At 51.9% G+C, this 114,731-nt stretch overlaps 5 protein-coding genes across 10 annotated transcripts; 1 reads left to right on the forward strand and 4 right to left on the reverse strand.

Annotated features, from left to right (window-relative positions):
• Nucleotides 1–15,308: 15,308 nt before the first annotated feature.
• Nucleotides 15,309–28,892, reverse strand: IVD (isovaleryl-CoA dehydrogenase). 2 transcript variants are annotated; one of them, XM_082619163.1, is made up of 12 exons: nt 28,692–28,892; nt 26,934–27,023; nt 26,645–26,696; nt 24,432–24,601; nt 23,386–23,479; nt 23,045–23,181; nt 21,238–21,334; nt 19,826–19,919; nt 19,262–19,343; nt 18,463–18,567; nt 18,307–18,351; nt 15,309–17,284 (listed from the first exon to the last, which is right to left on the reverse strand). In XM_082619163.1, the coding sequence occupies exons 1-12, from the start codon at nt 28,842–28,844 to the stop codon at nt 17,240–17,242; spliced, it is 1,164 nt and encodes a 387-aa protein (XP_082475289.1). In that variant the 5' UTR covers nt 28,845–28,892; the 3' UTR covers nt 15,309–17,239. The 2 variants fall into 2 exon arrangements, with proteins under 2 accessions (XP_082475289.1, XP_082475288.1); XM_082619162.1 differs by having other exon boundaries at nt 18,279–18,351; nt 28,692–28,891.
• An 8,045-nt stretch (nt 28,893–36,937) lies between these two features.
• On the reverse strand, nt 36,938–48,050 carry KNSTRN (kinetochore localized astrin (SPAG5) binding protein; the record flags this gene model as incomplete). Its single annotated transcript, XM_082617388.1, is given in 11 exon segments — nt 36,938–37,714; nt 38,449–38,523; nt 39,294–39,349; nt 40,367–40,460; nt 40,628–40,733; nt 43,504–43,551; nt 44,424–44,553; nt 47,586–47,680; nt 47,844–47,917; nt 47,923–47,972; nt 47,975–48,050. Coding segments are annotated over 11 exon segments (936 nt in total). The 3' UTR covers nt 36,938–37,582.
• An 8,498-nt stretch (nt 48,051–56,548) lies between these two features.
• Nucleotides 56,549–68,204, reverse strand: DISP2 (dispatched RND transporter family member 2; the record flags this gene model as incomplete). Its single annotated transcript, XM_082618715.1, has 8 exons — nt 67,900–68,204; nt 62,760–63,089; nt 62,438–62,467; nt 62,165–62,288; nt 61,776–61,891; nt 61,535–61,662; nt 61,069–61,166; nt 56,549–59,815 (listed from the first exon to the last, which is right to left on the reverse strand). The coding sequence occupies exons 1-8, from the start codon at nt 68,010–68,012 to the stop codon at nt 56,549–56,551; spliced, it is 4,206 nt and encodes a 1,401-aa protein (XP_082474841.1). The 5' UTR covers nt 68,013–68,204.
• An 18,882-nt stretch (nt 68,205–87,086) lies between these two features.
• On the forward strand, nt 87,087–95,930 carry CCDC9B (coiled-coil domain containing 9B; the record flags this gene model as incomplete). Of its 5 annotated transcripts, none has more annotated exons than XM_082616722.1 (11): nt 87,087–87,104; nt 87,906–88,016; nt 88,300–88,838; nt 88,993–89,148; nt 89,239–89,364; nt 90,044–90,243; nt 90,553–90,611; nt 91,163–91,216; nt 91,316–91,415; nt 91,993–92,035; nt 92,120–95,930. In XM_082616722.1, 9 exons carry the CDS (start codon nt 88,536–88,538, stop codon nt 92,663–92,665), a joined length of 1,587 nt encoding a protein of 528 aa, XP_082472848.1. In that variant the 3' UTR covers nt 92,666–95,930. The 5 variants fall into 5 exon arrangements, with proteins under 5 accessions (XP_082472848.1, XP_082472850.1, XP_082472849.1 ...); XM_082616723.1 differs by having other exon boundaries at nt 87,093–87,104; nt 88,300–88,398; XM_082616724.1 differs by lacking the exon at nt 90,553–90,611 and having other exon boundaries at nt 90,044–90,200.
• A 5,040-nt stretch (nt 95,931–100,970) lies between these two features.
• On the reverse strand, nt 100,971–104,307 carry INAFM2 (InaF motif containing 2). Its single transcript, XM_082617791.1, has one exon. It carries the CDS (start codon nt 103,731–103,733, stop codon nt 103,269–103,271), a length of 465 nt encoding a protein of 154 aa, XP_082473917.1. The 5' UTR covers nt 103,734–104,307; the 3' UTR covers nt 100,971–103,268.
• Nucleotides 104,308–114,731: the final 10,424 nt, after the last annotated feature.

Below are 114,731 nucleotides of genomic sequence, written 5' to 3' on the forward strand. Positions count from 1 at the left end.
CCCAGCCTATGGTGACCTTGGCTTCATGCCCACTAATGGGCAGGGATTGAGGCCAAGAGGGTCAAAAAAGAAATGTACCTAGTCACAGGAAAAGGAGACCCAAAGGGCAGGAAGCCCGTGCTCGGCCTAGGAAGTGGCTGCAGGGTGAGGTTGGAGGACTGGACTTCTCCCCAGCATCCAGGAGTGAAGATCCAATGGCCCTAGGCTGGGGGAGTGGGGAAAGAGTTGTCTTTATTTGGGGCCCTGGTGGGAGGAAAAAAAGGGAACATTGAATGGAGAGGAGGCAGAGTGGTCATGAGAGCCCATTCCAGCCTACCCAGCCTGCCCAGCCTGCCCAGCAGCTGGAGGAATTCTACTCTCAGAGCCTCCCCCATGTGAGTGGCTGTCTCCTTTGCCCCAGGAAGCTCTCACTATGGTTTGGAGACAGAGGCCGGCTGAAGGCACTTGATGTTCCTCCTATGCCAGCCCACTAATCTACCTCTGTTCCCCATCCATTTTGTCAGTGCTGGTCAATGAGCCAGCAGAGAGACCAGGGGCTGCACACCCTGCCTGTTCCCCAAGGGACCTTTTGGTCTCTCTTCTTCACCCCACTTCCAGGGACCTCTTCACCTGGGCTTCCTTCCTTTCCAGTCCAGAGCCGATTCCAGGTGTGGAAGGGCTCCACCTCTTCCTCTAAACCTTTCCTGAATGAATGCTGCCCCCCACCCCACTCCACCAAGGCAGCTGTGCCAACGCCTGGGGCCCCTCACCTTTCCTCACCCTGGCACACCCAGTAGCCCAGAGGTCCCCCACTGAAAAGGATTTGCTGCTTCATCTGGAGAGAGGCATGGATTCATCAGGTCTCCAGAGACACCCCTTCTCTGCCTCCAGGCAGGGGGCTCTCTCTACCCAGTCGCCTCCAGACCCATCAGGAAGGGTTAACTGCCTCAGAACGGGAGAGCAGAGAAAGAGAGATGCGGAGAGGAAAACATCCAGGGCTGAGAGAAAACACGCTGCACACCCCTCCCCCACCACATACGACCAGACTGACAGCCGGGACAGACTGGCTGCTCCGTCATCTCCAGTCCAGCCGCCAGGCACCTCCCCCACTGCCCGCCGCAGTCCCTGCAGATCGCCTGCCCTCGGGTCCAGCCACCTGGCACAGGGCAGGGCACCACATCGGGGCAGCGCAGTCCTTGCAGTGGTGGCGGTAACCACTTTCCCCTTCCTCCATTCCACGCCCTGGTCCTGTCTTTCCTGGGAGTGGGGGGCAGCTGTTTCCTTGCCTCCCCCCGAAAGAGTGCCTGAACTCTAGGTGTCAGGATCACTGACTGAGCTACCTGGTCCCTCATCCCCACTGGACAAACTGGAGGTCACGGTGCCTTGGGGCAGGGATACCAGGACACCAATTAAATGCGGCTGCAGCACTTGCCCCCCTCCCCCGTCGCAGGAAGGGGGGGGTGTTGGTGAATAAAGAAAGCTGGACTTTTATAGTCCTTTTATCTGACCCACTCCCTCTTAAAGGGATCGAAACCCCCTGCTTAAAGGGATCTCCAGAAATTATTTGCCCCCAGGCAAATCCAAGTGCAGCCGTCTGTTTGGTCTTTACCTGCTGGGGCCCCTTTCCCTAGGGATGGGGGAAGCAGAAGTGCTCTCCCTGTGACTCTGAGCTGGAGGGGCAAAGCCCCCTCCTGCCGCCAAGGAGCCAGCTGTTGAGCGCCCAGCACGGAACAGGACCTCTCTTTCCTCTAATGGCACCCACTGCCACAGGAATGAGGGGGAGGTCAAGGTGAGGCAGGAGCCTGTGTGGGCCCAGTCTCTGCATAAGAGGGAACAAGGGGGGGCTACATGTACTCAGACCTTGGGGAACACATGTCCATGGCGCGGTGTCCAAAACCCCCATCTGTCCAGTGCTAGCCTCCAGATTGCTGGCCAGGGGAAGTCTTTGCAGGCTGCCTGCCTCCCGCCGCCCCCCGAAAAAGCTGTTTCTACGTTCTCCTTCCTTTTCACAACTCCCAACTCCCACCCTTCTTAGGGCCTCAGGCCTTCCCCTTGGGGTGCCCTCTCTAACCCTTACCCAAGTTGCCTCCACCGAGGCCCCAACAACTGCAGACTAAACCCCATTTCAGGCTCTTTCCTGTCCTTGTCGTTGAGTCCCCGGGGTTCGTCTCACCCCCGTGGGCCCAACAACCCCCCTCCCAGCCAAGAGGGTGGGGGATGGGCACACCTCGGCTCCCGGGAGCCCGGCGGAGCTGCATCCTCGCCCTCCTACTAACGCGGCACCTCAGTCCCACCCGGCCCTTGCGGCCGCAGGGTTCGAGTAGGGTGGGTGTGAAGGGGGGAGGTGGTTACGAGGACACTCCAGACCGAGGAGAGTCGGAAGCAGGCTTCCAATGAAGCCACCCCTTCTGCCCCTCCTCCCTTCGCCCGTGGAGGGTCGAGGCTGCCGCCGGAGGGCTTCCCGGGCGCTTGGGAACCCGCCAAGGCCCCCACCCGTGCCACTCCCTGGAGGAGAGGCTCCCCCAAGGACCGGAGCTGCGAGCCCTCCCCCCGCACCTCCCGCAGCTGCTGCAGCCTCCGGCTGAGGTCAGGCTCCACCTCCTTTCTCCGGAGGGAGAGCGCGAGGGTTGTTTGTTGTTGGGGTGTGAGAGGGAGAAGGTTCGAGATCACCTGGCCCAGTGGGCACCGGCCCCGGGAGCGGGAGCGGGGCCGGGTGGGCTGGGTTCGGCGGGAGCCGGCTGCAGAAGGTCGAGGACTCACCTCACCCACCCCCACCCGCTCGGGTTCTGCAAAAGCGGCCCCATCCGCCGCTCTAGTTCTTCCATCCAGCCGCCCACTCGCCCTTGCCCCCGCCCAGCTGTCCATCCCCGGAGGGATTCTGGAGGGACCAGAATGCCCCCCGGCCAAAGGGCCAGCCCTTGGGTTACCACGAGGAACCAGACTGGGTTTTTTTTGTTGTGGGTTTTTTTTTTTTTTTTTTTTTTTTTTGCTCTCAAGAAGCTTCCAGTCGGGGGCTGGAATGTGTTCGGGGTAGAAGGACAAGTAGACAGAAAACAGCTTGACAAACATAACTTCTTGACAGGAACACGCAATGGCTGCTGAGGAAGCCAAAGGAGGGGTGCCAAGGTCTGCCCCTGGAGTGGAGCTGGGGTGAGGTGCGAGAACGTTCGAGAAAGGGCTAAGCAGTGAGCAAAGTCTTTATGAAGGAGCAGGCATTCTCCACGCAGACCTGCCATCGGTAGGGGCAAAGTTAAGTACGCCCCGGGCAGGGGTCCTGGCTTGAGCAAAGGCGCAGTGCTGTGAAGTAGGGGGTGAGTCGGGAGTTGAGGCTGGAGCGGGACTGGAGCCACCCGGGTTTGTAAGCCCTGCCAGGGGTCTTCATCCCAAGGCATCGCTCACCGAAGGCTTTTAAGGGAAGGAAGGTCCTGGTCAGATCTGGGCGTGACAGAGATCTGGGGGGGCGAGTTGGGGGAGCAGAGGGGTATACTCATGCAGGGGGCATGTTGCCCCTTGGTTTCCACCCAACGCTGGCTTCTCGGAGGGACGGTTTACCTCCGGTCTCCGCCCTCCCTTCCAGGTGGTTTGGGCAGAAAGGATCTATCCTTGGGGAAGAGTCCTCTCTCAGCGCGGCTCCCACCGCCAAGTACGGGTTCTACCTTCTCTCTCCCCGGGGAAAGGATGGGGAGGGTCCAATTCCTCCACCTCCTCCCTCGCCCTTTCTAAGCAGTCCTGCCATTTCCCGGAGCAGTGGCAAGAAAGAAGTCGGCAAGCAGGGGGACCAGCTTTGCCCTCCAGGTGCTCTTTCTCTACTCCACTTGGGACTGGAATTCTCAGGGAGTGAACATTAATGATTAAAAACCATATAGAGCTGGTTTCGTCTTCATCCCAATCCCAGGAGGCAGGCATGATCACTGTTGCCATTTCACAGATTAGGAAACTGAGGCTTAGAACGGTTAATGCCTGTCCCAAGTCACACAGGTGAGACTTATACCCCAGCTTGCCTGACTCTCAGGTCAGGGTTGGATCCCCTGGACCCAGCCCACAACCCTGATTTCTATGAGCCTGGACAGCCATGCCCCGCTGTCTGCCCCTTTGGACCACAACCACTGTTGGTATTGCCAGGTCGAGTAGGACAGGGTGGGAACGTATCAGTGAAGCCTCATACGATCGCCCTGCACTTTCTAGCCTTTTCCCAGACACCTGGAAGCAAACTTTCCAGGGCTTTTCTTTGGGGTCTCCAGCACAGGTCAGCCCCATTCATGTTTGTTCCTGGAGCTCCCTGGGCTCTCTGTCTCTGGAATTCTCATCCTCAGAGACTCAAGCCTGACTTCCCGGGAAGGTCTTCTGAAGCTCAGGTGAAGGTCTCCCAAAGCTTAGGTCCACCTCACTCCCTGATGTTCTGGACTCCCAGGGGTCCCACACTGCCTCCTGCTATGCCTTCCTGACCATCTCCTGCTTTGCCTGGGTCTCTGTGATGAGTCTGTAAACCCCTGGAAGGCAGGACTGTGGCTTCAACTTCCTCTTTATGGTTTCCTGTGTGTCTCGCACATCTTTGGTTCCTAGGAAGGATGACATTATAGGTCCCTCAGAACCTAGCTCCAGGATAGCCCTTTACCTCTCCCCTTGAACAGATCCACTCAGGGGTCCCAATTTGGCAACCTTTGAGCAGAATTCAGGAGGCAGACAAGTTCTGTTTGACGAGCTTTTTTTCTTACAGGGCTTTCAAAAAAGATTAAAATTAGGAGTCAATGCTGAAATGTTTGGAAATTTAAAAGAAAAATCCAGATTTACAGTTTCTCCTGAAAAATCAGAAGATCTGGCTACCTTTGGCCTATGTTTCCACTTGCAACAGTAGGCTGGTGCCAAGTAGCAAATGCCGTCTTTACATGGCAGGCATGCTCCAGTGTGCCGCGGTTCCACCTTGCCCTCTTCCACCATTTATGTGTGTCTGACCCCTGAAGGTCTTCAGGTTTGTGATCCTTGCACTCTGGCTACAGAGACACAGATGGGTGTCATGGTCCAGGCCTTTGGAGTGTCTGCCTCCCTGGGCCTTACTTGGAGAGGCTCATTACATTCTCACAGCCTATTTCTCATAATACCTTTATTATTGTTTACTGAGCATGCTCCAAGATTCATGGGCCCAGGCTGCAGATGAAAAGGGAAATTAAATGTGGTCCAGAGTGTGTGGGCTCTTCTGGGTGACTACTCCCAAGAACATGGTGTAATGCTTGGCAAATAGTAGGTGCCTAATAATGTTTGATGAGCTGAATAGTAAATGGTAAATGGCAACTGAATAAATAAATTAATGGAGTGGGGAGGATGGTTCCAAGAAACACAAAATGTCTGTGATGATCTGGATGTGGGTCGCTTGGGACCTCAGCTTCCTTGGGGTCACTGCTATCAAGACACTTGTCCACTCAGATATCAAATAGGTGTATGTTAAGGGGATCCCTCCTTTGAGGAATCCGGGGGGCTCTGGACTAGAAATCCAGGAGTGTACCCACTGTGATTCCTTGAACCCAGACCCGCAGACTCCTGGGACCATGAGGAAACCCAGATCTGGAATGGGCCGTGTCTTCCAAAGCCCGGGGTCTTACAGAAGGCCTGGGCAGGCACTCAACATGCATTTCTTTCTTTAATCTTCAACAGCCTTTTCAGGTTAATATTATTCTCAAATTTACAAATGAATAAGGACACTGAGACCTGAAGAGTCTAAGTAACTGCTCAAGATCACACAGGCTTGGAGTGGTTCGTACCTTTGCTTTTTAAAATATGGCACTTAGGGCTTCCCTGGTGGCGCAGTGATTAAGAATCGGCCTGCCAATGCAGGGGACACGGGTTCAAGCCCTGGTCTGGGACCATCCCACATGCCAGGAGCAACTAAGCCCATGTGCCATGCGCTGTTGAGCCCGCGTGCCACAACTACTGAAGCCCGCGTGCCACAACTACTGAAGCCCGTGCGCCTAGAGCCGGTGCTCCGCAACAAGAGAAGCTGCTGCAATGAGAAGCCCGCACACCACAATGAAGAGTAGCCCCTGCTCGCCACAACTAGAGAAAGCCCGTGTGCAGCAACGAAGACCCAATGCAGCCAATAAATAAATAAATAAATAAATAAATAAATAAATAAATAAAAAATAAAATGTAAAAAATAAATATGGCACTTAGCATAAAGGGTTAACAGAGGTCTCACCCTTTGTATGTCTAAAACCTTTGCTCTTTTCACATTTCATGTAGTGTAGTGATTAAAGAATACAAGCTTTAGCTAGACTCCCCGAGTTGGAGTCCTGGCTCTGTAGCTTCTTAAAACATGCAAGTACCTAGAACAGTGCCTGACCCACAGCAAATGCCCTCAGAGCATTAGCAGTTATGGGTCTACTTCATCATGCCCCCATCCTGCCATGCCTGCAGTCTGCCCTGTTTCTGTATTGGTATTGGAATCCAGTCCTGCAAGCCCTGTTTGCACCCCTGTCTCACACTGGAAGCCCCTACTACGTGGTGCCCGTGGCTGTATTCTGTCCACCCAGCTGCAGTGTGTCCCCTTCTGGCCTCAGTCAGGCTGGATGCCTCTCTTTGCTACTTCTGGGGGTGGAGCCAGCCTCTCTCCCCATGGCTTTCCCACTTCACCCTCCCAACACTGGGGCAGTCTCCATGACCCCAGCCATCTTCCTCTGCATTTGGAAAGATTTTCAGTGGCATCGCTAATCACATTCCCCAAGCCTCCTTCTCCTACAGGCTTCTAGCCATAGCCACTGACCTCCCCAGTCTTCTGAAACCAAGAGCAGAGGCAGAGAGTCACTGGTGGCTCTTTGGCCATCTTCCTTCAACCTCCATGAACACACAGGAGCCCAAGATCAGCTTTTCCCAGCAGAGACACCACCTGGAGAGGCCCCCAAACTAAAGTCTGGGCTACAAGTGCTATGCTAACCAACCACAGCGCCACTGACACTTGGCACTGTTCAGGCACCAGTGGACCTGAAAGGTGATGCTGATTACATTGCATCTGACCTGGACAGCCACTCCTCCACCCATCAGAGGAGAGCCCCTCTGAAACTGAAGAACCCAGCCAAGAGTATATGACCCAGGCAAGACTGAGTCAGACAATAAATAGCTGGTCAGGTGACACCAAGACTCAGGCATGAGGTCTGACAAATAGTTCCCCTGATTTGGGAATATTTTCCTAATTTTAAAAAATCTTACAAAGGGATTTGCAAAAATCATGATTGGTTATATGGGCAATGCTTCTTTACTGAAATGCATATGGAGAAGTCAGCAGTTTTCTTTTTCATTTGTTTCTCTCTGTCAGAGTGTGTTCTGTAGTGATAGATAACACTCCCGGAGAGATTCCATGAGCTCAGAACTGGGTTAAGTTCTTTATACACTCTCTTCTAATCTTCAGCCAGTCTTATGAAACAGGTAGTTATTATTCCCATTTTACTGATGAAGAAACTGAGGCACAGAGAGGTTCGATCGCTTACCCAGAGTCACACAGCTAATAAGTAGAGGAGCCAGGATTCAGATCCCAGCCTTGTCACTTTTTAACATATAAATTTATTGATTTATTGGTTGAGTTTGGTCTTTGTTGCTGCACGTGGGCTTTCTCTAGTTGCTGGGAGGGGGGGCTACTCTTCCTTGCGGTACATGGGCTTCTCATTGTGGTGGCTTCTCTTGTTGCGGAACACGGGCTCTAGGCACGCGGGCTTCAGTAGTTGTGGCGCACGGGCTTAGTTGCTCCGCGGCATGTGGGATCTTCCCGGACCAGGGCTCGAACCCGTGTCCCCTGCGTTGGCAGGCGGATTCTCAACCACTGCCACCAGGGAAGCCCTCAGCCTTGTCACTTTTAATTGTTCCTTCATCTCTTGTTCCTAAATGAGCTTCCCCAAACAATTCTCCATTTCTGTGTTTTCCAAATGTCTGTTAGCAACTAGTTTGGATTTTACACATGAAGTTGCTGTGAGCAACATTCATCTCACTATTAGATAGGGAAGCAAAATGTTTTGAGTGTATTTTCATATTTCTTTATAAAAAGAATATTCCTTCTGCAAACCCTCATCAAAAGTACCCTTTGCTTGCCCTCTGCACTCATGTTGACACTGAAATAATGTGGTCTTTCAGGGACATCACATACACTTCAACCAACTTCCAGCTACAGGCAAACCCAGCGCTCTCCCAGTGTTTCGATTTTGGGGTAAAGGCACCAGCCCTCACCCACTTTCCAAAGCCAGGAAACTGCGAGTCATCCTTGGCACCTCACTCTCCCTCCTCAGCCACCGCCCATATCTAATCCATCACCACAGCCTGACTGTCATTTACCTCCACTCCTCACACCTCCTCCTCAACCCAGCACAGCAGCCCCAGCACCTGCATCCGCCCTGTCCCACCCCATCCCCCCATCCCCACTCTGCAGCCTGTTCTCCACGCAGCAGCAGCCAGAGGGATCTTCCCAAAACTAATCACACTGCAACCTTCTCCTGCTTAAACCCTTCTATGGCTCCTGCTGGCTGTAAGGATAAAAATCCGAATATGGGACAGACAAGTGAGGCTGCCCTAGCTGGGAGGCTCCCTGATCCCTACCCAGACCCCACCCCCACCCCCAATCGCACTCCTGAACCGGCAATGCTCCCTCCCTTCCAAGCCAAGCCAGGCCAGCAAGGGTAAGGCCTGACACCCGAGGCTGGGGTGAAGACCCATGCCTGCACTGGGTCCTGCCGTTTCCCCACAGCTTGGCAGGGCGCCTGCACACGGTAGTTCTCAGTAGCAATTACGGAATGATGAATGAATAAATGAATGACTGGCAAAGAAAGCAAGCCTTTGCCTGTGCTGCAGCGGCTCTGCAGTCTGCCTGCTTTGCCAGGTGGGCACAGCACTGGACCTTCCATATCCGCTTAGAAAACTACCTCCTGCTGCCACACTGCCTACCAGGCCCTGCCGCTATTTTTACTATAAAATTTTCTGACTTTAATTCAGTGACTGGATTACAACAGTTGTGGGTTCGACAGGGCAGACTTTGAAATCTGAAGACATAAAAGTTACGGTGCTGGCTTTGACAGTCCAGATGGCTTCTCCAAGAAGCTAGAATCTGTGGCCCCAGAACCCTGCTCTTTTAGCTGCTACTAAAAAGATTGGAGAATTTAGTTCAAGGAGAAGCCTTGGGATTTCTCCTGTCCTCTTATGCCCCTCCCCCTGCAAGTCCGCCCTGGATGTTTTAGTTAAATCTGATTTCATTTAAATAAGCTTGGTGAAGGGTGACAGGAGGACAGGTGGTCCCCTCTTGTAGCCCCCCAGGGAAGGCATTCATTATGCAAGTATTTAATGGTGGGTACCTCCGTTAAGCCAGGCTTAATGCTGGGGATTCGGCAGCAAACCAGACAGAGAATGTTTGGATGAGTGATGCTCATGCTGGGTCTTAAAGAATGGATAACATTAGAACTGACTGGCGTGATTAAATGTCTATCAGTGTTTCACATCTATCTCCCCAACTAGACTGTAAGTTCCTTTGGCCCCATAACTGTTCCTCGCCTTTGAATCCTGGCACCCCTCAATGCCGGTCGTTCTTCACCAAGCTGGGGATTGGGGGCGGAGTGGAGAGGTGGGTCACTCAAGTGGGCTGTGTCTGGGGTACTCTAGCTGAGGGGCAGGAGGCTGGATACGCAGGTCCATCCATTGACTGGCGGTGTGACTGGGTGGTGGACCCCAGGAAACCCTTGCATACTCTCTAGGTGCAGAGTGATGAAGCTTCTATGAGGCTGCAGGGAAACGAGTTGGGTGGCTTTTTCCTGGCGAGTGGGGCAGGCTGGGGCAGCAGAGAGTGGAGGGAAGGGACAGCTCAGAGAACCTTGTGGGGACGAAAGAGGTCTGAGCCTGCAGGAGTGGCCACGTGGGGTTCCCATCCTCAAGGCAGAGGGGAATGTGGAAGTTTAAGGAATGCAGAATATGGGATAGGGAAGTAGGGAAGTGTACCCACTAGTGAGGGAGATACCTCAGAGCTAACACCGGGGAGCCTGTGTTTCTCTGACCCTTCTTTGGGGAAGGCTCACAGCCTTACTTACAGATTGTCCTGTTGCCTACTGACAGCAGGCTCCACATACTCTGAGGCACCCCCGGGGCCTCTCCCAGGCTGAGGAGTCCAGGACATGAGTCTCTAGCCCACTTGGAAGTTTGGGTGATCAGGTGGGGAGAGCAGAAAACCTGCAGCATGAAACTTCGAAAGGCCCCTAGGGGGTCGGTGAATGGGGCTTAGGGGTGTGTGGGGCAAGGGTTCCCGGGCATCCTGCACAGGAGAAGAAGAGGCAGGGCCCCACTTGCTTTCCAGTGTGGACTTCACCTTCCTTCGCTCTGGAGCCAGGCAGCCTCCCAGGAAAGGAGGGTCCCCAGGGCAGATGAAGATCCCAAAGGCCAACCTGCTTCCCACCTGCCCTCTTCTCAGCCTTGCAGGACCTACAGCAAGGTGTACTCTGTCCAGAGGCACCCAAGAGGCGGGGGCAGGGAGAGAGGTAGTGAGAGGGGCCGGCACTTGCTGGGTCTGCATATCTGTGTGGTGATTCTTTTTCTTATTTTATTTTTAAATTTTTTTATTTTTAACTTTTTATTATGAGAATTTTCGAACACAAAGGAGAATAATGCAATACACATCCATGTGCCCATTACAGAACTTCATCAATTGTCCTCATTTCGCTAATCTTGCAGAAACAAGTTTTAATTATAATGAGAGATAAAACAGGATTCAAACTTCGTGGAAAAGAGTAAAATATACTTTTTTTAGGTGGCGATTCTTTAGCTTGAACTGTTGCCAGCTCTGGACTTTGGAAGTAGTCTCAGCATCGGAGAGCAGATCCCTGCTCTCCCAGGTAACTGCAGTCATACAAAATTCCCGTCCCTCCAGTCTTAATGAACAACTTTGCGATGGCCGCAACCCCACCCTTCCACTCTGGGCCAACAGCAGGAATCTGGAAAGAAAGAAAGGGCTGGGTAGGCTGCAGGCCAGTTATGAAGGACATCGGGTCTCACCTCCCTAGCTTCTTCTCATTTCAGATTCCTCCTCCTCCGATTTTAGATATTAATTCATCTCATAATAAACTTAAGTAAATAATTTTATTTCAACAAGTAAAGGGACCTATCGTATACCCAACCTTGCCCAACCTGGCAGCATCAGGCAAGGTACTCAGGTATGGACTGAGACTCTGCTACTCCGTTCCCATAAATAGAACAAGCAGTTGGGGTGAGCCCTGCGTTGCCCCGAAAATACTCAGCTTTGCAGAGGCTGCCTCTTGGAGCCCAGGCGGATGCGCCGGGCGGGGTCGGGGGGGGGGGGACTCTCAAGGCGGGCCAGGCAGGTGGCCCCCAGTGCTGGGCTTATCTCCCTCTGGCAGCTGCGAGCTCACGCTCCTTGCCTCCGCTCCTGCGGCATGTCTAACAGCCTGTCTCTTGGTGCGTGCAGCCGTGTGCGTGTCTGTATGTGTGCACCAGTGTTTGCCCAGTGGGCACAGGGCACAGGTGTGTTTGGATGGAGATGTGCCTATCTCTGTGGTTCCCTGCATAGCCCTAGTTTTCTCTTCTTTCTTCCCTCCGTCTGTTGCTGGCAAGAGCAGCCCTCTGTACTTCCTCCACTGATCCCGTATCCTCTGCGGGGGGAGGATACTACCTGTGCTGAGATATCCCTGGCCTCGGAATATCGTTCCTCTCTCCAAGAAAACTCCCACTTACCTGTCTAGCCCATACTCTTCCATGTCTTCCAGGGCAAAGCTGTGTTGGGCTGCCTGGAAGAGTAAATGGAAACAAAACTGTCCTTCTCTGAGGCTGGTCTGTACTAACTCAATGCTGGCCCAGCGCATGGTTCTCAGCTTGTGCATAAAGGTTTGTTGACTGTGGCTTATAGGCCTGGGCAGGGAAGCAGTGATGCACACTCTTTTGTTGTCGATTTTTTCCCCCTTGCTGAAAAGAAGCTCATGGGGCTGGCGTGCCACCTCTGCCCTGGGTCACTTCTGGTGGCATCATTCTAAAAAATATAGGCCACGCAACAACTTTGGAAAACAGTTTGGAATTACCTAGTAAACTTGATCATGTATACCCTACAACCCAGAAATCCCAATCCTGGGAGTGTACCTGGAGACCTGCACACATAAACTGGGAGACACACATGGAATGTTTTAGAGTAGCCCCAAACCGGAACCAACCCAAATGTCCATCAACACAAAAATGGATAATTAAATTGTAGTATTTTCACAGAATGGAATACTATACAAGAAAAAAAGTAACCAAATTAAAGCTCCACTCGTTAACGTGAATGAATCTTTAAAAACTATACAAAGATGAGCCAGAGAAGCAAGACACAGAAGAATATATTTAGTATGAGTACCATTGCACAAAACTTAAACAGGTGATCAAAAGAGACACACAGAGGTAGGAAACCATAAGGAAATGCGGGGAGAGGATTATCACTAAATTCAAGATCATGGTTCCTCTGGGGGGAACGTGTCAGTGAGGGGCACACAGGCTTCTAAAGTACTTGGAATGTTCTCTTCGCTGGCCTGGGTGCTGGGTACACAGCAGTTTGTTTTATTGTTTTCACACTGCATACATGCATGTTATATACTTTTCTAAATATACTCTACATTTTATACAAGAAAAAAAAGGATGGTGTGTGCCCTGACTCTGCTCTCCTTTTGTATCCAATCCCTGCACTTGTCTTCAGCTGGCAGAGAGGGGGCCAGGGTCCCTCATCACAGTTCCTTTCTGTTTCTGAGGGGGGCCAGAGGACTATGGGAGGTGAGGGCCTCCCTTCTGCAGCTGGGCCCCGCTACTCCAGAGTGGGAAGGCCTGGGGGAAGCAGGGCCAGGCGAGGCCGGCTGGCTCTGCTGTCTCTGCCAACTCTGAGGATTAGGCCAGGGCTCTGGCCCACCTGTTGTTTCACTCATTCAGCATGAACTTAGGCACTGAGCACTTACTGTGAGCACTGGGTGCTGTTGGGAGTGTTCAGATAAGTGAGAAATGGTCTTTGACCTCAAAGATCTGTACTGTATACAGAGGTAATCACGTATACAAATAACTATGGTACCTGGAAAATGTGAGCTAAATATCACATGACCTCCCATCTGCACTTTCAATAAACATTTGTTGAACACCTATTATGTGCCAGAAACTGTGCTGGATGGTGAGCATATAAAGGCAGTTCAGTCACAATCCTGACCCTTATGTTCTTAGCTGGTGCATGGGAAACAGACACAGATGAGATAAAAATGACAGTGGGGAAAGCCCACTGATGCAAATATGCCCAGGGAGAAACAAGAAGGGGCCCCACTCAGGATGGGTGAGATGGGGACAGACAAGTGGGAAAGGTTGGAGAAGGGAGGCCTTCCTGAAGGAAGCAGCCCCTGAACTGAGGCTTTAGGGATGAGGAAGCAAGAACAAGGTGAAGGGCTAAGACATCCTCCACAGAGGGATCAGCTGGGGCAAAGGCGCAGGGTAAGAAACAATGTCACGAGGACTGTTTGCAACCAGAACACAAGTACTCAGCAGGGATGCGGAGAGGAGCAGCCGGAGGGGAAGGCCAACGCAGATCAGGGTCATATTTGCCTTGCAAAACCTTAGATCTTATAGGTGTAGGGAGCCACCGAAGTATTTAGGGGCTTGATAGTTCACTCTGGCTCAATATAGAGGAAGGGTTGAGGTGCGTGGATTGGAAGGAGGCAGGCAAGTTGTCAGGTTGTTGTGGATCCAAGAACTATTTTGACAGGCTAGCTGTGTCTGAGAGTGGGTGGGTGGGTGGCTGTAGGAGAGGCCAGCTTCACAAACAGCTCCCTGCTGAGTGACCAGGTGTGTCCCACAGGGCGCTGGAACTAGTGTGGCTCTGGGTTCTGGGTATGAGGAGTGTGGGCAAAGGCAGCAACAGCCAGGAATGTGGATGGGGCTCTGAACTCTCTGATTCCAGGGCCCCCAGATGCTGGCCTGTGGAAATGAGGCATGTAGTGGGCTTCTTATAAATTAAATGTGTGCACTTGAAAGATCCATCTGCAGTTAAATCAATAAGTCGGCATATCCCTTAAAGGCATGAAGTGAATTACCAAATGAAATCTCTTAAAGACTCAAAAGGAGTTTCGTCCTGGAACTAGGCGTAGGGGAGGGCTTGCAGTTTTTGTTGTTGTTGGTGGTGGTTTTAAATAAGCCTGTAAACTATCCTAGTTTACAACCCATGCACATAAAACAAACACACACACACACACACACCAGCAAAAAAAACCTGGCCTTTGTTCTGAATTTCTGCCCTTTCTACTTTTTAAATTGCTAAAAGTGGCCTTTCTTGTATGAAACGATACAGATAGAGAGTAGCCGGCTTTCCCCCGCTTAATGTCCTCATTTGGCAGAAGAAAACATCGCTGAGCCCTGTGCATCCTGAAATCCGAGACTGCGAGCCTCCAGTCCAGAGCACCCTGCCTTTGCGGCGGGCGGCCGGCAGGGGTCAGGCGAGCTCCACGCAGGGCCCACGGAACCGCGCCCGAGCCCGAGCCGGGCTCCGCTGCGGGTGCGGCGCCACGCGGGAGGGGGACAGAGGGAGGACCCTGGACCCTGGACCTGTCCTAGGCTGGGGGTCGCGGCTAACCGTCCTGGGTTAGCCGGGCGGGGCGTGGACTGGGCGTCCGCCCCAAAATAAAAAAGAGGCGCCCTTTCTCAGCCCCAACGCCTAGCTGACGCCAGCGCTGGCTCCACGTCTGGGCGTGGCCGGTTCACCTAGCGTTTTTTCGGGTACCGTGGGCAACTCACCGGTCTTCCGGAAGCGGGCCCTGCGCAACCTTGTCTCCTGCACCGGGTTGTCGGGATCAAGGAGCTAATATGTCAGTATGAGACTTGAGAGGTCTATATAGGTGAGGGATTGTCATTGCCAGGTTATATGGGTTTAGAATTGGGACTCAGGCCTCTGGAGGAGTGTCCTCTAGGCCCCAGATCAGCTGTTCTAAAAGGTTGCCTGTGCCTTATAATTACCCCTGGGGATGTGATTAGGTCTGGGGCCCATCCAGGAATCTGGGGTTTTTACAGGTTGCTAAATTCTGATAAAGGGTGTGCCCAGGCCACACTTGGAAAACCATTCCCTTAGCTTCTGTTGCCATCTGACGGGGCAAACAGTAGGAAAACAAAGAATGGGGTGGTAGTCAACAGGGGAGCTGGGCTGATAGTGACCTGCCTAAAATTGGAGTGGAATGAGGCAGCCCCAGGAAGGAGTGGTGCTGGCAGCTGGTACTGCAGAATTGCACAATGCACATAAACAACCCCAAATTCCAAGAACCAGTGCCCCCTGCTCTCCCATCATTCATGACTCAGGCTACACTTTTTTGGCTTTATTTTATAACATTTCTATTTCACATATAGCATTGGGAGAATAATCATCCTCCCCAAGTTGGTGGCAGAGCTCCGTTACCCACACTGAGTGGATGAAACATCCCATTCTGGACATCTTCAGGCTGTTCGTTCCAGCTACACTTTATAACCAGCAAGACCACCATTTTAGCCACATTCATCTCCAACATAGTAGGGAGCAGGGTGGGGAAGTGAAAGGACAGGGTCACAAGCCCCTCAGGATAGGACTAGGCTGGGGCTGGTAAGGAGCTAGCTCCACCTGTCACAAGCATCAGGCTGGGAACAGCTCTTGGCTATAGGCCAGGACCAAAAGTCAGAACAGGCGCCGCTGGGCTGAGGGCCAAGAAAACCAGTTCTCTTTTAGGGAATTAGATGGGGTGGGACAACCCAAAACTGTCCCACTCTGACTGTGCTCCATCCAGGCGGCCGTGTAGTAGGGCCCCAGGCTGGCATTCTCAGAACCCCTATTTCTGCTGATCTGGATTCTAGCTCCAGTTCTGACCTTGGGAAAATCAAATTGTCTTGATCTTTCAAAAAACATGGGGATGGTTTCCAGAAACTTACGAGCTTCCTTCTAGCTCCAAGACTCTTACCGCTCCCTCCTTTCTTTAAAAAATCACTGGGAGGGGCTTCCCTGGTGGCGCGGTGGTTGAGAGTCCGTCTGCCGATGCAGGGGACGCGGGTTCGTGCCCCGGTCCGGGAGGATCCCACATGCCGCGGAGCGGCTAGGCCCGTGAGCCATGGCCGCTGAGTCTGCGCGTCCGGAGCCTGTGCTCCGCGGCGGGAGAGGCCACAGCGGTGAGGGACCCGCGTACCGCAAAAAAAAAAAAAAAAAAATCACTGGGAGATCTGGAAAAGGGAGGTTGAGAACTCCTCTATCCTAAGGGCTGATTCCACCCCTGTGTCCCCTATCACCAATGAGCAGGCTGAAGGGCCAGAAGCAGGACCCGGACCAGCCACTCTCCAAGGACATAGGGCTGGAGCCAGACAGAAGGCAGTAGCAAGTAGACTGCTTCTCCCCCAAAACACCAGTTTAGAAGCAGATGGGTTTGCTTCACGAAATGTTTAATACAAAATGGCAGCAGCCACTGTGCAGTTGTAACAAAATTAGCCATAGGGTGTCCAGAGAAATGTATGCAGGCAGCCTTGGCTGGAGATGAGCCAGCCAACCCAGGCCTGCTGCCCAGTCAGCTGTGGGCTGTCACATGGCCAGGACTGGATGGTGGTGGTGGCAGCGTTGTGCTGGAGGCATTGAGCCCCGTCCTTCATGAGCACGCTGACCTCTGCCCCACCGTGGACTCTGAGTGCCACAGGTGTTCTGAGATGCCTATTCCCAGACCTCTACCCCAGTGGTAGGATTTCAGCTTAAAGAATGAGGGGTGGAGGGGCTGCTGCAGAGGGGGTGCCCACTCACAAGCTGCTGAGAGCTGATGCCTCTAGAAATTGGCAGAAACAGAGGCTAGGTTTGGGGGGTATTTTTCCCCAGAAAGAAAAGAGGCTACCAAGTTCAAATTAAGGAGAGGGGCAATGCTTCTTGTGTACTTGAGCAGAGGGTTCCCTGGCAGAGGCTCACTAGGAAAAAAGGTGCCCCCCCTGGGAGCGGGGGTGGGGCATCAGGCTTGAAGTTAGAGAGCAAGGGCGCAGAGTCACCAAAGCCCTCCCACTGAGCCCCAGAAAAGCCAGCATGCTTCCTGAGGAGTCCATGTTAAGCCGCTGCACACTTTTCCTGGGCCGGTGGGCAGGGCCTGCCTGGAGAAGAGCTTCCACGTCTCTCCTTCCAGAGAAAGGCCTCTAGGTGCTGGGAAAGGGGATGAAGGGTCTTGGAGTTAGTGGAATTCTGCGTTGAAGGCTCTGCCGATGATTAGCCGCCTCACCTCACTGGTCCCAGCCCCGATCTCATACAGCTTGGCATCTCTCAGAAAGCGGCCCATGGGGAAGTCGTTGATGTAGCCATTGCCACCTGCAGCCATGGTTTGGGCACAGAAGAAAGGACAACAGGAAAAGTGCTGGGCAGTGGGCAAAGCAAGGAAAGCAAACAGAAGATCAAATACATAGAAATGGGCTAGGAGGAGAGACTGATTGAAGAGAAGCAGCAAAAGGTGATGAGAGGTTTCCCTGGTGGTGCAGTGGTTAAGAATCCGCCTGCCAGTGCAGGGGACACGGGTTCGAGCCCTGGTCTGGGAAGATCCACATGCCGCGGAGCAGCTAAGCCCGTGCGCCACAACTACTGAGCCTGCGCTCTAGAGCCCGCAAGCCACAACTACTGAGCCCGCATGCTGCAACTACTGAAGCCCACACGCCTAGAGCCCGTGCTCTGCAACAAGAGAAGCCACCGCAATGAGAAGCCCGCGCACCGCAACAAAGAGTAGCCCCCGCTCACCGCAACTAGAGAAAGCCCGTGCACAGCAATGAAGATCCAACATAGCCAAAAATAAATTTTAAAAAAAAAGGTGGTGAGAGGGATGGGGTGGGGATTACCTAATTGTGGGGAGGGTGGACAGGAGGCCGGAAGTCCACTCAGAGTGCTGAGTATGCCAGGCAAAGGTAGGGGAGAACCACTGGCAGACATGGAGAAGGGGGACAAGAAGCTACTGCATAGCACTTACTGGGTGCCAGGCCCAGAGAGGTGAAGTAATTTGCACAAGTCACAAAGCTGGTCAGTGGTAGAGCCAGGATTCAAACCTAGGCCGTCTGGCTCAAGCCTGTGCTCTTAACCACTATGCGGCATTGAAGTGAGGCTGTTCCACCTCTGAGGTGTCTCCTCTTCCCCATTTCCCAGTGTCTATAGGACCAGGCTGGGAGGGTGAGAGGGGGGCACTACTGGAGACAGTAGCAACTTGTGGCCTCTGGCAGTTTTCTTCTTTGCTTTTCCATGTCCTCCCAGTAACTGGGGCAGGAGGAGCCTAAAGGTGCAGCTCAGCTGAAGCACAGGGTGAGGAGTGGGGGCCGCTCACCCAAACACTGGATGCCGTCCAGGGCTACCTGTGTGGCGCACTCGGCTGAGTAAAGAATCACCCCAGCGCAGTCCTGTGGGAGGAGGTTCTGTGTCAGCAGGGCCCCCGCCAGGGCAACACGGAGGGGAGGGGGCCCAGCAACCACCCCTGCCCCGGCGCGCTCTCCTCTGGGCCCAGCCCTTACCTTGGCAGTGCAGTAGCCCTCATCACAGGCCTTGGCGACATTGTAGACGTACTGCCGACAGGCCATGAGGCGGGTGTACATGTCTGCCATCTTCCCCTGCATCAACTGCACACAAAGGGAGCCCACAGGTCAGTGTGCTGGAGACACGCTCCTCTCAGAATCATTCCCTAGTTACCAAAAGCAGGTCAGCAGTAGCAATCTGACAGCCGGGAATGGGGACCCGGGGCACAGAGAGGAGGTGGTGGGACTTGCTTAGGATGACAGACATGGTAGCGGGTCTGGAGTTAAGGCCAGAGAGCTGCTGCTGCATTGTGGACCTGGCCCTCCACTCACATGACCAACCCTCATTACCGACCGTCCTGCAGCCCAGAAAGCGTGACTCAAAATGCTACTCCCTCCCCACAATCTGCTCCCTTCACCCTCCAACCCTACAATGCCTCATTCATTCGTCTCAAACAGGAAGGGAGGTGACATGAGATGAACTGCCTGACAGCTTTCAAAGCCAGGTAGCATGCTGAGGAAGCCTGCACCCCAAGCATTCAAACTCATGTTTTTGTTTTTTTGGCAATGCCCAAAAGGCTTGCGGGATCTTAGTTCCCCAACCAGGGATCGAGCCTGGGCCCCCTGCAGTGGAAGCACGGAGTCCCAACCACTGGACCGACCGCCAGGGCATTCCCTCAAACTCATTTTTTTTGACAAAGGATAGTAAATGCCCACAGCAAGTGCCCTATTTGTTCATTTGTTAAAGAAAACCTGAACCCAACGAAAGAGTACATCTTAACAAAACCATTCCACTCACCTGGAAGTGGCCGATCTTCTGGCCAAAGGCTTCCCTCACATGTAGGTAGGGAATAGCATGGTCGAGGATGGCCTGCATGATCCTGTGGGAAGGAGAGAACACTGGCGAGGGGCCTCGCCGTTACCCCATTGCTGGTTGGGGGGGCAAACGCTAGTGTGGAAAGGCCTGGGGGGCAGCCCAGCAAGACAAGGAGCTGGCATCCCAGGGAGGAGAAAAGGAGCGTGAGGACCCTTGTCAGCCCTGCTCAGTCACCGCGCTGACTGCCCAGCAGTCAGTGCCCCTTCCCCTGAGACCAGGCGAAGTGGCGGGACCCTTCGTAGATGGTTAGAGCTCAGGCGTCTTGCTTCACATCTGAGTAACTAAGCAGGGTGGCTCCTCAGGCCTTTTGTCGGTCACCCAATGATACCTGCCTTCAGTGCAAAGAAAGTAAACGTGAGAGGAAAGGTAATTTTTTTGTCTCCAGGAGCTAAGGTACAGTCTCCCATCGGCCCCAAGGGGAGGGCTGCGGCACCACCAGATGAGGAGGCTACAAGAGCCCAGCTCCCCACCGAGCCTCACACTCACCCGAGGGGCCCACCGGCCAGCACCAGCCGCTCCAGGTCCAGCCCACTCATCAGCACGTAGACGCCCTTACTTCGATGGCCCAGGATGTTGGCAGCTGCAGGGAAAAGTGCTGGTCAGGGGCAAGGGGGCTGTCTACAGCCTCCTCGCTTTTAGAAAAGTTGCTGGGTTTAGTAACGTGGCTCTCTCGCAAGGCATTAAAATATGTTACCTGACCTTCAACTAGGGCTCCAGGTGAGGAAAAGGATGGAGTTTACCACTTCCAGTCAGAAGTGGAGTTTGCTAGCGGGGACATGCTCCCCTCACCCTGCCCCCAACACACACACCATCCCCAAGACCAGACACACAGGCCCAATCCTTAGATCTTCCCCTTCTCTTCTTGAGCTGCCTTGGATGGGAAAGAAGAAAAGCTAGTTTGGTCTAGAAGTCATCCAACCTCTCCCAATTTTTCTTTTTAACACACTTGTGCCCATAAAGGAACCAGAGAATTACTCTTTCCCCCAGGTTGAGTCTGCTCTGGTTAATACTAGCCTCCACCCTCCCCTGGGTGGTCCATGGAAGAGCCTGTCCAGGAGACGGGCCATTCGGTGCTGGTGACAGAAACTGCTGAACACCTCCCCACCCCGGAAGCAAGGACACTGGATGGCCTGGGGAGGTGTGGGCAGGAAGCTGAGTGCAAAGGGTTGACACCACTGACATGTCTTTAATGCTAGTGGAGTTTTTTCCTTGCCAACAAAGAAGGCTCTGCACTGATCGCCCCTCCCTAGATGCTCCTTAAAACTAAAGCACACTTTTCTCAGGTGGCGGATCGTGGGGGAGAGGGATGGTTTATGGCTGAGGCACAGAACCATCCTAACTGGTGATCAAATCTGTGCCCTCCGTCTCATCAGTGCATGACAGGGCTGCTGGCTCTCTCAGGATGTGGCACACTTTCACTTACACTTCAGGGGAGAAATACTTATAAACTGAACTACCTTCCCTTCACCGAGTCCAGCTTCCATCAGTTTATTTAGATGTTTTTTTAGCATTGTTAATGAATACCTCACACAGGCTGTACAGGCAAATGTACATACAAGGAAGTCTGAAGGACGTGAGTGGGTAAGGGCAGATCTTACCTTTCTACTCCAGATACTGGAATACCAGCCCCAGGCACAGTGTGTGGTCCACATAGGAAACACCACCCTTCCCTGAAGCCACAGTAGGGCATACAGCTGCAGGAGCTCTGGCTGGGAAGGACAGCTGTCCAGACTGAGACCAACACCTATGGGCCAGTGGGCAAGGGCACAGTGGCAGGCCCACTGTCTGGCCACATACCATTGGTGAGCTAACAATGGTGAGGCTCTCCAAGCCAGAGATGGGCTTTCTCAGCGTGTGATGGGGTCAGGACAGGGGGTCCCTCATTCTCAGAGACTCACCAGGAACCTCGCAGTCCTCAAAGATTAGCTCACAGGTGTTAGAGCCCCTCATCCCCAGCTTGTCCAGCTTCTTGGAGGTGCTGAAGCCTGGCATACCCTTTATGGGAATAAAAGGTGGCCCTGATTACAGAGCAGTCCCCAAGGGGGCCAAGAAAAGGGAAACCCCTGGGAAGTAACCATCTTTCCATCAAGTCCCTGTATTTGCCTGATACACCAGCGTCTACTCACCAGGCCCCCACTCTGTATGCGACCACCCCATTTCTGGAGGTGCTGCCCCTAACACTCCACTCCAGCCTCCCCTGCTGCTGGCTGCATTCTCCCCAGATCTTGTGAGACCGGTTCTTTCCCAGTGAAGTGCCAGATCCCTGAGGCCTTTCTGACCCTTCCTGGATTTGGTTCCTTTCCTTGGGGGAAATCACTTCTTTTTTTTTTTTTTTTTTTAAGATTTTTAAAAAATTTATTTATTTTTATTGGCTGTATTGGGTCTTTGTTGCTGTGCACAGGCATTCTCTAGTTGCGGCGAGGGGGGCTACTCTTCGTTGCGGTGCGTGGGCTTCTCATTGCTGTGGCTTCTCTTGTTGCAGAGCACGGGCTCTAGGCGCGTGTTGCAGCACGCGGGCTCAGTAGTTGTGGCTTGCGGGCTCTAGAGCGCAGGCTCAGTAGCTGTGGCACACGGGCTTAGTTGCTCCGCGGCATGTGGGATCTTCCCGGACCAGGGCTCGAACCCATGTCCGCTGCATCGGCAGGCGGATTCTCATGTGACACCAGGGAAGCCCCGGGAAATCACTTCTAAGACACTCTCCCCAGGCCACTCAATTCCTTTGCCCCCTTGTTCCTCTGCCACCTGTACCTAATGGAGTCCCACCCCGGGTTCAACTCAACCACCTGTGTGCTCTGACCTGGACTAATCAGATGCAGAACGTGTTGGCATATGCCCATCAGAGCACTGCCAGGTGTTGCTTCCCTCTCCTCTAGGAGAGGAGAGCAGTGTGACTCAACCTGGAGAGTTCCCATCTCAGCCACGCCCTTTGGGCTACTTGGTTTTCTTGTCCTCCAGTCCCATTCCGAAACACTCTCCCCCTCTCCCTATGGAGGGTACTGCAAATCTTTAAAACACTCATTCATGAAACTCTCTACCAACTCCCCTGCCCCCATGGTCACCCCACCCTCCCAGGGGCCCTGGCCTCCTACTTCATGACCATTAGGCAGATGGTTCCTCCACCATCACCATCCCCCACCCGTGCTTCTTCTCCCTCAACTCACCATTGTGCTTTGCTCACTCTCTCTCATGCACCTCACTTTCTCCCTCTCCTATTTTCTTTTCTCTTTACCAAAAAATTTGCTCAGTTCTCTCCCATTCCTAAAAGCAAGCTGAAACTCCCAACTTTTCATTCTAACTCCTGCTGTCTCCCTTGTGCTTTTACTGACAAGACTTGGAAGGTGCAGTCTCCGGTCTCCACCTGCATCTTCACTCATACCCTGGGCTCCCGCGGCTGCTCTCTCCAAGTCCACCAGTGACACCCTGATTGTCAAAGCTGGTGGCCTCCCTTCAGTCCTCATCTTCCTGGACCTCCGGACAGCCTGGCTCTGTGGATGGCTCCACCGTCCTCAGGCTTGACCCCTCCTCCCTGAATTCCACTTTTTGGCCACCCTCCTTTCAGTCTCCATTCCCGTCTCAGCCCCATCCCAGGAGGGAGCCTTGGCAGAGCACACACCCTGATGGTCTCTGCGATCACTTGAAGGAGGTCATCTCTGGTGCCACTTTCAGGAGATAAAAGCCTCCCGCCATACACTCCCCTACACTCACCTTCTCCACAATGAAGGCTGTGATGCCCCGAGAAGCTGGCACAGCAGCCAGATCTGTCTTGGCATAGACAATAAGGACATCAGCATCAGGGCCATTGGTGATCCAGAACTTGTTGCCATTCAGGACATAGTGATCTCCTAAGGACAGGAAGTTGGCTACTTGCATAAGCTGTATGGGCCTGTCTCAACCAGTCAGTTCTCCAGACCTTCTGTTGAGCAAAAAGCTGTCCAGCTGGCAAGTGCTTCTAGAAACCCAGCAGAGGCCACCTCCAATCACTGCTCCCTCACCCCAAAGGTCTGTCCCTCTGCCCACTCCAGCTCTCATATCAAGGGGATCCTCACCTTTCTTTTCTGCTTTCAGCTTCATGGAGACAACATCGGAGCCAGCATTTGTCTCACTCATGGCCAGGGCTCCAACGTATTCACCGCTGATCAGCTGCAAGGAAAACCCCAAAGGGCCTTGTTATGACTTCAGAAATACCCTACAGGGGCTCACTGATACCATGTCTTGCCTGGTCACATGACACCCTTTCCAACTTCTCTCAGATCTGGGCATAGGTAAAGTCCTAGAAGAGAAGCCCCATACCCACAAGCCTGAAGCTTTCTCTTCTATTCCCATTCCCTTTGCAAGGGAAGCTAGTCCTAGGCTTTCATTTCTTAAAATGCTCAGTAAATGTTGTCCAGTGACTGACTCAGGTGTTCTGGCCCTATTTTTAATTTATTTTTTGGCTGTGCCATGCAGCTTGCAAGTCCCCGACCAGGAATCGAACCCACGCCCCCTGCATTGGAAGCATGGAGTCTTAACCACTGGACCACCAGGGAAGTTCCTATTTTTAATTTTTTTGATTGAAGTATTTTATTTTTTTTTTAGTGTCATATTTTAGTTTTTTATTTTCTTAATTTATTTTTAATTTATTTTTGGCTGTGTTGGGCCTTCGTTGCTGAGCGGGATTTCTCTAGTTGTGGAGAACGGGGACTACTCTTCATTGCAGTGCGCGGGCTTCTCATTGCAGTGGCTTCTCTTGTTGTGGAGCACGGGCTCTAAGCACGCGGGCTTCAGTAGTTGTGGCTCGTGGGCTCTAGAGCACAGGCTCAGTAGTTGTGGCGCACGGGCTTAGTTGCTCCACGGCACGTGGGAGCATCTCGGACCAGGGCTCGAACCCGTGTCCCCTGCATTGGCAGGCGTATTCTTAACCACTGCACCACCAGGGAAGCCCTGACTGAAATATTTTAAAACAAATCCCTGACCCCTTCCTAGCCCTATCAGTTTCAGGGCAGCAGCATGCTACAGAAAGCAAGGCTGACCAGCCCTCCCCAATGGGGGAGAAGCCTCGTGGCTGGTGGTTGAGTCATGCGATCAGCGTGTTTCTCCAACCCCATTTCCTCACCTTGGGGAGGTACTTCTCCTTCTGGGCCTCGTTTCCATTACGAACAATTTGGTTGAGGCAGAGGTTGGAGTGGGCACCGTAACTGAGACCCACTGCTCCAGAGACTCGGGATATCTCCTCCATCACCAGCACGTGTTCCAGGTAGCCCAGGCCGGAGCCGCCATACTGAACTAGGGGTCGGGGTAGGGGGCGCAGGGGAGTGGAAAAGGCAGCCCAGTTAAATGAGGACACTGAGAGGAATCTTACATTTATTTGCAGTAGAGGAACACTCTTATAGCACCTATTGCAAGTTCCCTCTAGCAAGGTCAACAGGTGGATGCTGTGGACCCTGCTTGCAAGCTCACAGAATTGGTTTTGCCGGCTGCTGCCTCTGGTCAGCTGAGGCATGGTTCAGAAAACAGTCATTGCAACTCCTGCTCTATCCCAAACATTTAAAAAAATATACTTTATTTATTTGGCCACGCCACGCAGCTTTTGGGATCTTAGCTCCCCAGCCAGGGATTGAACCCAGGCCCTTGGCAGTGAAAGCGCAGAGTCCTAACCACTGGACCGCCAGGGAATTCCCTATCCCAGACGGACCTCTTAATGAAGACAAGAAGACCTGAGCACCCACTGTTCGGAAAGCTACAGAAGTGCCGACGCTGATGAACAAATGAAGCAAGAGGACCTGGGGTTTATCAGAGAAACACAAAGAGGGAAGGTCAAAGCACTAAGATGAGATACAAAGCAGAGGATGTGCATGCAGAAGCCCTGAGGAAGATGAGAGCTTCATAGCGTAGGTTTGGACCTAAAGAAGCAGGACTGGTAATGGAATAGGAGAGCTGCAGCCTGAGAGGAAGTCTGGAGAGGGCAGAAGAGATGCTGGGAGGGAATTTCAGAACTCCTCATAAAAAATGTGGGGTTTTTTCCTCGGCAGCAGATCCAAAATCAAAGAGGCTGGGTTACCTGGTGCCAGCCTCCCCTCCCTCCACCCTCCTGTCTGGGTAAACCCTGGCAAGGCCCTCTGTGTATGTTCACTCTGACCAAGAAGTCAGGCTGGTCCTTGGCTCTAGGGAAGGGTTAGCCCAACCTGCACGACTCCAGGAAGGAAAGGCCACGGGCAGGTAACGTTAGAAACTGCTACCAGGACACCATGTGGAAACCAGAACTCATGTCTGGCTTTCTTTTCAAGGTTCTCCCTGGATAGGGTTTTCATCTGATTCCTATCTGCCTCTTTCTTCCATTAACTAGCATCTGATTCAGAAGAATATTCTTTATGGGGGCTCATAAACCCCCAAGACACAGTGGGAGAAAGAGTCTTGTTTGAGAGTTCCCAGCAACTTTCCCCATACTATTGTACGTTAAGATAGTCTAAATTAATTTTTAAGTGGTTACATCATTACTCATGATGTAACTTTGTACGATCAGCTTAAATCCCAGGAACTGTCTCCAAGTGGTGAGGGGAGGATGTAAGGAGAGAATACTGTGGTCCACTGCTACTCTAATGCCCAGTGAACATAGGCCAAAGCAGGGTGGGCTGTCTAGGCTTTGGCTGGCGAGGCCATAGGCTCACTTCTTTACAAGGCACCGCAAGCCAGGCCTGGCCTTTGCTCTAGAGGCCAACATCTGAAACAAAGCCCACCAGCTCCCTGCCCTCTCCCACTGGAAACAAGTAGTAAGACCCACAGGGGACTCTGGACAGGCCCAGGGACAGCCTGTTAAATACCTCATCTGGCCACCTCACTGTGGAGGCTCAGACAGGCATCCGTCTCCCCTATACCTCCGTCTGCTTCCGAATGAGCTCTAGGGCCAAGCTGTGGGCAGAGAACACAGGCATCCCCCCCAGGAACACAATGTCCTGAGTGGTACTGCCTCGATGCTACTGGTAGGGCAGAGCTTAGGGATTATGCAAGGCAATAAGACTGAGGTACTAAGATCACTGCTTGATCTGGAGTTTTCTAAACTCCCCAGATCACCTGGGGAACTTGTTAAGCATACAGAGTTCAAAAGTCTGGGTGACCCAAGTGAACCACACTGACCTAAATCCTTTGCCTTGTTAACATAACTGCCTAAAGAAACAGAAGAGTTTACTCTTCACTGGGCACTTTCTCAGCTCCAAGTGGGAAGAGACTCTGGTTTCTCCGAGATCTTTCTTCTCCTTTCCTGCTTCTTTTGGGAATGGTTTTAAAGGGCATGCAAGAAAAGTTCTCTGTAGGGAAAGAAACCATACTCACCAGGGGCTGTGACACCCAAGACTCCCAGGTTCCCCAGCTGCTTCCAAAACTCCTGCCAACAGAATAGAGTGAGTGTAGTGGGTGGTGAGAAAGCAGCCAGTCACAGGGGCCTGGCATATCTGGAACAACAAGACCCAAGGGCTTCACAGAAAGGGGCTGCATTCTTAGGGAGCTTTCATTTACCAGAAGACTGTGAGAGCTCTGCCAGGCAGCAGTGCAATTCCCAGGCCACCCCAGCCCAGCTCCCAGTCTGCCCTCTGTCCCCCTCAGAGTGGGCCCCACCACTCACTCGCAGGTTCTTGAACTCATTGCTCCGATCAATCTCCTGGGCATGGGGTGCTAGATGCTCCTGAAGGAATTTAGCCATGGTCTGACGAAGCTAGAGGCAGAGAGGTGGACAGATGCTGCTGAAACGATACATAATTGCCCCTGAGGACAGCGTCTCCACTACTGAGGACACCTTCAGGAAAATGGGACACAAGTAACCTCACCAAAGAGCATCAAACTGAAACTTAGAGGCCCCACCAGTTTATGCTTCCTCAGAGATGATCTTCCCCTCTCTCTCTGAAGATTATTTCTTTTTATTTATTTATTTATTTATGTATTTATTTGGCTGCGCCAGGTCTTTAGTTGCGGCATAGGGGATTTTTTAGTTGTAGCCTGTGGGATCTAGTTCCCTGACCAGGGATCGAACCCGGGTCCCCTGCATTGGGAGCGCAGAGTCTTAACCACTGGACCACAAGGGAAGTTCCTGAAGATTATTTCTTAAATGTCACTCCCCTACATAAATCATTCCATGGTTTTCCATTGTCCTTAAAAGACAAACTCCTGGGCTTCCTTGGTGGTGCAGTGCTCGAGAGTCTGCCTGACGATGCAGGGGACACAGGTTCGTGCCCCGGTCTGGGAAGATCCCACATGCCGTGGAGTGGCTACCGTGAGCCATGGCCGCTGAGCCTGTGCGTCCGGAGCCTGTGCTCTGCAACGGGAGAGGCCACAACAGTGAGAGGCCCGCGTACCGCAGGAAAAAAAAAAAAAAAAAAAAGACAAACTCCTTATATATGTATATGTATAACTGAATCACTTTGCTGTACACCTGAAACTAACACATTGTAAATTAACTATGCTTCTTTTTTTTTTTTAACCATTAAAAAAAAATTAAGACAAACTCCTTATCCAGGACTGGAAGGCCCCGTGTGAGGTGACCTCTGCAGCCTATGCAGCCTTCCCCAGTACCTTTCTCATCCCCCACTCACTGTGCTCCAGCCACGCCCCCTTCAGTTCTTGGCACGTGTCAGGCTCCTTTTTGTCCCTGAGCCTTTGGGTAAAAGGGATTATTCAAAAGAGATTAGAAACTCCTTTTGTCAGGAAAGTTTGAGAACTAGGATTGAACACTTTCTGCCTGAGGTGATTCAAAACTCTGTCTGCTGACTGTAAATGCAAGTGGACTTTGGGGTTCTGGGCAAGCTCAGGCACTTGCTTAGAGCCACAGGAGAATCACGTTCCCCGGGAACTCCAAGCCAGTGTCCAAGTGAACAGTCTCCTTCCCCCAGGAATGGCTCTGGTTCAGCCCCATTTGTAACAACATCTTTCAAGTTTTTTTTCAACTATGTGGTTTGACCCGATAGGTTGAAGAATTATAGCACGGACTACACTGTGAATTTCAACTCCACCCCCAAGGTGTGTATTTGAAAAAGATTCCGTGGTGATGATTAACCAGGTTTGAGAACCACAGCCGTAGTCAGTATTGAGGTGTAAGAAGACTTCAGACAGATTGAGGGCCCTTTTGCCACACGCGGGTAGTCCTGCCAATCCTCCACCAAAACACCTCCGGCCCCACCATACCCGGTCTCCCAGGAGCGTTCCTATCCTCGACTCCTCGTCTAACTCCGGCAACCGGGCCTTGCTGCCGCCAGAGGGGAGACTGGGGCCCGCGGCCGCCCCCGCGCTGGCGCTCCTACAGCCCCCGGATCACGGGCGCTGGGTAGAAGAGCGCCAGGGAGACCACCGAGCACGGAAAATGGTCCGGGAGGGGGGTCAGGCTCCCTACCTTCTTCTGCTCCTCGCTTAGCCCATTGATTGCATCGTCCACGGGCAACAGCGAGTTGGCCCGCTGGGTAATCAGGCCGGCGAGCGGCTGCAGTGGCGGCCGCGGCCTCCAGCTCGCCGCGCGCCGACCCACTAGCCAAGCTACAGTCGCCATCTCGGCCTTGTCCTGGGAGCCTGAGCCCCTGCAGCTGTGAGCGAGTCCTGCGGCGCTCCACCAATCCCCGGCTTCGCTTTCGCCACCCAATCGGCGAGGGGGTGGGTCTCCAGCAGCCAATCACCCTCCACTGTCCGAGGAAAGCCGCGCTTTCCCCGGCCACCGCACCAGCCAATCAGCGGTGACCGCCGGCGAACCTACGCCCCGCGAGGCTGGTGTGCTTGCTGGGGGAGATGGACCTGCAGGCGTCATGTCAAGGTTGGGTCTTTTTAAAGTGGACGAGTAGGAAGAGTGTCTTCTTTTTTGAGTTGAGGATAAGTATTCCCCCTGCGTTGAAAATAGCAGTCCCTAAACTGCAGACATCTGTGGGAAAGCAAGTGTTAAAATAGCAAAAGGAAAAGCCCCGAATGCCCCTTGCTTGGCAATACATTGTTAAAGCAAATCGGGGAAAAGAGCGCTTTTCCCCGATTGCACGTTGGTTATAACTCAGTGAATTTGCTTTATTATGTAACAAGGTTTGTTGAGTTTGATTGAGTTTTATGGGAAAGGGGTTGTTAAGGAGTTGCTGTCTTCCAAATTATTTAATGTACCTAAGAACAAGAGTCAGAACTTATTTTTAACAGGGGTGGGGTGATGGTGGACCGAACTCAGCTGCTCGGGTTCAGCTGCTTCCTGCTGGAAAGACAAGTGTTGGCTGGAAAGGACGGGTTGCTTTATTCAGAAGGCAACCTGGGGGGAAGGCAGAGTCGCGTCAAAAAACCAACTCTGAAGAGTCTGCTCCACCATGAAAGTTTTTAAAGGGAGAAAGGGGGGAAGCCATTCGCAGTTAATCATTTGGGGAGGGGGGAGCCGAGTCTTCCTTATCTTCCACTAAGGGCAGACTTTCTTCTGATTGGTTGGTGGTGGGGTAACAAGGTGGTGTTTCAGGAATCTGGTGCTCAGCCTGAAGTTACCATCTTCCACCTAGGTGGGCCCTTAGTTCTAGCAGAAGAACTCAAAGATATTGTTAGGTATATTCCCGGTTTCTGGAGGAACCAGGACCCTGCTTTATTGTTGTACTATAGTTTCTTGACTGCTTCTCCTTTGTTTCTGCATTCCCTCTTTTTTCTATTTAGCAACTGTTTGAATCTGCCCTTTGGCACTCAGGGAAAGTCTAGGAGGCTGATGCCTCTTTCCTACAAACAAGAAACGGGGACACAGAAAGGATTTGTACACAGGAGGGCCTCACAGGGTCCTGCTCCATTTCAGGGAGACAGGAAAGGAAGAATGGTATATGAGGGGAAAGAGTAGAGCTGATAGAATTCAGCTTCTATCCCCTTCCCTGCTTTGCTAATTTCCTTCTCTGTGGGGCGGTCAATGCCCTTGAAGAACTCATCTCAGGTAGTTTAGCGCCCTGAATCCAGGGACACCATTGCAATCCTGCTACTTAGATGTGGAACTTCGGGCAAGTTTCTCGGATCTTTTCAGACTCTGTTTCATCCTTTATTTTTGGCCAAGCCGCCAGGGATTGAATCGGGCCCTCAGCAGTGAGAGCGCACAGTCCTAACCACTGGACCACCAGGGAATTCCCTTTCATCATCTTTATTTTTTTTCTTTCTTTCTTTTTTGTGGTACGCAGGCCTCTCACTGTTGTGGCCTCTCCCGTTGCGGAGCACAGGCTCCGGACGCGCAGGCCCAGCAGCCATGGCTCACGGGCCCAGCCGCTCTGCGGCATGTGGGATCTTCCCGGACCGGGGCACAAACCCGTGTCCCCTGCATCAGCAGGCGGACTCTCAACCACTGCGCCACCAGGGAAGCCCTATTTTTTTAAAATATTTATTTATTTTATTTTATTTTTGGCTGCATCGAGTCTTAGTTGTGGCACATGGGATCTTTTGTTGTGGCCTTCGGGCTTCTCCCTGGTTGCAGCACTCGGGCTCCAGGGCGCTTTGGGCTCTTTAGTTTGCAGCACGCGGGCTCTCTAGTTGAGGCACAAGCGGGCTTAGTTGCCCTGTGGGATGTGGGATCTTAGTTCCCCGACCAGGGATCAAACCGGAGTCCCCTACGTTGGAAGGAAGATTCTTAACCACTGGACCACAAGGGGAAGTCCCCCCTTTCATCATCTTTAAATGAAAACAATACCACCCATTGCAAGGAAGAATAAAGGAGATTACATATTTAATGACAACACTTGGTGTTCCTTCTTACAGTGCCCCATTCATTGGTCCAAGGTCTCAAACACAGCTAAGATAAAAGCCAGGCTCTGTCAGCTTGTCCAGACCAAAATGTTTTCTTCTTCAGCTCACTGCCTTTCATATCAAAGGTTCCCCCAACCCCAGGTGGAGAAGATTTTCGGAATAACCTGATATAGATTGTGGGCAAGTTCTCTACATTTCTGATGATCTGCAGCCTCATGTTTGCGAAAATCTTCCATAGGCACCTTCCAATTTATCTCTTGGAGCCATTCCTTTGCTTTACTTTCAGGGACTAGTAAATGTACAAGCTGGTACAAGTTTGAATATCCAGGCTCATAAGTTCTTACTGTAAGATGAAATTGTTTAGCAAACCCCAAGGGATCCTGTGAACAATCTGGAAATTCCTTAGTTAAGGCCTTAAGTTCTGTCCTAGTCCGAGGGTGTATAGGTAAGAGCAGGTTTCTCCTTAAAGGGGGTGGCTATTACCTTAGGGCTGTCTTTATCCTTTCCCTTAGACTCACCAAGTTCTTCCTTTGAGATTAGAGGTGGAAGAGCAGAGAGGTCAGCATAGGGGAGCTCAGAAAGAAGAGGATACGAAGGCGCCAAAGGAGGAGAGAAAGGAGGAGAAGCAGTGATGACTTCTGGGGTCTTTTCTAATCTAGTCACCATTTCTGATAATTTCTGATTTGTCTCTCACAAATGAAGCCATTTTATCATTCTCTCGTTTTGAGGCTTCCAGGTACCAATTAAAATGTCTCCATTCTAGCTGTTTGATCTTAAGCCGGCTTTTTCTAATTTAGTGTGCAAATAAAATTTACCAACTTAGGTAAATCGAAAGTGCCTCATTTTGGACATCTCAGGGACAAATGATTTTTGGTCAGACCTTCCCATAAGTTAAATGCTTGCAAGTGTCAGTTTCATGGGTGTTATACATAAACCCAGCTGGGGTTCCCATAGGTGGCTATTCATCTGGGAGCTGTTTGGCCCGTGAGGCATGATTTCCCATTAGTAATTTGGTAGTCTGGTTCAGGTATGAGATATGATCTGAACAATTTTCTGAGGACAGTGTGGTGGACTGGATGTGCACTGCTTCTGAGTCTAGCTCCCCAAGGAATTACCCTTGAGTCGGTTTGACCCTTATGTGTCTCAGTTTCTCCCTGTGACAGTCTAAAACTGTCATGGGTGCGGGGAGTGCTAAGTTATCAGCTTCTGTTGCGCCCCACAGATAAGCAGTATTTACTTAATGGTCATAGTGGGGTTCCCTTGTAGGACCACTGCACATAGTAAGGATTGATCCTCAGACACTTCTGCAAGGTCCTCAGTCACCTGAGGACGCCTTGTGGCCAGGAGCAAAATGTCCCTTTATTCTTGAGAGCTGAATAACTCAGTCTCTCATTTCACTAACAAAAAAGTTTTGTTAAGACCTGATATCAATTTACCCCTTTTTTTCCCTTGATTTAAGCTGAACTTAACAAACACCAGCTACCTATGTTTCCCTGGACTTCCTATCCAGATCCCCCTAGGGCCCTGCCTAGGAAATTCCTACGTGCCCCTTAAGACAAGTAAAAACCAGCCCAAATAAAAATTTCAGGATTCTCACCAAAACAACAAGATCTGGGTATTAGGAGAACTCACCAGAACACCTGAGAGATGCTGAGAAGATGGTGAGGCTCAAAGTACCCATGCTGGTACTGAGTGCCGGTTTGAGGCATCTTCCAGGTGTCCTCTGGTGGCTGTCTCTGGTATCCTGCTGACTACACCAAGCATATTTCGATGAAAAATTAATCAACAGCCAATCTATGAAAGAAATGGAAAATATTATTTGAGCCAAACCTGAGTACTGTAACCCTCAAATTTGTGTTCCAAGAACTGTTCCGCCTGTTAGAAGTCAACACACAGTTACATAAGTTTTTTTGAGACAGAGCCATACATTAGATGACGTATTACTGACAGTTTACACAATCCAGATTGGCAAGTGCAAGCTGATGGGTTGCTGTGACCCCTTTACAAGATCAAGAAGAAATGTTGTCTTTTAAGGCGTTGTCTTGTTCCTGCTAGGAGGATGTTGCTGTTTATAGTTGAGCAGGTATTTCTGTCAGCGGGGAAGGTTTTGTTGAGGCAAAATGCAGATACACAATGCACAGTAGAGGGGAGACAGGAGGCTAAAGGGCAGAGGAAATTTTTTGATATTTAAATTTTTCTTGTCTTGCCATAAAATGTGAATTTCATTTCACACACCTTATCAAAAATTGTTTTGGGAGAGTAATGAGACAGGAAGCCAGATTATCCACAGGTGAAAGAAGAAATCACAATGGAAATTAGAACATATTTTGAACAGAAAGACAAATAATCAAAATAGGACATAGCAAAATTTGGGATGCTGCTACCTGGCCCTTAGAGGGACAATTTATAGTTGTAAATGCATATACTGGAAAAGATAAAAACTGAAATGGAATTACCTTATCTTCTATTTTAAGAACCTAGAAAAAGAACAGTAAATTAATGGGAATTCCCTGTGGTTAGGACTTTGCATTTCCACTGCTGGGGGCCCAGGTTTGATCCCTGGTCGGGGAACTAAGATCCTTCAAGCCACGTGGCATGGCCACAAACTTGTTGTGATAATCATTTCATGATGTATGTAAGTCAAATCATTATGCTGTACACCTTAAACTTATACACTGCTATGTCAGTTGTATCTCAATAAAACTGAAAGAAAAAAAGGTGCTATGGTAGTGCCCCATGACCTCCTGCCTGCCCAGGGAGTGGCTCAGGAACTAAGATCCTGCAAGCCATCCATCTTTCACACAGTGCTAGATTCATTTTTTCTAAATCATTCATTATGGTGATTATCTGCTCAAAATGTATCAGTTATTCCTTATTGCCTAGATTCATGGTTCCCAGACTGTGAAAGGCATCCCTAGGCAGCAAGCTCACTGGGATGCCACGGGATAAACTTTTGGGGGAATCACAGTGATACATGACATGTTAGACAACCTGTGAAGTAGTAGCCCAAAGTAGGTCAGTTTCAACATTAGGTCCTGCTATGTTCCTCTCAGTGTCAAACAGGATAGGAAGGTGGTAGTGTCCAACTTGATTCCAAGGCTTGAGAAATTAAACTGTGCCCCACATCCCACTAGTAAATAATTGTAGTTATTTAAAAATAAAAATATTTTCTTTAGATTTATTTGTATTATTTTTTCAAATACCTACTAAGTTGTTAGGACATAAGTGCTTATCGTTTGGATCTAACTACTTAAAAATAGAACTTTTAGGTATTTCTTTTGGTGTGTCATAAAATATTGAGACACTAGGAGCATCATGAACTGAGACAGTTTGTAAACTTCTGGCCCAGATGATAAAAATCCACACCTCCTAGCTTGCATTTAAGTTTCTTCAAAATGTCTAGTAGCACCATGTACTTTCCACTCCCATTATTCCCTGGCTCAAATCTTTCTCCAGTACTTGCTTGTTGTTTGACCTTGGGCAAATCAACTTCATTTCATTAACTAATTTCATTAATTAATTATATGGATTAATTTCATATAATTACTCTGAGCCCTTTTCTTTAGTTATAGAAAGGGTTAATAGTGCTTACCTTGTGTGACTGTAATGAGGATTACATGAGAATGAACACGAGGAGGAACACACATAAACATCACATATGGCATATTACAAGTGCTCAGTTAAGTGTCAGATATAATCCCCTCTCATTTTTTTTTTTTTTAATATCTTGGCTGTGCCACATGGCCTGCGGGACCTTAGTTCCCCGACCAGGGATCAAACCCATGTCCCCTGCAGTAGAAGCAGAGAGTCCTAACCACTAGACCACCAGGGAATTCCTCCCCTCTCATCTTGAACCTTCTGAAGAAGCCCAGTGTTCTTACTTAGTTCCTCAAGACTCATCTGGATATCCCCTCAACTTTTTTTTTTTCTTCTGTCTCTCATAATTTTATTTTCTCCTTGGAAGTTCCAATGATCCCCTCCTTGGGTTTGACTGATTTGCTAGAATGGCTCATGGACTCAGAGAAATATTTTATTTGCTAGATCTGGCTTATTATAAAAGGATATAACTCAGGAACAGCCAGATGGAAGAGATGCATGGGGAAAGGGCGTGAAGCTTCCATGCCCTGAGTGCGCTACTGTCCCCAAATCTCCATGTGTTCGCCAACATGGAAAGTTCTCAACCCTCTAGCTAGCCTCTCTAAATATTACTCTTTCTTCAACCCCAGTCTACCGCTTCCATCAAGCCTCCCCCAACCGAACTAGCTCAGAGTTAACTACTATAGCACACAACTGTATCACACAACCCACTGTTTAGTAAACTATTGCCTTTGTTCTTCAACTTGTATATCACCTGTGCAATGTTTCACCACATGTACTGTAAGCATTTCTGAGGTTAAGAATGTCATGCTACATTAAAGTTTCCTATAGCGTCTAGCAAAGTGGAGGGTGCAGATCACATTGGTTCATGTAATGCAGGAATTTATTCAGGCTGTAGATCAGAATAAGCACCACAACACCTCCACAGGTACAAAGGGCAGATGGAGCAGCAGAGGTCAGAGGGAACACAAGAAGGCAAGACTGCACAAATGCTGGCTGGTGGCGCAAAGCAGCGTCGTGAGGTGAAGGCCCCTTGTGAGGCCAGACCTTGAGCAAACAGGATCTCAACACTGGGCAAGATGAGTAATGGAGGAGTTGGGATAGTTCCATTCTTAGGAGTTAACTAGGGAGGCATGACAAGGAGGTAAGGATCTCACAGCTGAGTTTCCCACCCTTTCCTTCCAAGAAGGAAATAGAACTTTTGGGCGGACCAGAAATGCCAATTACGATTTCACTTGGGTAAAAATCTTTTAAACTATAAACATCCTGAAAATGGGTAGAAGAAAATATTCAGCCCTTCTCACCAGTGAATTATTTAACTGGGTTTCCCTATCAAAATATTTGGGACATAACCAACTGTGTGAATGTTGTGTGTGTATGAAGGAAAAGAATTTTAGCCCTATAAGTTAGGGTGGGACGTTACTTGACTTGATTGGGTGGCTCTGGGCAGCCCCAATAATGCTTAAGAGTAGGGGGAGTTGCTGAAGAAATTGGGAGAGGTGCAGAAAAAAATGGGAGATGGCCAAAGCCAAAGTCTGCCTAATTTGACTATGAAATATGGCGGTGCCTTTGGTGAACTGGCGGTTGCAGGGGTGGGGTGTGGCTGCTGTCGACTTCAGTTGACTAAGGATCCAGGGGGCCAGGTCCAGGATTGGCCGTGCAAAGCAATAGCAGAGATACACGCATACTTAGGAATGCAGGCAGCTAGTGACACAAACCTGGTGGACGGAGTGTGGCACCCACTGCTACAAACAGGGAACACCACAGAAGACTAGCTAATGTTCCTGGAAGATGGAGTTGGGGTGTGTGGGGGGGGCACTAGCCACAGATCACTTAATGAGTGGAAGAAAAATATTCTGGGTGAAACTGGAGGCTTGAACTTGTTACCTAGATTAGTTCAATAGTATTCAATGGACGTATTTAGGTTAAAAGGCTATTTTCGGGCTTCCCTGGTGGTGCAGTGGTTGAGAATCTGCCTGCCAATGCAGGGGACATGGGTTCAAGCCCTGGTCCAGGAAGATCCCACATGCCATGGAGCAACTAAGCCCGTGTGCCATAACTACTGAGCCTGCACTTTAGTGCCTGAGAGCCACAACTACTGAGCCTGCGTGCTACAACTAATGAAGTCCGCGCGCCTAGAGCCCGTGCTCCAGAACAAGAGAAGCCACTGCAATGAAAAGCCCACTCACCGCAACAGAGTAGCCCCCGCTCGCCACAACTAGAGAAAGCCCACACACAGCATCGAAGACCCAACACAGCCCAAAATAAATAAATTAAAAAAAAATTTAAAAATTAAAAGGCTATTTTCATTTGCCAGTGTTGCAGTCTGAATAGTTACAGAAATATTTATTTTAAAAGTAACACTTTATAAAAAAACAGAACTGATTTAGATTAAAAGCTCCAAGGTGTATTGTTTCATAGGTGTTATTGCTATCTATACCTTCACCCCATTTATTAAACCATTTCAGGTAACTTCCAGTTCGTAAATTTACAGTGAGGTTATAGAGCCCAACCAGGATGGGACAGAATGTGTTCCACGTTACGAGGGGACCGCAGGGCTCCTCAGTGATGTGTCCCGTGGAGCACCTGCGCACCACTGTTTCTTCCTGCACGTCTGAATGTGACCTTTTGGCTTCTCTGGCTGTGGCTGGTTTAGTCTCCTGATACTAATTCTGTGCCGCTCTGTTGCCTAGGAGGTTGGTCCAAGCTTTCAGGCCCCCTCTCTTGTAGGCCTCAATTACGTATTGTGAGGTTCAGGAGAGCTGGCCAATCTGAAGGCTGGGAATGCTTGCTTAAAGGAGGAATTGGCATTCCAGCATGAACTGTCCTTAATCCTACTGCAGAAACTGTTTTCATTCTGGGGATGGTGAGTCCTAGAAGATCATGGCCAAGAAGCAGATGTCTTAAGTGGCTTCCTCTGAGAGTTTATCCCCAAGAGGGAGCCATGTGGCCACCTGCTTTTTATCACATTTCTAATAGCTGCTCCATTTCCTCAAGGGCTGTTGTAAAATCATTTATTTGACTGTTACATAAGGTCTGTTGTTCTAGGAACTGGGCCCTCTCTTCTTCTTTTATCTTCAACTTTACCTTTAAGTCCTGCATGGAAAGACATTAAAAAAGACAAAAAACAAAAAACCACCAAACTCTGACTCACAGGAAAGACAATACCATAACCAGAACATTATGCTTCTGTTTTGTCGAGGAAGACCACCAGGATACTGACAGACATTGTCTTGTCTATCTTAGGTTTGTTTATCTGTGTTGGTTTTAGGAATTGGCTCTCTCTACTACAGAGTCTGTTATCTCAACTGTAGCAATGAAATCCTCTAGGATTCCGTGTAGTATCCCATGGTTCATCCAAGCAATCCAAAGCGGTCCAGACCCAAGAATCGGGGTTTCCTATTACAGGTTTCCCTGAGATATCAAGTTTCTACAGCATGGATTTCACACAGGTGTCAACTGTCAACCTGGAGCCACCTAGCGTGTTGCACATTGCCTCATGCCCTGCAGATGTGAACATTTCTAAGAGTCTTTAGAACAGAAAATTAGTTGAAAAAAATGGTGAAATCAAATAAAGTCTTGGAATTTAGTTAATAGTAATGCATCAATATTGGTTTCTTAGTCTTGAGAAATACAGCATGATAATGTAAGATGTTAATATTAGGGGAGTTGGATTCTCCATTATCTTTACAACTTTTCTGCAATCTAAAGTTATTAGAAAATAGTTTATTAAAAATGAATAAAGAGATAAATAAGAAAGAGCCCTCCACAGATCCACCTATTGTGGTAGGAAATGGTAATTATGCCTTGCAGAGATGTCTGCCTCTCACCTGTAACTCCTCCATCTGCTTTTTGGCTGTTTCGTTAAAAAGCTTCAGTTCATCTTGCAAAGTTTCTAACAGCAGCTAAGAGAAAAGTACAATGTAGTAACAAATCTTTATTGAAATGTGGGAACTTTCTTCATATAAACTAATCTCTTCATGGGAGTTGAATTAGATGATCGCTAATATCCCATCTGTTCAGTCACTGACTGAGTGTCCGCAAACGTGCCGGGCTCTCTCGTGGGCCTGGAAGAACCGAGTCCATAGCATGGACAGAGAACCCCACCTCCATGTGCTCTGTGCTACACAGGTAATATGAACGAAAGGCAGTAGACACTAAAGGGGTGACAAATTGCCTGGGGGAGCTGAGGAAGGCTTCCATACCTAGTATTCTAGGATTCTAAGATGACAACTGATCTTCCTGGGGAATAGATCACAGAAGCTCAAAAGGCTTTAATTGCAAACAATTGCCCTCCTACTTCAGGGAGGGAACCAAAGAGAAGACAGATTTAATTCAGGCTGGACCTTTGTAAGACACAGTTCTCAGCAAAGGAATAAGGGGAGAAATTTGGTAAAGCAAAAAGAGAGAAACCAGAAAGCTGTCTCTACTGGTCCACCCTCCTATGGGTTTTAAACTAGTACATTTTCAACTTAGACTCACTCATATTTGTAAGCACAAAGTCACCTTCCAAGTAAAATATGCTATTTTGAGTACACATCCACCACCCTCTTCTACTACCCTGGATAACTGAAGGCTGCTTCGTGGGCTTTGCCGAGCATACGGCAGAGACCTGCTTAGATCTGAAGGGCCTCATGCTCACTGGGCCTTCACCCACTCACACCCACACCCTCACCATTGAGTCCATGTGATCCGTGGTGGAGTCTTGCTGTGATGCCAGGGTCTCACTGCCTAAAACCAGTAAATACAACAAAGTCAGCCTTGCCTAGGGAACTGCAATTTAAAAGAAAATTAAAATCCCTCCACAGGAGTATTCATGAAGGAAACTTCTCTAAGCATCTGAAAACTCTCTCCCCTGAGTTTTCACCTTGGCAAGGTCACCCACACCTGCCCTCCAGAGCTGGATTTTATCTCCCCTTCCTCTCTAGGTATGGATATGGCCAAAACGTCATCTTGCTTCCTCCTCAGCTCAGCGGAAAATTTGTCCAAAAGAAATGTATAGGTTGTATTTTTTGGTTTTGTTAACAATACACAAAACTATTTTTAAAAGCTTTTCAGGCCTTAAAAAATTTTATTATTTTTGGTAAAAACAGTGCATACACGTAGGAAATCCAAAAATGTATATGGTGACTATCAAGAATATATCCTAAAATGCACAGGTTAATGGCAGCATTCAAAGTCAGCACTCCTTAATCAAACAAGCCTGGGCTCCTTCCCTGGGCATTCTCAGGCTCCTCAGGTCAGGCTCTCTTACAGTCCTGGGGTAATCCCTTCTTCCGCTTCCTCTCTGTGACAGACTCTGCCCTCTAGGGACAGGGTCAGAACAGGAATCACATTTTAAACACCGTGATTCTGCTAACTAGCCAGCTTCAGGAACCCTTTCAACAGTATTATCTCTCTCTCCACCTGTGAAGGTTACCTGTATGCTATATCCCTTGAAAGAAAGAAAATATTTCTGATCTATTTGCAAGATCATACCTGTCAGCACCAAACTAATGGTATAAAGTGTTCAGATAAGAAAGAGAGAATCCTCTCTGCACAACCATCTGAAACTCCGCTGGGCAGGCAAAGTCAACATCACAACAGAACAGAGTGGAGCTCCCCCAAATCTTCAGGGCTTTGCTAGGCAACCCCTGCACTGACTGGGTCAGCTGACACCATGCCAGACCCCTGATGCACAGTCCAGAATCACCCAGGAAGGGGCACATGCACTGACTCCTTTGAAGACAGTTGTGTGCCATCTCTTACCTGGGTTGAGGCCCTTGCTCTCCAAAATTGCCAAACAGCTGGCCTGAAACTTCTCCAGCAGCTCCACTTTTTGGGTCAAGTCCTTCAGCTCTCCCTGTAGGGGTGCCATACACACAGGGTAAGGCCTGCCCCATCCCTCAGGGACAGCCACAGCGCAAGCCTGGCATCTTCTCCTTCTGCGCTCAGGCACCTGGCGTGGTCCCTCAGGATTCCACATGCATCACCCAGTGCAGCTGATGGCAGGTCTGGTGGATCGCTTACCTGAGTTTCAATCAACTTCTGGTGCAACTGCTTGTTGACAGCCTCTAAGAGCTGGTTCTTATCCTTGAGCTCTTCCTCTGATTTCTCTTTACTCAGTGGCTTATAGCTGTAATGATAATCGTACGTAGATGAAGTGGTGGAGGGGTTAAGAGTATGGGCTATGGAGTCGGGTTGGTTCGAATCCTGGCATCACCACATAGTGGTATATGACCTTCAGGGAGTTGTGTAACCTCTCTGAGGCTGTTTCCTCATTTCTAGAATTAATACACACATCTCATAATATTATTATCATGAAGGATAAGAGAGAACACGTACAATTCTTAGCACAGCTACTGACACAAAAATTTAATAAGTAATAGCCATAGCCAAAGCAGTCTTGAGGGAAAAAAACGGAGCTGGAGGAATCAGACTCCCTGACTTCAGACTATAATACAAAGCTACAGTAATCAAGACAATATGGTACCGGCACAAAAACAGAAATATAGATCAATGGAACAGGATAGAAAGCCCAGAGATAAACCCACATGCCTATGGTCAACTAATCTATGACAAAGGAGGCAAAGATATACAATGGAGAAAAGACAGTCTCTTCAGTAAGTGGTGCTGGGAAAACTGGACAGCTACATGTAAAAGAATGAAATTAGAACACTCCCTAACACCATACACAAAAATAGACTCAAAATGTATTAGAGACCTAAATGTAAGACTGGACACTATAAAACTCTTAGAGGAAAACATAGGAAGAACACTCTTTGACATAAATCACAGCAAGATCTTTTTTGATCCACCTCCTACAGTAATAGAAATAAAAACAAAAATAGGGGCTTCCCTGGTGGCACAGTGGTTGAGAGTCCGCCTGCCGATGCAGGGGACACGGGTTCGTGCCCCGGTCTGGGAAGATCCCACATGCCATGGAGCGGCTAGGCCTGTCAGCCATGGCTGCTGAGCCTGTGCGTCCAGAGCCTGTGCTCCGCAACGGGAGAGGCCACAACAGTGAGAGGCCTGCATACCGCAAAAAAAAAATAATAATAAAATAAAATAAAATAAAATAAACAAATGGGACCTAATGAAACTTAAAAGCTTTTGCAAAGCAAAGGGAACTACAAACAAGACGAAAAGACAACCTCAGAATGGGAGAAAATATGTGCAAACGAATCAACGGACAAAGGATTAATCTCCAAAATATATAAACAGCTCATGCAGCTCAATATCAAAAAAACAAACAACCCAATCAAAAAATGGGCAGAAGACCTAAATAGACATGTCTCCAAAGAAGACATACAGATGGCCAAGAAGCACATGAAAAGCTGCTCAACATCACTAATTATTAGAGAAATGCAAATCAAAACTACAATGAGGTATCACCTCACACCAGTCAGAATGGGCATCATCAGAAAATCTACAAACAACAAATGCTGGAGAGGGTGTGGAGAAAAGGGGACCCTCTTGCACTGCTGGGTGGGAATGTAAATTGATACAGACACTATGGAGAACAGTATGGAGGTTCCTTAAAAAACTAAAAATAGAATTACCATATGACCCAGCAATCCCACTACTGGGCATATACCCAGAGAAAACCATAATTCAAAAAGACACATGCACCCCAGTGTTCAATGCAGCACTATTTACAATAGCCAGGTCATGGAAGCGACCTAAATGCCCATCAACAGACGAATGGATAAAGAAGATGTGGTACACATATACAATGGAATATTACTCAGCCATAAAAAGGAACAAAATTGGGTCATTTGTAGAGGTGTGGATGGATCTAGAGACTGTCATACAGAGTGAAGTAAGTCAGAAAGAGAAAAACAAATATCATATATTAATACATATATGTGGAACCTAGTAAAATGGTACAGATGAACCGGTTTGCAGGGCAGAAATAGAGACACAGATGTAGAGAACAAATGTATGGACACCAAGGGGGGAAAGCGGTGGTGGTGGTGGTGGTGGTGTGATGAATTGGGAGATTGAGTTTGACATATATACACTAATATATATTAAATAGATAACTAATAAGAATCTGCTGTATAAAAAAATAAATAAAATGCAAAAAAATAAAAAAAAAGTAATAGCCATTATCTTCATCAATATTAAGCCTTTTCAAAGTTCTGAGTCCTTCTTGATAGTATTTTGTCTTCAGAACTTTTAAGTCATGCCCAAATAACAGATGTGGAATTAAAACCTATATCTAGGGCTTCCCTGGTGGTGCAGTGGTTGGGAGTCCGCCTGCCGATGCAGGGGACGCGGGTTCGTGCCCCCGTCTGGGAAGATCCCACGTGCCGCGGAGCGGCTGGGCCCGTGAGCCATGGCCGCTGAGCCTGCGCATCCGGAGCCTGTGCTCCGCAACGGGAGAGGCCACAACAGTGAGAGGCCCGCGTACCGCAAAAACAAACAAACAAACAAACAAACACTATTTCTACAAACTTTTCAGCTTATGTTATTTCTGTCTGCAGGACTGCAATATGTCCAAGCAAGTCTCAAGCAGAGAAAGATGGCTCCTTCTCCAGAATTTCAAGAGCAGCAGCAGCATCAGCACACTCATCTCGAAATCACTAACCACACGCAGGCTCTCCGATCCTGAGGGTTTCCCACTCCTGCTGATGGGTCATCGCTAGGTTGGGGCAGTGGTCCTGGCATGGAGCTCCCAAACTCTTGTCTGGTACTCAAGATGGTAGCATCACTGATTCCTGCCCTGACAGTGGTTCTCAAACCCGACTGTGCCTCACCCCTGAAAATCCCATCTAGATTTCTGGGGTGGCATCAGACTCCAACACAGTAAAACAAGTCCTGTGAGTGATTCTGATGTACAACCAGGATTGAGCTCCACTACCCTAAAATGGTGGCCAGGTTTCATCTCCCCTGACGCTCACCTCTTCCTGATGTTCCTCCTGGTGGCAGTGTCTGTAGCTCTCAGGGGCCTAGAGAAGCAAAAACGAATCAGGATGTTAACTAGACTTACTGCGGTGATCATTTTACAATATATACAAATATCAAATCATTATGTTGTACACCTGAAACTAACACAATATTGTATGTCAACTATACCTCAATTAAAAGAATAACAACAACAAAGAAATCAATCAGAGAATCACGGTACTGTTATTACTTTTTTTTTTTGTATTTTTGTCCAGGCCGTGTGCAGCATGCGGGATTTTAGTTCCCTGACCAGGGATCAAACCCCGTGCCCGCTGCAGTGGAAGCACAGAGTCTTAACCACTGGGCTGCCAGGGAAGTCCCAGACAGCACAAGCTTGAGAAGCTCTGAGGGCCCGTGCACTTTTGTTTCAGCCCAGACTACTGAAGAAAGCTTATGAATAGGGCACGGGCTCCCCTCCTGACCACCTCAACAACCTGACAGACCTGCTTCTGCTCAAGACAGTGTGGCTACTTCATGTCAACCTCACTCACACGGGAGCTGAACACCAGGTAGAGGGACACACATGCACACTACACTGGGCTGGACTGCTCAGAGCAGCAACCTAGGCTAACAACTAGGCCCCACCCGCCACGACTACCACTTAAGGCTGGTTTGACTGCACTGCTGCTATTTGTACACTCAGAGCAAATGCTGAGAGAGGAAAGAATACCTCTTATTGTAACCCTGGCTGTGCCTCTTCTGACCTGATCAACACAGAGGGTTCTGACAAACAGGTCAGCAATGCTGCACTGCTATAGGCCACTGACTACAGGCCAATCCTTCAGATACCCTGTGCCCTCAAAAGCCCTAATTCTTGGTACTGAGCAATTTCTAGCCCAATGTTCTAATTGGATACCGATGCTCTGACTCTCACCCATTGTCTCGTCTTGGTTTGATGATTTTTGTAACATCATTTTCTGAATCTCCTGAGTGAGGTCGAGAAACATCGACTTCTTTGGACCTAACAGGTAATAGGCTCTTAGAAGTGGCTCGAGTTTGTGCATCTGCAAAGGAAAACAAGAGGGTGGAATCCCACGCGTCATGACCCAACAGTGCAGCTCTATAAATTCAGAAGAATAAGACTTCTAGACCAATTGGGGATAGAAACCAAAATTCTTTAAATGTGACAGTACAGTGTGTTTGAGGGTAGTCAGAAGCTTGCTGCTACAGCAAACTGAATGGCCAGAGGGTATAGATGTGAAAGTGAAGATTCATACAGCAAAGAGGATGACAGGCAGTGTGGCCGTCAGCAAGGCAGAACACAGCTGAGTCCTTCGTTACACAGCAGTAGAAAGGAACTGTCATTCAGCTCCTAAGCACTCCGCCCGCTCTCCTAAGGCTACACTCAAGCTGCTTCGAGTTTCAGCAGTTGCTTAGTTGTTTTGACCAGACTGGCTTCCTAACTAGTACTCTAAGAGACATCTTTGTGCCCCAGCATCTAGGAGAGTATCTGGCATATTAACAGAGGTTCAAAACCTACTTATTGAATAAATGGAACACATCACAGTTTCATGGGTTATTTCACAGACCATCTCTAAACCAGCTCCTCTATTCTTTCCCTCTTCCATGCTGACTGCCTTTACCACCAGCCCTTTTTTTTTTTTTTTTTTTTTTAACGGTATGCGGGCCTCTCACTGTTGTGGCCTCTCCCGTTGCGGAGCACAGGCTCCAGACGCGCAGGCTCAGCGGCCATGGCTCATAGGCCCAGCCGCTCCGCGGCATGTGGGATCTTCCCGGACCGGGACACGAACCTATGTCCCCTGCATCGGCAGGCGGATGCTCAACAACTGCGCCACCAGGGAAGCCCCTACCACCAGCCCTTTTAATCTGTTTATCCATCGTTAAGTTTAGAGGCTTGTTAGGTTCCGTTTGATATTCTGTTCTGATCCTGCTAGGCTACTGCCAGGTAACCAGAGAAATGGCCCTAACATGACATTCTTCTTCCCCAGAGGAGAGCACTTCCCCCCTAGCCCTTATGCCAGCCCTCTACCACACACATCTTTCTACCACTTACATTAGATAGCAAATTCAAGTAACTTGTTCTGGAGTTAAGCACGCACCCCCAGCACATGCACAGGATTCTTCTAGTTTATACTATCTTTCACTTTGTTCATTGTAAAACGGCTCCTTTAAGCTTGACCTAAATTAAGAGCCATAACAATTAAATCAAGGTAAAGAAATGAGGTATAAAGCACTGGATCACAGGGATTAGGAAACTTTGTGTTTGATAAAGATTTATTTTGATGACTCTAGCTGCACAACAGTTTGGAATAAATATGATTTCTCAGGCTAACAAATTATTTCATTTATAGGTACACTCAATTCACACTTACATCCTATTTTCCCCTCTTACCCACAAAACAAATATTAAAAAGGTTCTTTCTGAGGTCTCTGTTGGAAGTAAAAGGTAACTTTGAGTGCATGAATTTACCTTTTCCTCTCTCAAGTATTAATAAGTTACACACAATAAGAAATCTATCTCATGCAAAAAGGTGTCAATAGCAAATTGATCAAAATTAACACTCTTCACTGACTGGAATTGGTTTCAATAAACCATATTTGTTAGATCCTAAGGACTGCATCATAGGAAAAATTTAGCAGGATTTAACAAAGACTATCTCCTTAAAATGAGAGATGCGAAGGAGGGAATTGGATGGCTGGTGTCAAGGAAGGGAAGACTTGTTTTTCACTGTATATCGTTTCCCCACTTTGGATATTTATTTATTTTGAATGTTACCTATTCAAAAAACTAAAAAAACAACCAACCCATGCCTAAAATCTAAAATCCTGAGAGGCAGCCTAAACATGTTAAACTATTTAGGTTACATATGATCATAAAGCTGGGACAAGGTAAAAAGCAAAGAGATGAAAACTTCCAACTTGACTGGGGAGATGCCAGTCGCTCCCCACTGAACAAGAGACTGCTTTCTAAGGGAAAGGCAGCGTAAGACCGGCTCCATTTCCTCCATCAACTCCTAGGTCCTGCTGATGCCAGAATTGCCACTCAGGTGTTCTGAAGCAACATAGGACAAACAGAACCCTTTGAAGCCTTTGAATTAAAGCCTATTTACTTCAAAGGTCAATCTTGCTACTGCTCATCAGTCAACTGCATGGAGTCATCTGGGAAGGGATCTTAAATAGCTGCTTCAAAATCTCCTACCACAGGTTCTAATGTTTGAAGCCTATTCTGTGCTATAATCTCTAGATTAGGCAGCTCAGCAACTGCAGACTTTAGGAGAAGACTTTCAGCCGCAAGCCGAGTAACACAAAGCAAATGGCAAAGCAATCAAACACTGCTTTTATTTTTATTTATTTATTTCATTTTTTAGTTTTTGACCATGCAGGGCATCTTGTGGGATCTTAGTTCCCCGACCAGGGATGGAACCCAGGCCCTTGGCAGTGAAAGTGCAGACTCCTAACCACTGAACCGCCAGGGAAGTCCCAAACATTGCTTTTAACCATCTCTCTTCTCCCAAGATTCTCGAATACTAGTTAGGCCTGACCCTTCTCTCTCACTTCACTCAACAAATGTTTACTGAGAATGTACTATATAAGGGACACTGTGCCGTTACAAATGTGAACCAGACACAGTGTGAACCCTAGTGCTCCCTAAGTATCCTGCTTTTCATATGACTCTCTTCTCTCCTCCCTGACAACAAACCCAGTCCCTCCAGATAGCTCGTCTGGAAATAAAACAGGTAAATGTTTAAAAAGGGATTCCTAGTTTAATGGGAATAATATTGTAGAATAATCAACAGCTTAAATCTAATTGGTGAATGCAGCAGAGTTCGGTTTGGGGGAGCAGGGGTACGGGTCAAGCCTAAATTCCCACCATGTGGCCCCTCCCCTAACTCCCATCATAAGCCTAGACAGCTCGGTTCTAGGGGAGTTAGAGCAGGCTGTCAGAGCCGATAGAACCCCCTCCCTTGCCGGAGCCCTCCACTCCCAGCCACCGATTTGATCCCCCATACTCCTGGCTTGACCACCCGGGGCCAGTTCGCAATGCCCGGGGGTTAGGGGCGGCGTGGACACCCACCTGCGGACAGGCCGCTGCTCAGCACAGAGGGGGGCTGCAGGGTGTACACTGTCTTGACCACGCTGGTCATCGTAACGAGGCGGCACGGCTGGGGCCTGGAAGGTACAAGGTGAATGTTACCCAGGAGTGGGCCGGGGTGCCCGAGCAGGCGGAGGGCCCCAGAAGAGCGCGCCTCGGGAGAGAGAAAATCCTCCACTCTCAGCCCATCCCATCGGCCTCCCACATCCAGCCCAGTCTCCCGCCCCAGGAGAGCCGAACCCAGACGCCTGCTGCTCCTGTCCGCAGGCCTCGTCGCTCTGGTTCAAAAGATGCTCGGCAATAACTGCCGTACCTCAGACCGGGTCTGCCGCCGGGTTTCAAACAGAAACTTCCGGTGGCCGGGCGGGAGGGGTGCGATGAGCTCTCTATAGGCGGCCATGTTGTACGGAAGGCACTGCCGTGGGCGACGCCTTCAGGGGCTGCCATGCTGTACGGAAGATCAGAATCGAGGCACGGGCGCGAGCTTCCTGGCGATGGATGTGGAAGCACCCAGGTCTGGGCGGGGGAGGGGAGTGGTGCGCTTTGCCGGCCTAAATGGAGCTATGAGTCTTTGGCGTCTTATTCCGGCCTTGGGACGCAAACGCTGTCACGTTTAGAGTCCATGTCAAAATCTTTCTCTTTATTTGGTCTGTGATTGTTAGGGATGGTGCATGATACCGGATAGCCAGGAACACAGAGAGGGATGGGCAGAAAACTACACGTTACAGGGTGGAGAGTGGCAGGCGAGGTTTGGAGAGGGTCTGTGAGCTGAAATACCTGAAACACCTACCCTCAGTCCTAACTTTAATAACACTTATCCAGAATTTAAGCGGAGATTCGAAGCTACTCCTAGGGAACAGGGCAGGGTTCTCAAACAGTGCACTAATTCATTTCGCTCAACAAATATTTATTGAGCACCTGCTATGTGCCAGACCACAATTCTAAGAGGGCAGATGGGATGAGGGCAGCAAATATCAACACTAACCTGGGTTCTGCCCTCTTGGAGTTTACAATCCAGGAAACAGCAAACAAATAATCACACAAACTTGTCAACTGTATCTCAGTTAAGCTGAAAAAAACCAAATAAATATATATTTATCAACTATAGTAAAACTATGAAGGGAAAGTACAATGTGCTATGAGAGAAAAGCAGGGAAACCTAGTTTAAATTGCAGAGTCATTTTTTTTGTCTGCGTTGGGTCTTCGCTGCTGCACGTGGGCTTTCTCTAGTTGCGGCGAGTGGGGGCTACTCTTCCTTGCGGTGTGCGGGCTTCTCATTGCGGTGGCTTCTCTTGTTGCGGAGCACGGGCTCTAGGTGCGCGGGCTTCAGTAGTCATGGCACGCGGGTTCAGTAGTTGTGGCGCACAGGCTTAGTTGCTCCGAGACATGTGGACCAGGGATCAAACCCGTGTCCCGTGCATTGGCAGGCAGATTCTTAACCTCTGTGCCACCAGGGAAGACATCTTAAGTGATGTTTGACTGACAAAAATGAGTAGGAGTTAATCAGATGAACAATGGGGAAGCGGAGAGCAATGCAAAGTCCCAGAGTAGGAATGGGCTTTTCCTAGAGGGACTGAAAGATGGGAGGCGAATGGTACTGATAAAGCTGGAGAAATAAGAAGTCAAATGGCAGTCTTTGTAGACCAAAGGTAAAGAGATTTGTAGTCCAAACGTAAAGAGATTTTTTTTTCTTAAGGGTAATTAGAAGTCATTGAAGTATTAGAGCAGGAGAGTGTCATTCAATTTATATATATATATATATATATATATATATATATATATATATATATATGCTGCACTGCACAGCTTGTGTGATCTTAGTTCCCAACCAGGGATCGAACCCGAGGCCCTGGAAGTGGGAGCGCCAAGTCCTAACCACTGGACTGCCAGGGAATTGCCCAATTTATATTTTAAAAAGTTCACTCTGGCTACTCCATGAAGAATGGATTGAAGGGGAGCAAGAGCAGAATTTGAGAGACAGTTGGGAGGCTACTCTCGTCATTCAAGTGAGAGATGATGGGGGCTTGGCCAGGATGGTGGTGGTGGTAGTGGAGATGGAAAGAGGCGGACACATTTAGGACAGCTTTTGAGGGCAGAATCTCAGGACTCAGTGCTAGACTGGATGTGGGGGAAGGAGGAGTAAGGGGGAGGGAGATCTTAAGGATGACTCCCAGGCTTGAATAATTGTGAGGATAGGGTCATTATTTTGTGTTGGGGAGAGATTTAGATTTCAGTTTTGAACACGGCAAACCTGAAATGCCTTTGAGACATTCAAGTGGAGCTGTCAAGTAGGCAGTTGGAAATACAAGCCTTGAGCCCGGGGGAGAGTCTGGGTTGGAAATATACTCTTGAGAGTCATGGGTATACATATGTATTTAAAGCTATGATATTGGATGAGATCACCAGGGAAGAAGTGTACAGAGAGCCTTAGGACCAAGACAGGGATGGCAGTACTTAGAAGCTGCAATGATTAGAAGGTGCCAGCCAAGAAATCTGATAAAGATGTGCCAGAGAGGTGAGAAGAAAATAAAGAAAGGGCGGTGTCCTAGAAGCTAGGAAGAAGGAAGTGGTAAACTGCTTAAAAAGGGAGTGATAAACTATTGAAAATAACTGAAAGGGCAAGCAAGATAAGAACTTAAAAGAATCCATTTAATTTAGCAACAGAGAAGTCATTGGTGTGTACAAAATCCTGCAGTGAATAAACTCATGCATATATTTTCTCACACACACACAAAAGTCACTGTTGAGTATCAGAAGAGGAATTCTGGTGGAGAGGCTGGAGTGGAAGCCACACTGGAACAGATTGAAGAGTACATGAGAGACGAGGAAGCAGAGATGGCGGTTGCAGAAAAGTTTGTCTGTGAACGGAGTTAGAACAATTGGGCAATAACTGGAGGTGGGTTGTGGGGGTCAAGGAAGGGTTTTCTTGAAGATGTAGATAATAGTGGGTACATGTGCCTGTGGGAGTGAGCCAGCTGAGAGGAAGAAAAGGATGCTTCAGAAGGGAGATGGGATGATCAAAAGAGCAAAGTCATAGAGAAAGGGGCAAGGGAGATGGTACCTGGAGTAGCATCTTCAAACTCCTTTGTGCATGTACCCTCACAAAAAATATATTTTTAAAATGCACCCTCTTCATTTTTAGTTGATGCCTAAATTATTTCATAATTTTAAATAGTTGTAAAGGACATATTTTCTGCTTGTTGTATATTGTGCTCTTTATTCATTTCTAAACTTTTTTTTTCTCTTGGTGTTTCATTTTGGATAATATCTATTGCTATGTCTTCAAGTCCACTAATCCTTTTTTTTTTTTCTAAAACGTCTAAACCATTGACCCCATCCAGGGATTTTTCTTTTTTTATCAGACATTTTAGTTTTCATCTCTACAAGTTCAATTTGGGTATTTAAATATATATATATGTATTTTTTTCTAAGTCTCTACTTAGCTATGTGAACATATGGAATACAGTTATAATGTTTGGACATTCTTGGCTTTGCTCTCTCAAGGACTTCCTCAAGCAGAGCATTCTCAAGTAGTCCTTTTATTTGTTTTTCAGAAAATACTGCAAGTCAGAAAGAGAAAGACAAATACTGTATGCTAACACATATATATGGAATTTAAGAAAAAAAATGTCATGAAGAACATAGGGGTAAGACAGGAATAAAGACACAGACCTACTAGAGAATGGACTTGAGGATATGGGGAGGGGGAAGGGTAAGCTGTGACAAAGTGAAAGAGCGGCATGGACATATATACAGTACCAAACATAAAACAGATAGCTAGTGGGAAGCAGCCGCATAGCACAGGGAGATCAGCTCGGTGCTTTGTGACCGCCTGGAGGGGTGGGATAGGGAGGGTGGGTGGGAGACGCAAAAGGGAGGGGATATGGAAACATATGTATATGTATAACTGATTAAATTTGTTATAAAGCAAAAAAAAAAAAAAAGAAAAAAAAAAAAAAAAGAAAATACTGCAGAGGGAGATGCCAGAGTAGGAGTCAGAATGAAGGAAGGGTCAACTGGGAAAGCGGAGGTTGGGGAGGCGAACTTGCCGACCTAAGGCTGCTTCTTAGGCTGATGAATATGAGGAGAGGAAAATTATGAAGAAGGAAGCTCTTGAAACTGATTCCCTTAAAACTATCTGTGCCCACCTACCTTCTAGAAAGTTTTCACGTCTCTGTGGGAATGCAAGCCCTAGTCGAAGGCCTCTGATGCAAAGTGTGTGAAGCCATTGATGGGGCCATTACTGCTTCTTTCTTTGTAACAGAAAGGACGGGTTGAGAAGCCAGTAGGAACACGGTAGGTGAGTTGGGGACTTGGTGCCTTGAAGGTGAGCACATTTCACTCTGATGCCTCCAGGTTTCTTTATGAATAATGAGTTTTTTGTCTACTGAAAGTCGGGGTGCAGGGAGGTGAAGGGCATCTGATGTCTGAAGCAGGTAGAGAAAGTATGAAATGATCATTGCAAAGAATGGAAACTAGTAACTGGAATGGAAGCTAGCTAGGCAGGACGGAGACTGCAGGTGAGGTTGGTGGTCATGGGTTCAAATCTACGTCAGTCTGCCCAGCTGAGTGATATTCGTTAGCAATCCTGAAGCTCTTGTTTGATGTTTGTGAACTTGGTAAAATGTTGATCTTTTCCCTATGTTAAGGTCTAACATGAATAACCACACAGAGGCCTCATGAAAACAAGTTTATCAAGGTCTTTCCAGGGCTCTTCAGCTTGGGACAGCTTGGGACTTCCAGCCATGGACAAATGGCTTGGGACGGCCAGCCATTTACATAGCACACAGTGGCTTTCTTTTGTTTCTCATCTTCCCAGTGAATTGAGTTACAGCTTCTTCTCTTAAGCATAAACACCACTACACCTTGAGTTACTGTTGTCCCTGTGAACAAGGGTGAGGTTAGAAAGTGTAAGCAATGTCTGTTTTTCCCACCCCCAAGCAAATCTTTTTTTTTTTTTCAAGCAAATCTTTTTTTTTTTTTTTTTTTTTTTTTTGCGGTATGCGGGCCTCTCACTGTTGTGGCCTCCCCCGTTGCGGAGCACAGGCTCCGGATGCACAGGCCCAGCGGCCATGGCTCACGGGCCCAGCCGCTCCGCGGCATATGGGATCCTCCCAGACCGGGGCACGAACCCGTATCCCCTGCATCGGCAGGCGGACTCTCAACCACTGCGCCACCAGGGAGGCCCCAAGCAAATCTTGATGCATGGCATGGGTGCCAGAGAGCTTGTCATTGCCCACGTGTATTATCAAAGGCCAAGATAAGGCCACCATGGAAGAAAAGATCAGAAACTCTCCAATATGTCCTCTTTCCTGGTACCCCTCCCCCGCCTCCCTGTCTTGTCATGCGCTGGGAGAAGGAGTTAGTTGCAGGGGCTGAGGGCATTTGGCTTATAAATCTCCTGTGAGATGTCTCTTTCAGAATCAGGCTCAAGCTGAGATATTGCCTAAATATCATGGTATGGGATGTGCCCGTAAAATCTAAGATTCTGCTGGTCAAATCTCTAACATTGTCACCAAAGTGCCACAGCCATGGAAAGATGGGTTTCCTCATAGTGACAAACTATTCCAAGTTACATTCTTAAAACATTCGGTACACATACTCATGCTCTGGGTGTGAGTTCAAGGACCTGTGGCACAAATAGGACAAATGACCTCAAGTCCTAAATGAGTGTTCATGCAGTGTCTCAGTGTTAAGAAACCATTTCTTGAATTTTCCAGAGCCATCGTGAATGCTTTGACTGGTTTTCCCTTGCCTCACAGCATGCATCTAAGCCTCTCCCCACATGTGTCCAGGGCCATACACTCACTGTAACCACCCATAATGATAATAATAGATCTGCTGAAACTCAAAGGAAATAGAAAGTGCTTCAAATCCCGCTTTCCAAAGTTGGGGCTAGGGAGGCGGGTGGGATTACCCACTGCTGTGGGAAGCCTGCTCTTCGTTCGGGCCCCTCTGGGTGTGAGGTGCTGTTTTGGATTACCACTGGGTTCTTCCAGTCCTTTGGGCCCGCTGGTGTAAAGAACAAATCTAGTGGGTGCCTCGGCTGCTCTGACTCATCTGCCTTCCTGAAGGGTTGTGTGGCCACAGCCTGCCAGAAGGGGACCCTGTGGAGGGCCCTCAGTTGTGCCCAGATCCCTGATGCCCACCCCAGCGACAACTTCATGCTCTCTCGAATGTTTCACTGGTTGTGTTCAGGCCAAATTCCTGAAGCTCCTGTCCCAGACATCAAGGTCTCCCCCTGCAAGACACGAAAGAGGGTGCGGAGGAGCAGGTCCTTTCGCCCAGGGCCCTGCTGCCGTCCTACAACCCAGGGCAGAAGAGCCGCGGTGAGTCACTGAGAGGCCACTAAGACGCTGGACTCACTTTTGAGTCGAGGCCAGACTTCTGCTCATGCTCAGTAAGAAGGGCTCATCTTGTCCTCCCTCTGGCTGATGGTCCCAGACGAGACCAGAGCTCTCTCAGCCTGGCTGTGTGATAACAGAAGGATATAGTCCATGGTGCAGAGAAGCCAGGCCAGAGAGGCTGAATCCTACTCGTACATGAAGAGAAAGAGGTCCCAGCGGACCTCCAGGGAGATGGTCCAAGTTAGTCCTAGTCACTGTCTCTCCTTCCTGGTGTCAGGAGTCAAATGGTATCATTATCTTGCAAAGGAGCCGACATAACCGGTCATTTCTGCCCACGGTCTTCTGTCTCTTCCACAACGCCCATATTTTCATTGGGCTTCTGGCCTCACTTCTTATGGGTTACTTGGAGTGGGAGGTAGGGCTCAACAATATAGGAAAAAAACCCAAAACACCCCCTGATTTGCCTCCAGCTCTGCCACAGGCTGTCTCTTTGGCCCTAGAAAAGTCCTTCCCCTCTGTGATACTCATCCATAAAATGACCTGCATCAGTGGTTTTGCACCACAATCTTCAGAGCCACTGGGAGCTTGAGGGGTTCCCCAGGGTCCCCTGAGAGGCACAGTAGAAAGGGAGGCTGACCTGGCTCTGTACTCCCCCACCCCCAGCACCCACCAGAGTGGCTGCTTTTTATCTGCTTTATATACTCTTTCCACCCAAGGACTCTTTGAAGAAAGGATCCTGAGGCTCCAAAGTTTGAAAACTGCTGGAATAAATGATTGTTAAGGTCCCTTCCAGTTTGATACTTGGACTTCTAAAGCCCAGCTCAAGTCGTTCCTCCTCCAGGAAGCCTTCCTGGTTACCATCCCTGGGTACTTGAGCTCCAGCAATAGTCATGGTGACAGGCCTATGGCCCTCAGCATGTGCTGCATGCTACTGTCAGTGACCCATTGATGCCTGCATGTGCATGTGAGCTGTTTCCCCAGCTAGAGAGTGAGCTCCTTAGGGCAGATGTCTGATTTTCACTCCTTGCCTCTGTCCCCGTGTAGTGCCATAGGCAGAGTTGGTGTTCAGTAAACTTGCTGAAGCTCCAGGTGTCGTGAGCTCTCATGTGGGATAAAACCTTCCAGAGAGACCCTTTGCTTTGGGGAGGGGGCAGTCAGCCTTTGGTCTGCTGAGTGCCCCTAGAGAGACCTGACCTTAGGAAGCTGGGACCTTGACCTGCGAAACAGCTTCAGACTTACTCCTAAAGAGGGCAGCCCTGAGTTCCTGCCTTAATTGAACTCTTCTCAGCCTCTACTGCCCTCAATGCCTCTCCTGGCAGGGACTCTCCACACATTGTGGCCACTGAAGAGGCCTCCTCTTGACCCTGAACCTGGGAATCAGAACAGCCAGGATGCCTTATGGATGGTAGGCTTCTCAGCTGGAGCTGGAGGGAAGCACGGGGGAGATGGGGAGGAACTCCAGGCTTGCTCAGAATGTAGCTCTTTCTGGAGATGCAGGCCTAAAGTGAGGAAGGAGAGGAGTTTACTGAGAGGCACCTGCGAAGGCAGGTTGTTAGAGGGTGTCAGAGACCAAAGATCAAGACAGCCACAGGCCAACGTCCCTGGGGCAGGTAAACAGGAGGAGAGTGGCAGGTGTGGTGGGATGGGTCAGGAAGCCTGTTCTGCCATTTACTAGCTATGCGACTTTGTGTAAATCACTTAACCTTACCTAGTCTCAATGTCTTTACCTGTAAACTGGTGGCAAAAGGACCTGACCAACTGTAGGCTACCCCATACAGAAGTGGTGAGATTCCCAGGACACGATGGGTGTGGAAGTGGTCTGCAAACTAAAAAGTGCAGGACGTAAAGGATTCTTATTGTTGTTAACAGGGGAGAGGACCCTTCCATGTCAATGCAGCTCCCCATGAGGGACCATCAGCAATTTAGGGGTGCTCTGAGGTTGACCATTCCTCCTCCTCCGCTTCACTTCCAGCAGCCATCTCTGCCTGGCCTTGACAAATTCCTGGTCAGACTGAGGAGTGTGAGGGGCACAGGTAGTTAAGGACAGAGGGCCCAGCCCAATTCTGGCCCAGAGAGGATCCCCAAAGAGAAGGAAGTGTCCTGATAAAAAGCCCCTGAAAGGTGTGAGGCCCAGGAGGCTGCTGAGGTTTCCCAGCGCTCTTTTGGTTGGTGAGGGGCCCTGGCAGGGTCCCAAGGACTGGGTCCCTTAGTCCCACTGACCTTCTTGTCACTTGGCATGGGGGCCAGGTCAGCCTCCCCTGATACATAGAGCTACACCTGTGGCCTTCCCCCTTCCAGAGGGTGGGTCCTGGTTGGCACTGTGGGGCGGATGAGCCCTCAGCAGGTCACAAGGAGAGCTTGGCGTTTCACTCCAAAGACCACCCCCCCGCACGCCCCCACTGAATCCTCTAGATGTGGGGAGGAAGCAGAAGCCCCTACCAAAGCTGGATCATCTGGCACGGTTTAAAATCCACAGCTGGAGAGTGAGACCCCTCCACGCTGATGTGAGGAAACACCAACAGGCTCTAGCCTGCTGCTGCCCCTGCCTTGTCACCCCCGACAGGCTCTGGGCCCCAGTCCGGCCTCTCGGGGCCCCCCTCAGCTGCTGTAGCCTGAAGTGTGGGTGCTGGGCCTGCGCACCCAAACGTCTGGCAGATCTGGCTGGCTGTTGGGCAGCACCACAGGGCTGCCATCCCCCGGCCCCCCACGGCCCTTCCAGGATGAGCTGCTCTGGTGGGAGGCGGGCAGTGATGGATCGTACACGGTCTCTCTCAGCGCCAGCCACAGCGTGTCCCGCTTCCCATTCAGCTGGCCCCGCTCACGTACTGTTTGCTCAGTTTCACCCAGGTCCTCTGGAGAGGCACCCACGGAATCTGGCACACGGGCACTGGGCTCAGAGGTGCTTAGGCAGGTCTCGTCAGACACACTGAGCCCCTCCAGGGTGCTGGCTGAAGAGCAGAGGCAATCAGGAGGCTCTGCGACCTGGGGCTTGGGCTTGGGGGAGTGGGCTGGGGCTTCCGGTGATGCTTGCACGGGCTCAGCCTTCTGCCCTTGGGAGTCCTGCCTGGCCCGGGTTTGGGGGCTGGGGCCAGCCTGCTTATAGGGGGAGGAGGTCTGCAGGGCTGGGCACTGGCTGAAGAGTGCCTGGTGGTCCAGGAACACCTCCCTTGGGGAGGTAGGGGCTGGTGGGAGCCGGGAGCAGCAGGGGCCATCATGCAGCTGTAGATCCTCAGAGAGCACTGAGGGCCGATGGGACAGCTTGCTGGTGGCTGTACTAGTGTCAAAGCTGGGACTCCGGCGTCGTGCCAGGGGCTGTAACTCGTACTGCTCTGGACAGGACCCAGGCGCCCCTCCCACTGGCCCTGGTCGTTGGCGGCCTGCCTTCTCCCCACCAGGCTCCCCAGTTCCGGCGTCCCATGGCAGGTGGGCACAAGGCCAGAGGATTTGCCCACAGTTCTTCTCTGGTCCAAAGAAACAGCAGAGAGATTGGAAGAAGAAGCTGGCGAAGCCGCAGCTGACGCACTTCACCATCATGAGGACGATGCCCAGCTTGCGATAGAGCAACACCGAGGCAGGCAGCATGAGCACACCGGCTGCAAACAGGGCTGCAGCCCCCACTGCCGTGGCGCAGCTGGTCTGGCGCAGCGAGAAGGCCACGCGGCTCAGGCGGTCAGGGTGTGGGCACAGGTGATAGGAGATGCAGTAGTTGACGGTGAAGTCGACCGAGAGGCCCACAGAGGCAGAGAGAAAGAGGGCCTCAGCAGTGTTGAGCTGCCACTCGAGTAGAACCAGGAGCCCCACCGTGAGCAGCACGGTGCCTGCCACGGCTGCCACAGAGAACAGGCTAAGTGGAACGTTCCAGGTGCCCAGCAGCAGTGTGGCAAAGGCCAGCGCCAGCGCCAGGCCCAGCACCACGGCAGGCTCGGTGCTCAGGCTGTGCTGCAGGCTGTACAGCTCCAGACGGCTGGTGAACCAACCCTGGCGCAGGCCGGGGGGTGCCCTGCCCAGCTCTGCTGCCAGCCAGTAGCTGACCTCAGTGTAGAAGTGGTGGGCCTGGCTGTAGTCTGGACTATACTGGAAGTTGGTCTGGAACTGCAGGACCAGGGCAGCCAGGCCGCCCTGGGTATTGAAGCGGGCCCCCAGGTCCCGGGTGCTCTCGGGGCCTTGCTCCAGAGCCATCATCTTGAGGCAGTGCAGGAAAAGCTGGGGGGCCCAGGGGAAGCCCGAGGGGCCACAGCAGAGGCCAGGCCCCAGGCGGGCACAACCGGGGCTCTCCATCCAGCGCCGGAGGGCCTCCACGAAGCACAGTGTCGGCCAGCCCTCCGGCTGGGCCCCAAAGAAGCTCTGATTCCGAGCTCCCTGGCAGAGTGCCAGCAGCCAGCGCTGGGCCTCAGGACCGCTGGCCGAGAAGGCAGGGTCACTCACCAGAGAGCTGTTGCTGCGAGGGTCCAGGGGGTCGCCAGTGTCCACCGGCAGGATGCCCCACACCAAAACCACAGGCATGTGGCCGCCCTCGCCCTGAGGCAGCCGCTCGAACAGAAACTGCTGACGGTACTCGGCGTCGAAGCGTTCGAAGGGGTGGCTGGGCCGGAAGACCTGGCCGCGGGGCGGCGGCAGCGTGGGCAGCCGCAGGCGGGGGCTGACGCCGGCGATGTAGGCGCCCCCCGCCGCCAGCGCGGCGAACCAGCAGATCCAGATGTAGCGGAACTTGATGACGCCGCAGGGCAGGAGGCGCTGGAAGAGCAGGCGCGAGGTGCTGGCGGCCGCCCTCCGAAGCCCGCGGAGCCGCCGGTGCAGCGCCAGCGCCAGTCGCCGGGGCGCGCTGCCGCCCCACGGGCCGCGCGCCTGGGACGCACAGCCGCGCGCTAGGTAGCGCTCGTGGAGCACCGCGGAGGAGGGCAGCCAGGCCAGCGTGAGCGCCAGGTGCGCCAGCACAGCCGTGCCCATGTAGAGTGCGAAGCAGCGGACGGCGGGGAGGCGGCTCAGGTAGCTGGCGTAGAAAGCCGCTCCCGTGGTGAGGCCCGAGACGAGCAGCAGGTAGCCGAAGTGGTGCATGGTGCGGCCCACGCGCTGCGCCAGCCCCCCGGAGGGCAGCTGGCTCTTGCTGAGGCGCCAGAGGTCGAAGAAGATGAGGGTGTGGTTGGCGCAGACGCTGCTCAACAGGACAAGGGCCGCCAGATTGACGAAGGGGAAGTAGGCCATCCGGAAGGCCACTCGGTAAAGAAAAAAGGCAAGCAGCAGGGAGCCCAGCACCCCCAGTAGCACCATGAGTGTGAGGAAGAGGGAGCGCAGGTAGAGGGCGATGCTGAGGAAGACGGCGGCCAGGGCCAGCAAGGGGTACACCGTATCCTGGGCCAGGTAGTGCCTCAGCAGCTCCTGCTTGAGGCCCAGGTCCATGCCAGTGATGGACGTGTAGTTGTCGGAGAGCCCCCAGGGCACGGCTAGGCGGTCCAGGTAGATGCCCATCATGGAGGCACCCTTCGGGGTGGGCAGGAAGAGCAGGCTGTACTTGAGGGAGGGCACCTGGTAGTCAGCCGTCTGGGGACTCAGAAAGTCCCTGTCCAGCAGGAAGTGCAGGAGTTGGTAGACAGCACTGCTCCGGGAGCACTTGGTGGGAACCTGGGCACAGCGCGGGGGCTTGTCCTTCCCAGGTCCCAGACAGGAGGGCACCAGGGCACCACGGTGATAGTAGAGGGCACAGGCCCGCAGCAGGGCCAGCGTGCGGGCTGTGTCGGCTTGAGTAGTGTCCAGGCAGGAGGAACGATTGGAGAGCACGGCCACATAGTTGCCCAGGGACCAACTGGGGCAGCACTCGTTGGCTGCTGTACGCTGGCACAGAGCCCCAAAGCTGGTATGGGAGCGGACCTATAGGACACACACAGCAGGAGAGAGCTCAGGGGCAGTGCAGGGGCCCAGATTTCCCCAGCACTGTCCGAGGCCCTCTCACCTCCTTTTAGGCTTTAGGGCAGAGGCAGAGAGGTATCTTGACTGCCCAGCAAAACCTGATTGGCCAGACCCAGATTCCAGCAGCTACATCTTGACTCCATCAAAGAGGAGCCTCAGGAATGCTGCCCCAGGCCTCAGCCTGAGAGGTCTTGCCCTAAGGGCCCCAGCAGGTCACACACCCCAACTCTGCACTGCCTGAGACAGGAGTAGGAGTGGAAGTGGCAGCCACAGATGGAACGGGGCCAAGTGTCCAGGGAACTGGACAGGTGGGAAAAGTGGAGGCCAAAACATTCCAGGATCAGGGTCACTACCAAACCCTAGCCCCCTATCTCTGTCCACTGGTCTGCTTAAACCTTGTGAGGGATAGGGCTATTTCTTTTTCAGACTTCATGCCTGTTTTTCTCTCCAACCCTGATGCTGACATTACAATAGCTGGTGTAGTTACAGAGAATGCCAGCCTGGGAATCAGAGGCCCTGTACTGCCATCAACTGGATGTATGGCGTTGGGCCTGAGATCATGGTGACAATAGTAACATTTATTGAGAGATCACTAATGTCAGTCATTATGCTGTATTTTTTACAAATTCTACCTTGTTTCATTGTCACAACACCCCTATGAGGAAACTACCATTATTCCCATTTTATATAGTCAAAGACCGAGGCACTGAGAGGTTGAGAAATGTGTCTGAGGTCACACAGCCAAGAAGTATTAGAGCTGGCCTTGAATTCAGGCATCTGACTCCAGAGCACATGTTCTTTAAGCCTAGTGGTGTTCACACTGTTTTTAGTAGCGAAACTTTCTTCAGATGTCATAGCACATGGTTCTCCAGTTAGCATGACTGGATCTGCAGCGCTTGAGTTGATGGGGGCTGGGGGCCTTGGGCCGGGGCCTCCTCAACAGCTCTTGAGGCTCCTTTTCAGGACCTTTCGAAAATCCCCAGGCTCTGCAGGGTCTGTCTTCCAGCACCTGTGTCTTGGCTCTTCTGGCAACAGCTGACTCTTCTCTCCCCGCCAACCCAGAACCTCTCAGCAGGGCTGCAGTAATTTTCTAAGCAGGGAATGCTCTCTCCTAGTCCAGGCTGGGAGTCCTGGCTCAGCTGTATTTCCTTATGATCAGGTCCCTGGTGTCCCTGGTTCCCTCCCAGCCCCTGGCACCTCCCTAGCCAGCTCACCTGATCCTGTTCCATGCGACACATGGAATGGATGGCGTGCAGGTTCCACAGGCTGCCCGCTGAGGTGGACATGAACACCAGCTGTGCATAGCTCTTCTCTGCAACACACCGCCCAGAGCTCACCCTTTGGCCCCAGGTCCTGGGCCCACCAAAGGGAAGATGCTTACCCAGGGCCATAAGAGGTTTAGATTCCCAGGAGCCTGAAACCTGTGCCTGGCTGCCTGATCCTGGGCCTGCATCCCTCCCCTGTGGCACACCCCCATCCAGCTTGCCCCTACCTGGCTGGAGTACCTGAGACCTGCCTCATCCTCCCAGCTGTAACTCAACTTCCTTGGCTTGAATGTGACTGGCCAGGCTCCTTGCCCTTCTGTCTGCCCAGATTTGTTCTCCTGGGCCCTCATGTTCTCGTAGGTGGGGAGGCGGGTAACCACCATTAAAGCCAGGAACTGGCCAGGCTGCAGCTTACCAGGGGGGCCACAGAAGAAGCTCTCCTGCCCTCTGGCCTCCAGGGGCTCCACCATCCTCCGAGGCCGGACCATGCCCTCCTGGGCACTGCTCCAGGGTGTGGGGCTCAGAGTGGTATGGGGGTTTGAGCTGAGGTAGAGAGAAAATCTATGCCAGGCCCTCTGACCTGTTTTCGGCTGCTCTCTGGAGACCTCGTTCCTTCCCCGGTTCCCCCCAACAGTGGAAAGATGGGAACCCATTACCTGTTCAGCTCAAGGTCTGGAGAAAGGGAAAGCAGCTTCTTGGGGCCTGTGAGGGACTGTAGTGCTCTCCAGACCACTAGCTTGCGCCCAATGTCCGTGTCCCGAGGCTCAAAGCCCTGCAGGGAGGAGGGCAGAGAAGGTCAGGCCGACAGGAGGGGGAGTTCTCCTTCTCCCTTCTCGGCTCTGCCCTTTTGGGTCCCTGGAGCAGGGAAGGCTGGCCTGCCTGCCTGGATTGTTGGACACGAGGATCACCTCTATACCATCTCCCAGCTCTCTCTGGAGAGCCCACTGCCGCCACCCCACTCCCAGCTGGGCCACTCCAACTTCCTGCCCCAGACTGAGCTGAGGTGGCCAGGCCTGGGGGCCCATCCCTCCCCTTGGTCCCTCACCAGTAAGGGCTTGGAGAAATCGGGTAGCTGGCCCCCCAGCAGTCCAGCCAGGGTGCAGAGGAGGATGACAGCCAGACACAGCAGCAGCACGGCCACTGGCCACTCCGCAATCAGCTGGGAATAGCTGGGAAAGAGGAAGAGATCCCACATGAATTAGCATTGGGTGTGATAGCAGGGAATGTGGGAGCTTAGAAGCCACCAACAAGGGATGGTGGGGCTAAACTGGGCACTGGCCTGGCCACCCCTAGGGCTCCAGAGAAGGCCCAGGCCTACCTCTTTGGCATCTGGAAGGCCCGTACCTGCCTGTGGAGGAGAAGAAAAGACACTTGCTTGCTAGAGTCCTCTTGTAGGGTGGGAGGTTGGGATGGGGGTGGAGGATAGAGGAAGATGGTATGAACCCTTTTAGGCTTTCCCACTCCCAAGCTCCAACGCTTCCTTCCTCTTCCATCCAGGCTGCCTCCTCCATCAGACGCAGGGGACATCCTGGGCTGCCTCCTAGTGAAGGAGTCCAGAGCCCGGGGGCGGGGGTCGACCCCACTTTTAAGCCCTGCCCCACCTTCCAGGGCAGCTGGCAGGCTGCTGGACCCCTCCTTACCTGACGCTGACCACATGGTGCTGCACAGATGCCGGCTTCCAGGCCCCATCATGCTGTGAGGGGGCTGGGGAAGGGCTGAGGCTGGAGCCATGGGAGCACAGCGCTGCCCGGTCCCCAAGCCCTGGAAGGGAGCTGCCCCCCCGGTATTCCTGTGGTGCCCGGGGATAGGTAAAGTGGGCAGGGGCCAAGGGGCTGGATGGGCCCACAGGATGAAGGGTGGAAGCTGCTGGTGGGGGTCCCGAAGAACTGGAAGGGTCCTCAAGGGGGCAGCTGTGGAGGGTGCAGCTTCTCTCTGGGCTTGCCTCAGGGGCCACAGCCTTGCTCTGGGACCTGGGGAGAGAGGAGACAGGGAAAAAGGGGGTGGGAGACAGCGGTGGTCCACACCATGCAGCAGCCTTGCTCAGTGAGCTGAGATGGATGGAGCTCAGGCTGTTCTATTCCTAGGCCTGGGGAGAGGCAAGGAGGGTGGAGGCTCTGGGTCTACACCCCCAGCCTACTTCTTGGGGTTCACTGTCTCATTCACTCATCTGCCCATGCACCTCAAAACACATATGATCTTATTTACTCCTTTAAAAACCATACAGGGGAAGTACTTTCCTTCTTTTATAGATTTGAAAACTGAAGTTCAGTGAGCCCTGAAGAGCTGGGCCTTGAACCCAGTTCTGACTTGCAGCCCTGTGCTCTTTCTGCTATAGTTGTCTCTTCATCCTCTTGTCAGACGTTTATTGAGCACCTGCTGCACTTTTGTTCCCACCTTAGAGCCTTTGAGCTTTCTTTGCCCTCTGCTTGGGATGTTCCTCCCCAGATAACTGCACGGCTCACACCATTACCTTCTTAGAGAAGCCCTCCCTGACTACCCTCTCTAAATAATCATCCACCAACTCCTATCCCCCTACCTACTCTATATTTCTTCCTAGCATCTTCCACAACTGGACATTGTATTATATATTGTCATGTTTACTGCCTGTCTCTCCTATGGAACGTGAGCTCCGAGAGCAGGGCCTGGTGCATTTGTTCATCTGTGTCCCCAGTGCCTTGAGCAGCACCTTGCACACCGAAGGTGCCCCAGGGACGTTTGCTGAGTGAAGGCTGAGTGCTGGACGGGCTGCTAATTTTATTTTCTCCTGTTAATCTGTCTCATGTCAATTTAATTTTTAGACCAGCCAGAAGAACCTAGAAGAAGAAAGTTTTCTTCCTCCAGGATGAATAAAGCCCAGTCCTTGTCCTCCAGGCACTCATGGTAGGTGGGCGATGTGCAGGGGCCACCGTGTTGAGTGCTGTGAGAGGGGAAGTCACACAGGGCTGAAGGTGCCCAGAGGAGGACCCAACTTTGACAGGGGTGGGGGGGTCAGGGAAAGCTTTGCAGAGGCAACCGCTGCCTTTTCACCAACCCCGGGCCTTGGGGCAGGAGGTGTGTTCTGCAACGGTGTGCACAGTTGGGAGAGGGAGTTGGGACCCCCAAGGAGCTTGCCAGGGAGGAGTCAGCAATAGATTCCTCTTTCCAAATTACGCATGAGGGCAGCACTCTGTGCATGGACCCAGCCCCACTCCTTGGGTGCAGGCAGAGGTGCAGTCCCACCCCAGGGGCAGGATTGCCAGACCTGGGACAGGAGGAGATGGCCACAGAACAGAGTGCCTGAGGGCCATGGCGGGTTCCCAAGGGGTTCTGGGCCCTCCAGCGAGTCTTTCTTCCATCCGCCTGCTACAACTTGCATAGCTCCCATGGGAGAGCCAGGTCTATGCCGAGCAAACCCTGGCTTCCAGTCTTGCCTGCTGCACTGCTGAAGAGGCCGTGGGCCAGAGTCCTGGCTGTGGTGGCACGTGGACATTGCCCACAGAGGCTGGGTTCTGCCCAGAGACCAAGTAGAGGAACTGGAAAGAATAGGCAAGCTCCTCCTCTTCCTCCCAGAAGGTTGGATGGCAGACAGTCAGGGGGTGGGGTATAATTCTCATGCTTGGACTAAAATAGGGGAGCAGTGGAGGTGGGATCCTGGCTCCATCATCCTTTAACTCTGGGGTCTTGGGAAAGACACACAATTCTTGGAGCATTGGCATCCTTGTCTGCTGAGTGAGGGTACGATGATAACGTCTCCCTCTCAGGTTTAGTATGGGCATTAACTGAGGTAACACATGTGAGGTGCCTGGCGTGGAGCCTGGCATGTGGAAGACATTTACTTTCCTGCCTCTTCCCACACTCAGTGCTGCAGGGAGTGTGTAGTTTAAGAAGTATATTTATATTTACAATTTGACCTCTTTAGGCACTGCAGATAATATATCTCCATTTGAGAACTTCTCACACCTTGAGAATCTCACTACATATATAAGTACTTTTCTTTTTGTTATCCAGAAGCAGCATCAGAATTTGTTTCATGATTTTTTTTTCTAACTAACTCAACACTTAGAAAAATAGGAATTTGACTAAACTTGTTCTCAAGCAAGACCTCAGATGATACAGCAACCAGTGTCCTTGCAGATAAAATAGCTTATGGGCCCATCACCATGGGCCAAAGGGAAGCTGGAAAAATGACCGGGGTTCATGTGTGTAAGTGTGGACATCTACTTCTTTAAGATTTTTATTCTGCAGGTCTTTTTTGAGCACCTGCCACAGGCTGGATACTGTGCTTGGTCTGGGTTGGATCCTGAAGGCATGAAGGTGACCCATTAGTCTTAGTCTCCCTCTTTAGAGCAGGGCCTGCTTTCCGCAGTCAGGAGGGTGGGGCAGCCAGGGTGCCTATTTCAGCTGCGCATGGTCTTAGAGCACTCACTGAGCTTCGGGCTTATCCTAGGAGCCAGGCCCCCGCTTGGAGTGTCAGTTTCTTTTTCATTAAGGGAAGCCAGCACTCCAGGGCGTGCTGGCAGAGAACAGGAAGGAACTCCAGTTGTCCTTAACCAGTCTACCAAATCTCATAAGCCACCCCCTTCCTTAGCAGGCTCCTGTTCAAGGGGGATTCCAGCATCCACCATTGGTTTGCTTCTACTGGGGTCTCCCTGGCCCCAGCCGCTTCCTCTCAATCCCTTCTATCCCTCTCCCAAATCTCACCCTTTATGACTGTGCCCATCATTGTGAATGTGGCAGAATTTGAAACTTTCCACATTCCGACTGCTGTAGAACCGGGAGTTTGTCTTGACCCTCCCAAGGAGAAGAGCCAAACTGTTCTCAGAATAAAAGCTTTCTCCTGCCAGCCACTGCTGCCCTCTATTTTCAGGAGACCTAGTAATAGTATGAGTTAAGCACCCCACGCCTTGCCTCCCCAGGGGGCTTTCATTCTCACCCTCTCAGTTCCATGGCTCTGACTGGGATGAGCGATTTCCTGGGCCACCTGCCTGGGCCCACTGGTCTGTAAGCTAAGTGATTGGGGCAGGCAGGTAGGTTAATGGAAAGTGATGACACAGGCCTCACTCATGGCCAAAGTCACAGCAGTCAGGGCCTGGCTAATAGTGCCCCAGACACCTCTCTTGGGAGCCCCGTGAGCGGAAAATGTACATGTGTATTAACCATGCCCCCAAGTCCACAGACACGTAGCCATATGGACATCCATGTGATCCTGCAGAGTGGCCAGGACAGATGAGGGAGCAATTCACGCCACTAGGAAAATAAAAAGGTAATTTTAAAAACACAAAGAATGAACTATTTCAAATTGCTCTGTTGTCAATGCATTAGTAAAGGGGTGTGTGTGTGTGTGTGTGTGTGTGCGCGCACGCGGGCGCTATCTTATTCACTCCCCAGAGTGCTACTTCGTTCAGCAGGAATGTATTTTTGTTTCTTGGATTGAAATGAATCCCTTTGCCTGATTTGTCCAGGGTCTCTGGGGAAGTGCAGAGAGGGGCCAGAAGTCTCAGGGAGTTGCTAGAAGAAAGCAAGTGATTCCTGTGCCCAAGTATGACCCCCACGTGCAGGGGAAGTGAGTAGACCAGACAGGGCTGATCCTTGGCAAAATATCCAAGGCAGCAAATGACTCTCCAGTCCCTTCTAGGGATGATCCTGGCCCCTGCCCTGTCCTGTCACTGTCTCTGCCTTGTCCATACTTGGCTTTTTGGTCAAGCCATAGTTCCAGGCAGCCCCCTGGTCCAGGGAACACATTAATCCTGTGTACCATCCCGTTGAAGAAAGTTCTGTGGCTTTCAGACTGAAATGTGGCTAAATCTACCCAGGCTGATGTGTCAACACAGAGGGAAGAAAACATTTCCCTCCACTTGTGGGGTCTCCTCTTCACTCAGGTACAGATGCACATTTTAACTGGGGCAGTCTGAAGACAATGTGTCCACCTCTGCTTTTGCCCCCAAAGAACGCTTCCTATTTCAGTCCAGGCAGGAGAGAGAGGCGGTGTCATGTCAGGTGAGGGATTCTGGGGGCGGCAGACCAGGCAGGGCACAGAAATTGCGCCATATTGCTACCTGGCTGGGCTGTTCCCTCACACATATGGTGGAGGAAGGGAGAGGAGAGGCACCAAGATCTGGGCCCGCAGCGGGAAGATGTTCCTTCTGTCCCGCCAACCTGGTGCTCCTTCAGGGACGGTACTGACCGCAGCCTGAGCCTCAGAGCCTGCCCACGCAGCGCCTCCGAAGAGTGCAGGTGGCTGCCACACGTGGGGACTCGAGCCTACACGTGCGCAGCTGGCCATGTGGGGCAGACTGGAGACAGACGGTGATGGACAAAGACAGACCCTACCTAGCTCGGAGGCCGAGTGTCTGCCCTCCCCCCAGGACACACCTTGGCGAGTCTCCCGTCTACAGTACACGCGCACCCTCGACCACATTGACTCGCTGGAACCCGGACTGAGGTTGCTGCAGGCTTGGGGCTTACAGAGAAGACGCGGGGGCAGGGCCTAGAGGGAGGGGCTCTGGAAGCCGGAGGGGCTGGGGATACCGGGGCCTTAGAGGAAAGGTAGGAACAGTGGGTGGGGCAGGTCCTGGGGGCGGTGAGGGCTAAGCGGGCTGACAGTAGCGGGCATCGGGAGAGAGAAAATTGACCCGGCAGGATGAGGGCGTGGCCAGGGGGCAGGGAGTCTGGAGGCCCCAGAAGGGGCTCTGGGAGGGGCTGGGGACTGAATGGGACGACATATGGCGGCTACTGGGGATACCTGGGGCGGGGATTCTGGGAAGGTCTGCGAGCTGGGTCTGCGGAGCAGTCCGCCCCTACCTGTCCGGGGAGCTGCCGTCTGGAGCCAAAGGCTCCCCCTCGGGCCGCTGCTCCCCTTCCGGACCCGGGCCGGGAGCCGGATCGTTGCTGCCGCTGCCGCTACCGCCGTCCATGCCCGTGGGCGGCGCCGCTGTCCGGGCGCTGGTGCTGAAGCGGCGGCAGCGGCGGCAGCAGCGGCGGCGGCGGCGGCGGCGGCGACGGGCTCCTGCGCACGCGTCGACGACAAGCGGGTCGGTCGCTGGGCGGGGCCGACGAGGAGCGCAGCCAATGGGCGCGGCACCGGGGGGCGGGGACAGAGGCTTCCCGCCGCGCCGCTGCCCGAGGGCTCGCTGTCTTTTAAGACCCCCGGGCTAGAGTTGTGGGCCCTTGAACTCAGGCCAGGTCTGAAAGCTGCTGTTAGGAGTCTGTGCAGTAGTTCGCACACCGGCCTTTCCTGGGGGGCATCCGTCTTCCCGTGAGGGACCAGGAAACGCGACCCCAGGCACCGTGTAAAGAGCCTCATAACTTGTAACGCAGACTCTTCCAGCCCCAAAGAGGGGGCAGCTCCATGCCGGCACTTCACTGCTCCGGACGCTGAGGGGTTGAGAGGGGTTGGGCTACTTTTAGACTCACATTTCTCTCGGCTCCGCTCAGCGTCCCCCCTTTCCTTCCCAGTAAGGCTAAGCACCTGCTCAAGTTGGGTCTTCACGTTGATCTGGACCTGGGTCTGCGCCCCTCAGTTGTGGAGCCTGGATTCTGTTATTCAAGTGTAGGGTATGGCCGGGGAGAGGGACAAGAGAGACACTCAGAGAAGCCCCAACTCTCTCTTATAACCACCCCACTTCAGCCTGGAAGGTACCCAGTAGCCACTCCTTCCAGGTCGCTTGCTGCTTCCCCTGTCAGGGAATGGCTGTGAGAGAGGGGCGGTGTGATAGGCGGGGGAGAGGCCGGGCTAGAGGGCTGTTACCACAGCTCTAGAACAGATACGGGCCCTGTGAGAAGCCTGGGAGTTGGGGAACGGAGAGGATCCCAGACGTGGAATTTGGATGGGCAGAAGAGGTTTTACAGTAAGCAGGCTCTCTGTGTGTGTGGTAGGTGCCTTGGCTGAAGCACGCAGCTGGGGAGAAGAGTCAGAACCCAGGAGTGTTTGGACTATGGGTATCCCTAAACTGTGTGCAAACCGTGTGCAAGGCATAGACCAGTAGGCATGAGGGTGGGAGAGTCTAGAGGTGTAGAAGTGGTGGCCCTGCCCTGAGTAGCTTAGTTTGGTGAGAGAGATAAAAAGCCAGCCCATTAATTGATGCCAACTGGGTAGGGTGTGGTTGGGCCCATGTGATGGTCGATAGGAGCTGCAGAGGAGGGGGCAGTGTGCAAAGACAGAGAGGACCTCACTCATCCTAATGGCCTTCATGTTGATGGTGGAGCTTCAGCTGGCTTGGAAGGAAGGCATTCCTGACCTGGGGGTGAGGTGGAGGTGGTGGTGGTGGGGAAACTGTGCAAAGTTTAAGAGGTTGGAAATTTCTATGTGTTTTCAGGGGATAGTGAGAAATAACATCTGGAGAGTTAGGGATCCATTGAAGGCCTCTGATCTGTAGGGTGAGGCATGTAAGATGGAACTTTGGAAGGCCCACCAGGTCTGGGTATATATGATGGGATAGATGTGATGAGACCATACTTGAGACCCTTTGGTGGGGGGTGGGGCAGAAGTGAAAACAAAAGGAGGGGTGATCTTATTCAACCATATGCTATGGACACTACTGAGAATGCCTGACTGGGTGCCGATTTTCACAACTAGGGAACTCAGAGACCACTGGGCCCCCTGAGTGCCAGTTTGGATGTGAAGGAAGATAGGCTCTTTTAAGAGTAGAACATGGCCTCCAGGAGGCTGTTTATTAGATCCAGAAGATTCTGGTTCAGGCCCCATGCCAGGTCATGCTCTCCGTTCTTATGTCCTGTTTCTTCTGCTTCCTCAGTGATGTGGGCCAGGGGTGTGCCCACAGGGCCCTGGGGGTGGCCCCGCATAGGACAGTGCCCTGGTTCAGGGTGGGAACCTGGAGGATGGTTGCCATGCCAGGGGGTTGCCCACCACCATGGCAGTGCCCAGGGCCAGGTCCATGACCATGCCCGCCACCATGGCAGGGCCCCTGTGTAAAGCTGGATGAACAATATTAGAGTCAGAGGTTAGTGCCAACCTTACCTGCAGTCAACTCTCCCTCTCCCTTCCCCTTCCCCCTCTCCAGCCCCTACTCTAGGGGACTCAGGATTCCTGGGCACTAGCAGGGGCTCGTTGTGGAGGTCGGGAGACAGGGATAGCAAGTGACTGCTTCTAGCCCTGGGCCTTTTGCCTTGATGAAGCCAGAGCACAGAGGAGACACAAGGGGAGAAACCTAGATTCATTGGGTTCCATTCCTTGAGCTGAGATATGACTCCCACTCTGTGGACCTCAGTTTATTTTATCTGCAACTAAGAAGCAGAATTATCTCATCTCTCTTCCCTCACCCAGGAACCCATGCAGAGTGATTAGAGGTTTTGCCATGCTGACTATTTAGAAGTGAACGTGGGGCTGGGGGAGGCTACAGAGGAACACAGTGAGGGCCAGGGGCAAGGAGGAGACAGGAGGTAGGGTGAGGGGAGATGCAGGAGCCAAGGAGAAGGAGAGGCAGCTGGAGAGTGGGAGGATACAAAGGTAGGAGGTGACAAGGTAAGGAAGTGCTTGTTCTCTATGCAGGTAGTGTATGCAGGTACAAGGCTATGTGCTGCATTTACATACAAATAGCTATGTCTGTATACATGTGCATGGGTGAGCGCCTATACATGCCTGCTGTGTGCACAGACACATGTGCATGGGTGCATGTGCCTGGTTGTGTGTATGTGACAGTGGGAGTACATGTGAGCCCATGCCTGTCCCTGAGCAGGTGCCAGACTCAAGAAACCAGGAAGAATAGAAAGTAAAATCAAGGCTTTATTGCCTAAGCCAGAAGAGTCCTGGGAAAAGTGGTTTAACCTTCTGTCTTGGCTGGAACCACTCCTGAGGCCCCAAGGCCAGAGAAGTCTCTTTGCCTCTTGCCACAGGCCTAGGGAAGAGTAGAGACGCTACCTTGCTTCTGGTGCTGGGCACAGGGCACCTGGGGCCCCGGGGGAGAGGGCTGGGGCTATGGCCCTACTCTTGGGGGTGGATAACTCCCCAGTCTGCTCCTGCCGCCTAGGGCCTGAAAAGGGCTTATAACCAGTGGGGAAGAAGCAGGCTCCATGGTTAAGGGACTTTCCTGTGACCAAGTTAGGGCTGCCGCTGCCCCATCCAGGCTCAGTGATGCCTGGAAACTGCCACTTCCCACCCTGCTTGCCTCTTCTGTGACTCTTTCTGTGGTGGGGCCAGTTCCGGGCCTAGGAGCTGGATCTGCTGGTGGTAGCCAGTGGGGGCTGGGGGAGGGGGAAGCAGGGAGGAGGGCAGGCAGCCTCCCTTCTCTGGCAGAGGCAGGTCACTGGGGCCCTGCAGTGTGGTTGGGGTTTGGGAGCAAGCCAGCTATCCAGGGAGGCTGTGAATAGCCAGGAATGCAGAGAAGCATGGAACAGGAGGGGAAGCAGCAGGAGAGAGGATGGGCTGCTGGGGCAGGGAGGGGATGTGAGAAAAGGAGAGACAGATGGGAAAACAGGAGGGGAGCAGAGGAGAAGGCTGACGCCTGTAGGGGGCGAACTTGCGCTGTGATGCCCCGCCCCGCCCCCCCCGTGGGGGCGGAGGCCTCCCTATTCTGCATTTGGGGGACACTGTGGCTGCTCCCTGAGGGTCTAGGAAGGGGCTGGAGGTCTGGGGGACGTGGCAGCGGGGAGGAAAAAGGGGAGACGGCTGGGGAACTTTCTATCCTTTGGACCTGTGGGAAAGGAAGGGAAAAAAAGAAATAGCTTTGGTTATTCGGTTCTGCAGTGAGAATCCTGTCTTCCTCCTGGTGCTGATTTTGTGCCCACCTCCCACCCCCCTCCTCCAACAAGGCTCAAGAGCCAGCTGAGTTCTCCGGGGGGGGATGGGGCTAGTTAGGAAGCGTGGGTTCTTGTCCTCACTCTGTCAGCTGTCTGCCCTCCCAACCTCGGCCAAACTCCCTAACACTAAGGGAGGCGCCTGCAGTGGAAACCCTGTTTCTTCTACTTCCACCTTCAGGCGGGCCCCACCCAGTCTCCCCCTCTGCCTCCTCCCCCCGGATGCCACTCTTCTCAGCCCAATCTCTACTCAGATCCTCAGCTGTTTCTTGGCTTCTGCTTATGACCTTCTGGTCCCAGCTCTTAGCCTTTGCTCATGTCTCCTGCCACTTGGAACTCTCTCTTGCTTGACTCTGTGTCGCATTCCTGCAGGAAATCTGCTTAGATTGGGCCGTCCTGCCTGCCCTCACTGTCCAGCTGCTGGCCCAGGGGGCTCATTCTTGCAGTAACCAATGTGAGTGGTCCTGGGTGTTCTGAAGTGCTGCCTCGGTGAGAATCGCCTCCCTGATGAGACGTATATTTCTTTTTTCTTTTTCTTTTGGCCGCATCACACAGCATGTGGAACTTCCCTGACCAGGGATGAAACCCGCACCGCCTGCAGGGGTAGTGCGAAATCTTAACCACTGGACAACCAGGGAAGTCAGATTTTTATTTCTTGAGGGCCAGCATGGTCTTTTGTTCCTTTTGAGGGGAACCAATGGCACAGCTGCCAAGAGCTGTGTTCAGGGCTCCAGACCCAGCCACACCTCCAGGGCCTCACCCTGAGCATGACCCCTAATTCCCCAGAGCACATGTGTACACAGGAGGAGCCCCTGCCTGTTTTACTCCTGAGGTTGAAGATCTAGTGAGATGACGGATGTGTGGGCATGCTTCTTAAACTGTAGAGTGTATTACAAAATTCAAGGGCTTGTTTTCATTTTGGAACCCTACCCCCCCACACCCCCAACACACACTCTCTCGGCTTGTGGTAGATGTGACTGACTGATTGCCCCTGCCTTCACCACCCTCCCCTTCCTTCTCTCTTCCTTCCTCCACCCTGCAGCTTCCCGCTGCAGTACTCACCTGGCTCCATCTTTATGAGGCAAGCACAGGGAGTGACAAAAAGAACACCTGTGAGTCAACAGGTAAAGTTTAGTTTACTGTCATCTAAATCTCAGTCTCTCCTTCTTCTTCCCAAGGATGTACACACGTAGACCCTTCAAGGGATGAAAGGGATAAAACTGCTCCCTGTGGCTTAGCTTGGGACTCACTGTGGAGCTGGACACTGAGTAGGCGCCAGGCAAGGGTGTTGAGCGGATGCACTGGGTTCATTCATATGGTAGGTAGAGACATGAGAGCATTATGCACCCCTGAACCCTACACCCTCACACGTGACCCACCAGATCCATCCCCAGACTCACAATCATGTATTAATTCATTTTTTAAAAAATAAATTTAATTTTTGGCAACGTTGGGCCTTCGCTGCTGCGTGCGGGCTTTCTCTAGTTGCGGCGAGCGGGGGCTACTCTTTGTTGCAGTGCACAGGCTTCTCATTACGGTGGCTTCTCTTGTTGTGGAGCACGGGCTCTGGGCACGCGGGCTTCAGTAGTTGTGTTACACAGGCTCTAGAGCACAGGCTCAGTAGTTGTGGCGCGTGGGCTTAGTTGCTCTACGTCATGTGGGAGCTTCCTGGACCAGGGCTTGAACCCGTGTTCCCTGCATTGGCAGACGGATTCTTAACCACTGTGCCACCAGGGAAGCCCCCTATTAATTCATTTCTACTTGGGTCAATTTCAATCATGTTAATTATTCATGTAGCATGCCTACCATGTGTCAGGTCACAGTACTCAGTCCCTAGAGACTCTTGTCCCTGTGTAGACGCCTGGCATAAAGGTGGGGAGGAAGGCTTGGAGAGATCAGTGTACCCAGAGCAGGGAGAATGGGGTTGGTGGGTAGGGGCCTCTGGGGGATCCAGGGGATCCTAAGACCTTTACCCCCATGGCACAAGTGAATGGAAAACCTTCCTTGATCCAAGCTGCTTGTTCCTGTCTCCTCCCACCAGGACTGGAAGGGGACTTGGGGGCTGAGCCAATCTGTCATTTGCCAATAAGTGTGCTCTCATAGGATGGAGCTTCTGAGGTGCCCTGGTGCCAAGGCTGGCCTTGTTTTGCTTGGAGCTGGTGCATAGGTCATAATGGACAACTCCAGAATGGACCCAGTACAAATGTGGTATATTAATTAATTTTTTTTTCTGACCCACAAATCAGAATATAATATGTGACATACAGACCAACTACTTGACATCAGGGCACTCTGGTACTCATATGGTTGCCAAACATAGAGGCACAAACGTTCACACACACAGACACACACACACTTCTGTACTACAACAGCCCCAGCCCCTTGCAAGACAGGCCCCTGGCAGCTTTTTTTTTTTTAAATTTATTTATTTGGATCTTTTTTTTTTTTTTTGCGGTATGCGGGCCTCTCACTGTTGTGGCCTCCCCCGTTGCGGAGCACAGGCTCCGGATGCGCAGGCCCAGCGGCCATGGCTCACGGGCCTAGCCGCTCCGCGGCATATGGGATCCTCCCAGACCGGGGCACGAACCCGTATCCCCTGCATCGGCAGGCGGACTCTCAACCACTGCGCCACCAGGGAGGCCCTATTTATTTGGATCTTCATTGCAGCATGTGGGATCTACTTCCCTGACCAGGGATTGAACCCAGGCCCCCTGCACTGGGAGCGCAGAGTCTTAACCACTGGACCACCAGGGAAGTCCCCCTGGCACCTTTTGAGCCACCCATTTTTGCTGGCTTTTACTCATGCAAGAAATGTTCAGCTGAGGTCAGCCTCTGAGCTATGCCATGGTCCTTCCTGTCACCTCCTTCTTCCCCTTAGTGAGTGATGAGTATGGAAGAGATCCATGGGACTAGGCTTGGGGAGGGAGTGGTAAAGAAAACCTTAGGGCCAGCCAGGATCTGGCTTGGAAGAAAGAGAAAAGACAGGCCTTGGAAAAAAAACAATCCCATTAAAAAATGGGCAGAGGGGCTTCCCTGGTGGCACAGTGGTTAAGAATCTTCCTGCCAATGCAGGGGACACGGATTCGAGCCCTGATCTGGGAAGATCCCACATGCTGCGGAGCAACTAAGCCTGTTCACCACAACTACTGAGCCTGCACTCTAGAGCCTGCGAGATACAACTACTGAGCCCACGTGCCATAACTACTGAAGGCCGCGCAGAGCCCGTGCACCACAACAAGAGAAGACGCCACAGTGAGAAGTCCACACACGGCAACGAAGAGTACCACCTGCTCGCCACAACTAGAGAAAGCCCGCGCGCAGCAATGAAGACGCAATGCAGCCAAAAATAAAGAAATAAATTAATTAATTAAAAAAAAATGGGCAGAGAACCTGACATTTTTCCAAAGAAGACATACAGATGGCCAGCAGGTACATGAAAAGGTGCTCAACATCAGTAATCATCATGGAAATGAAAACCAAAACCACAACGAGATATCACCTCACACCTGTTAGAATGGCTATCATCCAAAAGACAAGAAATAAGTGTTGGCGAGGATGTGGAGAAAAGGGAATGTAAATTGGTGCAGCCACTATGAAAAACAGTATGTTGGTTCCTCAAAAAATTAAAAATAGAACTGCCATATGATCCAGTAATTCCACTTCTGGGTATTTAGCCAAAGAAAACAAAAACACTAATTTGAAAAGATATATGCACCCCCATGTTCATTGCAGCATTATTTACAATAGTCAAGACATGCAAACAGCCCAAGTGTCCATCAATAGATGAATGGATAAATAAAATGTGTATTATAAACAATGAATATTGTTTAGCCATATTGTTTGGCAATATTGTTTCAGCCATAAGAAAGAATGAAATCTTGCTGTTTGTGACAACATGGGTGGACCTTGAGGGCATTATGTTGAGTGAAATAAGTCAGACAGAGAAAGACAAGTATCATATAATCTCACTTATATGTGGAACCTAAAAAAATTCCCCAAACAAACAAACAAAAACCCTCAAGCTCACAGATACTGAGAACAGATGGGCGGTTGCCAGAGGCAGGGGGTGGGGCCTGGGTGAAATGGGCGGAGGGGGTCGAGAGGTACAAGCTGCTGTACACCTGACACTAATCTAACCTTATCGTTAATTATACCTCAATTAAAAAAAAAAAGACAGGCCTTGGACTGTCTCTCCCCAGTTCAGGCCAAGGTGCTTGAGGGGTAGGAGTTGGTGGCTCTGGAAGGGAACTAACACAATCTCCTGGACCCTCAGCTAAACCCCTGTGCCTGGCGCATCAGAGGCTGTAAATTCAATTCTAACTCAAGAAGAGAGCGCAGACCCAGGAGTGGGGTCAGGCACCTAGACACATAGCACACAGACCCACATGGCATTTATGAGAGACACACGCGCGTGCGTGTGCACGAATGACACCCACACAAAGAGACACAGAGGCACAGATACCAATTCAATACACACACACACATACCCAGGGAGACCATGACCACACAGGCCCACAGTACTCACGGATCCCACAGCCAGCGGAGCCAGACCCTGACCTGGGAGTGCAGAGCAGGGGGCAGGAGGCAGTCTGAGGCTCTGTTTGTCCTCAGGTATATTTGTAAAGGATAGGGAGGGGCTGGGGTGGGCCAGGTGCACTGGGAGGTTCATGGGCTGAAGGTGTGGAGGAATGAGGGGGGCTGGGCTAATCTTTAACTGGGCAAAGAGCAGCTGGAAACAGGGTGTGTGTTGGGTGTGTGTGTGTGTGTAAGGGTGGAGTGGGTGGGAAGGAGCAGGGAAGAACCCGTTACCCCATCAGCCTGGTAACAAGATGCCACAGAACCAAGGCAGGGGGCCTATACCCTGGCGAGGCTGTTTAACACCCAGAGGGCCGTCTCTAAACACTTATGGAGCTCCTACTAAATGCCAGGCCCCAAGGTGCTTCACACACTTAGTTAACCCACTGACTCATACAAAACAGTGAGATTATCACCTGCTTCCATGGGTGGAGGAGGAAACAGGGAGCCTAGTGGAGGGGCCTCTGGAATCTGTGCCCTGGGAGCTGAGCCCCAGGCCTGAGTTCTCACATGTGCTGCCCCAGCTCAGGGAGCTCGCCTGGGAGTGGAAATTGAGTGAGTCAGAAAAAAAACAAACTTGTGGTTACCAAAGTGGGGAGGGACAAATTAGGGGTATGGGATTAACAGATTAAAAACTACTATATAGGGGCTTCCCTGGTGGCGCAGTGGTTGAGAGTCCGCCTGCTGATGCAGGGGACGCGGGTTCGTGCCCCGGTCCGGGAAGATCCCACATGCCGTGGAGAGGCTGGACCCGTGAGCCATGGCCGCTGAGCCTGCGCGTCCGGAGCCTGTGCTCCGCAACAGGAGAGGCCACAACAGTGAGAGGCCCGCATACCGCAAAAACAAAAACAAACAAACAAACAAAAAACTACTATATATGAAATAGATAAGGAACAAGGGTATACTGTATAGCACAGGAATTATACTCATTATCTTGTAATAACCTGTAATGGAATATAATCTTCAAAAATATTGAAGCATTATGCTGTACACCAGAAACTAACACAATGTTGTAAATCAACTATACTTCAGTAAAAAAAATTTTTTTAATAGAAGTGGGCATAAGATTAATAAATTTCCAGGACACTGAAAAAAGAAAAAAAAGAAAAGAAGAAGAGGGGACTTTGGGTTTAGAATGTCGACAAGCGGGAGGCAAGCCTAGGGTTTTGCAGTCCAGACCACCAGCTTGCTCTGTGCTCTGCAAGCCCCTGTGGCCCGGCCCAGCTGAATCCTCTGGCCTCTTGCTTGTGCCACACCCCTTGGCTTCCCTTAGGCCCCTGCAGATAGACCAGATGCCCCTGTTACAAGGCATCCCCTCTCTCCCTGCATCTTTCTTCTCCTGTATCCTGCTCCGTGGGACTGTCTGCTCACCTTTGTATCCCCAGGGACTGGCCCTCAGCAGGTGCCCAATAAAAATCTGGTGAATGAATGCAAGGTTGGAGTGTAGCTACTGTTGGGTAGTAACTGGTCTCCATTTCTGTGGTTTATATTTTGTTTATTTTTCTCTCTTTTCTACATATTAAATTTTTTTTTATTTTCTGGAAAAAGGAGAAGGAGGAGGATTTTTCCCGTGATGGCAGTCCTCTGGCTGAGCTGAGCTCATGCTGCCCACCCCTGGGCTCACCGTGATGGGTGAAATCGAGGCCAGCTGACACTCCCACCCTCAACTAGGCGAAAGGGCTCGGAGGGGCCCTGTTTTGATCAAGGAGAACGAGGATCATGTGAAATCGAGAACATGCAGGAGGAGGCAGAGAAGCTAAAGCAGCTGCTCTCTCTAGGTTCTCCTATAAAAAGCCTGGTTGAACTGGATGCACCTGAACTGCTTTAAATTCATTTTTAAACAGTGACCTGCCGGAGAGAAGGGAAAACCTGGGCCTCACTACAGTTTATACTTGAATGTAGTAACTTTGTTTGGAATAGCTAAAAACTGGGGAACTTCTCAAATGTCCATCAATATGTGAATGAATAAACGGATCATGGTGCATGCACTCCATGGAATACGACAGTAAAAAGGAATGAACTATTGATAGGCACAAAAACATAAGTGAACCTCAAAATAACTGCTGGTGAAGGAAGCAAGACATGAATCCATACTACATAAGTGTCTATAAAATTCTAGAATGGTGTAAAATTCTAGAAAATGTGAACCAATTGATAATGACAGCAGATCAGTGGTTGCCTGGGGAAAGCGTGGTGGGAGGGGGAGGGACTGGAGGGAGACGTTAGAAAGGGACATGAGGAAAGTTTTGGGTTTCATGGATGTGTTCATTATCTTGATTGTGAGGATGGTTTCATGGGGTAAACACACGGCAAAACTTATCAAATTGTACATTTTGTGCCATTTCTGATATATCATTTTGGCCTCAATCATAGCTGTAAAAACAGAAGCAACATAACCACATCAGAAAACAATTTGGAAAATGGAGAGGAGGAAAATAGTGATTCTCTTTTATTTCCCTGGTGGGCAGGAAAGGAAAGTATTTGTGTGTCAGTTTCTTTTTTTTTCTTTTTTTTTTTTTTTTTTTTTTGCGGTACGCGGGCCTCTCACTGTTGCGGCCCCTCCCGCTGCGGAGCACAAGCCCCGGACGCACAGGCTCAGCGGCCATGGCTCACAGGCCCAGCCGCTCCGCGGCATGTGGGATCTTCCCGGACTGGGGCACGAGCCCATGTCCCCTGCATCAGCAGGTGGACTCTCAACCACTGCGCCACCAGGGAAGCCCTGTCAGTTTCTTTTAAAATACCAATTATCTCACATAAGCTCTTGGGGATAGGTGTTATTATCTTCCTCTTTTTTATAGATTAGGAAAAGCCAGGATTCAGAGAAGTTAAGACACTCGCCTGAGGTCACCCAGCTAGCGTGTAGTTAGTCCCAATCAAGGACCATCTGAGTCTGGAGCCTGGGCCCCTTCTCCACATTACGTTGTCTCTCTTTTCAGGAATGCATTTCTGAAAAATTCCAGCCTGCTTTGGTAACACTGTGGGCAAAGGACTTTGGTTTATGACTAGATGGGGAGTTATTAATCTGTCATGTACATATTTGCTGTGAGCCTTAGGGGAGCTACTGCACGGAAGGCAGGCGGAGGTTTACAAAGGCACGGTGTCTGCAGAGCTCACACCTTTCAGCCCATGCTGCCTGAATGGTACTACCTGTGGCCACCACGCCCTGCCCTCCCCAGCCCTCCCAGTCCCCCTCTTCCAGAAATCCTCCTTTTCCCCTTCCGGGACCCTGATGTCATGACTGGTTCACCCCCAGCCCCAGCCTTTGGCAGGAAGCTAAAAGGAGAGGCCTATGGCTTCATGGACCCCCAAGGGGGAGAGGGGACTGCAGGGCTGAGGAGGGCAGTGGGGCCTCATGCTCTGGGCTCAAGGTTCAGTACCCTGGTTCTCTGAATCTCTGGAGTCAGGGTCTGGGCTCAGGGTCTGCATCACTGCAGGCAGGCAGTAGGAGGTACGGAGGCCTTGGGCCGAGGAGGTAGACCCATCACTTTTTTAAAAAATTTTTTATCAGAGTATAGTTGATTTACAATGTTGTGTTAGTTTCAGGTGTACAGCAAAGTGAGTCAGTTATACATATACATATATCCACTCGTTTTTAGATTCTTTTCCCATATAGGTCATTACAGAGTATTGAGTAGAGTTCCCTGTGCTATACAGTAGGTTCTTATTAGTTATCTATTTTATATACAGTAGTGTGTATATGTCAATCCCAATCTCCCAATTTAGAGGTAGACCCATCTTGATGGGGTGGACAGAGAAGCGAGGACAGTCTGAGTGGTCTGGGTGGGGTGCAGCCTTCGGGAGGTGAGGAGGATGTCCACAGCAGTGGGTGGGCACACTGGAGTCAATTTTTTTTTTAATGGATTTGTCTTGCTTAATAATGTCTTATTTGTTTATTTTTAATTTTTATTTTTTTTGGCTGCGTTGGGTCTTCGTTGCTGCACGCGGGATTTCTCTAGTTGCAGCGAGCAGGGGCTACTCTTTATTGGGTGTGTGGGCTTCTCACTGCAGTGGCTTCTCTTGTGGAGCACAGGCTCTAGGTGCGTGGGCTTCTCACTGCGGTGGCTTCTCTTGTTGTGGAGCACAGGCTCCAGGTGCGTGGGCTTCAGTAGTTGTGGCACGCGAGCTCAGTAGTTGTGGCTCACGGACTCTAGAGCGCAGGCTCAGTAGTTGTGACGCACAGGCTTAGTTGCTCCACGGCATGTGGGATCCTCCCGGACCAGGGCTCGAACCCGTGTCCCCTGCGTTGGCAGGCGGATTTGTAACCACTGTGCCACCAGGGAAGTCCTGGAATCAATTTATAGCAGAGCACGATGTTCCATGGGATCCCTCTACCCAATCCTAGGATGTTGGGGATGAGCAGAGCCTCGACCACGTGTGGGTCCCCTCTACCCTCTGGCACTATGTCTTACAGATAGTAAGTGCTTACCGAGTGCTTTTGTTTATTGCCTGGCAGAGAGGTGGCCCCTCCCTGCCAGAAAGGCACACCAAGTGGAGAAGAAAGGCACTCTGGGAGGAAGGAGAGACATTTCTGGGCTCAGGGAGAGGAGAGGCTGAGGGCATCTCCAGAAGCGGTAGAGGCCACGGGTGGGGGGGTCTCAGGGAGCGTGTGGACTGATGGTGAAGGCCAAAAGGCAGGATGTCGGCCCTCTCTGTGACCCCCAATCCCTGTCAGTAGAGCCAGCAAGGCCTTTGCTCCTGGGCTGTCCTAGGGGGTGGGGTGGGGAGGGAGGCGGGACAACCAGGCACCTTTGCAGGGTTTGGGGGGACAGGTTTCTCCTGGCAGGAGGGTAAAGGTGGCTGGCTTTGACCTGGGTGTGAGAGGGTGCTGCAGGGATGGGGCCAGTGCATCGGGAGGCCCCTACCCAACCACGAGACTCCCGGGCAGGTCACTGACCCTGATCGCCAAAGAGAATTGAATAACACTAGCCCTGGCTAATCCACAGATTTCAAAGCTTGATGAGATCAAATCACATCACATGTGTGAGGGCTTTGGTAGTGTTAGATGTAAGTGCAAGGTGTTATTATGATTATCAGTATTAGCACTGACGACCTATTTGTCTTCCTGGCCTCATGGTTCATCCCCTTGCTCACAGTGGGATCTTCCTGAGGGACACATCTGCATCTTTGGCCTCTGGCATCACTCAGAGTATTTCACTCACAGGTGAAGATTCCCTCCCTGCCCCAGCCTCCTCCTCATAAAGTGACCAGACATCCAGGTTTGCCTAGGAATGGGGGGACTTCTGGACACAGGACTTTCAGTGCTAAGATGGGCTCAGTTTCAGGCAAACCTGGACAACTGGTCACCCTACTTCCCTTCCACCCCCAGGCTGCTTCCTCTTCCCTGTGATGACTGCGGTGTCCCAGGCATTTCAGCGTGCTCTCTCTCACCCTGGTTGCCCTCTTCTGCCTTGAAGCCTCTAGGCTGGGTGATACCACCTCCAGAGAGGGGGCATCCACCCCCTGCCATTCCAAAGGCCAGCGCTCAGCAATCCCTCGGCCTTCTGTTGGGCTTCTGTCCTTCTCTCCGCCCCTGAAAACTGTGCCAGACCTTTTCCCTATCCCTGGAGGGTGTGACCCCACCCACACCTCATCCCCATGAGAGGCCCCTGTGATGAGCTTCAAGCTGGGGAGAGCCTGTCTGTCCCAAGCTAGCCTTCCAGCCTCTCTGCCTGCCTAGAGGAAGGAGCACCCTGGGCACATGTGGGTAAGCCTGGCCTGCTCCCCACATCCACGAGGACCCCAGGCCTGAGTCCTAGACGCTGTCTTGGCTGCCCTGCCCCTCCCCACCCCCCACCCATGCTGATGCTCTGAGGCCTCCTGAGGCTCTCCTGCTCACCCTTCCCTGGAAACTCCTCTGCCCTCTCTGGTACAGACCCTTCCCTCCACGATCCGGACTCAGCCTCCTCCCTGGCTTCCTAAACCACTGCATGGCCTCCTTAGCCCCTGCTGTAAAACCTTCAGTGAGCCCCTCTGGACGGATTTGTCCTCTCAGTCTGCCCTTCAGTGACCTACCTGGTCTGGTCTGCACTTTCCTAACTTAAGGGTCTCTCTCTCTCTCTCTTTTTTTAAAATTTATTTTGCTGCGCCGGGTCTTGGTTGTACCACACGCGGGATCTTTGTTGTGGCATGCGGACTCTTAGTTGGGGCATGCAGGATCTAGTTCTCCGACGAGGGATCGAACCCGGGCCCCCTGCATTGGGAGCACACGGAGTCTTACCCACTGGACCACCAGGGAAGTCCCCTAACGTTTTCTTACTAGTAAGATGCCATTACCGCTTCATGTAACACTCTCACTGCCATCCCCTTGCTGAGTCTTGCTCATCCCCTGGAAGGTTAGCTCCTGGAAAATTGTAAAAGGGAAGAGCCAAATCTGACTACATGTCGAATCTGTTTCTTTTACTTTAACCTTTGCTTTCCGCTGCTTTTGTTCACTAAAAGGATATTGTGTAGGGCTTCCCTGGTGGCGCAGTGGTTGAGAGTCCGCCTGCCGATGTAGGGGACATGGGTTCGTACCCCGGTCCGGGAAGATCCCACATGCCGCGGAGCAGCTGGGCCCGTGAGCCATGGCCGCTGAGCCTGTGCGTCCGGAGCCTGTGCTCCGCAACGGGAGAGGCCACAACAGTGAGAGGCCCGGGTACCACCAAAAAAAAAAAAAAAAAAAGGATACTGTGTATACATAATGGCCTGCCTCAGGGAACCCTGCCCCTCTGCCAGAATGTTAAACCAAGTGCCTTTTGTTCAGGCAAACATCCGGACCGTGTCCACCTGTGGATGGCTAAGAGGAAGAAGAAATTAACAGTTAACACATCCCTTCCCGGAGGCTGGCCATTCCAGGGGATATTTGCAAAACGTCTGGCCTTTTTACTTTACTGCCTCTCTCCTCCCCCTCTGTGCTATAAAAGAAACTGGCATCCAAACCCCGATAAGATGGTTATTTTGAGACTTTAGTCTGCCGTCTTCTCCGTCTGCTGGCTACACCTCATCTCCGACTTATTGGCCTGTCCTGCGGCAAGCAAAACTCCTCAATTGATGAGTCTTATGTCACCCTGGCCTCAGGCTTACGTGGCCTGGTATCGTCAGGTGCCTCTGAGGTGGAGCCTGGGTCTTCACTTTTTGTTCCCTCATTGACTGGACCAGGTGAAGTAGCTCAGGGGTTCGGTTCCACGTCAGGGTTCTCCTCCCACTGCCGGCCTGGAGCTGGAAAGCTCAGGATGCCCCAGCCCAGGGCATGCCCTGGAGATCAGAATGGAGGAGGGGTTCCCCAAACCATCCTTCTGCCACCTGATACTTCAAAGGACTTCGGCCCCACCCTGCTCTGGCACGTGTGTTCTTGGGAGTGGTAGGGCCCCGACTGTCCCTGGCATCTGGAGCCTGCCAAGAGCTTGTCCCCCTGGCCCTACCTCATGCACTCTGAGTCCTTCCCACCCAGGGCCAGGCCTGGCCTGACCTGAGAGGCCTGCACTAAACCTCTGGTCAGTAGGAGTCATGACAGCAGTTTCTTGATCCAGGGAGGTGCTGAGGGTGAGGTGCCAGTGCTGTGGGCCCAGCTGGCAGGCTGCCTGAGAGGGTGGGAGACCAGCCAGGGAAGAGACACGGCCCGGATCTGCGGCCCGGGACAACAGGCCCATCCCTGTGTAGAGGGAGGGAGGGCACACAGTGAAGTATCAGGAGGAACAGCGTTGTTGGGACAGCCAGGAAAAGAGCTGGTCAGGAGGCAGGTGCCCGGCTGCTAGGTTCATCTGAGCCACAAACAGGCTGAGCAGCCTAGGCAGAGGGGGGCTCCCTCTCTGGTCTCATCACCAGTAAAATGAGGCTCTTACAATGCATGTAGCTTCTCTGGTCTGGCGGAGTTGGGAGGTGGGGGTTATGGAGACTTGTGGGCGGGGCGCTGGGAGCAGAAGGGAGGGGAAGAGGGCCCCCCAACCAGGCTTTTGTAACCCTGCTGCCCCCTAGTGGTGACACAGAGTAACAGAGACATGGTCTCCCCGGGGGAACACAACGCTGGTCACACCCCGCCTTCCCTAGACGAGGAAAGGAAATTCACGGTTAAGGACCTTAGCGGACACCGCCTCCCTCAAGGCTGCGTGTGTTCCGGGTGGAGGGAAAGGCAGCCCCAGCCAATGCACAAGTACCCACAGCCATGCACAGGATAGCATGGCTTCCTCACTCCTGTATTCATTCTGCAAGCGCCGAGGGAGGCTCTGTAGTTTGCAGGAGCACTGGGGATTTAGAGCCCCTTGGCACACCATTCCTGCCCTCAGAGTGCATCTGTCCAGGGGAGAGCAGACAGGCACACCAGAGACTGGAGAAAATAGGAGACTGCTCTGAGGCATGACTGTTGTGTGAGTAACACTTGGGAAGCACATGGCCGGCGACCGTGGGTCTGTCTGACTATTGGTTTCTCCTGGGCACGTGGGCCTCCAGCCTGCTGGGTCCGGAGGCCTTTGCCACTAGTTTAGGGGAGTCTTTTCCTGCAAGGCCTTCCAGGGATCTGGGTCGCCCTCCCTGCAGGAGAGCTGGATTTCTACCTGTGCCTGCTGCTCCCCACTGCTGTCCTGCCCCCACCCTGGCTGCGAACAGGCACAAGGGGGACGGCAGACCTTGCCTCTCTCCTACAGCCTCCTCTATCTACACCTGCCCTCCCCAAACCTGGTCTGGGGACCTGGGTTGCAAAGACAACAGAGGACGTTAGGTCTCAGCTGCATCTCCCCCTCCCAGGCTGGTGCTCTGCGGGCCTTCCAGCTCCAAACACACGGCACGGGGCAGGTGACAGGGGGCCCAACTGCCACCCCACCAGGGCCCTGCCCTGACCTTCAGAGACTAGGCTGGAACTCAGTAGGCAGCACGTGGAGAGGGTGGGAGAAGAAGCGTGTGTGTTTGTGTGTGTGTGTGTAGCCTGGGTGCGTCACCATCACTGGGAATATAGACGAGTCTGACTCAGTGGGAACATCCGGCATGAAAGGAAGAGAGAGCACAGTGGCATTTCTAAGCAGGATGGGAACTCTGGGTGGTGGAGACTGGCCATGGGGTCAGGGTTGCTGCTCCAAGGCCTGGCCTAGAAAGAGGCTAAGCGTGGTGGGGAGGGGGGAGGGGAGGGGAGACAGGAAGGGGTAGTTCAAGGGGAGCAGAGGTTGGACCTCTGACTGCCTGGGCTGGTCTGGGTAGGAGAGAGGGCAGCAGGGCTTTCTGCTCTGGAGACAGAAGGGGACAAGTCATGCATGGAATTAGAGAAACAGGCCTGGTCAATCAGGCATGAGGGGAAATGCAGGGACTTCCGACCTGCCCTTCAGAGCCTGGAGGTTGGGCACCTGTTACTACTGAACTAAACCCCAGGTGCTCCTGATACGGAGAGACCACCCCTCCTCCCAGAGGCACTAAGGGTGGGATTGCCAGGCAAGCTGCTCCCCTGGGCAGAGACAGCAGCCTCAGATGCACCGGGAAGATCTGGGGAGAGACTTTCCCAGGAAACGTTGCTTCCTTTCTCAGGATCAGAGAGGCTGAAAGGGCCAGCCCTGGAGAGCAAGGCCAGGAAAGGCCCAAGTTAGGAACCAAGAGGGAAGGCTGTTGGCCAGCCCTGAGCTGTGGCAGCGCAGACCCTGAGGGATGCTCCCCACACCAAGGGGTGACCTGGACAGCTGAGTGTCCCAGGAGTGACTGTACTTGAAAATACAGGGAAGGGCTTCCCTGGTGGCACAGTGGTTAAGAATCTGCCTGCTAATGCAGGGGACACGGATTCGAGCCTTGGTCCGGCAAGATCCCACATGCCGCGGAGCAACTAAGCCCATGCGCCACAACTACTGAGCCTGAGCTCTAGAGCCCGCGAGCCACGACTACTGAAGCCTGTGTACCTAGAGCCCGTGCTCCACAATAAAAGAAGCCACTGCAATGAGAAGTCCGCGCACTGCAACGAAGAGTAGCCCCCGCTCGCCGCAACTAGAGAAAGCCAGCACGCAGCAACGAAGACCCAACGCAGCCAAAAATAAAAAATAGGTGAAATAAATAAATATTAAAAAAAAAATATATATATATATAAAGAAAATACAGGGAAGACAATGTTGAACCTAATGGAATGAATGACAAATGGTGTTATTTTAGGTATGTGGTAGTACTTGGTGGCCTAGGGGAGGGGAGCTTCTTAATCCCTTCGAATTACTTAAACCAGAACTGATGAGGAGAGTGAGGGGACAGGGGACGCTCATTTGAGTTGGGCCCCTTGGACCAGGGAGCACAGTGGGCTGGGCTATAGGTCTTTCTCTACTAATGGGAGGGCCAGAGGCTACTTGGCTGCCCATCTGTCTGCAGGCAGGTCCAGGCTGGGGTCCCACTGGAGCATAGGGCCCCCTGTGTGGACTCAACCCTCCAGAGAGAAGTCCCTGCCAGTCCATCTGGGGATGCCGGGGCAGGGCAGGGAGAGGTGCTGGGCAGGGCCAGCTGGCTGCTGGGGCCCTGATCCTCGCCCTCTGAGGGTGGATGGTGAGGGCGGTGGCCACGGCGTTCCTGGCTGGGAGCCCAGAGGAGTCTTTTGTAATCACAACATGATCTCGTGTGCTGGGCGGTGAAGCCGGCAGGGAGAGGCCTGCAGAGGCCCGGCTCCGGTGGCTCCAGCTTCCCTCCTGCTCTGGCTCCCCCAGGGCTGCTCTGGAAATCTCTCGGTGCCTGCTGTTGCCATGCACTCGGCTGTGAGTGGCACCTTGCCTTTGGCGGGGGGCTTCTTGGGGCTGGGACACCAGGCAGCCACACTCTGGGGGCAGCTGGGCCTGGGAGGAAGAGGGCTGTGCCTATGCCGGTGGGGGGCTGGGCAGGGGCATCGGCCACAACGGGGTCCCTGCAGCCAGAGAAGGAGGGACTTGGGGATCTCGGTGCTGAGGCACAGTGTGCCCTGGGGTGACCCCCTGGCTGGGCCTGCCCTCAGAGCTGGCTCTTTCCTGCCCCGACTGACTGTAGGTAGCTCAGGGCCTGGAGAGGCTGGGCCTGTGGGAGTGGCTCTTTCCCACAGTCTGGGCACAGGTTTGGGGAGTGGGGTCCAGGGCCTGGGAGCCGAGGACAGAGCAGGGGCCTCTTTTCACCGTGGTTCTTGGCCTGGGAGTCAAATAGCCCCCCTCGACCTCCTGAATACCCTGGCAACTTCCCAGTCACGGCAGGTTCCGCTGCCAGAGCCATTTATAACTCCCATTCCAGGCTCTGCTCTGCAGTGGAGCTCCCAGGAGAGCCGGGGGGAGGGGCAGCCACTGCTGGGAGCTGCAGGCCTGGGTATGAGGCCCCAGCCTGAGCCTCAGAGGTGGCAGGAAGATGGGCACAGAGGCCAGCGGGGTGGGGCTGGGGGGCCTTCCATGGGCCATCTCCCCACGTGACCCTTGCTCTGGGTCTGGAGTCTGCTCCTTGGGTGGTAAGAACATGGTAGAGTGGGCGAATGTGAGAGTCGGGGAACTGGTAAGGGATGGGCCCAGCAGTCAGGAGCTTGGGCCCCCTGGCCTCTGCAGGGGCCTCATGGGGCCGAGTCCCCAATGAGCAGGCAGGAGAAGGATGCAGAGCTGGACAGGAGGATCGTTGCCCTTCGCAAGAAGAACCAGGCCTTACTGCGCAGGTACCAGGTGAGTGGGCTGTGACGGGCCGGGAGGACTGACCGGGTTGGCACTCCCTGTCTGATCTGCAGACCCTGAATGGTTGTCTCTCCCTGCAGGCTCTGGGCCTGGGACCAGGGTTAGGTTGGGTGCGTTCCATCTCAGGGGCTCTGTGAGGGTCCTGGGGACTCTGTGATGTAGTGCCTCTGTCCCCTGGTGTCCCACTGGTGTCTCTCTGTGTAGGCCTGTCAACATCTGTGTCTCTGTGCACCTGGGGGGCCGTGGCCTGTGCTGACCCCAGGCCCTCCCACAGGAGATCCAGGAAGACCGTCGGCAGGCAGAGCAGGGGGGCATGGCTGGGACCACGCCGGAGCTCCTCCGTCCTGACGGCCTCACTGTCACCATCAGCCAGGTTCCTGGAGTAAGACCCACCCAGCAGACAGGGTGGGGTGGCAAGAAGGTGGAGGCCCAGCCCGTGCCAGGGGAGCACAGCTGCCCCCGCTCCTCCCGCTTACATTCTGGGGCATATACCTAGCAGCTCCCAACCTCATGCAGCCCAGGCCACTGCTGGCCCCCATCCCCAAAGAGCCACAGCTGAAAGGTGACCAGATAGAAGCCTCTTCATGCCCTTTTCCAGCCCCAGAGCTCTGCACCCGTACCCCCAAGCACAGGCCGCTCGTAAACCCCAAACCCCAGGGGCACAGAGACGTTGGGGCTGAATGCCAGGAACAGCGTCTGAGGGACAGAGCCTCATTGTCTGAGAGCTTTGGATTGCCCAGCTCAGAGACGATGGGCCACTGTGGAGTCTTGGGCCCCTGGGTGGCCCCAGGCCCGGATAACCTAATGCCACTGGTATGTGAACGCCTCGCAGCGTCAGCTCCTCTGTGGGCATTCCAGGGAGGGCCAGGGCTGGAACCCAGCCTGGGGAACCACCCAAAGGACCCAAGCCCCAGCCTCTGTCCGGTGCTGTCTATGTGGCGTGACGGCACGGCCCCTCACTCTGCAGGGGAAGCGGGTGGTCAGCCAGAACTGGGCAAGGAGCGCCCTTGGACCTGGAGCAGCCAATGAGATGCTTGAGGATGAGGAGGCAGAGGCCCACGCTGGCGCCTTCCGCTTGGGGGAGCGGGTGGAGCTGGCTGTGACCATGGAAAACAAAGCCGAGGTGAGCAGTGCTGGTGGGGGGAGCCGGGCGCCAGGAAGGCAGCCTCTTCTTCTCTGGCTCTGCCACACTGCCCATCCGCACCTTCCCCAGGCCAAGCGGATCGTAAGTGAGAAGCCCACCAGAGCAAGGAGCCAGGGGGCAGAAGGGTCACCTGGAGGGGGCTTGGGCCGGAGCCCCTCCATGCAGATGGCCATCAGCTCAGATTCTGCCCAGAAGGTAGCTCTTCAAGAGGGGCTGGGGACATGAATGTGGTGGTCCCCTTTTGGGGGAGGCACAGAAGCTGAGTCACATAAGTCCCCCTTTGCAAAGACGTGGCCCAGGCGGGACCTGCAAGAATTTCCAACTCCTTCTTCCTTTCTCTGGCCAGTCTCCACGTTGGGTGGGTCTTGCAGTGAGAGACAGTGTAAGCCAGAGGTGTGACCTAGCCCCTTACCCTACCTGGACCTCTGGTAGCAAGCTGGGGGGGGGTGGTGGTCTGGAGGTCTGTTAGGAGGGTGTAAGAGACTGGCCATGTGCCAGGTGTGACCTCTAGGTGGCAGCAGCCCCTAGTCCTGGCTCTCGCTCACGGCTGCTCGGTGCCTCTCCACCCTGCCTGCACCCGCCCACACACCACAGCGACAACTCTGTGGATAGATGCTGTTATTATCCCCATTTTACAGATGAGGAAATGACACACAGAGAGGTTAAGTAACTTGCCCCAAAGACACCACTAACGCGTGGATGGAAACCGTGCCTATAGCAAACAGCATGTTAGAGATGGAATGGATCTAATTGTTTTGGTGGGGGGACCTCAAGACCTTGAGAGAGGAAGGGGTTAGTAGACTCTGGATCCCCATTCCAAGCTCAGGGCTCTTTCTGCTTCGACCCCGTTGTGCTTTGTGTCTTCTCCCTGCAGGGTGTCCGGGAGCCCCCGAGTCCAGGCCTGATCCCAGGCCCAGCTCTCCGCCGGCCAGTGGGGGGGCCCCCGGAGGTGGGCTGGGACTATGCCCAGTGGAAGCAGGAACGAGAGCAGATCGACCTGGCCCGCCTGGCGCGGCACAGAGACGCACAGGGTGACTGGCGCCGCCCGTGGGACCTGGACAAGGCCAAGCCCACGTGGGTGGCAGGGCTGGGCATCCTGCTGGGTCGACATGCTTGTGGGGCTGAGTTGGGCTAACTGTGGGTGTCTCTTGGAGGGCTGCTGGGACCCTCCCCAGGGTGGTGAGGCTCTGCCTGACACTCTGTTCAGACCCTGGGCTCAGGGCTGTGTGTGGGCACTGCGTTTCCCACCTTTCTCGGGCCCACCCTCTCCATGCTGTCCTTGGTTCGTGGCTGGGCTTGGGGCTGGGACTGGGGCAGGAGGTGTCGGCCCACCAGCAGCCTTGCAGCCAGCAGCCTGCCTGACTCCCCCTCTCTGCAACGCAGGCCACAGGACTCCAGAAAGCCTTGGGAAGAGGGCCCGGCCAGGGTGGGCAGCACGAGGGGTGAGCCAACACCCACCCCTCCTGGATTTTTTCACCCCTTGCCCCCACTTCCTCTCTGTTCCCTGTCTCTTGGTTTACCACTTATTTTCAGAGCTGGAAGGAAGCATGGAAGGACATCTTCCTTCCTCTCCCTCCCTATCAGAGGAGGTCACCACTTCCCATCCTCCGAACCTACAGCCCCTGTCCTGGATTCTGACTGCAGAAGGTCTGGGGAGAAGGGCTCACCAGGAAGTCAGCGCTGGGGTCCTTTTGAGGTGTTGGTCCCTCGTGGGCGGCAGCCACCCCTCGCCTGTTATAGGAAAAGAACTCTGCGTCGCTGGCCCCTCATTTTACACACAAGGGAGCTTGAGGCTGGAGAGGCTCTGCCGGTCACCTGGTCAGGAGTGACACAGCGAGCACAGGGACACAGTTCCCCGGACCCCCAGGCCAGGGCTCTTTTTTGGGAGCCAGAACACTCACAGCTGGCAGCTTCCTGGTCCCGAAAGAACTGATGTTCCTGCTGTGGGTCTTTTGTGACGCCCACCCTTTCCCCATTTCCTTTTTCCACTTAGGCCCCAGGAGCCACCGAAAGCTACAGCCCCCACCGTTGCCCCCTGATGGCAAAGGTGAGTTGGGACAGGAGGAGGAGCAGGTCCCACGTGCTGGTGAAGGAGCTGGGCTGCTATGGACCTCTTCTCTCTTGATTTGTGGGCCATCTCTTGCAGGTGGTACTACTCGGGGTGGGCAACCCAGCAGACCTTTGGTGGCGCTGGCCACGCGCAGCAAAGCTCGGGGGACAGAGAGGCTGACTGGCAGGGCCCGCAGGTAACATGTGGCAGGGAGCAAAATCGAGGGAGGCATCTGGGCTCCCTAATTTCCTGGCCCTCCCCTGCCCCTGGGAGGTCAGGCCCAGCACTGGCCCAGGTGCCTGCTCCAGATCCCGGGGCCTCTGCCTCTTGGCTGACTGCTGCCTTGTGGCAGGTTAATGAGATGCGGGGAGAGGCCATCAGCAAAGGCAGCAGCAGCGAGAGCCTGGTGTCCAGGGAGGCTGGTGGTAATTACAGCAGTTACCGTCCCCTGGGAAGTCAGGCGCGCCTTTCCCAGGCAGCGCAGGCCAGGACACTCACGGAGTCCCCACAGAACTCAAGGTGCTGCAGGCTTGGCCATAAACAGCAGCTCGGGACCTGCAACGGGGCTACGGTGGGCGGTGTTCAGAGGAAGTGGCTGGGTTTGGGGAGGAAGGTTGGGCTGGAAGGGAAGCATCCTGGAGCCTCATTCTGGCTCTGAGGTTCCTCTGAGACCCTTGGGCCGTCCCTGAAGGACATGGGCTGCCGGCTACGGAGCAGGTGACGTGAAGTGGGATGGGTAGTAGTGGGGCCTGCCATGTTTTGTGTTTCTGCAGGTGGGAAATGAAGGAAGGCAAGGAGGAGCTGGAGAGCCAGGAGGTGGGTACCTGGGCATAGGATGGGGTGGGCTAGGGACATGAGCCCTGAATTCACCAACCAGCAGAGCCGACCTCTTGTTGTCAGGGAAGCCCAAGCACCAGAAGGACTCCAAATGAGAAGGAACATGCGCAGACTCCGAGCAGGATGGAGCCGGGCGGAGCCATGAGTGTCCCAGCAACCAGCCCAGCTCCAGCATCAGCATCACCAGAGGAGCCAAAAGGGGAATCAGGAGCTTCGACAGCCAGTCCTGAGCCTGGCTCTCCACGAAACACGGACTTGCTTCCCTTCGACCTCTCTCCAGGATGTGCCAGTAGCCCTGGGCCCGGGGAGAGCACGTGTGTGCTCAATCCAAGGCCTGGGACCCAGGAGAGCCCTGTGTCCTGGCTGGAGGGTCACGAGCAGCCCCTGGGGTGGACCGAGCCCCAGGCTGAGCCAGAAGCCCAGACTTGTTCTGGGCCCCCAAAAGAGGCAGGGCCCCTGGAACCCAGAGAAGACAGGCCTGGCAAGGCTGGGGCCCAGCAGGTCCTGGCACCTCGAAGCAGACCCCCCAGAGGAGGCAGCCAAAGGGCGAGGGGCACAGGAGGTATGAGGCGCAGGACAGGGGGTCCTGCCCCTGCAAGAAGATGCTGAGCAAAGCTCGTGGGGGCAGGGGGCCAGGCTGGGGAGGGGAGGAGGGAAGACACCGTCAAAAATCTTTGAGCTCTGGGCATGCGGTAGCTGGCAGCTGTAGCAGCCTGGCCGAGCAGTTTGGCAGACTCTCTGGCGGTGTGACACTGTGAAGGCAAGGAGCCAACCCCTGCACCTCACGGGCGGCCCCCTGTGCACGTGTGTGCTCTCACCTGCAGGTAGAGCCCCTGGTGTATCCCCACGCCACACCTGGTCTGTGAGGCTGGCAAGCCCTGCCCCAAGCCTGCTGCTGCCCAGGCCACAAGCTCCCTGACCCTGGCGAGAGGACAAGGCTTGGAAGCACTCAGCACCTGGCTCTCCTGGCTTCCATCACCCCCAGGGCCTGGCCTCCCTCTCCGGCTGTCGGCTCCTGGCTCCTCAGGTACAGGCAGCCTCAGCAGCTGGCATGGCCAGCCCAGGCTCGGGCCCTTTCCTACACTCCTGCCTTGCACCCAGGTGAATCACAGTCCAAGACTCACAGGATGGCCAACCTGGGGAATCTCACAATCAGCTGGAAGCCTCCTGCCTTTCTCTGGGCCTCAGCCTCCTGGAAGAGGAGGCTGAGGCCCAGAGAAAGGGAGGCCACAGCCAGCAGGGACAGAGCTGGGGACAGAAGAGCAGAGCTCAGGTCTCCTCTGTGAAAGGAAAGGTCTCTGAAATGGGGCGGCGGGGTGGAGGAAGGAGGGGCCAGCTTCCTCTCCCCACAGCAGGCGCGGGAGCCCACCGTCAGGGACCTTGTCCCCCACCCCCAGGTCAGACATGGAGTGCACCCTGAACTGGGGCAGAGGGAGCCTGCCACCCAGGGTCGTTTCCTGCCATCTGCAGCTTCCTCCTCCCACCACCTCCCTGCACTGTGTCATGCTAGAGCAAGGTCTCAGGCAGTGACCCAAGAGGCAGAGAAACAGCAACTCCAGCTAAGTACGACATCAGGACTTGTCTTTCCTACTTAGTCTCTGTTCCCATCCCTCCCCTGAGGCCCACGTCTCTGCACAAGCTGTGGCTTCCTCTCAATTCAACAAACATTTCCTGAGCACCCACTACCAGCAATGCAGCCGGTGGGCGATGGTGACTTTGCCAGCAAGAGAGAGGGAAGAAACCCCTGCATCCGGCAGACCCAGGCTGCGCAGCAGGAGCTGTTCTTGGCTGTAGGTGCCCGACAGGGGCTGGGGATGGTAGTAGGAGCCCAGAGGGAACCATCCCACCACAGCTCGCAGAGGCAGGCGCGTCTCCCTTTCTCATCGTGTGTACCCTTTACCCCCAGTCCCCTGCCTGGATCTCCCCACGTGGCTCTGCCATGGTTGTTCCTCTCTGCTGAGGGTCCTGGGCCTCACCAGCCTCTCTGGGTTCTCTAGGGAGTGTCCGGATCATCCCCAGCATCTCTCCACTGTCAGTGAGGCCTAAACTGTGGCTCTTGCTCCGCTCTCCACCCCCTCTATTGAGGAAGCATGAGGAGGGGGTGTCTTTTTGGCAGATCAGATTGTTTAGAGCAGTGCCTCTCACACATTAAGGTGCCGAGCAATGCAGATTCTAACTCAGGAGGTCTGGGCTGGGCCTGGGAACTTGCATTTCTACTAGGCTCCAAGTGCCGCCTCTGCTGCTGCTTCCTGGACCACACTGTGAGAGTAAGGGTTTGGACTAGAGTGTATGGAAGGCTAGGGGCAAAGACAGACTCTAGACTCTAAGGGCTGGCTGCTGGCTCTGTAGGGGATGGGGGCAGGCTGCCCCTGCCCGGTGGGAGCTTCCTGGCCTCCGAGTTGGGTGGGACACTGACGCACTGGGTAGATGCTTGAGAGTGGGTGGTGTCAACTTCCTGTAGTGGGGAGTGAGAAAGCTGGTTGGGAATGGGATGAGGTGAAGGGGGTTGGAAGAGGTGAGGACTGATCAGAGGAATTTTGGAAAGGCTTGGGAACATTCTGTGCCTATGGGAAGAAGACCCCTGTGAGATATGAAAAGGCAAGGGTGAAAGAGTCCAAGCTCAAGTTTTCCTTTTGCCTTCCAGTCACATGTGTGTGGCTTTGGAACATGACACTGGCTCTGGAACTCACGACTCCCAAAGGATGGAGCTGGGGTAGAGTAGGTTCGGGCAGCCTCGAATTCAGATGTCTCCCAAATAATTCTGATCCAGAATTTGAATTCTAAGATTCACAAACTTCCCCCAGCCCCCAGTGCCCCCAACTGTACAGATGTGCCTTCATTAAAGGGTCTGTGCCAAGGCATGTTTGACTATGGGATGGGGATGTAGAACTTGGGCAGAACTCTGGTTGAGGCCTCACAGCAAGACCTAAGCAGGAGAGGAAGCTGGACAAAAGGGCTATGGAGAAATAGGGCTTCTCTCCCTTCTGGATGTTAGGAGAAAGGGATGTCATGGGAATGAGTCACTAGGGCTTGGAGAGAATGGAGTCTGGCACAGGACATCTTCGTTGCAGGAGGACTGGAGTGCAAGGCAAGTATCACTGAACTTTTCTCAAAAAAGGGGAGCCCTTCTTCAGGAGCAATGAACCAGCAGCTCTGGGGGCCACCCCTCCTGCTCTAGGATGGAACCAGCTAAGGAACAGGAGGGAAGCATAGACATCCCTCCACAAAGCTCGGGACCATGGAAGGCTGCTCTGTTTCCTTCTGGCTCCTTTGGTTAAAGGCCTGGCTGGGAGCCTTCTTCTTGGATTCCCTTCTCCTCTCCAACCAACAGACAAGACTGCTCCTCAAAGGTGGGAAGTTCTTCATGGAACACGGCTTCAGGAGCCCAGGCACAGAGCTGGAGGAACTGACAAGGGAGAGTGCAGTGGGTAGTAGGGAGCCAGCAGGGAGATGACAGCTTTACCTAAGGCCTCAAAACAAGGAGGGCAGAAGAGGTGGAAAGCATCTCTGTCCTGGCCCATATCCCCTTACAGAGGGGAGCAGCAGACCACATTGTAAGGGAGGTATTTTGGGGATGATAGGCAGCATGGTTGAGGGGAACAAACATGGGCCTTGGAATCGGAGAGACTGAATCTGAATCCTAGGTCTGCCACCTGCTAGCTGGATGACTCTGGTCAATTTTAACATCTAAAAGCCTCAGTTTTCTTGCCTGCAAAATGGAGCTAGTAATACCTATGATGAAGGGTTGTTAAGAAAATTAAAGATGAGAATATGCAAAATATACCTGGCACACCGTAGGCACTCTATTCACAGTAGCACACAGAAGGCACTCAGTAAATATCTGTCAAATAAATAAAGTAGCTTTTTGTTGTGATCTCTGTCTACTTGGTTTTCTGTCTTTTCCATTGTCTTCTCTTTTAGTCTCATGGTCACTGGAGTCAATACACTCTCAGGGAAACAGGGATGGTTTGTAAATGTTACCCAGCCTTCTAGGACAGTGAGCTGCTTTTAATCCCCCGGGGTAGTCTGGTTCAGTTAAAAGCATCATGAAGTGACTCTGCTCTTACAGGGAATGTTCTTTGCCCTCATCCACCCACTGGATCACAAGGATATCCTAAGCATTTCCCCCTGACTTTGCACACTGCCTCTTGCAGCTCAGAGTGTTTCCTCTTTTCTTCTGTTTACATCATAGCAATCTCAGGAACTCACTCCCCAGAAACAAACTCCTTCGTGGAGTTTGCTCCATGCCTTCCAAAGTTTTATCACTGAAAGGAGCAGCAATGCCGGTATTTTCTTATAATCAAGAGACGGGTAATTGGGGATCCCTGGAAGCAGGGGATCCCCAGCTATCTAACAAGTCCCAAGTTTGGAAGGTTTGACCACCAGTCAGCTCCAGCCCCAAACCCTAGCCTCAGGGACAGGAATAACAGGAAAAGATGGCACTGGCCCCTGAAAAGAAAAAAGGAAATGGCAAAAATCCCACTTTGGCCATATCTTCTTATTTGGGGGACTAAATCGGGGGGGGTTGTCAAGGGAATAGGAGAAACTAAAGGCACCACTTCACTTCTGCCTCTTAAGTCATTTATCAGTGTCCACAGACCCTGCAAGCGTCTCTTCCTGAGTGAGGGATATCAGGGCTTACGAGGAAGAGCTGACACAGGGTGACCACAGCCCCACTGAGGGGGAGAAGGCGAGGCTGGGCAAGGCAATGAGAGAAGCCGCGTAAGGCACAGACCAAGGCTGCTTTCTCTCAGCAAGTCTGCCGGCCTACGTCACGGCCTCTCATTAAGCATCCACTTGACGCCGGGGAAGTGAAATAGCACAGACCTGGCACCAGAAAGGACAAACGTGGCACCCACTGCTCCTTTTAAGGACTGGCTGGAGGAGCTGCAGGCCCCAAGGCAGGAGGTGAGGCAAACACATCAGTACCTTTGTGGGAGGGGGAGGGAGGACTCTTTCAGGCCTGCCTCCTTTTTTAAAAAAATTTTTTGCGGGCCTCTCACTGTTGTGGCCTCTCCCGTTGCGGAGCACAGGCTCCGGGCGCGCAGGCCCAGCGGCCACGGCTCACGGGCCCAGCCGCTCCGCGGCATGTGGGATCCTCCCGGACCGGGGCACGAACCCGTGTCCCCTGCATCGGCAGGCGGACTCTCAACCACTGCGCCACCAGGGAAGCCCCTGCCTCCTTCTTAACAAGCTCTCCAGGACAAGCTCTCCTGCAACCTTCAAGAATAACCAACAATGGGGCTTCCCTGGTGGCGCAGTGGTTGAGAGTCCGCCTGCCGATGCAGGGGACACGGGTTCGTGCCCCGGTCCGGGAGGATCCCACATGCCGCGGAGCGGCTGGGCCCGTGAGCCGTGGCCGCTGGGCCTGCGCGCCCGGAGCCTGTGCTCCGCAACGGGAGAGGCCACAACAGTGAGAGGCCTGTGTACCGAAAAAAAAAAAAAAAAGGAATAACCAACAATGAAGGCTTTTTCCCTTTTAAAACTCTAGGGACACAGTGTTTCCTCTTCCCTCAGCAGGGCAGCTGGCTTCAACCAAGAAAGAGGGTCAAAAGTCACCTTTGGATAACCATCTGTTCAAACAGTAATACCCTAACCCCAAGTTACTGAATCAGAGGGAGAGGTTGGGCCAGTGCTTCTCACATTCCAGCGTGCATCCGAAACACCCGCAAGGCTGGTTAACACAGTGCGGAGCTCCTCCTCCTGAATTTCTCATTCGGTCGGTATGGGATGGGGCCTCAGACATGGCGTTTCTAACAAGTTCCCAGGTGATGCTGATGCTGATGGTCTGGACACTGGTGTAATGTTTACTCCCTGCCCCTTCACATTTCTTTCCATGCATCATTTTTGCCCAAAGGGACAGTCCCTCCCATGAAAATATATTAATTACCTCATGTGAATATACTGTACTTTTATTCCCAAGATCTCGAAGCCCTGTCACACCTATTAGCTCCATTTGCTCTCATGAATTCCCATTTGGTTAGGAGGAAAGAGAGAGGTCAAGGGCGATAACCCATGCCATCGTTGAGTCCGTAGGCTGCCTGTCTTCCAGTTCAGGGGTCCCTCCCAAGAGCACACTGCCTCCCCAACCCAGATCCTCATGATATGTGAGCTGCCTACAGCTCAGAGACTGGCTGCTGTGACTCAGCACTGCCCAGACTTCTAGCAGGGAGCTGAAGGGACAGGTGGCCTCCAGGACAAGGTGGAAGGAGACCTCAACTCATCCTCTGAACATGGAGGTAGCGGAGAGAGGTAGAGGTAAAAGGAAATCCTTGGTAACCAGGAACTGCTTTTTTGGACAAGTTGGTTTGGGGACTTTTGAGGCTCACTTCGTACACTGTAGGCAATAAATAAATAGTTCTTGAAATAATGGTAGTGTTTTATGGAAAATGTTCTAAGGAAATTTAGAATCTTACTGCTGATTAACTGATGAGCTATTGTAAAAACAGATTACTGAAGTTAAGGAAACAGGAAAGTAACAAGGGTAGATTCTTGTTGGCATAACTGTAAAATCCTTGAGGGCAAGAACTGTATGGTAATTTTCTGGTCCCAAAGGAGCAGCTTAACAAATGTTTGTAGAATGGAATGCGGCACAGGGAAGCTGGTTTGGCTCTGGTGCTCCTTACCGACCAGGTGGCTCAAGGACACTGTGTGCCACTGGGAGCCACGGCTGTTTCTGCGCTTAGGACAGACAGACAGCCTGGTAGAGTCTGGGAGTGTGGTTAAAAAAAAGATTTCATCTTTGTATTTTTAAATTAGCTACTGGAGGGAACAAAGAGCATAACACAGGTTTTCTGGCAGCAGAAACCTACATGTTATGTCAGCAAGTAAAACAGATGCGACCCAAAAACTGTTGATAAAGCAGATATTTTTATAGCTCAAATTGGCCACAGGGCCAGGACAAAGGAGACAATGAATGGGTTACATATTCTCTGTTGCCTCCTTGAAGCACCACATGGAATACAGCTGTGGACTCCTGGCACCTGGCAAGAACAGGCAGGCCAAGCCCAAGCCCCTCAACCTGGCAGTGAAGAAACCGCGGCCAGAACGGCCAGTGCAGCTGTGATCTAGCAATTCACTTCCCTGAACCAAGATTCTCGGCTGTGGATACACAAGTGGATCATGACAGTGACACCACGATGACTCTAGGGCCAATGCTATCCAACGCAGTGATCAATCAGGTGATCAACAGTGCCAGGCACTGAGCTTAGTGCTGGTCCTCTGAAACGAGCGAGGCCACTGTGGTCCCTCCCTCCACCGAGGGAGAACAACAAAATGTACAGCTGTGGCCCTTTTGTTACTGCACTGCAATTCCAGAAATACCACCATTCTCTGCAGACAGGAAGGGGAGGGCAATTATTATCCCTTTTAAATAGCTGTGGTAGCCCTAAAGCTCGGGACCTGACCTTTCAGTTCCCCTTAAAGAAACATGTAGAAACAAGTAGATGCTCTCCACTCAGCATTTCAAAACAGGATATAAATACTCAACGAAAGAACACACTATCTTAGGATTCCCTAGTGAAAACCAAAAAACAAGGTAGACAGAAAAAATTCCAAAGCTGTGGTATCATATGTGTAGAAATCTCGAGCTGTTCGGAAGAAAAATATTTCTTATGCCGGAAACTTCAGAGAAACACTTCCTCAGCACAGTGGGGGAAAGAAATGATACCCACACAAGCCTGGTCTAAATGGCTTAGCAAACTCCTCACCCCTCACCCTCCAGAGCTACGCTTTCAAAAGAGGATTATTTCATCAAATGCAGGCTGTCGAGAAATAAACGCACACGGTCACTTCTAACATAAACACCTAGAAATGATCCAGGTAGTCCCAGTGCAAAGCAGTTAAAGGAAAATAATCCCCCTTTGCCCAGACCTCTCCTTCCCAGATCAAAACCTGATGGACAATTTTGCAGCTAATTTCTAACCCTTGAAAATAAAGCTATTCCAACCGCTGCTCCCTGCCACCAGGCCCTGTTCTGGTGGAACAGTGACCTTCGCATTGGCCAACAGGCTCCTGGTGCACACACTGCTGTATGTGCCCAACGTGTGAAGCCGTGTGCAACTGCAGAAGCCACATGTCCCCGTCTACAGAAAGGAGGGGCTGGCTTGAAGAACTTCGGAAACTCACTCCCCTTCTGCTCTGCCTTACCAAGCCCTCTCACAGAAAGCCATTGTGTAGGCTCAAGAGGGAAATAAAAGAGGGGTGGACTTTTTCCATGCTCCCCTGCGGACCACAAGGTGATGGAAAAGCACAGCAGCCACCCCCCAACAGCTCCAGAGAAGTACAGGCCTCAGGGGGCCCCACTGACACTGGCTTCTCACTCGGGTTCGCACTGGGCAACATTGTCTAATAATGAGCTGAGCTCAATTGCTTGCTGTGTATTTTGCAGCACAACTAATCCCTCATATTTGTGCTTTCCACCCACATGTCTTTTATTGTTTGCTCTAGGGAAGAAAAAGCCTCACCTCTGTAGCAACCTACACCTTCTCTCTGCCCTGTGGCTCTCTCACCTCCTCCACTGTAGACAAAGCTCTGTCCAACCACTGCAGACACATCCATTTGTCTCCCCCAGTATTAGCACTTCTTGAGCTTTCTGGGGGCCGGTGGTTTAAAGGCGAGAACAGCGATGCTATCAGGCGGCTGACCCTCACTTCAGCTCAGCTCTCAGCCAGCTCAATGTTTATAATAATTCTCAATCTCGTGCTTACTGGTCCCTCAGCTCCCTCAGCTGGGCAGCTGCTCAGAGTCCTTTAAAGGCAGAACTTTCCCCAACAATTTTAGGGTTGGCAAAAGGTAGCTGTTCTTCCAACCCTGTGATTGCTTCCCGACTAAGACGGATTCCTGCCATCCTTCATTTTGGTCAAACCATCAGGCACAGAGAACATTAGAGCAGTTGCTTTTTCCTCTTACACCTTATTCCTTACCACCCGTCACCACACCTCAGACTGTCACCTCTACTCCGTCCCCAAGAAGCATGAAGAGAGAAATGATCGACTTACACAGGCTGACGGAGAGTTCTTAGAATGTATTTTTGTTCACCTGAAAAATAAAACTTTTAAAAAATATACAGGACTTTTTGAGTACAGGTATATCTTAAATGGCTGAATTATAAATAATGTCTCTGGTCACACTCACAGCCAGAGCTGGAGCTAATGTCCCAATTCCAGTGAAGGCGTTAGAGTCAGGAGACCAGCAGCTGGACCCACGAGTGGTTTCTCTAGACTCTGATCCATCCCAAAGTGGATTAAACAGTCCAGAATGCAGGGGTCAGGATGGGGACAGGGGATTGGACTCCCAGATGTTCTCTTGCAAGTTCAAAGGATTCTTGGAATAAGAGATCGATTTACAAATTATTAAAATATAGGACTAAAAATTCACACAGTAAATATAAATTACAGGCTATTATTTAAGTTATAAAGTGGCATTTTATGTTTCTTCTCCCAGGCCCTCACCAAAAATTTAAAAAGGCCTCAGGGCTTCCTAATGACCGAAGTGCTCAGAAATCTTCAACCAATACACCTTGGGGGTGCAACCAGCCTGCCCCTAGGCTATGATAGCTCAACTGCTATTATCTTGCCCACACCAGGACATGGCTTAAAGCAAGGCTGTTGTCCTGTAAACTTGGGTCAGAGCTAACTGGAGTGTAAGTCAGAAAACTGGAGAGACAAATTGTTTCAGGACTCAGGTGGACAAGTTGTTGTTGTCGTTGTTTTAAAGTGCCTCATTTCCCAAAAAGGAAACACGAAGGGGTTTGGTATCTTGTCACTACCCACACTCAACTGCCTAAAAGCAAGTGGCGGAAGGAAACGGAATCCAAATTGAGGATGTATAATTCTTGCTGCCCCAGAGCTAGCTCTACATATGTCATTTCACTCGATGTTTCTCATCTCAATAAAAGTATAGGCTGCATATAAGTAGAGCTTATCAGGAGAGGTAAATACAAGCCAATTTAACCTTCCTACGGCTGGTCTATTATCTGGCTATCCAAACACAATCCTGAGGTTGAAGCCCACCTTTCGGCCTTTTGCGTTCCACAGTACAATTCATAACCAGAGGGTGTGCTCAAAGCTCTGGTTTCACAACAGATTTCGTCCTAATCACAGGGCTACACTGTCACTACAGGCTCAGGGAAGAGGGAAGGTGAAGGTGATTACTGAAACGAGACCAGATCTTGAAGAGCAGGAAAAAAAAAAAAAGATAAAACACTTGTGAGCCACTCTACTTACAAAAGCTTGCTCTTCCTAAAAGAACTCTGTGAGAAGGCCAAGGGGTGAAGCACAGAGGCATTGCTTTTTCCCTTCCTTCTTCCCTGGCCCATATCCAGATACTTAGGGCTGCAACAGAAAGCCTCTTAGGTGGGGGCACTAAGGTGGGAAGAGGAGAGCAGGGAATCAGTATATTCCCCACCCTCCCTGAACTGCTTCTACTTCTCCAAAGGTTTTCCATTGTCCTTTCAACAAGTTTAAGAATGATTGTACTTTTGTCTTCTCTAACCCTATCGTGTCATAAATCTATCTTTCTGAAACAGGAGGGGGAAAAGGGGAAAGAGTGGGTAATGAAAAAAGTGTTTGTGCCCTTTTGGCTAGCTGCACTTTGGGGGCCAGCAAATAGCCCTTGCTTAGCCCCATCCATCAGTCAGTAGCTACCCAGGGTGTGGGAGGATACATGTAGTTATATGTAATTATAGTTTCTAGTGCATATGTCAACAACTATATACAGGGATCTATAAATTAAATGCATCTGTGGCCACTGCAACTAGGTTGACGTACCTGAGCTCCACTACTTTTGGTGCCCTCCTCCTTGCGAGAGCTTCGGCTTATTAAAGAAGAGCCCCTACAGCTCCCTCCTTCCCCTGAGTCTTGGGGGAAAGCCCGAGTCACCCCTCCACGTAAGATACCGAAGAGCCAGCGGCGCAGAAGGGTTCGGTGCTGGGATCTCCCCACCCCTCCCCCCATCCCCCTTATGGCTCAGGGCCCTGGCGCAGCACGGTCCTAGGAAGACAAAACCCCGAACCCCCGGAGAATCGTGGTCCCTTGGCTGAAGATCCGACTTCAGGCCCCTCGCCCCTGCGGCGAGCGCGCGATCGTCGGGGGAAGGGAGGCGTTCACTCCCGTGGGGGTCACTCCCGCGGGCTCCCCGCCCGGTCCTGCTGCAAAGTCCTGCCTCCGGGCTTGGGGAGGATGGTTTCCGGCCACCCCTGGCACGGAGGGGTTCAACGACTCCCGGGCGCCGCCGCCGCTTCCTTCTCGTCCTCTTCGGCCCCCTGCGGCTGCTCCAGCGGCCCGGCCAGGGGGCTGTCGGCAGAAGGCTCAGGAGACACGGGCCGCGCCGCCTGCAGCGGGGGCGCGGCGCGCGGCGCCTCGCGGCGGGACGACCCCGTGGTGTTGGGCCCCGCCGCAGCCGCCGCCCCTGAAGTCCCGGACGGGCCGGTGGTGTTGGAGCCGCCGGGGGGCGGGCCGGCGGCTCCTCCCGAGGTCCCGGCGCCCACCGGCTGCCAGATGAGGCTGTAGTAGACGGCGAGCACGATGGCGGCCAGCGACACGGAGAGCACGTAAGCGAACACGGTGGCGAGTCGGACCCACTTCTTGTTGGTCTTGGCCGCCATCTTCGCCTTCTTGTCCCCGGTGTAGGTGGCCGGCTTGCCCCGCTCGGCCGGGGCCGCGTCGCGCTCCTTCATGGGAGGGCCCCGGCCTTTGCCCCGGTGCTCCACGGCCCCGGCTGGAGGGGGCCTGGCGGCCTGCAAGGACTGGGCAAGGGGCGGCCCGGTGCCCTCGGTTCCCGGCCACTCGGCTCTCCGCCGCCGCTCCTCACGCCGCCAGCCCGCAGCCCGCCACCGCGTCGCTGCAGCCGCCGCCGGGGCCTGGACCAGTCACCGCCGCCAGCGCCGCCGCCGCCGCCGGCCCGTCAGCTGCTTCCCGGCCGCCGCCACAGCCACAGCCGCCACAGTCGCCCGGCTCCGAGTCCCCATCCGCCGCCGCCGCCGCCTGCCCGGCCGCCGGCCGCCCGGTCTCCAGTGGCCGCGCGGACAGCGCTCTCTTCTCCTGCCCGGTTCCCCCGCCTCTCGCGCCGGCAACAAGGGGCGGGAGAGGGCGCTGCTGGGGGCTGCCTCTTAAAAGGGCGACGTCGGGGTCCGGAAGTACCGCACGGGGAGGCGGGCTGCAGGCGGGCGCCGCGAGCCCCGCCGGGACGCCCCGTTAAGAGACAGTTAACGGAGGCTGGCTCTTAAAAGGGCAACGTCGCCGCAGCCCCTTACGGGCTGGCGCGGCGACGGTGGGAGCCCGGGGCGCTTCTTTAAAAGGGGAACGGCGTCGTTTGGGGCGGAGTGGTGAACTGGAATGGGGGCGGGGAGGGGCGGTCGGAGCGCAGAGCTGTCAACTCTGGCGCCTCCCCTCTGTGTCCAGACTGTCCGAAGTGACAGGTGGTATAGCAGCAACGGCTTCCGCTCCCAGGCCCCAGGCCTCAGTTTACCCCCAGAAGTGGGGGTGATTTCACGTTGGTGCTCTCGACTCGCGCCCCGTTCCACGTACCCGCCGGGCGAGGCTTTCAGACCCCTTTACACCTAGCGAGTCTGGACCATGTCGTCTGGCGTAGGCAGCCAAGGAAGCTGGAGCGTGCACTGTGGTTACAGGTGGTCGCGCCCTTTCCCAGCCCTCACCCCCCACCCGCCGCCGGATCCCGCCTGGGCTTCAGGGCTCTCCCTATTCTCTGTCCTCGGAGATCCCCGAGTCGGCGGCCCAGACCTTCCACAGCTTTCGGGACAGTACAAGTGCTGAGCTGTTTCTCCTCCCACCTTAGTCCTGAAGTTTGCAACAGGTCCCAGGTCCCGCTTTGGGGGGATTCCGACTCCCGGGTTTGGGCTTGATTCATGGACTCAAGAGGCTGCCCTGAACCGGTGGAGTGGTTTACAGTACAGGGCTTTTGCCTTCTCTGATCCTCTCCAGGTCTCAGAGCCTGGGAGGCTGTTGCCCTGCCATCCTTCCCAAGTGAGGCTTGTCATCCCTCGTTTAGGTGCTGACGAACCCCTCCAAGCTCGGACTCTCAGTAGCCGCTTACCCTGTGCCTTCCCCCTCCTTCAGCCCTCCTCTCTTTTGGCTTCTCTCCTCCCCATTCCCTATGAGGTTTTCTAGAATTTCTGGTTCTCTCCTCCTTGAGTTCTACTTCCTGTGTTCCCACAGCTAGGTGTGTGGACGTCCTGGGTATCTCAGTGGGTGTGGGAGACTGCCTTGGGGGGGTGGTGAGGAGAGAACCCAATTAGGTCGGTCCTAATTGGGTTCTGTGGGCGAACCACCCCTCCTGACTCCTGGCTTCAGACTCTGTGGGGCTGGATCATCTCTGCCTTTTCCATTTCCCCTCTTCCACAGGAACCCTTAGCTCCCAGACACCACGCCCCCTGATGAAGAAGCCCCACCCCAGCACTGCTGCCCTGCCTCCCCCACTGCACAGAAGTCAAGTGGCTACCAGAGCTGAGTGTGTTGATCAGGGCTGGAACTCCAGGCCCATAGCCCAGCCCCTGACTCCTGAAGCTCAGGTGCGAGTCTGCCACTAGCAATGGCCAACTGGATGCTTATTTCAAGAACAGGCTGCCTTTTTACTTTCTGAGAGATTTTAAGGACATTGAAAGTTTGGAGTGCTTATTGCCTTCTGCAGGCTGATGGGGAAAAGACAACCACTCCTTCCCCAACCTGCTGCCAGGGTGGCCAGAGCCCGTCTAGCAGGGCGACCTGTTAAGTCAAAATCCCTGAATTGCCTCTGGATGTTGAACTCTCTCTCCACCTTACTCTCTGGCCTTCCTGGCAGGACCGATCATACCAGCTGTACCAAGGTGAATTATTCTTAAAAGATTCCAGGTGAGGCCAACCCAAAGCCTCCTTCCATCTGCTTCCTTGAATGCACTCTGAATTTCTTCTGTGGCAAATTAAACTTCTTTCTTCTTGCTTGGCTCCCAGCGGAGTAGGAAAACAGCCTGTCACTTTTTTCCACACTGAAGAATAGATATACTTGAAGCCCCTATTCAATTCCTCTCACCCTATTCTTCTCCAGACTAAACAGTGCCAGATTCTTTAACCTGTCATCAATAAGCCGTATTTATTATCTGGATTTACATAGTGTCTTTTACCCTAGGAACTCAAAATGCTTTCAGATATAATTGAGGCTGATCTCCCTGGTGCCTGAGCCATTAAGAAACCATTAGTGTATTCCTACTGCAGGCAACTAAACGGCCCCCTGGTGGCCTGAAAGTGAATATGCTTCTCTAAGTGCCTCTCCTGGACTAAGGGTAGGCAGAGTCAGAGCAGAGTATCAAGGCAGCTTGGGGATAGAATGGGCCCAAAAGGTCCTCTTTTGTAAATACCCTCATGGACCCTAGAACCTTCCCCACAGCATCCCTATGGAGCACTCTCCAGCGTTAGCTAAAAGACCCTCCATGTTGGTGTACGTTATTGTCTGCTCCCTAAGGCAGCCCTTTCAGGCTTCGGAAAGTTCTGACCAATTGTAACAGCATCCACACCTTTATTATGTGCTAGGCACCATGCTAAGCACTTACATTCCTTGTCTCATTTGTCTTACAACAATCTATCAGGTAGTTACTATTTATCTTCATTTTAGAGATGAAGAAATTGCCTCAAAAAAGTTCAGTAACTTCCCCAAGGTCACATAGCTAGATAGAATTCAAACCTGAGTCTTTCTGACTCTAGAGCATTCGATACCGATCCCTGTTCTACTCTGCCTCACTGGCAGAGCTGAACTTTGTCTCTGTAGTGGATATTGGGAGTATCATGCACATCACCCTCAGGATGGAGGCGCTCATTCCTCCAGCTGCTAGGAATGTTGGCTACTGATGGCTCACAGCTGCCACTGTCCCTGGGAATTGCCCTCAGGCACCAAAGGAAGCTGTATCTCTCTCTTGGCCTACAAGACCAATAAATAGGGCCAAGCTGCAACAAAACCCAGCCAGAGATGTGCAGGGTTCCTGCTAGGGAAGGAGGAGGGCTCTATCCCCAAGGAGCTGCGGAAGTAGCCAGCATGGACTGGCAGGAGCAGGAGAGGATGTATTGGCTGGATCGAGGGGGAGGTGAATACTAAGTTGAATGAGGGGGAGTTTATTGATATGGGAACACTCTCCCATGAAACAGGATTTAACATCCTGACAAGGATCCTGGGAGACAGGCTCACCAAGTGAAATGGAAATGCCAGAAGTATCATGGCAGAAGATGGAAGAAGGGTTCAAAAAGCTCAGAGAAGTGGGCATGCTCTACTGGGTATTCTATGTAAGATCAGAAACCTACTTAAGTTCTGCAGGAGGGCCCAGAGGATACTCTGGTTATCAAAGCAAAGAGGAGTGCACTGGTGAGAAGCTGACTTTTGGCTGTCCTACGCAGGCCAGGGCTGACAGCAAGAGGCCAAAACAGAACCGGCTCCCTAATAGCAATGGGGATGTTAGGACTGCGAAATGATAGAAGCCAGAGATTGGCACACTATTGTAATAAGCAGCAAGTCGCAGTGTCAGTTCGGGAGGGGGGTGGTCCTGACAATAGAGCTATGCAGATGGTTAAAAGTTCGTAGCACCTCTGGGGCAAATTAGTGCGAAGAGTGTCTTTTTTTTCACATTTTTGCAAGTCACTTAAATGTGGCTTTATAGACAACAGCTGGATTCTCATATCTGCTTTGTTTGGCAATATGTTGTTTTGCTTAAAATACGTGATGAGGGCTTCCCTGGTGGCACGGTGGTTGAGAGTCTGCCTACCGATGCAGGGGACATGGGTTCGTGCCCCGGTCTGGGAGGATCCCACATGCCATGGGGCGGCTGGGCTCGTGAGCCATGGCCACTGAGCCTGCGCGTCTGGAGCCTGTGCTCCGCAACGGGAGAGGCCACAGCAGTGAGAGGCCCGCGTACCGCAAAGAAAAAAGAAAATTAAAAACAATATATGTGAAGAAAATCCAGCCTCACGAATATATGTATTAACAGTTGGAAAAGAGAGGAGCATTTTAATAGACTTTTCAGCTAATTGTGGGCATTTTCCTTTGATACTACACCAAAACTCAACAAGTAGTATTTTCTTAAATGGTAGTTGTAATGTAGAATATGAAACTATGTCAGTGAACTTTTTGTACTCAATCATATTAAAGTCTATCGATCTACCTTGCATTCTGAACGGCTCTTCTACCTATGCATGATTTTGTAACATCCTTTGGTCATTTGGAAAATATTGGTTCATTGAATTATACAGATCTTTCAAATATTGATACAATTCATTATACAGTACTAAAAATCATATTTGTTAGTATCATCAGAAAAAGTTTTAAGTATTGGGAATCTGTCAAGTTCATGATAGTGCATACAAGTTTCCTAAAATTCTAATTTTCATTTGAAAGCTCAAATTGTATCATTGGCAAAAAATACTATCAGTTGCTTTCCTCAAAGTCACAGGCCTACTTGGTTTGAATCTGAGAAAATATCTGCCAGATAACCAAGTCTGGATGACCATAGTTTACCTGTCAGTTATTTTGTCGAGTGAAAATGGTGTTCTATGAAAAAAATGTTTAGCTTAGCTCATACTCAATTGCACAATTGCTTCTTCTTGAGAGAACCATTATATTTCTGGGTGCAGTATGGTACTTTCTATTTAATTACAGAGAATATTAAAAAGACATGTTTTTAAGGGTTATGATTTAATAAAATTTAACAAATCTTATTGCTTCATTAAGGACATTCTTAAGTGAAACTGACGCCTTTCTTCCCTTCCTCCCTCCCTCCCTCTCTTCCTCCCTCCCTCCCTTCCTCCCTCCCTCCCTCCCTTCCTGCCTTCCTCCCTTCCCCTTCCCTCCCTCCCTCCGTCCTGTCTTTTTTTCTTTCTCCTTCCTTCTTTTTTTACAATGAACTACCAGAACAGTTTAGTGCCACTGCCTTGGTTTGATAAGGTGCCAGAAATGTCATCCAACAGTGTGCTTGCGCCATCAGTGCAAATGTCAACACGGTTAAAAAGGTATATAATGTCTTAGTATTATTATGCAAATAGCTTGACCTTGTGAAATACCTGAAATGGTCTCAGGAACCCCCAGCCATCTGCAGACCACACACAGAATTGCTGAGCTGTACAATGAAAAGAAATCAGGAATGAAAGATCAGGAGTTTGGTGACAGCTGTTCCAATAAAAAGTCACGATACCTTGTCTGGTTTCCAGACCTGACAATTTTCAGATCTAGAACCCTTTTTTTTTTTTTTTAAATTTACTTACTTTATTTTTATTTATTTTTGGCTGCGTTGGGTCTTTACTGCTGTGCATGGGCTTTCTCTAGTTGCAGCGAGCGGGGGCTACTCTTCATTGCAGTGCGCTGGCTTCTCATTATGGTGGTTTCTCTTGCTGTGGAGCATGGGCTCTAGGCACGTGGGCTTCAGTAGTTGTGGCACGCAGGCTCAGTAGTTGTGGCTCACAGGCTCTAGAGCACAGGCTCAGTAGTTGTGGTGCACGGGCTTAGTTGCTCCGCGGCATGTGGGATCTTCCCGGACCAGGGCTCAAACCCGTGTCCCCTGCATTGGCAGGTGGCAGATCCAGAACTCTTTGACTGAAGGAGAGGTTGGGTCTCCAGGAGGAAGGCTTCCATAATACTATGGCAGTACAGTAATGATTTTCTACTCCTTCCCCAAAGGGACCTATGGCCATTTACTTGGGTAACTGTACAGTGGGGAAAGTGGAATAGCCAAACATTTTAAGGTCATGCCGTGTCTGAGTTGACACTGATATCTGGAGACCCGAATCATCATCATGGCTGCCTGGTAGAGTGGCCCTACATAAAAGTATGTACAGGCTCATGGGCTGTAGGAAACGGCTTGATGAGTTGGTTAGAGGCCTAGAAAGGGAAACAATGGAAAATTGGGAAGAAGAAGAGGCACGTGAATGTATCTATGGGAGTTGACACAAAGTGTGAAGATCTATACATTGCATGTTAATGTCCACCCAAGAGCATCCACCATGGAGGAGAGGCTAAATAGCCAAGTAGATAGAATGACTTGGCTAGTTGACATTAGCCAGCCTCTGTCATCTACCACTTGTGCTGGCCCAACTGGCACATGGAAAAGTGGTCATGTTGCCATAGATGGAGGCTACACACAGGCATATAGTGTATGACGGCAGGCGTGCACCCAGCAGAATGGGCTCCCACTCACCAAGGCTGGCCTTTTTATTGTTGCTGCCAAATCTCCAACCTGCCAACATCTGATGTTACTTGGTAATAAGGTGACTACATTGCACCTGTTCTAATTGGGAAGGCTTGATGATTCATCTTGACTTGAATCAGCATGTGTTCTGGATGGCTTTTTCTTTCCTGCTAAAGGCCTCAACCAGCACCACTCTCTGAGAGCTTAAAGAGTGTCTGATTCACAGATATGGGATCTCACATAACATTACATCAGACCAAAAGTCCCACTTTACAGCAAAATGGGCACATGGTTGTAGAATCTTCTGGGCCCATCACATTCATCGCTATCCACTGGTGAATAGAGTTGATAGAGTGAAAGAAAAGCCTTTCAAAGGTGCAGCTGAAGCACTGTTTTAGAGATGATGGGACGCCATGCTCCAGGATGAAGTATGTACCCTATTCAATAACTATAATATGGTGCTATGGACCAACAGGTAGAATATAAAAGCCTAATAAACAAGGGGTTGAAGTAGGAATAACCCCACTCACCATCACTCCCAGTGATTCTTTGGGGGGAATTCGTGGTTCCTATTCCTACAGTTCTAGGACCTCTGGGTTTAGAGAATCTAGTTCCCAGAGGTAGAACACTTCCACGAGGGCACACAGAAAAAGAATCCCATCAATTTTAAGTGTGGCTGCTTCCTGCCTTTTAGGTTCCTTGTACCAAGACACCAGCAGGCAAAAAAAAAAAAAAAAAAAAAGAGTCGCTTCCTGCCAGGGGTACTTGACCCTGATCCTTGGGAAGAGATAGGGCTGCTGCTATATAATGGGGTCAGGGAAGAAGATGTTTGGCACCCAGGCGACCCTCTAGGGTGTCTCTTGGTACTCCCTTGCCCAATTTTGGTAGTAAGTGGACGATTCAGCAGCATGGTTTGAAAAGGGCATGGTGGTTAGGAGCTCAGACTCCTTGGGGAATGAGGATCTGAGTCACCCCACCAGGTAAGCCACCTAGACCAGGAGAGGTACAAGCTGAAGGTAAAGAGAATCTAGAATGGGTAATGGAGGGATGCTGAATATCAGTGTGACACCAAGACAAGCTTCAGTAGTGAGTGCTAAGTTCAACCTACTTACCTTCCTATAAGTTTCTCAGAGGAAACAATCACTAGAATTCTGGAGGGGCTATTCCCAGGCAGAGGGTGCTTACCATATGATGCAACGAGTTCCAGGCTGTGCAAAGGGGGTACTGTCATGGTTGCTATGGTGCACTACCCAGATCCTGCCTCTGGGACCAAGAAGCTTATCCCCAAGTTGCTAGGAGTGTTGTCTGCTGAGCGCTCACAGCTGAGTCTCTCCCTGGGCATTTCCGTCAGCTGCCAAAGGTAGCTGCCTTGACTGACTTCATGAGGGATAATCTGCCTAGTCAATGTTGCTGGGTCGGGGTGGGGCGTTCAGTCTCAGTTGGGGCAGCTCTGAAGTGTCATCCCAACCCCCGAGCTCCCTGTGGAGGCGTCCTTTGTTGTGACTGCATCCTTGATCAATTTCTTCCTCTGCTCAGTCTTCATTCCTTCACTCCCTCAGATGTGTTGTTTCTGAGAGCACTTCCCAATAAACTTCCTACAAGAAGCAGATCTGTTTCATAATGTTTCATGAGAAACCTGACCTAAGACAGTCACCTCAGCCACCTAAGATTCCAACCTTTAGGACCCACGTGAACAAGTCTCATCCATTTGAAGGTGGACCGCCTGACCACCTTTATGTCCATGTTGTGGTTCCCTCCACCAGCCCTCACAGAATGTCAGGTGCATCCTACATCCTGGCCACCTTCCACCAAATGCCCTCCAGCTTGTGCGTTTCCCTGTGATAAAGCCACTGAGACTGAAGTCCCTGAGTGCATTAGATGTGGTCTGACATGCCAAGAATGAGAATGCGACCGACTGTTCCTTGGTTCTAGAGCCCTGGCTGCACATTGGAACCAAGACTGAAGCTCTTTGGAAATCCAAACGCCTCACTTCCTTCCCCTCTCGCCACCCACCCATCCCAGGTCCTGAATCAGTGGGTCTGGGAACAGCAAGGAGCATCCAGTGTTACCAGAGCTTCCCAGACGATTCTGATTGCTATCAAGATGGACAGTCACTGGGCTCAGTACTCCACTTTAATTCAGCAGCCTGAGTCTGTCCGTTTTTTTGGCAGCCTTCTCGTTTGACTCATATGAAGCTGGCTGTCAGTGAAAACCCTCAGTTTTATTCACACATGCTTCTGCTAAGCCGCTACTTCCCCACCCTGTCCTTGTACAGTTGGTGCCTTGGAGCTAAGCCCGGATCTCTCAGTTAAGCCCTGATCATTTTACCTTGTGAGGTTCAGGCCGTTGCTCCAGCAGGTTAGGAAGTTTTGGGATCCTGAGTCTGTCTCTCAACACCTCCCCTATCCTCACTGGCTTCCTGCTATTCACAAAGTTGAGGGGCCGGTTCACTGTGGCTTTGCCCAGGTCCTGATAAACAGATGGACCAGGACGGGAGTAAGGAGAGAAGCAATCAATCAATTCTGAGGGCACTCCTTATGTGCAATGCACCATGCCCACCTGGAGAAGGATGTTGTCTAACTTATTTCCATCACACTTATGAAAACGGGTCCATTTCACAGACAGACAAACAGAGGCAGAGAAGATGAGTAATGTGTCCAAGAATACCCGGTGGGGGGAAAAGCCGATCCTTTTCCTGCCATCTTCAGCTCTCATCTCTAGGTTTGTCATCTCTCAGAGAAAGTGACAAGGTTGGCCCTTCTGATGGGACAGAGATTTTTAGAGCTGGAAGGAATCTTGGAAATGATCAAAAACTTAACAGATCAGGGAGCTCGGGTAACTTGCCAAGATCTCACAGCTAACCTTTGCTCTGGTTGAGATTAAAATCTAGTTTTCTTGAGGATGGATCCAGTGTTCCCCTAGTTACACCTCCAGGTAAGTTTGATCCAAAATCATACTTCAAAGGGAAACACACATGGGACTGATTCTTTTCCACTTCTAAGTCCAGGCTGGTTCCTTCTATGATTCTAGGAGGGGCTGGCATGAGAGGACAGGCAACGTCTTCCTCCTGGGTTTCTGCAGAGAACTCTTGATCGCCTGTCCTTTTTCCCTAAGGGAGCGGAGCCTCAGCACCTGCTACCCAGCCTTGTCCTTGCCTGCATTCACACTCAGCTCTCAGCATGCAGAGGGTGGCTGGATCTGGAGCCACAGCTGGACATACAGCCGGACTGATGGACACCTCCTGGTCTTCACTGTCACGCCTGCCTCATCAGCTGTGATGGTGTGGAGGTGGTGGGAGGTTGGCGTTTGCCCATGATGTGACTTCACGAGTTCAGGCTGCTTGGGGGACAGCCTGCTTCAGGAGCACCCCTAACTCAGCCTGCCCTGAGAAGGTGGGTCCAGGACCTGATCCACACAAACTGCTGGAAAAAAAAACACACAAAAAGTCCAAAGAGCAAATCAGTGAAGATAGTTGTGGAAAGAATAGCAATATACACTGAGGAGGAAGTAATAAGAAACTGCTTTTCTCCTGTCAGTGTCTACTAACAAGTAATAATAATAATAATAATAATAATAATAATAATAATAATAATAATAATAATAATAATATTGAGCTCATGTGCAGGCAGGATATTAAGTACTTTACATCCATTATATTACTTAATTCTTATAGAGTCCTGTGAGGCATAATTATCCCCATCTTACAGGTAAGAAAGTTGAGGCACAGGACTGTTACAAGATAAACCAGCTAGTAAGTGGCTGGGTTCATAGAGTAGTGAGCCCAGCCTGGCTCCCTGTGCCCGACTAGGAAACAGATCTTCGAGGATGCAACATCTGAGCCAATCTTCATTCCAGAAGTAAACTAGCCACTGGCCCAAGACACTCAACAGGCCTCCGGGCTTCTGAACCCCACTGCTTCATCAGGTAAGTCATGGCATCAGGTAAGAAACCCACCTAATCTGACTCTCTTGTTTGTCTGGTAACTGGGCCACCCAAAGATCTGAGTTCGACTTCCACCGCTAAATTTCTCTGATGAACAGGTTGAGAAACCAAAAAGCAAGAGGTCCCCACACAAAGCCGCCAAGTGAGCAAGTGACTTCGGGACCTGCCCCCGGGGCTCCAGGCCACCAGTATCTCCCTGGGAGACAGCACGACCTTCTATGGCCCAAAGTTCTCACAGCCTTCTATGTCCCAAAGCTCGGACATGCCAAACTCTCCAGCATACCCATCTTCACAACTGATACAGACCCAGCAGCGACTTCCCTAAGGGTCTGCCTTCGGGGTTCCCAGCCTTTCCCCAGGAGGCACGTGCTCTCCAGTGCGCCCAGCAGGGGGCATCCTCGCCCTTCACCTTCTGCCCTGGGGGGGATGAGATTGGCAGACTGTCTGAGGCGCCCTCTTCTCAGCTCAGCCCAGGAGCCAGTCTCCCAAACTGTGTATCCGTGTGACCTCTCTGATTTTCTCTGTATCCAGTCTACCATTATTTACATAATATTTTTGTCAACTCACATTTAAAAAAAC

This window comes from Mesoplodon mirus, assembly GCF_964341445.2.
Source record: "Mesoplodon mirus genome assembly, chromosome: 4".
NCBI lineage: Eukaryota > Metazoa > Chordata > Mammalia > Artiodactyla > Ziphiidae > Mesoplodon > Mesoplodon mirus.

Excerpts from the sequence above, each read along its gene's own strand:
- INAFM2 (XM_082617791.1), bottom strand. The coding sequence starts at position 103,733 with ATGAAGGAGCGCGACGCGGCCCCGGCCGAGCGGGGCAAGCCGGCCACC.
- IVD (XM_082619162.1), bottom strand. The coding sequence starts at position 28,844 with ATGGCGACTGTAGCTTGGCTAGTGGGTCGGCGCGCGGCGAGCTGGAGG. Across the intron at positions 23,182-23,385 it reads GCTGAAAGCAGAAAAGAAAG|GAGATCACTATGTCCTGAAT; the intron begins GTGAGGATCCCC and ends TCCTGTCCTTAG. Across the intron at positions 21,335-23,044 it reads CAGCCTTCATTGTGGAGAAG|GGTATGCCAGGCTTCAGCAC; the intron begins GTGAGTGTAGGG and ends ATTCCCATAAAG.